This window comes from Pezoporus wallicus, unplaced genomic scaffold (genome assembly GCF_028554395.1).
Source record: "Pezoporus wallicus isolate ANWC-B61680 ecotype Strahan unplaced genomic scaffold, APGP_CSIRO_Pwel_v1 scaffold_3294, whole genome shotgun sequence".
Classification (NCBI taxonomy): Eukaryota; Metazoa; Chordata; class Aves; order Psittaciformes; family Psittacidae; genus Pezoporus; species Pezoporus wallicus.
The window spans coordinates 10218303-10322459 of NW_026635478.1; the positions used below are offsets into that span (position 1 = coordinate 10218303).

Genomic DNA, 104157 nt, shown 5'->3' on the forward strand with positions numbered 1-104157 from the left:
TAGAGTTTGTAGTTCAACATTGTTTTCTTCCTTCTATTTGTAGCATTTCTGCTTTACTCATATAGAAGTTTACAATTTAGGATTTTAAATACATCCAGACTTCTGAAGAGCTGTGTAGTTTAGCAGTGCCAAAGATGAGCTGGGGTCAAGCCTTCTGTATTTTATTGCAACCACTATGAGGGAGTTTTATGACCCAAATCTGTTCCTGAGGAGAAATACCACAGTGCTTTCTTTGAAGGGGGTACCTATGGATCTGTACATAGGAGTGGCAGAAACTGAACGTGTTTTACAGGTGAGTTAAAAGGCTTAATTAATAAGATAATATTTTTTAAAAGAGTAGTTTCAGATGCTTTATTTTCTTCAAGATACGCTCTGTCTTGTTTTAAACACTTCCTTTTTTGCTCTATGTCTCTCTCCCCAGTCCAAACAAAATTCATGAAAAAGAAGGTAACGTCCATAGAAGGCCTTTGAGCTATCCAGCACCATACCTGATTCCCAGATGATACCCAGTCACCCCCAAAGACTGTGTAGCTCTGAACCAGGTGAAAAGGCTCAAAACATACCCCACAGTGAAGCTCTATCACTAGAAATAAATCTGTATTTACTGCAGTGGGCACTTGAACTGACTCTCCTTATTTCCCAGGGGATCATCTAGACCACTGGGTTACTGGATGTAGTGGTGGTCAATGACTAATCACATTCCCACAAGTGCACCCCTGTCCATTTTTTGTGCAAGGTCTGATGCAACACATGCTATTGCAGTACAGACTGGATCACCCAGGGCAGCTCCTGGTTTGAGACCTCCACCAAAACTCAGGCAGGAGCTCCAGAGGGTCCTAAGATCCATGAATGAGAAACTGGGAATGGCTGAGCAAGGCCAAAGTACTCACTTGGACATGCAAAGTGTCAGCTCTCTAGATAGCGTTAGTCTCAGTGGACTGCACAGAGAAACAGTCAAAGGATGTAGTGTTGGACTTTTCGAGGTTAAGCAACCCAACTGTATGGTCACACGTACAACGTAAACATCTAAGTATGTAGTGATGCATTCCTGTAGCCTGTGAGCACCACAAGGAGACTCAAACAAATGGAAACCCATTAACATTTTTTCTTCATAGCTTATAAAGTCATTAAAGGTGTCTAGTAAAGTAAGTACTATAGTGGGTAAAATGTATTAAAACCCAGCACAAAAAGTCCATTGTCTATTGCATAACTAGGCTAACTGTTCTTAGCCTTTACAACTGTGCATTGTGAAGAAAAGAAAAAATCTAAAAAAGGTATTTTCTTTTTATTTCATTTCTAGACTGGATGCTAGTTTCAAATTCATGGGCCCATACAATGGAAATGTCTGTATCTATGAGATGAAAATTGTCTTCTGAAAAAGACCTGTAGTAAGTCAGTGCACTACAGAACTCGGACGTGTAAACAAACAATGCCACAACAGAAGCCCAAAGCACAACATATGCTACCTCACACCTGTTAGGATAATACCTTCTCCCACAGGCTAAAAAAGGAACTGTCGTAGCTCATGCTCTTCTCAACTCAGCTGCAGCCTGGTATGCTGGCTTTGCCCACAAGTTGTCTCGATGTAAGGGCAAGCCAACAAAGAGGGGATTTAGAATGTATTTTACGGGACAGACATACAGCAAAGGCAGTCTGGTACGGCTACTTCTTGGAGACGTACAAGATGGGTCTGCTTTAGGTTCAAAGCAAAGCTTAGCAATTGCCTCCCTGGCAAGAAAGGAACAAATCAAGACCATTTACTGATTTCTGTCATTGTTTTTAAAATCTACATACATACAGAAATGCATGTAAAAGGTGCATTAATATGGATCTGTTCAAGTTAAATGCTTACTTAATGTTTTGTTGCATAGAAGCCTAGATCCAAATTTATATCAAAAACCAAACAGCCCTCTAAAATGCCCAATTATATGATGGAAATTATGGCTTTTATGAACAGAATTAAGACTGAATAATGAAGTACCTTTGGTAGAAAAGGTATGTTGACACTTTCTTTACTTTGCAGTATCAGTTTTTTCTATTTGTGGCTTTTTTTACCTAGCAAAAGAGAACACAAATCTTGAAAAAGGAGCACATTGCTAAACCAAGTATGCCAGCAGGTGAGTTGGGGAAAACAAATGGTCCTGAAATTTACTTGTAGTCAGTTTAATTAGATTTGCTGTGGTAATACTTTTTAAGACAAACACAATGATACTTCAGTATAACGTACTGAATGCATTAATTACAATTTATGTATTCATGTATTTTATGACTTACATATAGCGTAATTTATGTATACTTTGTCTTGCATGTACAATCTTAAGTATTTTATGCAGACGTGACACAGTAAAGCTGTTAATAATTACAGTATGTGATTTAGTGTGTTTTAAAGCTGGTTTTGAAAGTATAGAACAACTACCAGTAATCTAATGTCAGTGTTCAGGCTCAAAATTCCAAGCACCTACATACATAAATATGGATTGCCACATAAAACCCTCATCTTTTTCCTCTCGAGGTATCAAAGTGTATCTCAGACTGTTTCAGATTCTACCAGCTGCCCATGCAAACTAAATTTAAATGAAAAATAAATAGAGGCTTGGTTGTTTGCATATATAACCTCCAATCCATAGCAAACTCCTTCAAAACATGACACCATCCTCCCTGTTGCAAATACAAATCTCTATGCCATTTCACAAGGACAAGTCTGATAAGATGACTGAGAGATTAAGAGCTAGTTGAGATCTCATAGAAACAGGAATTCTGGACTCCCAGGGTGCTGTAGTGAGGAAAAATACACTCCAGAATCCCAGGAAGTTTTTGGTTTATTTTCTTTAAGTTCTGGGCTCTCCTATGACCCTTGCCTGTTGACTCTCCTCCTCCCTTACAGGACAGAATGTATAAACCATGGGCAGCACACAGGCGTAGGAACTGCAGCCGTGCCTACAAGGTTATCTCTGCCCCTTCTCTTGTAGGGACACCTGGGCTTCCACGGGCCAGCCTCCTGAACCACCACGGCTGACAGCAAAGCACTGCAAGGTAGTCATCAGCAACAGCAGTTTCTCTTAGAAATATGAAACGTTAAGTCACTATTACTCGGTTTTGGATAGTGCAGGCTAGTTAACCCAGGTTGCTGGATTAACTCTTAAAGCAGTATCAAGTCAAGGACCAAAGATAAATTAATTCTTTGTCTCATCCTGTATTTCCAGTCAGCTTAACATCAATGACCTTGGAGACTATTTATGCATAAACACTTCTTCATATTGCCTCAAACAGCTATTAAAGGCACACTTCTGTAAATCTACAAAATACACTCTACTTCTTGCATTTTATTTCATTTATGTTTTTATGCTCAGCAAGTCAAAATTCCTTCACTGGAAACTTAACACAGGGTTTGTTACCTCAACACAGGATAGGAAAGAAGCATTTGATTATATTTAAAAGTAAAAAAAAAATGTATTCCTTAAGTAAGTCCTGTGACCTCAGGTGAGAAAGAAATGCATACAGCAAACTTCAAATGGAGGAAACCTTTTATAGTAAAGATCTTGCACAGGGATTTTCTATTTCAGTCTGCTGAAAATGTTTAAGGGGCCTTGACTGAAATTCTAAGTCAAGACTTCAAGAATCTCTCAAGATTTTAATGCATCATCAACATTAGCATGTTGTCTGCTAGAGCACTCAGAAAACACTAGTCCTCATGGTGACATTTAATGTATGACTGTGGAGAAAAACAAAAGGTTTCCACCTTGAAAAGTAGATAGTACTGTTATGTCCACATTAAAAACCTGTGATTTGATAAGCCTACAAAAATAGTTTAATTTTCTTTGAAGAGTCTATTGATTTCCTTCAGTGCTCCCAAACTTATTTCAGCCACCTCTAAATACTCGAGGGAAACAAGGGGGGAGGTAAGGGTGGTGTCTGCAGGAAAATATTAAGCTTCCACAGAGTTTTATAGGAAAAACCAAGAACATTGAAGAGAAATATATATTGATACCAAACTGAAACTAACCATTTCCATTTAAAAAAAATAAAAGATTTTTCTGCCACACTCAGATTTTTGTTTTGTGACAGCACCACGTATCTCAGGGATGTCACCTTTGTTCTACTTGTTCACAAAGAGTTAAGGTTTGGATTCTGTCAGAAAGCTTCTGCTGTAACATTTACATTTCCTTTTCAAAACATCTTCTGACCTTTGTACTTCTCAGTCTCACCAAGAGGTCAAAATTCTTTTGATAAATAAGAATTGTTTAAAATTGTTACCCAAATGGCCAAGATGTAGGAGGTAAGTACGACAATGTATATAGTTTAATAATCCATGAATGAACCATAAAGCTATGGAAAATGTTTCTTTGTTCATATTTATTCTAAAATTTTGTATCTTAGACTTTTTATTTTCTAAATCTCCTAAAGAGAATGATGCAGATAGAAAAGTTGTTACTGGTATGCAGAAAAATTCATTCAGTGCTCATAATTATTAATACAGATACATAATAAAATTGGAATACTTCAATCTGACATTAACATTCATTCATTCAAATTGGGAAAAAAATAAAAATAGAAATCTGATGTACGTAAGAGACCTTGTTTACCATCCCCTCCACTTGAAGGGTGAAGTGCCTGCAATGAGCCTGCTAGCACCCTCAGCAAGCAGGATTAAAGGATGCTGATCGCCAAGATCATAATGTATAAAATATTTAGGAAGATGCTTAGCTTCAACAGACCAAACAGTACCATTAATCTAAACCTGCTCATTCATATTCTTAGCAAGCTGGCATGTTTGAGATAGCTATGGGCTGCCATTTTCCCTCAGCACTGCTCAGCACAGCACACATGCTGTCATGTAGTGCCACCTCACACCTGCAGCCTGTCCCATTTTACAGGGACTCCTAATTGGACTTGTCAGAAAACTCAGCATCTTCTATGACCTTTGGTGGTCTTCTCCCTACAGACACCTCCACAATCCCACCTACTACTGTGAGACTGGGAAAATGAGATTAACTCTTGATACGCAGGTGGTGTAACCCTAAGTCTAAGAACTTAACGCACTCTTTATGCTGTCTTTCTTGTTCTGCATGTCTGTATAAAGAATTTAAATGCATGCTGTTCTCAGTTTTACTTAGGCTTCCTGTATTGGTAAAATACTGACAGTAGTAACAGTCAAACACTGCAATAAAATTACTATGATTTATAATCCTAGTTCACCTACAATATTTTAGTGGTAAAAATACTAATTAATAAATTAATTACAATTAAAATAGACTAGAATTATTAAAATTAAGTATTAAAGCTATTAATAACTATTAAAACTTTAAAATATAAAACTAAAATAATATTAACTATATAATAAAATTAATTACCAGGTTCCCATTGGTAAGGTATATTCCACACATCTTGCAGACAGTGGAATTAACAATAAAAATAGGGTGTCTTGTTAAATAAAGCAAATGTATAAAACCAAATGAAGAGCAAACAAAACAAGATTTTATGCACAGGAGTCATCTTGCCCCAGTACAGCACTGTATTTCTTCAAACGCTATGTTCTACACTCATTTTCTTTTTGTAGATTTGTAGCCCTTACTCATACTTTGATTTCAGTATTTGGCTTTCCAGTTTCATTTCAGATCCTTACTGCATTTGGAGGGGTTTTACTACTCCCTTTGGTAACCGCAGGATCAAGCTCTGGCTTTGGCTAGCAGGCAGTTACCCTGAAGAAGGTGAGCGCATTCAGTTTTAATTACTTCTCTCCAAATGGTCTTACTGTCAATGGCCTACTGATACAAAGAATCCTTAAAAAGAGCTACCAGACACCTACTGACCAGGTGAAGCAGGCACTTTTCTTAAATTTCTTCTTTCAGAGAGGCAGAGTCTCTACAGAGGTGACATTCTGACATCAGATCAAATGCCTTGAATAAAGATTGATTTTCTTCTTCATTATGCTCAGTCCTAACTCCCGTTCAACTGACATACATTAAATGGTAATAAGAAAAAATAACTAATCATAACCACAAAACTCAAAATAAATCTGGCGATGTACCCATGAGAGAAAATTACAATGTTGTACATACGTCTGATACTGCCTAGCACAGGCTCTGGCTAATACTCTGCAATTTAGAAATCACTCTGCATCTAGAAATCTTTTTAATCACAGAATTCACCGTGCACCTGTAATCACTCCTTGTGAAATTACATAAACATTACATATACTGCCGTACAGATTTCTTTATCCCTCTCTGCTGTTGCACATCAGTCCTGTTATCAGTAGCACTGTTATGAACGTATACAGATACAGAAAATGAGTTATTCAGGAATATTTAAAAATGTTTATCAGTGGCACATTCTGCTATACATTCTACTGTGGACCTCAGACTTATTTTGAGGGCTGTTTCCTGCTTTGCTAAGAGTGAAAGCACACGTACTTCGCTTATTTGCTTAGACGGCAGCAGCCGAACACCGAACACGGAGCGTCCCGCAACATCATTTGGAAGGGCTCACGGACACACGCACGTCCCTCCCGGAGGTTGAGCAGCCAGGACAGGTAGCTCGTTGCCTACGCGCGCTTTCGCGCTACGGCGCCACCCGCCGCAGGGCCGGTGCACCCGGCGGCTCCCGCCACCCGCTCCGCTCACGGTGTTCACCCCCCGCACGGCGTATGTTCTAGAAGACGCCGATCTCCCCTCCGGGGGTCAAAGATGTTGCGGCGCCAGAGCCGGCAGATGTGCATGGGATCGGGCTGCCCGTGGAAACTTGCCGGGACTCCCCTAGGGCCGGTATATAGAACGCCCACACCGTGAGTGCAGGCGCGCAGGTGAAGTCTCGGGCTCCGGACCGCCGGCCGCTCTCAGTCCCCGGCACCACAATCCGGGTCTTCCCGGGAGATCCCGGCGGGTTCCTCCCCGCTCCTCCCTCCCCAGGCAAAGGCTCTGCCGTGCCGTGCCGTGCCACACCGCACCGCACCACCCCTTTCCCGCCGGGACCCGCCGCTCATCTCATCTCACCTCACCTCGGCTCGGCGCCCCGCGCTGGAAGCCGCCACCGCCGCCCTGCGGGCACACAGACCGGCGTCAGGAGAGAGAGATCCCCGCGCCCCCCAGACCGGCCCGGCCCCTCCGCGCCGGTCACTCACCGCGGCGCCACTCGCAGACTGCCTCTATTGTCTGCCCGCCCCGGCCCGCTCCGCTCCGCCCCGCCGGGGAAACCCGCCGCGCCCACGGGGCCGGATCCGCTGCCGAGCGGCCGCTGCCGACGGATAAGGAGGGCCTCGGAGGCAGCACGGCCGCGCTGGCGCCGCCGGGCTCGTTTGCGGCGGCGGGGTTGGGGGCGCCGAGGTGGAAGCCCCTCGGGGGGACAACAGTCACCGTAGTGGGGTAGCCCCTCCTCGGTGACGGGACATGACGGGACATGATCTTTGTGCTCTCACCGGTGGAGATGCCAAGTGCAGGACCAGGCCCTGCCGTCCTATTTCGCCCATGGACCCCTTTTCCAACTGGCTGGCTGTAGGTTGGGCCCGTGTGGTTTTCTCAGCACCCCAGCGTGCTGGAGCCCACCTTCGTTGTGGGCTTCGGGGTAGTTTTGGTTTCAGTGGCGAGATCTGTGCTGCTCAAGAATCCCTTTGGGCTTCAATACATCATAATTTCAAGATAGTCTTTAAAATGTTGGGAATGCTGTGGTACTGTTCACTTTTAAACAGGGAGGAGCAGGTTTTCCTCTTCATTCAGTGTAGCAGAAGCAACTGCGATGAGCAGGCATCCCCAACGGTCCCCAGGGAGCTTGGGGAGGAGAGTGGGGGACAGAAAGCAGGAGAAGCCTTGGCAGCGCAGCCGGAGCAGATCTCCTGAGGGGTTAAAGAGAGAGACTTTTTTTGAGACTTACTCAAATCCTATTGACTTCTTGCCAAAAAAAGTTTAGAGAGGTCAGGGGACTTCAAGTGTTTTTCACTATTGATAACAGTGTTGTGAGCGATTCAGTTGGTATCTATCACCCATCACTAGAAGAGATTTAAAGAACCCAAACCCCCTGTTGCTCCACACTTTATTGTCATGTCAAACAGGAGACATCACTGGTTAATGCTTGAGAGTGGACTTTGCCCTCTATTTATAGTATGATCTCATCTCAGTGTGAGGGAAGGTAAACACCAGGAGGAGCAGAATGGTGGCACAGATACAGCACTCCACCTGAAGCTGGGATGTCCACAGACTTTTGCAGCTAAGCTTCTAAATGTAGAAAAGTGCGTGTGTGTATATACACTTACACAACCCACTGCTTTGTGCACTACACATAATGATCCTCCTTGGAACATCCTTCTCTCCCATCTTCCAAGCATGACAGTGCTTATCTTCCAACTCATGCCAAGGAGTGTGTCGTGTGAGGGTGGTGTTTACATTTACACATGCAATTGGCTAGATAAAAATTGCCTCCAAAGTACAATAAAAGGGAAATTAACCTTGGTAATATTACTTTGTGCCAAGGATTTGTCCTATTTACTAGTTCTGATATTTCAGATTTAGTGTTTACTTTGCTTCACATCAGTAACAGTTCCCTTCCTGAAACCAGGCTTAGTTTTGTACATACAGGTAACCTTGTTTAATTGAGCTGACTTAAGCTTAAAATAAAACAAGCAAATGTCATCATATGAGTGATTTCTGTTGCAAAGATAGTGCATTGATGCTACTACAGCATTTCCTGATAAAATAATAAGCATTATTGAGCTGCTCTCAAATTCTCCCTGACTTCCCTTGTTGGAACAATAATGTTACAAAGTGGAGATGCATTAAAAACTAGAGCATCTATTACTAGCTTTGATGTAACACTGTTGATGTAATTGTCAGAGAGACAGCAAAACAATAGCTTTTTATGCCATGGAACTGTAACTTCAGTTAAGGACTGTTGGACTAAGCTAAAAGACTCTTATGTTAAAAAAAAAAAACCAAAACAACAAAACGTGTTTCTGTCCTTAATGAATTATTTAATATATTTCCAAAGTGGTACTTTTTCAGCTTTCCCCTGAGGTATGATGGATGCAAGGACAAAAAAAGGATTGATGGCAAAGAGAAGAATCAGGTTTCCTTTTCTTGCTGCCGGCTGTCACAGCAGACGTACCTTCTTGGTTAGAAGAAGGCTGTGAATACTGCAGCATGTTCTCTTCTGCTGTCAGAGGTGGTGTGGTGCCAGAAAATTTCTACTGCACGTGAATGAAGGATTCTGCATTTTCTGCTTCTTTCACAGTTAAGCTAGGGAATATTCAATAGCTCCAGTTATATGAATTATTAAATTTAACTATTTCTTTGTAAATTTAACTATTTCTTTGCATCCTTGAAACTGAGACTATTACCATAAGATGATCTGGTAAATCATAAAGCATATTTATTATCTTCAGATTACTTGGGGAATTAAGGCTTTTAGGAAATACAGGTTGATATCAGTTATTTGCTGTAGCCAACACACTGCAAACGGCTTAATTCAGCTACTGCCTTGATGGATCTAAATTTTTTTTTTAATCAGCAATTTGTCTTACAGAATGAGCAATTTATTTTTTCCATAGAGACTCTTCAGATCTCCTGAGTTCATTAAATACCTTATTATTGTTTTGCATTGAGCCTATCATGTGATGTCAGTAACCTTAATATACATCTGTTTTTGGAAGGAATTTTGTGTATGTAAACTGGGCTTCTTTGCACAGGCACTTATGCCGTAACTGCTTAGGTACTACTTCTCTCACCCAGTTTTCACCATGAATCACAGTTGTTGGTAATTTGAGGCAGAATTCACGTCTCCTCAGAACAGTATCAATACAAGAGAAGATATTTCTGCAGCCATGTGGCGATGAACCTCCTTGCACCTGATGTGCTCAGACAAGGACTTGAGCTTTGGTGTGAGAGGCCCTGTGTAATTTTAGGTATCACAGAATCATAGAGTAGTTTGGGTTCGAAGGGACCTTCAAAGTTCATCTTGTCCAACACCCCTGCAATGAGCAGGGACATCTTCAACTGGATCAGGTTGCCCAGAACCACATCCGGCTTGACCTTGAATGTCTCTGGGGATAGCACATCCACCACCTCTATGGGCAACCTGTGACAGTATTTTACCATCCTTGTTGTATTTTTTTCCTGACATCCAGCCTGAATCTCCCCTCTTTTAGTTTAAAACCATCACCCCTCGTCCTGTCGCAACACGCCCTGCTAGCATCGGGTCTCCCCGCTACGGAGACAAGATGGCGGCCGCCGCGCGTCTCCTTGGCAACCGAGCTCTCCCTGCCGCCGTCACCGCCTCGGAAGTCCCGCCCCGGCGCGTCGCAGTTGCTAGGGAAGGTGCCGGAAGGGAGGGCCCGGGGCTTGGTGGAGCCGCCGGCCGGGGCGATGGAAGCGAGCGGCGGGCGTGGCTGGGTTTGAGGGGGAGTCGCGGCCGTCTCTCGTGCCGGCAGGTGAGCGCGGGCAGCGGGCTGGGTGTCATCCCTCCCCCACCCCCCTCCCGCAGACACACGGTGCGGGCTGCAGCCGCCCGCCGTTGGGGGAGATCCTCGGCCTTCCTTCCCCCACCGGGCCTATCGCGACAGCTGAAGTTCCCTGCGGGATCGCGACCCCTCCTCGAAGATGGAGGGGTGAGGTAATCACCTCGCTTAGATTCACCCTGCGGCCCACTCTCGGAGGGTCCCTGGGAGGGACAAGGGCAAAGCTAGACAGAGTCAGCATGTTCGTGGGGCTGTCACGACATGTCGGTGAGGGCCCGAGTCCACTGTGGTTCCCTGCGGGAGCATGTGTACGCGCGTCCGCTCGTGGCGCGTGTGGTGACCTCCTGCTCCGGGGGTCCTCGTTGCCCACAGCTCAGCCACGCAGCCCTTCCAGGCTTCGTCTCCTTTTTCTCCCTAACATGATGGGAATCGCTGTGGCAGGTCCTCCCAGTCTCCTTTAAAGGAGTAACCGCATCAGCAGAACTGGATTTTCCAGTAATAAACTTAATTATGAAACACAATTACGTCTTCTGACTGTTAGAAGCAAATGGAGCTTGCTAGATCAGGTGCTGCAGGCAGTGGCACCACTTACTTATGCTTATCTTTGCAGTGTGAAAAGCTGTTATGTAGTCAGCATGAGTAGCTTCTGTAGTGGCGGTAATGACAACCAGGGTGCTTTCGGATCTCACTGTCACTGCATGAATTTGTGCCAGGGCAAGAGGCCCTCAGTTTGGGATTAGGCTGCTGCCAAGTTTCCTTGTGTTTGCTTGCTGTCCCTGGGACCAGTCTGGGCAGAAATGGCAGTGTTTTGGGGAAGTGTCAGACCTGCATACATGTGTTGTCTCATGAGTAGGAGGTCTGGTGCTCTGTGAAGGATTTGACTTAATGAACCATTACCCTCCTATATGCAGTAGGCAGGCTGGGGCTGTGTTACACAGCTGTTTGCCATTTTAAGGATCTCAGCTGACCAGAAGTTTGAACACATTGTTACCTTGTGCAATCTCATCAGGTTGTCTGGCATACCTAATTGCAGATGAGAGGATTCCTGTAGAAAACTATGTTGTATTAAAATTGTTATCAAAAATTCTTATTTTCAATAATATAGCTTTATACGTCTCCTAATTTGTGGGTTACACAAAATGAGAAGATTTTATTTACAGGCAAGTTAAACATCATCTGAGATGGTCAAACTGTCTGCATAAACCAAGGACTAATTTTTAGTCTGCTGTTGTATTGTTAACCTTTTAATCATCCTGTCAGGTGATGGACCTATAAGGCCTAAAGTTCCCAAATCAGGAGAAGAATATTTGTGGCAGAAGTTATCTTCAATTTTTAGCTTTGGTTTAATTTTTACTCACCTTCCTGTGTGTAAGTCTTCTGTCGAATTGTCTCTGGCTTTTGAAATCAAACCATGCCGTCTCTGGGAGTTGTATAGCATAGCTAGTCATGGAGCAGTCCCACCTGCCACCTACCACAAAATCCACTTGCTGGATCAGCACATGCAGTCTTCCAGGGTTCCTAGCTGTAGGATATGTAGTATGTGTTGAAATCTCTTCATAAAGAATCCTACAGAAAGGATGCTGTAGCAGCTGTTGCATCCTAGGGTAAAAATGAGATTACAGCATTAGAGGTGTTAGCAAAGCAGCCCTGTTTGTGGCAGTGCTCCCAGTATCCTGATCTTTGCCAGGCAGCAGCTACATGCTTCTGTCAAGGGAGAGGCCCAGGCGGCTACATTTGTCTGATGCAGCACTTCTGGAAGAACAAACCCTGAGGGCAGTTGCAGCTTAACGATGCTGGAGCAAGACACACTGGAGAAGTAGGGAGACGGATCAAGGAGTTGGGTAATAGAGAAATGGGTATAGGGTTGGGGCTGGATGTTGGTAACCTTATGGGGTAGCTTGGAGATGCGGAGGACATGTTTTAAGGCCTTTTGAAAATTTTACATTGTGTTTCATTAGGGTTTCATTATTTAAAACATTTCCTTTCGGAGGGGCAATTCTATTCCAAGCTGACTAATCCCTGAACTTGTAAAACCACAACAAGCGTGTGTGTGTGATACTAGTGAGTCACTGATGATGAATCATGCATACTTCAGTGCAAATAAATGAATCCCTTTGTTTCATTTATTTTTGTTTTGGTAGTATCTGGAGGGCCTACAGAAAGATCATGACCTTGTGGAACCAGGTGTTGTTTAAGCACAGAAAAAGACAGACTCTGAGCCTTCATACACTCTTTTTTTATCTGTCTCTTTAAGCTTGAGTTCAACTTGTCTTATCAGCATGAATAAAAATAAGTATGTCTAAACCTCTTTAAAATCGAAGTCTAATAGTAAACATTTCTGCCTTGTGGAATGTGGCAATTTAAGTAGTCTAGGAAGGAGAAGGTAGGAGCACTATATAAGGGACTGTGCCTCCCAGGAAGAGAGAAATAGTAGGGCTGTTAGCTTGCTGGCAAATTTACGTCTCCCTATGTAGTTCTGAAAATTGAAGACCCCTTGAATTCCAGCTCAGTATTTTAGTTGCAGAAATTGTATTAACTACATTCATTATTTCCATTAATTGCACCACTACATTAGTAAAGGTGAAGTTTTAATTGGCTTTTCAATGGAAAATTATATGTAGAAGGAACAGTAGGGGGTGTTACATGTGTGTTTATCTGCTGTCTCTCACTCCCTTGCATGGCAGTTTTTGTCCTTGGGAGAAGGGTATGCCAAAGAGTCTGCTTTTGGCTTAACAAGATTTTCTTCTGAATTAGCACTTCTTTGCACTCGATTTCTGTGAAACATAACTATGAAGATTCACTAGGCTGCAACTGTAAAAGTAATTTGTGAAATGAACTGCAGAAAGACTAAGCAGCAGCATCGAAACTGCTTATGAGAGCTTTAGCAGTTATTATAATTTGCTCATGAATGTATGTTAGCTTGCTTAAGTTACATATTAATCAGGCCTAGATCTGGGATCAGCACTTACTTAGAGATGGGGTAAATAAGTTCTTTGTTGTATATAGTGTACTGTCCACATCAACTGGATTGTAGGATTTTGGTGTTGAGTATGTATGCACAAAGGATGATCTGCTTCAATTCATGCGTCTTCACCCCCATCTTCACTGGTATTGCATTAAAGCACAATTTAAGATGGTATAAAGGTGATCTCACCAAACAGCCCTTGTAAAGGAGAGTGCCAGCTGGTGAGTGCCTGCTGCTTTCAGAAAGCTTCAGCCTGCCCTTCACAGAAGGGGCTAATTGTGGGTGCTGGGCTCATCCACACTTCCTCAGTGAATTTGTTCTGTATTCCTACCTTGCTAGATTTGCCTGTCTTTCTCAAACAAAAAGGACAAGGATGCAATACAGTATATCAGAGGATTGACAAAATCACACAAGCCCTCAGAACAAGACAGTAATAAACTGGAGTGAATTGAGCAGGGGGTTTACCAAGATGGTCAGGGGGCTGAAGCACTTGTCTGATGAGGTGAAGCTGGGCAGCTGTGTTTCTTCAACACGGAGAAGAGGTGGCTCTGGGATCACAGCCTGCCTGTGAGGAGGTTATTAAAAAAGACAGACCAAGGCTCTTTAGCAGGGTGAAGGGTGGGAAGGCACAAGCTGAAAGAAGAGTTCCAGAATATATGAGGCAATATGTGAGGGAAAAACAATACCCAGCACCTTTTCCTATTGAGACCAGTCAAGCAGTGACACAGGATGCCAGAGAAGCTGTGCTATCTCCATCTTTAGAGGTTTTCAGAATGTGGCTGGATAAAGCTCTGAGCAACCTGGTTTGACCTTATAGCTAACCCTGCATTGAGCAGGAGGCTAGACAAGAGACCTTCTGAGGTCACCTCCAGACAATCCTGCAACCCTTGCAGGAAAGGCTGACCTGGACATGTGAGAGATCTAATGTAGAAGGTGACACCTAGGCGTCATGAATTGAAATGCAGCTTATAAGCACTTCCCTAGCAACCATAAATTTGCAGAAATCCTGCTGTCAGTGTTTTAATCATAGAATGGTTTGAGTTGGAAGGGACCTTAAGGACCATCTAGTTCCAACCCTGCTGCCTTGGGCAGGCACACCTTCCATTAGACCATGTTGCTCAAAGCCCCATCCAGCCTGGCCTTTAAATAAACCCTGCTTGCAGTGCAGCCTTTTCCAAACAAGTTTGTCTGTCAGTCTCCAACATTTCACCTCTATTTCACATTTCCCACCTTTCATCCTCTTCAGCCCCCTGGGGAGGTGCCTTTTCCCAAGCAAAGCAAGAGGCAGGCACGGTCCCCAGTGCCCACCTATGGCCTTGCTAATGATATCAACTTATCCATCTCCCCCTTCCCCACTAGAGCAGAAGGCAAAATCAGAGCTGCATGAAGTACAGAGAAGACAATACAAAGTTGGTAATGTTACTTTGGTTCCCTTCCTTGCAGTATAGGAAATCATGATTCTTGGTAGAGCACATAAGGGATTTCTCTTGGAATATTTTTTTTTTAATTCTACAGTCATGAAGTGATCCATATGAACTCTCCTACTTCAAAATAAAGCAAAAAGGTATATGCATGTAAGTCTTGGTTAGAAATCATAGAATCACAGAATGGTTTGAGTTGGAAGACCATCCAGTTCCAACCCCCCTGCCATGGGCAGGGACACCTTCCTCTAGACCAGGTTGCTCAAAGCCCTGTCCAGCCTGGCCTTGAAAACTGCCAGGGATGGAGCATGTACTACTTTGCTGGGCAACCTATGCCAGTGCCTCACCACCGTCACAGCAAAGAATTTTTTCCTTATGTCAAATCTAAATCTACCCTCTTTCAGTTTAAAGCCATTTACCTTTGTCCTATCCCTACATGGCCTTACAAGTCCTCCCACTCCAGATTTCTTGTTGGCCTCTTCAGGTACTGGAAGCTGCTCTGAGGTCTCCCCGAAGCCTTCTCCAGGCTGAACAAGCCCAGCTCTCTCAGCCTGTGTCCATAGGAGAGGTGCTCCAGGCCTCTGATCATCTTTGTGGCCCCCTCTGGACTTGTTCAAGCACATCCGTGTCCCTCCTGTGATGTGGGCCCCAAAGCTGTCTATGCTCTGTGTTTGGTTCTGTAATCATTATACAATAAATGTACAACAGTGATTTCTGGCATTAAGGTATTTAGTGAGAGATGTGAGTTGTGTGCCCATTCAGAAAAGGTGGATTGGCTGGGGAGCGTGAAAGGTCCTTGTAACTAGTGTCCTTGTTTGCAGTTGTCCAGTTCCCAAATGCAGTCCTATTATTTTCCTTGATTTTTAATTTAATTTGCTACTTCTATCTTACGTTAAAATGCTTTCTAGACGTCACTTTGGAGGTTTTCAAAACATGGCTGGATAAAGCTCTGAACAACCTGGTTTGACCTTTCTAGATGCCACTTTTCATCCACTTTGACCATCCTGGTTTGTGTCCTCCCCTGTTTTCAATTTCACATCTTTAAACTTTTCTTTACTAATAGGTTGATTCTGCTTTAGGATAATGGCAGGAAAAGTAAAGTGGGTAACTGACATAGAAAAATCTGTTCTAATAAACAACTTTGAAAAAAGAGGCTGGATTCAGGTGGCAGAAAATGAAGACTGGAATTTTTATTGGTAAGTACATTAAAAATACCAATTTCTAATTTTATGAAGCATTTTAATATGTTAGTATCATCAATAATCTAAAAAAATGTATATTAAAAAGTGAAAGATACAGAAATTATCATTGATTTACCACAGTGCTCCTAAGAGTATAACATTGTTTCTGTAATTTCTCAGGCTACCACTGGTCTTCTGTTCAGAGTTGCATTGGTAGACTCCTATATATGTGCAGGCCTGCTAAAGTCATTGGGGTTCCTCAGAGTAGAAGGTCCCATCTGCATGGATCCATTCCCATGCTACTGATCTCATGTATCTTTGCAGTTTGCCAAAGATACAGTCAGGGAGTGGAAAGTCGGTGACCTAGCAAGATACTGATCACTTCTGGGAATGCCAGTTGTGAACAGCCCAGGGGGAAGGCTGCGCTCAGTGTTTTTTGAACTGTGATACCTGATTTTATTTGATTTTGGGTTTGTTTGTTGTTTTTTTTTTGCAGTAAGCAGAAGTTTTCCATTACTGTTGGAGGGGATATGTGGCCTGAGGGGAATCTTTGAATGTATCTTTTCCCCAAATTTTCTGGCAACTCAACATAAAATAATCCAAGAGTACACAGTTCCAATATATGATTAAATATTATTTTATCTGTGTGGTGGAGTCTTGCCCTGTTACCAGAGTCCAGGCTTCTATAATAAAGGCTTTGAGGACTGTACTTCTTCATGATAATGATTTATATGCAGACTGATTATTCAACATTTCAATACTTAGAGTGAATGTGAAGTTTAATCAGAGCAATGGTGAAAGGGGAGTAAAGAATCTATCTTCTCTTTTGGCATTTGTGCAATATAAGACCATGAAATGCTGTCCTAGAATGCAGTAATCTATTAATTGGCAGAAACAGTACTCTGTACGTAAACCAAACAATTTATATTGTCCCTTTCAGATATGACAGAATGGCGGTTTGTGCTGCCAAGTGTATCCTTTGTGAACCACTTATTCAAATGGGTAGGAATCTAGTAATCTCATGATTTTGGAATGTGGTTGAGGGGAAGAGGTGGAACAGGGCACTCATAGAGACTGTTGTGTGACTGGTTGTTTTGTTTTGTTTTTTTTCTTCCTGAAATGATAACGTAGCAGATTGATAGCAGTCAGGAAATATTCTTAAATTTCCAATATAAGACATGCAGTACAAATTTTCTTCGGATCTATAGTCCCACTCTTACCTTCTGTGAAAAATAAAGTAGATATGTGATGGCATTGTCACTGCAGCCCCTGATCTGGCATTTACGGGTGATTTTAGTAAGATCTCTGAATCACTGTTTTCAGTTCATATGCTTGACAATCTGAATAGCAAGGTAGTCAGTAGGAGGTTGTTTTTATGGCTTTTTTTAAGAGAGAAACTGAATTTACAGGAAGAGAAATAACAGAAGTTGCTTCTGTAGCACTTGGGGGTGTGTTGGCCATTTTTAGATCCTTTTGGGGCTTAACCTGTTATCAACAAGGCAGAGTCCAGTAGGCCCAAGTTGTCATCTTCCTTTCCTCTCTTGTGCCAATTTTAGTCACAGTAGAGGGATCAATAAAACCTCTGGCAGGATTTTGTTAATAGAAGGTCAGCACATCTTGCATTGTCACTGCAGCAGGGTATTAGAGTTTAAAGAGAAATGAGAGAGAAAAGTTGAAGTGTATGTAACAAAAAAAAAAACAACAAAAAAACAACAACAACAAAAAACAAACAAACAAACAAAAAAACCAACAAACTTTATCTTCCTGGATTGTGTTTCTTGGGTAATGGGTTTAAACTTAAACAGGGGAAGTTCAGGTTAGATATAAGGAAGAAGTTCTTTACTGTGAGGCACTGGAAAAGGTTGCCCAAAGAAGTAAATGCTCCCTCTCTGTCATTGTTCAAGGCCAGGTTGGACAGAGGCTTGGGCATCATGGTCTAGTGTGAGGTGTCCCTGCCCATGACAGGGGGATTGGAACTAGATGATCTTAAGGTCCTTTCCAACCTTAACTATTCTATGATTCTATGAAGTCTTTTGGTATCTGTCTTTGCTTGCAGGATGAGCGTACAAACAATCAGAAATGTTTTCAGTGTGGAAACTGGTTACCGCCTCTCTGATGACCAGATTGTCAATCATTTCCCAAACCACTATGAACTGACCAGAAAAGATTTGATGGTAAAGAATATCAAGCGATACAGGAAAGAACTTGAGAAAGAAGGAAGTCCACTTGCAGAAAAGGATGAAAATGGGAAATATATTTATTTGGGTATGTGGTTCTCATTATCAACATTCATATTCTTTCCTGTGTAGTCAATGACCTGGAACTGACCTAGCTTTTCTGTGCATAAAGCACCAAACTTCTGAAGTGTTAGAACATCAAAGTAACTATCTTGAAATGCTCTGTCCCCGTTAGTGAAGTGCACTTTGTCCTAAAATTATTTGCTGTATTCTGCAAACTTTACAGCCTTTTCTCTCTGTGTTCTCCTTTTCTCTCCCTTCAAGTCTGAATTAGAGCAGAAGGAAACAGAGAACAGGTAAAGTGATAAAAACTGTTGTAATGAATATTTTGTAAGAAATACTGTATTTTCAAAGGTTTTCACAAACTTTCCTTTGAAGGAAAATAGCTAATATTTTACAAATTGAGAGGAATAGAGGGGATGGCACTTGTTCAGGATCTTCATTGAAATTGGAGAAAAAGTAGTAATAAAAGACTGAACATTTCTGTTTTCCTGTTGTATTACCAAAGCACCAAGGCCCAGTTCCTCCATTGTGTACTTGATAGTATTCAGCAGTATTCAAAGAGGAGCACAAATCCATTTTGTGTGCATGGAAGTTGTATTTAGACTTTGTTTTGTTAGGAGTAAGGTCCTTAAAGAAGACTGAACTTAACAGTGCAGCATTACCTGAAGTAACATTGGATAAAATGATAATGAAATTACTATTTTTAAGTATAAGGGTACAGAACTAGACTTGTAACTAGGCTTTTTGTGGTTGGGGGCGGGGGGGGAGTGTGGGGGAGAGGTGGGTTGTTTGGTTGCATTTTTGTTGATTTTGCTTTGTTTAAAATTATTTTGAAGAGGGAAAATTGTGGGATTAAGGTACTCTGCAATAAGATTAGTGATGAAACCAAAGGACTCTGGAACTTCACATGAGATGGAGTTTCTTTAATTCAAAAGTGAAAAGACATTATCTGAATATCTTATACTGGAGGGAAAACTAAAATTAAGTTTTTCAGAGAGGCTCTTGGCAGAACAGAATGAACAAACTCTTCAGAGTAGAAGTTTGGGGGAAGTTGGAAAACAAGAAACAAGTAATGACTGCTAGGAAATACAACTAAACAAACAAAAGGCAAACCAGCAGTAGATCAGGAATGAGGAGAGTGAAGTTGTTTTAGAGGTCATAAAGCATTGCAGCAAAACAGAAGTGGAGATAACGTTGAACTGATTTACATCTTGGGAAAGTGAAAGTGTTCATCCCTGAAAAAGAGCAGCAGTTCTGTATGGATGGAAGTGAAAATAATTTGACAGCAAAAAGTGACAAATGCTTTTCTTTACATTTGAGTAAGCATTGTAATACTGATTGTGGGAGCAAGTAAGTGACTAATGGGAGTTACATAGAAATAAAAATTACCTCATCCAAAGGGGAAGCGACACCAGCATTCACATGTTTGGTGCACAGAGAATGATAAGGTGGTTAATGGAATGGTAAAAACTGACATAGTAAATTGAGAAAGTTTGGTAAATTGGAATGGTATGTAGTATTCTAATTTCACAGCATATAAACAGAATGCGAAAACTAATGAATGTGAATTAAAATCTACTTAGCTGAAGTTAGCAGCAATATTTTGCAATTGTTTGTTCAAGTGTAAACCTAAATGTAGAATTTAAATAAGATGAAAAGCAACGTAAGTCTTAATGAAGGTGGATAGTGCCAGACTGGAAAACTGAAAATACAGAATTTTTTTAGTCTGTATGTGTTAATAGCCTTATCAGACACAGTGTCCTTAATTGTGCACCTTATGTGGGTTTTTTGGTTTTCCTTCACTCAGATTTTGTTCCTGTTACTTTTATGCTTCCGGCCGATTATAATCTCTTTGTTGAAGAATTCAGGAAAAATCCCTCCAGCACTTGGATTATGAAACCTTGTGGCAAAGCTCAAGGAAAAGGAATATTTCTAATCAATAAACTCTCCCAAATTAAAAAATGGTCTCGAGACAGCAAAACGTCTTCGTAAGTTCTTAAAACCAAAACCCTTTAGTGTACTTTCTGTAATGAGGTGAACCATATGCTAAATGTCCGATGCATGGAAAAGTATTCCATTATTATTGCTTTGTCATTATATAGTTAGTTTTGCATTTAATCTCAGTTGTTATCTGACTTCCTCCTTCAAGCAGGTTTTAATGCAGTTTGTTTTGGTATGAGGAGGTACAAAGTACTGTTCAATTAAGTATTCTTTATAAAAATGCTTTCAGTGGTGTTGAGGAAAAAATTGCGTAAAAATAAATCGTTCTGCTTCATAATATTAAATAACAGGAAACAAGCAAATTCAGTAATTATTAAATACATGTTAAATAACTTTTTCAATTAGTACAAAGGAAGAGTGCATTTATTGCAACATGGTCTAGTGTGAGGTGTCCCTGCCCATGACAGGGGGTTGGAACTAGATGGTCTTAAGGTCCTTTCCAACCCTAACTGTTCTATGATTCTAAAAATACATTATCTATTTGGAGCACAAAAATGTTGGTGATCTACTTCCAAATGGATGAAACAGGTCAGCAATCTACCTTTTTCTCTGACTAGTAAAGGTTTTGATCACACAAGTAATACTGATTTTTTTTACTGTTATAAAGTGACTGGTTGACTATCACTCAAGTCTTCCCCCCCCTTTTGACTTTGAATCTGAAGAATGTCACAATCTGAAAGTTATCGTAGCTTTTCACAGTGGTTTGCCAATGCACACCAAGCATAAATACAAATGTTCTATATGACCTTGACTAATGAAGGTAATGTACTGCATACTCTTTGCTTGTCTTAACTGTGCCAAGCTCTAAGTGCTCTCCAAGGAAAAGACTGGCTTGTAGAGCTGCATTGTGCGTGGTGCAGTCAGCTACCCTGTCAACTTCAAAACTGAGTTTAAATGGTTAGTTGATCTTGGTCATCTGTGTAGTATTTTAAACATTTTTTTGTGTATATAATACCTGATGCCAAGTGTGTATTATTAACCACTACAGCTTTATACATTGTACATGAAGAAGATTAAAGATTTCAGCCACTTCACAATGTACAGACTACTAAAGGAAAAAAAGATTTATCAGATTATATCATTGCAATTGTTAAATTCTGAAACTTGATTTGTGTTTTTCAGGTTTGTATCTCAGTCTTCCAAAGAAGCCTATGTGATTTCTCTCTATATTAACAATCCATTACTTATTGGTGGAAAGAAATTTGATCTTCGTCTGTATGTTTTAGTATCTACATATCGTCCACTGAGATGTTACATGTAAGACTGTATGTATTTGTATTTTGTTTTGAGAGAACATTTAATGTCGTCAAAATAAGTATCGTAGAATGCTTTTTCCTGATATCTTGTTGGGGTTTAACACATTTTAATGACTTTTTGCATTTAAGGTATAAACTTGGATTTTGCCGGTTTTGCACAGTAAAGTACACACCAAGTACAAGTGAACTGGATAACATGTTTGTACATCTTACAAACGTTGCCATTCAGAAACACGGGGTAAGTGTACTTAGTTCTTAGGTGCTCTTTTGTGGCAAGACTGTTTTTCTTAAATTGTCCCAAAAACCTTGGCATAAAAAGACTTTATTTGTCATATTCTTCATCGTCTTACAATTAAAATACTTCAACTTGAACTTCTAAATAAATAAACTTTAGAAGACTGCAGGTCAAAAGTATGCAAGATAATGAGTTGCAGCTCTGTAATAGAGTGGAATATCTTCAGTACTGACTTTCAGTAGTTGAAAGCAGGGGTTTTCTTCCAAGTCTCCTGTCATTTAAATGCTAATATGCTCATTTAGGAATTGATTCTGTGAGCAGTGGAATTAATGAAGCCTGGTTCCTGTAGATTCGTATTTTATAATAGCACTTTAGTATCAGCTTCCTGATCTTCCCTTCCCATTCTCTCTCTCCCGTGAAGTTAATTCAGCTTTCCTATTTTCAGTACATACTCATCACAGTACTTTCCAGCTGCTTCTCATGTTTTCCCTGCTCCGCCCCCCTCCTTTTGCTCCCTGGGTAAGAAAGGGAATGTGCAGTTGAGATCTTGGAGATGGATGTTTGCTGCCTGGCCAGCTGGTGGCTTCCTTTTCAATGGACAGGGTTCTGCCTGCAAAACAGTTCTGTCCTGTAATTTGCCATTGATGTTCATAAAACATGTGGAAACCTGATAGCTTTGACAGGACTTCCTTATGTCACCACAGGCTGAAATTCACCAGTGGGAGGAAAGGCCAGTGGGTCAGGGGGGACATGCACAGATGGGCATACACTATGACTGCCCAAGCCTTGTTTCTTCAGGGAATCCACTCGATTATGATGACTGTCCCTTTGCATTTTTAGTGGATGTCTGTGATTTATAGACCATGCCTCTGTTACAGTAATTAAAACTATACTGCCATGCTTCCAAATTTCATAGTTTTTAGTTTAAGAGTAGCGAAAATAAATGTGTATGTACATACGTATGTACACTCATGCATATATATTCATGTGTGCATACACCAACACTCCACAAGATACATTTAATGTATCTTAAATTGCAACCATGCTAAACGTGTCTATTGTTGTTCTGTAAGATGTGCAGCATAGCAGAACTACTTTTATCTGGACATTCTGTAGAATCATAGAATCAACTCAAGTCCAACTGTTACCCCAGGACTGCCAAGTCCACCACTAAACCATGTCACTAAGGGCCTCATCTACATGGTTTTTGAACACTTCTAGGGACATATCATTTGTGGTGGTAGTTATAAACTAGGGTAAGTGTCAAAAAGTGGTATTTTTCAGTACTACAAACATTTTCTTGCTCAGGTGCTGATTTGTAAAGTGCTTCTTTACAAATTATGGTTCTGACAGGGCTCACTGAGAATTGGTTGTGGTGAATGCAGATCCCATGTGACTTAGAGCATAAATCATGGTGCTGTTTGCAGTAGTAGTGAAGAGGTGAGGCATGTGATATGTTGCCTATCCCAAATAAAAGTAGAGGTGAAAGTAGTGGTGAGGTCACCTGAAGAGAAGACAACAGAAATGTGTATAGAAGGAGCAGTTTAAAAATGTAGAGTCATTACTGGAATATATGAAAAACTATATAATTTCAGAACCACTAATATTTGTTGAGTTTTGTAGAAAGAACTGAGAGGTTTAATGCAAAGCCACTCTATCCTATGTGCCCTTGTGTTTTAAACTTGTCTAACTTTGGAGGCACTTAGGTTGTACAATTTTAGAAGAACCTGATTTGAACAGTCAAGTAATTTATCAGAATCATTATGTGGTCTAGAAAAACTCTTTGTGTTCTAGCTGTTAATCTCTTCTCTAAGTCCTGTGTGAACCATAGTGTTCCAGTGTGTTTGTACCCTACTGAGTAATGGGAAAACATCCCTAATTTGAAAAGTGTACAAGTCTATATTGGGAGAGGGAAATGGTAAAATGCAGGAAGGAGACTAAGTCACTATACCCATTATAATGTTGGTGCTGGGAAACAGTTCTAGGTCATTATTCACTGCGTGTGCAATACAAGCACAACAACAGTAATTCAATATTATTGTTTTCAGTTAGTGATCTTCTGTGTAGCCTGCAATACTCTAATATTTTTAATTAAACAGCTGTGATTGTGTAAGGCTCTACCCAGTTGCAGTCTGTTTTGATTTGAGTACTTGTTCTGCAATGCAAAGAAGGCTGAAACTTTGATCTCTGGAATCTGGTCTCAAGACATTTTTTCCATGCAGCAAGTCCTGAGAACCATGTTTGAGGTCTTTATTTGTACAGTCCAGTTTTACAAATGTACTAAGGGGGGAGCTGTAGAAAAGCCTAAATATAGATAGAGGTTTCTCTGACCTCATCTTAGAGGACCACAGATTTCATTCCTCTGAGAACTGTTTTCTGCATCGTGTTCTATAATTCAGCAGGCATGCAATCATTAACCGTTACAAATACTCTGAGGAGAACCTTTTTAAAGGGGCAAAGCATGTGTCCTGAGAGTTATACAAGGGCTTAATGCATGTCTTTCCATCAGTACGAACACCCCCAGTTTGCTCTTGTCTTCCCATTTAAAGAGAATGTGATGCAGAGCATTGATAGCCTCTGAAAAGACAAATATAATCTCCTTTTCCCCCTGTTCTGTTTCAGTAGCACTTAGTGGTTTTTTCTATATCAAAATACTGAATTACTTGAAAAGTTAACCTTTAAAAATAATTCGGGTCATTTCACTGTCCTCTTGAATGTAACTTGGTAGCACCATTAAGATGATACCATGTTTGCCTTTGGGGAAACAGACAAGTCACATTTTAAGACAAGCACTTTCAAGTGCTCCATTTTAAAACAGCTTTCTTCAGTGAAATTCAGCTATTGCTCACTTAGTTATTTCTTCCTTATCCCAGAGGAGGAAAAAGTTCAATTCTTTCCTTTCGCATTTTAAAAGTTGTATTTCCAAATCAGAAATTATGTTTTACTATAAAGTTGTCAATGTACCAGTTGGCTTCTTTCTCTGAAAAAAGATTTATTACTTGATTTACAATGTGTGATATAAACATATACAGCTATAGTAAAACCAGTTGTTTATATAGAGTGCAGTTCAAAGTAAAGCTGAACTCTTCATAAACCTGTAGAATAAAAATAACTTGCTGAGGTTTTTTTTAGAGCACTACTTCTATGTAAGTGTAAGTGGGCTTTTTGTGTGAATGAAACAAAACTGCAGAACAACTTAAAAATTTTAGGCTAAACTAACTCCTTTATTTTTCAGGATGATTACAATCATATCCATGGAGGCAAGTGGACAGTGAGTAACTTACGCCTGTATCTGGAGAGCACACGTGGAAAGGAAGTCACAAACAAATTATTTGATGAAATTCACTGGATAATTGTGCAGTCACTGAAGGCTGTGGCGGTGAGTACTGTTCTTGGAATGCTGCCAGCAACAGCATTACAGCTGCAGGCTGCTCGTATCCATAAAGTGAGTTTGCCATCAAAACCCCTAAAATCTTTTTCCTGCTATGTGAGTGATGGTGTTGATGCTGATTTCTAAAATTCTGTTGTCTCCTGACTTCTCTGAGCGGACTTGAATTTTGGGTGAGTGGGTGAGCTGACTGTGCATACTGAAGAAGTGGATGAATCCTTCCTTGAGGGCTCTGTGAACTAGTTAATATGACATGATACTGCTCTTGTGAATAGTATTAAGCTCTGTCAAGGCACATGATGCCATTTCAGCAATAACAAATGTGTCAAAGAAAAAATAGCTCTGGAGGACAATTTGTCAAAGCAAACCTAAGGCTTTTAGTTCAGCAGAGTTGCATAACTTACTTTCACCTCACGAGTCACAGAGTTATCATGAACTCTCACTTAAAAAAAAAAGTAGCAACCAATCCTCTGCTTAAGTGACTTTCTAGTGTTTGGATAATGTCCTGTGATTACAGTAGATAGCAGGTATCGCTCTGTGAGTCAGCTGGGGTAACTGAAGAGCTCGCTAGTGCCAAGGACTGTCTTGTTCCCAAGTACATGGTCCTGTCATCTCTCTGGCACCTTCTTGAGCTGAATCAGCTCACTCGCCCAACTGACAATTACTGTATTGCTTTATTGATGGGTTAGTACTGTGCCAGTGTAATAAGCTAAATCGCCTCACTGAAGGATCAGCTGAACACCAGAATCAGCACAAGAAAGAGGGACAGGTTATGAAGCTAGGATCACTGGGAGGTGAGGAGGCATGGCTCAACTCACTGTCTGTTGTGTAATCATATTTGAAACAGATGTGAGAAGAAAAGGGATTTAATCCAAATGTTAGAAGAACCTTAGAAGAGGAAAAAGTGTTGAGAATTATTGAGCATGAAATATTTTGATCCTCTGTCTTTCTGACAATGGCAGATGTAATGAGAGATGCTTGTTTCTCCTGTCACTTTCACTCCCTGAAGAATGGAAAAGCTTTCATTATTAGCCTAGGGGAAAACATCTCACTAACCTGTTACAAAGGTTTCTTTAAAAGATCTGATGAGATTTCCATAGAAAAAAAGTCTTGCCATGCACACCGCAAATGGTTAGCAGATGCTGGAAAAGTACTGATTCTCTAGAGAATGTACATCCAAGCACAACTTGGTCCTTGGTTTCTCTTGACTTTCAGGATCATAGTTGACTTGAGCTAATTAGGGTTTTTAAAGGAATCTCGTAATTGTTTGACCTCAAATTTCTACTCTACATGTTTATATTAGCAGAGAAAAAGAAACATCTTTGAACAAGTCTCGTTTTTCTGAAGTTGAAATATTTCACAATTATTCAAAGCTGTGTTACGTAAAACTTCCTGATGTCTCCTGATGCATGCAGGCTTTAAATATTGTTATTACTTTTGCAAAATATGAAAACACGTTTCTTTTCATAACATAATGGAAAATTAATATGTTAGTATTTAGCATTAATACAATCATTAATATTGATATACTACTTCCAGCTTGGAAAAAAAAGAGGCAATCCTCAACTTATTAGCACACTTGTATTAGAGTAAAAACACTGAAAACTTGCAGAAAATTCATAATGTAGTCACAGTGATCATAGTGATTTATAGCAGAGTATGCATTCAGGTTACGTACTGAATTATTCATTTTAATACATATTGATGTCTTTTTCTCTTTTTTTAGCCTGTAATGAATAATGATAAACACTGCTTTGAGTGTTATGGATATGACATTATCATTGATGACAAGCTTAAACCATGGCTAATTGAGGTAAAGTTACTTAAAATACAGGGAAAAAAACTTCCTTCTCATTTCACAAAGTAAAACTGGCTAGATTTCAATGTAGCCTTTCCTCTTTTGAAACAGTGTCTTTTGTTCCTCAGGTAAGTGTATTAAGAAAAATGTTGGAAAGTAAAACAGACTGTGTGACCACGCTTGCATGTGCTTTTGTTTCCTGTTTGGTGTTTCTATTTGTTTATGGATTTATGTTTTGTCTTTGAAATCCAGTATGGCCATGCAATTGGAATTCAGTGGCAGTCTGAATGGTAGAAGCCTATTAGATTCTGTATCAGTAGCTGGAAAACTGGCATTGGCTCAATGGAGCATAACATCAAACTTAGGTTTTAGATGCTGTTACGGCCTTAATGTTGCAGATTGTGAGGAAGGAAAAGGGGTAAATGATGGGTAATTGGGATATTTGGAAGGGGTTTCCCCCCCACCATCTCCCATATGGCTTTCTCTTTAATGTATTGTCCTTGAATCTGTGTTCAACATGAATTTTTTCCATCTCGCTTCCTTCTCAGTCTAATTGAAAGTGAAAGTTCAAATGTAAATGAACTTTATTTTAAAAAACCCAAACATTTATTGTTCTGATACCATTTCTCCATAATAAATGTGGCACACAAGAGATACGTAAAATGAATCCCGGTTTTAATTAGTACAAGATACAATGTAGTGCTTTGAATAGAGAGCATGTGTGTGTTTCTCCAGCTCACAAGTTAACAGGAGAGAACTTGGATTAGGAACATAAATACAAGCTATTTACCTAGAAGAAACCCACAGGTTCCTGTGTAGAGCAGCTGTGGGAGTGAACCAGGCAAACTGTAAGCACTGAAATCTATGGGGTTTGTATCTGTGTAAGCTTAGAAAATTAAACAAAAATCCATGTTTTGTCTGATTCACCCCAGTGCATCTAGTCTCAACAAAAATCTTCAGGCTGACACTGCAGACATTTAGTGGTGTGGGGCTTTTTTTTTTTCTAAGTAAAAAGAAAAATGCCCAGTGGGGGATTCCTTCCAGTGTCTGAGGAACTGAAAGATGTGCTTTGAGATGCTGAGTCTTAATTTCCTAAATAGTACATGTAGTCATCACACATGCTATTTGGAGAACTATGTACCACTCAAAAATTGATGCTGACTGGTTTTTCTTTTCCTTTTGTAGGTTAATGCTTCCCCTTCTCTTACTTCCAGTACTGCTAATGATCGGATCTTGAAGTATAATCTTATTAATGACACACTTAACATTGCTGTGCCTAATGGGGAAATTCCAGACTGTAAATGGAATAAATCTCCACCAAAAGAAGTTCTTGGCAATTATGAAGTCTTGTAAGTTTTATCAATGTTCTATATAAATGCAAATGTTTTCCACTCACCTCACTTTTTTAATATATAGTGTAGAGATAAGGTGAACTTTGTTCTGTTGTGAAAAATGCACACAAAGTACCACTTTGGTTTTTTGGAGCTGCAGTAGCAATGGTGGAGGGGGGGAGGGCATTAAAGCAGAGCTGCCTCTCCCCTTCTCCAGCGAGAATGTTACTTTTCTGCACCTTCTGCACTTTCAGCATGTAGATTTGAGGGATAGAGGCTAAGAGACTGTTGTGTCTTCTATGTGTAGAACTTTAGTTGTATTGATTATAATATATAGATGGTAGTTAAATTGATATAATAGCAATTTTATATAATTTTTCTCTCACTTAATAGAAAAGACACCTCTTGACTCCTGTAATTAATGGATGTAATAGTAATGCGTTGTCAGGTCTTTTTTTTTTTTATTTCCCAAATCTGGATTACAAAGAGAGAAATTAAGGAGACAGATCTTTATGTTGGAGTGTCCGAAGGATTTAACTAGGATTGATTGGTTTTACGCAGAAAAACACTGATTTAATACCATGTTTTTGAAAGTTTCTCGTATTTTTTGAGAAAATATTTGGATAGTTTCTTTAGCACTAGTGGTACCATTGTTCAGTATGTCAGGAATGTGCTATGTACATAGGAGATCCACTGCTTTATACTGATCTTAAATACTCTTTATATTCTAGTAAAGACAGTTAAATGTCTGAATTATGACTTAAGTTTGAATGAATGTTTTATACATGGTAGCTGCGAATACCTATGCAATAGTGTGATTAAATATATATTATGACTGTTCAAAAAATATTGTAGTACTTTGATAATTATAATTACACATCTATAGCTAATTTCTGCTCAGAATTTGTGTGGCAGCCGAGAGTAAGTATATATTGAGGTTATCTGAGGCCATAGTGGACTTACATATTTAAGAACTACTTGTCACTGCGGTTAAGTTTTACAAAATGCATGTCGTCAGATACATTTAATTTAAGCACAGTTGTTTGTTCACCTCATTCTTTCCCTGCTTGCTCTCAGATGCAACAGTGGAGTTTTTTAACATGGCAGCTAACTATCCTGTTTGAAGCAATAGCTTAAGACTTTATTAAACTGCCAGCAGCCTGATGTTCTGGCTTAACCACAGACCTGTGTAGCGAGGAGAAATACAGAAGTACATGGGAAATTTCACAAGTATAAAATTTCACAAACTCAGGAGTTTAACCAAAGCTGCCAGATGTTTTGTTTCTTTCAAAAAGTAGCTGAAGATACTTCAGTTGATCTGTATTGCAACATCACGTGGTAGTATATTTCCTCGAATAATAGCTGCGTGTCAGACTGTGCATGTGTAGAATACAAGCTGTGTGTAGAACAGCTTGTTTTAAATTTCAGTGCTAGGTATTAAGCAAAATCAAATATAGAGGACCCACTCATGTTTGTGTAGTGAATAACAGGACAAGGCATTGAAGAGGATATCTTATTTTCAGATACGATGAAGAGATGGCACAAAGCGATGGTCCCGATCGTGACTTGCGGAGTCGTCCTGGACAATCCACTGGAGTAAAAGGAAATCGTGCAAGAGATTCAGGAAAGCCTGTACTGACCACCTGGAAGTGATAACAGGAGAAACAGCTGCACTCGTGGTAGGAAGGCATCATGAACAAAAATGCAGGTTTTGAACAGATTCGTCTACTTTGCTACCTTGCATATGGAAATATTAAAAGAGGACAGTACAGCTGTTGAAAAGAAGTGAAACAAACAATCTAAAAGCAGTAACTGTACTAGACATACATTGATTTAATGATTATCCCAATAATTATATATATAGTGTGTATGTATATATGATAATTTTGTACATATGTAGTTTGTATATACTAATATTCTCCCAGTAATGATTGAGAACTTTCTTTATAAAGATAATAACTCAAAACATGCATTCTGAAAGAAACCCCTTGCTGTTCTGAATATAATTTATTCCCTCTGTAACCTGTCCCTAGCTCCCTATAATAAATGAGCTGTGGATTCTGTAAGAGTGTGGTGTGGTGAGCGTTAATATTGTCACATGAGGGTTTAGATTCCTGCTAGTAAAAGAAGAGAAACTAAGAAAAATAGCAATGCATGGACTTGAGGCTATTGTCAGTTAAGGCAGCTAATGTTTTACAATTAGTAGTAATAAACTGAAAAGCAATTCTTTATATGCTGAGGATTTTTGGTTTGGTTTTGGTTAGGTTTTTAAATTTCCTGTAATTGTTTTGAGCTGCTAACTCTTTAAAGGTAGAAAGTTTCATGGGCAGAGGGAGTGTTTCAAATGGTATGTTGATGCACTTTTTGACTAGCCATTAATTTTTATTTCAAGATGATGCATGTCTGTAGAGAAACAGAACAATAACAAGCTGTAATAAATCTCATTGCTTGAAGCCAATGAGAAATCCTTATTTGCAGCAGTAATATGAGAATCTCATTGCATATTTGTGCTTGTATATAAGTAAAATATCTGTATATTTTTGTGTGAACTATAACAAAAATATTGTTGCACATGGTAAGCTATTGCTGGTAGCTATGATAACGAACGTTGTGATGATTAGCTACCAGAATGTATAGAGCAAAATTTAAAAATAGGTATTTCAGTCTTCTAACAGTGTAGCATATAAATAAACTAGTTGGGTGTGTGATTGGCTATTGCTTCCACTTGCATTTCCACCAGTTATTTGTAAATGCCAAGGCACAGTTCTGGTCGTCTTTGTTCTCCTTCCCCTCCTCACTGGTTTTTGATTTTGTTTTGGTTGGTTTTATTTTTTGATGGCGCAGTACTGTGGAGAGAAAGATGAAGGAGGCTAAGGGTTGCAGATGTCCACGTAACCATAACACACTCTAATCTTGATGCCACCAGAGCAGTAATACTTAATTTCCCTGCCAGGGCAGGCCATATGCTTTGCCCTCCTTTGTGGCAGGCTACTAAAGTGCATGCAATATAAACTTTACCTCTCCCACAAGTTTTGAGTTTCTTGAACATGTAAAACAGACCACCTGCACCACAGAACGTGTGGGTCCTTTTCCTGCCTTTGAAGTTCCTCCTAGAATAGGGCAGCTGCTCACAAACTTGCCTTTGGGACAGTTGGTGCTGATGACTCTCAGTCTGAACAGCATCCAGCAAGAGCAGTTTGGGCTGAGGAGGGAGGGCAGATGTGGGCTGGGCTGACCAGTATCCTTACACATGACCTGAAATTCATCCTTGCAATACACAAGGAAATGCATAGACTGAATGAGTCACTGAAAGTATAATCCTCATCTTGATTAATTTTGCATATTCCATTAAAATAACCAAAATCCAACTTACTCTCTGGTCATCAGACTTCTCACTGGCCTCTACAGAAGCATGTTCAAGTTGGTTTTTGAAATAAAGCTAAGAAAAGATAATTACTGCAGGTCTCATAGGTTTTGGTTAGGGTTTTGTGTTTGGGTTTGTTTGGGTTTTTTTGGTTCCTAAGTATGAGTCTTGCTTGTATATTTGAACATTGACAGGTAAGATGCTTTTAAGTAGATGTGTGGTCAGATATTACCCCCAACTGCCTGTTGGGGGTAAAGTAGGAAGTAGTGACTAACTTGGGAGCTATGAGACTGTAGGAGGTAGTATTTTGTAGTGGTTATATTTCTTACAAGACAGACAACAGAACAAGGATACTGTGATAGATGGAAAATGGAGCTTTCTCTCACTTCTCTTTAGTAGCTTTGCAAATAATGTTGTTGTAGTCTTGTTCTATCATTACAGTTGTGCTAGCAAGGATGGCTACAATAGAATGATTACTCCTCCCCTCTAACTTCTTTCCTATTCATGCAGCCTACACTGGTGTGACTATATGGGGAAGAGGTATATTGAGAAACACAAGATTAACTTTCTGATTAGCAGTGACAAACAAGCCCAGAAAATCCTGTAAGCAAGCAGGAAGTCTTCCTTTTCTGTGAAGAACTTGAGGCCTCATGTACCTAAGTGAAATGTTCTTGGGAAACTCAAAATTAGGAATGTCTATTGCTATGTAATATCTACTTTTTCTGTGTAAGGCCTGTTGCAAAACACAGTGGTTCTCTGAAAGAATTTGAATAAGGAAAGGGTCGTGTTCTGTGTTAGCTGGAATGAGCATTTGTGCATGAAGCAGCTTGTCTGAAGACTCAGGAACAGCAGGATGACGAGGAAACAAAAGCAGTCATAGCTAATAGTTCTGGGGGAGGAGGAGGAGGGTAGTATGTAGATACCACCCTGTGAGATGCTTGTTTGTGCATGGCCTTGAAAGGTAAAGGTGAAAATCTGATAAGGAGGAAGCGAAACTAGAAATGAAAACTGAAATTGCCTGCTCATGTAATTAAATCTCTTTTTACTCCTTTTCACTTCTACATCCTTAACTAAATCTATTGCTGTAGTAGGGCAGAACTAATGGTACAAAGTGATATACAAACTGATAGCAGCTGGGGGCATGTTCTGCTGTCAGATGGAAGTGAGGTGATTAGGGGGATATGTAAGCCACTTGGGGCATGCATCTGCTATAGGAGTTAAGGGGAATTAGCTAAAGGTAGGATGCTAACGTGTATGATAAAAGATGTTAAACGGATGTTCTCATTCAAAGGTAAGGTAGCTCTTTTTGCTGGAACTTCATTCTCCAAAAGATTAAAAGCTGGTTTACCTCTGACTGAGTGGGCTTAAATCTGAGTGACTGCAAGCAGACAAGCTATTAGTTCTGAGTAACTAACTGTGGCCCTAGGCCAACCATCCTCCAAATGTATCTAACTCTAGATAAAGTAACTGTTTTGACTTTCAGTAGAACAAAATAAATCAGAAATAACAGTTCTCGAAAGTTCTGACTTCAGCTACTGTAGTAACTTGCCAGGCAGAGCCAAAATAAATGTGTATCTCAGTGCTAAAATACTGTTCTTCATATGCTCAAGTGATCACTGGCATAAAGACAGTATTGTATGAAGAATTAAATAGACAAGCTCTAAACAGCTATGGGAATTGTTATAATGACATCAGTATTGAAGGAGCTTATTGCTAGAGTTGAATAGTGGGGCTTGCTTCCTGGGCACTAGCCTTTCTCCCTATTAATTCTTTGACATGGAAGGAATTAATAAGATTCTCACAGAATAGCTTCTTTATATGGCTTTAGGAACTTAATTAGTATAAAAGAAACAGTATTATCCCTAAAGCCACTTTGTTGCTGTTGGCTTCACAATAGAACTTCTACCTAAAATGTCCTTGTCTCCTGATTCACTTCCTGCTATAAACTTAGCAAAACAATAGACATTTCACAGAAGATACGTGTTCTGCTACTGAAATGCAGGACTATGTCAGGCAGAGCTCACTTATCTGTAGTAAAGGAAGGGCTTTATTCTGTCATTGGAAACTAGTGCTGTTTCTGAAGTAGTTGCTGTTCAGTTTATTTAGGTGGAAAAAAGAGAGGCGAACTTGCATTCTGTTCCTGCTTTATTACAATAGCTCCCTCAAGCCTTCAGGTCAGTGGGAAGGACTCGATGTCTGCTGGTGCATAGGTATCAGATATAACAGCAGTGTCAGTAGCTGGTTATACTAACCTGTAGGGTTCCTTAACAAAAAAATTTAATTCCTGGATTCCCTGCATAAAATAAATTAAATGCGTATAGCTGGGAAAAGCTGCCTTTAGGCACAATGTTGTTAAAAATTTGATTATTAAGAGGAAATAGGAATATAAATGAGTATCTTGGAAAAACTGATTGGTTTTACTGAATAGGAGGAAGTTGTTTGTGCTAGGCTGTATTTTTTTCTACTTTTCTGAAGTTGCCATCAAAGCTTAGAAGAGCTTAAAGAAACTCGCCATACTTGAAGCTAGCCCATAGCCAGGACTTTTCCAGCCGTTACAATGACACAGAGATGTCTTTACCAGTTATAAAGAGACTTCTGTGCCTTAATCTGAAATAATTTTGCAACTATTAAAAAGTACAAAAGGTATTCACATCTGAGATAATCATAGACTATTGTGAAATAGAAAAGTTTAGACAGTACGAAACATTAATTAAAAACATTAATGTGAAAAGGCAATAATAAAGGATATTTCAGACAAAAACATGTCTTATATGTAAAAAGTTCTTTCCCAGTGAAAGTTGGGCAGTGAAACAGTGAAACTGATTGATATGATTGGAACAAAATTTAATATTCTGAACTTCTGTGTCATTGGTTGGCATATATAATCACAAATGGCATTAGATTTGCAATCAAAATATGGCTTAGGATTTAAATTTAGATTTAACGTGTAAATACATAAATACATATTTAATACTTGAGCTGTCTTAGCTAGAGAGAAACGTTCTTAAGAGAATGCTGAAATGTTATTGCAAGAGTCAATAAACAACAGTAAAATTTACACTGAGAGAAGCCAAGAGACAGAATTTCTTTACAGAGAAAGAATTAGTGCTTAAAAGGACACATGGAATTTCTGAGAACAGCAGAAGACACAAGAAGCATATTTAAAAATAGACTGCATTAAAAGTAAAAATAACCGTGGGATACTTATCTAAAATGAGAAGGATTTCTTCCCCCCCCCGAAACTTCCTGTCCTGTTCCTAACAGCCTAAATCCAATGCTTACCAACCAGGCTGCAAGGATTGTAGCCTTTTTTCTAAGAAAAAAGATTGAGATAATCTTTCCAAGGATTCTGAATCTGGGAATTCTGAATCTTCATTCACACCCTGTACATAACTGAAAATGTTCAGAGACCGACTGAATTTTAGTATTTAGGGAAAAAAATACTAAAATCAAAATGATGAATATTTTAAAGTATGATTCACTATATCAGTAAATTATTTAGGGCATCATAATAGTGTCATCATGCTGGGAGGTTGCATGACTGATGATAGATATAATTAGACCATTAATCTCTTTTAATTCACTACAAGTAAAATTTAGTATTTGAATATGCATAAAAATAATTTACATTTAGAAATTGAAAAAAATAGCACTTTATTAACCACTGAGGTATATTTCCCCAAGCAGTTTCCAAGTGCATATATGTATTTATTCAGTGCATGTGGCCTCAAGCCTGTATACATTTATACATACATTAAATTGTGTTACTGTAAGTAATTAAGTCAAATTACTGCACCAGGGTGTGTATTAACCCCAATGCAGACAAATTCTGCTTCATGTATAGAGGTAATTCACAGAAAGATCAATAGTGTTCATACAGAAAGTAGACTGAGATAAGTTTAATAATGTTGCTTCTGAATTCTTTCAAATGGTACACTTGGAAAAGGGGCAAAACCTTTGCAATTAAAAATGTGTTTTTAAAAGTCTGATACCTGTTATTGTCTTATTGCCTTCCAAAGGCATCTAAGCATTCTTCATCTAAGTATGAAAAGCATAGGAAACATCTTGCAACCAGAAGAGAATATTCAGCAGCTTGAAAACACTATTCCCTAAAGTGGTGCCTCGAGAAATCTCCAAATACTGAATTTAAATGTTCATATAAATTGCATTTGGTGAACTTTGTTTTTCCCCCCAATTAATACTCCTTCCCTTTTTAATTTCTTTATAATATCTTTAATTTACAAAATTTTTATCATTTCATTGCATTTATAAAGATGATAGATTTATAAAGATGCTTAAGTGAAAAGCTGGAAAACACAATTGTTATTTCTCAAGTTGCACTAAAATCTGAATCCAACTCTTAGTACAAAATGTTGTGTAAATTACTCATTTCTGGTCACCATCCATTCCTCTGGAATGCAAAACCAGATGAAGTTCGTATGAAGAGGACTCTCAAAACACCACCACTGTGGCATGAGACCTAAATCTGTGGTACCTGTATGTGTGTATATATATATAAAATACATATAATAGTAAATATATGTATCAAAATACAATCTGGTAGTTTTTGCAACCAGACTCAGGGCCTGAGAGCACATCTCTTGCTCTGTTTATAGTCACTGTCCCAATACTGGCCAAGAATATGAGCCCTGGTTTATACAGGAGGTAGCATACATTGGCACTGTTTATGTGCACACTGACGTGGTTTTTGGGGCACAAGGTGGTATCCAGTGAACTCTGTGTGGCATAATTACGTTTTTTTTTGTGTCAGTACACCACTGGTTGCAGGCTGAACTTCTGTCCTCTGCAGAAATGGAATTCCCTTTCATCACGGTGTGAACTTAGTTCTACCAGGGAGCACTGTGATTTACACTGAATTCCTGTTCTGTTTCTTCAATCTTTGAACAAGTTTGAGCATTATTTGACCATACAAAGAGATGAATGACTGTTTTGATGTTGAGGTTGAAGAAAGTCTAAGTGTTCTGGTAGGGAGAATTTCCAACTTTGACAATGCTGTAGGCAAAACGGAAATTTGATTCTTGTCCATACAGAAAGGACTGTATTTACAATTATATATATGTATCACTTAAAATCTCTTGTAAAGAAAGCTAGGTTATGCAGAGTTTGATTTTGTATTTAATGAGAGAGACTGTGTAGAAAACAAAAGCACATCTGTGGTCACAAGTGAGAGAAGAAACAATAAATTTCAAGATTCCCCCTCTCAGACATGAACTTTTAACTTTCAACACATGAGAGAAATTAGGGAAGGGAGACATCAAAGCTTAGAAAGCTTACCAACCTGACCAGATTTTGCAGTAATATTAATTGCAATTAATTCACAGAATGACAGATTCACAGAATGGTTGGAGTTGGAAAGGACCTTAAAGATCATTTAGTTCCAAACCCCTGCCCAAATCGTTTGGTTGTTTTTTTTCAGGACGTTTCTTTGGAAGGTAAAATTTACCCCAGTGCTATTGTTTCACTGTCCTACTGAGATAATCTAAATTCTCAGTGAACTTAAAACTCTTTAAATTAGTAAGTCACACACTTAGTGAAAGAGTACAGGAAAACCTGCCGTCTATCCTGCTTCTATGCAGACTTGCATAGGAAACACGGCCAAGAGGGAAGTACTCGCGGGACTGTTTAACAGTCCTGCCCAACGACCCAAAGCTCTCGCTGTCCTCAAACCCGGCTGTCCTCTGGGACAACGCTGAAGGCAGATCGGTGATGAGAAGGGCAGATGGGAGGGAAATGCTGAAATTGGTGGGGGAGAAGTCAAAGCTGAAGGGACAAAATACCCTGCTGGCTGCTGCTTGGAACTTGGAATAGTCCTCTAAAACAAACAGAGTTTGAAAGATAGGCAAGGGCTGGAGTAACAGTTCTGCCCGTGATAGCATTCAGTTATCGCGTACCTCCGCACAGGGAGGTTTAACCAGATCATCAGTGTTATTCTAGAGGTGGCTCTGTCCTTGGGACACCCCTGTCCCCGGGGCAGCTGACGGACAAGCCCCATGTCCCGCGCTGCCTCTCCCGCAGCAAGACGCGTCTTCAGCGGACGAACAGGAGCAGCCAGGGGAGAAGTGTAATAAATGCAGCACCCTCTCTGTCGCATTGGGGTGTGAGAGGGCACTGCGTTACTGCCGCGGGACAAGAAGCCAAAATAAAGCCCTCGCCACTTTCGGGGCCTTAAAAACTCTCCGTCACTTTTCCGGATCTATCGACTCGGTCAAATTCCGCTTCGGGAAACAAGATCTGCCCCTTCACTTGTCCCCCGCAGTGTAAACGGGACACAGACGCAATGTTTTTAGTCACGTCGTGCCCTGCCTTTTTCCGCAGCGTTACCGCCAGTGGTTTCCGACCACGTATACACCTATCTACCCGTACTCAGCGGCTGCCCTCTCGGCAGGCCGGTCGGTCGGGGCGGGCAAGCTGCCGGGCAGGAGGGGGTTGGCCGCTGCTGCTGCTGCTGCAGCCGCCGCCGGCGGGCGCAGTGGCCGGAGCCCCTTCGTAAGGTGCTCACGCAGGAACCCCCTCAGGCGCACCCGGCGCTAACGGCCGCCGCCAGCCGCTGAGGAGCTCGAGGCGGGGGCGCGCGCACTCCCGCGCTGCCTCCGCCGCCCCTTGCAGCCCTCGCCTAGGAAGCGGCGCTAATTGGCAGCCGCGGAGAGCCAACGGGCGGCGGCGGCGGCGACGGCGGGGCGGGAGCTTGCGCTTCGCTCTCGGCTGGGGTCCGCCAATCGGAGGGGTGGCGGAGGCGGGCGGCAGTCGGTGCGGCGGAGAGCGGAGCGCTGGGGCTCGGCTTGCGTTCCTCCGCGCTCTCTCGCCGCCTCATCGGCCACCTCCTTCCCTCTCCTCTGCTGCTGCCGGGCACAGGAGACGGGCAGATCCCGGCACTTCAGGTGAGGGCGGCGCCGTCGGCCTGGGCCCTACCCTTAAAGGAGAAGCTTGAGGCGGAGGCTGGGGTTTAGGTCCCAGTCAGAGGCTTTGGCGGGGGAGCGCGGAATGGCGGGCGGGGTCCCACCGGCGGGCGCGGGGAAGGGGGTTCGCCACGGGGCTCACCCCTGGCGCCTGGGCCCGCGCTGCCCACGGCGGGGTCAGGCCGCGTGGGGCGGGTGCCGTACTGGGAAGGCCCTGTTGGGTGCTGGCGGGGGCTCGGCGGTAATAGTGCTGAGGCGCAGCGGGAGCGGGCGGACGGACGGGTGAATGTGTGCGCCCCGCGGTGGTGTCGGGGCTTCTTGCCGCCCGGGCGCGGGGAAGGTGAAGGTCTCCTTGCACGGCGGCCGGCGGGGAAGGGCAGGGCTGGGGCTCGGCAGGATGACGACACGGGCTGTGGGGAGGCTTGGTTCCTGTTGGGGGGAAGAGCGCTGCTCGCTATTCAGTGACCCACTCGCTGGTGGCGGCGGCTTTGGTTGTGGGGCGGGGCGGGACAGAGGCCTAAAATTGAGCGGTTGGGTTTTTCTTCCCGGTTTTGAAATCCCGGCGTCCGGGATGATGGCAGGTAACGATGCTAGTTTGATGGGAGGAGGTGTTTGTATGGGGGAGAGAGAGATTTTAAGCAGCTAACAGCCTCCCGAGAACCAGTAATGATCTAGCTAAGTCAGGCTTGTTGATTTTGCCATTGCTGCCTTCTCTCTTAACTTTCCCTTTTTTGGCTCACGGAAAGAATCTCCTCATCTCCCACAGTAACGTCTGTGTGACAGATAGACAGAAGTTTCTTTATGTGCATCGAGGCTACCTTGCTCGAGAAAGACTGGGTATCTACAGTGTCTGCCCAGCTTGCTGCATCCATCTTTCCCAGCTGCCCGACTGTCTCGGGTTGGAGTGACTCAGAAGCTGATAGGTTCGGTCTTCTGAGCTTTCATCCCTGTGCCCTAGCAGTGAAGGAAGCCAGAAAGGTGCGAGTGCCATATGCTGTCCTTTGTAAACTGAACGTTTGAAAATGAAACATAATCTTGCAGTTTTAAATGCTCGGTTTTCTTGGTAGTTGTTTTTGATCAAAACCACAGATTAGTTAGGATAACAAGTACACCACCGCTCACGTTTCCTTTACCTATTTCGGTAAGTTTGATCATTTGTATGTGACGCAGACCAGGGTAAAAACGGAGCCTTTGGATGTGCTAGACACTTCTGTTTTCTTCTGTTGCAGTGTGACCTTACAACAGACTGCTTGAAAGGTTGGCCATAAGACTGTTTTCTCTTGCTATGGGGGGGGGGGGGGGGGGAGGGAGGGATTTTTTTCCCTTCTGCTAATTTGGATTTAAATTCAGAGTTTGTTTAGCCTTCTCCAAAGACAAAACCTCCTATTTGAAAGGGTTAAAACCATTAACAGTGCATTATTATAATAGTCATAGCAAAGACTGTGTTATGTAAGTGACTGAGTTTTCATTCTGTTTTCAGTGCAATCAAAGGATCATTCTTACATGTCTGTGATAAGACCAGTAGAGAAATACTGCTTCATTGCTTTATTAGGCAGGGGAAGACTTATATTCTGGCTTTAAGATGAGAGGCAACCGAAACAGTTTGCATTACTGGGCAGGGGGAAGACTTATATTCCAAATTTAAGCTGAGAGGCAACTGAAACAGTTTGCCAACTGTATTTTGGATGAGCAAAACTTCTTAATTGTGTTTTTGACTATTAAGTTTGTTAGCACCAAAGGCTAATGTGCTTGCTCTTTCTCTGTACCTTCCTGAAATCACATTTTGTCAAACTTGCAATTCGCCTTCAAAGATAATAGGGTTACATTCTGCCAATTATGACTGAATCAGCTTAAGCAGTAGTGGGTATTAGCGCATGGGGCATGTCTAATTGGCACAATGCCAGCCTCATTTTAGAGATCTCTGATCATACTCTACCACAGGTTAGGCATGGTAAACAGGAGAGGAGTGCGGGTGCTACCTTGACCTCTGTAGTGTTAACCTTGGCATGGCTGTTCACTGTTCAACGGCTCCAGACTCCCCTTGGTGCATAGTTTACAGTTCTAGAGTTGGTTTCTTTGGCTCAGGGTCTAATAAACATTTAAAACTGCCCTGGGGGTTAAACTGCATACCACACATCAAGCAACAATATCAGTGTTAACAGGAAGATACATAGCACAATTGTAGTTAGAGATTAAATAGTTTATTAGTGTTTGATAGGCAAAACGGCTTTGGGATAATTTTTTACTGTTTTTTTTTTGTTGTTTCTTTTCTCTCCTTTTGAAGAGAGTGCTCTGCAAGTGGTTGCAGTAGGTAATACCAAGCTGACAAATTAGATGGCAGTTACGATTGCTGGGCTTGATGTTAGCTGTATACATCTTAAGTGAATGGTCTTAAGTATTCTTTAACTTTTCTTTAACTGCCATAGGTTTATGAGAGATTTTCTGTATTCCACAAGTCATCTCTGTAACAAAAACTTGATTTTACTTTATAGTGTGTATTTACTTGTATTTTTCTAATTTTTCTGTTTTATTCCTTTAGTATTTGCAATATCATTACAGTAGCATGGCTTTCTGACTGTGTGGTGGTATTGTGTGCAGCATTTTGATCTGTGAATGTTTGTAGGTCATAATTTCAGAAAACGCCTAGATGTATTTCTAATGGGTAAACGTCTGGTTTCTTTTGCTCTACCAGGGTATACTTGAATGTTGGTCTCAAAATCAGGATTGTGGACTTGTTGCTTTTACCAGGTGACATGTTTGGATGATTTAGTGGTAGGCACGGGAAGTTTTGTTCTCATTCTCTGTGCATCCAGCATATGGCTACCTTTTCCTTCTCTGGAGCTGAGTGAACTACTGGGTTAAAGATGTCCTTATGTCAATTCTGTGCTTCCCTGATTATGGTTAAAATGAGCCTAAAAGTTACTGTGACTTGAACTGGTAGCCTGCAGGACAAAAAATGTTTATGTTTGTCACAGGAATGGCAAAGGATAAAATGCTTAGCAGTGCTGCTAGTCAGAAATTGTCTGTGCTTCTGTGAATCTGTGGGAGTAAAACAAATTAGCTGAAAGGTAGCTTTCTGCTTCTGAGTTGGTATATGGTTTTCTCAATATGGGAGTAGCAGGTCCTGGAAAGAGTTGCATCTTCTCATACAATAAGCCAGGAGGATTGTAGGTGCAGATTGAAGGTAATGTTTTGTTGGTTCTTAGGATCTCTGCTTTATAAAAGAAATTTTAAAGTCTAATGACTTGAGACTGAGACCTGGAAGGAAGTCTGTAATGCTTGAAGACTAGCCTGTGAGATTAACAACTTTTTTGTAACATAGGATTTAATTCAAATTCTGTCTTAATCCATAAAACTTCAAGAAGTGTTGTTCCTTTCAACTAAACCTAGTTACTGTTTTTTGGCTTGTCTTAATGTAATGATGAATTGTTCTCAGGGCATTAAAAGGAAGAAAGCGGGAAATAAGAATGATGTAACTGTACTGAGATAAGCTGAGCTAAGTATTCAAGAGTCTGTGGTTGAATAAAATGGTGTACCTAATATGAATGTTACTTGGCTATTTGGCTCACTTAGGATGGAATGAATAATCTGAAGTTGATAGTAAAAAAGCTGTTGTATCCTGGGTTGGTTCACAGTGTGTAATCATAGTTGAGTTTGTCACAAGACTTGAATGTCATTCCTTTGTATGCTATCCTGCAAGGTACCTTGCTTCGGGGAAGGGAACAGCCAAAATTTCTTTTAATGGTGTTGGTCTAGAATCTGGTTTAATGCGTGCTGTGAGTGATTCTGCTGAAGCCACTGTGAACAGTTATGCATTGGTAGAGCCCTGTGAATCTTGGTGGACAGGATGTGTCAATATTTGAGGAGGTTCCCAGCCCTAATTGGTAAATAGGGATAGAGCAAGTGTGGGTATTGTAGTGCTGCACTGTAATGAGCTTTGAAGCAAAACCAAAAAAAAAGTACCTGAAGGCATTAAGTGATGAGATCTGGTTCAACATTTTAGAATATGCAAATGTTTGAAAACTCTTCTGGCTTATGCAACCCATTGTAAATATTTTGACAGTGTTGGAAACCTGTATCTCACATTGTTTGGTTTTGGGTCAGTGCATGTTATTAACACTTTTTGCTTGTGTAGGTCTCTGCTTTAAGGTAAGAGTTAATTCCAAGGCATCCACAAACCTAAAATTTTAAACAAGCTTCTTTGCCTTTTATCATGTACTCTAGACCAGTGAATAGCAAACCACAGTACAATGTAACAGCAAAAATGAAGAACAGCATGTCAAATCATGTTGTTAAACATCTGTTTCAAACAGTTTTACTGAAGCCAAAAAAGGCTGTATTTTATGTAATCTTTTCTCATAAGCGTATAGATGTGACATAGAGATGCCCTGAGAATGGGTGCCATGCAAATTTTAAGTGACACTGTGACTCGGGAGTTCACAAGTATGTATTTTAAATATCTTCTTATGCCTGTTGTGATTTATATGTCACAGAATCGTGATGCACTTGCAAGCTCTTAGCTTTTGATTATGAGGTAGGGGGTTGTTTACTAATATTAAAACTGGATGATGGTGGTATTCTGTAATCTTCACTGTGAAGTGTCATTTTTCAGAAGTGTGATCTTTCTTTCTGTCTTCTTATTATTGTGGCTTTGTATATGAGTACCACAAATAGGACTCATAAATCTGATTTTTGTGTACGATAATATGTTAATCTCCCTCATATATCAGCCTGATGCACTGCCAGCTGGTGATTGTAATAACAAAAGGTGTGTATTGACTGAGCTCTGAGAGGACCAGCAGAGTTCTTGTACGTGGCATCTCTGACTGCTTTCTGAGCATAGCCAGGGGTTCTCGGTTCCAACACCAGCTTGCATGGAACCTTACTTAGCACTGTAATGGTAGATGAACCTTAAAGTAAGAAGTCTGTTTGTTCTCAGTAGCAGATACATACTTCACTATGCAGGCATACTTCACTGTTCTTTTAAGCTTATGTATTATTTTTTTTAAATTAATTTCTGACTTAATAGGTCAAGTAAAAGGTGCAGGGTGAGTATGCTTAATGTGCCCTTCTTAAAAGGGGTAATGTGAAGTACAGATTTCAATAAATGATCTGCCATGAGTCACAGGACTAACGGAGCATCTTTTTAGCTTAACTTACACCTCTGATCCTCTCTATTAAAGAAGCTTTCCTTGGCAGATTGGCAGCTATCTGGATCACTGCAGCGTGGAATAGTGCTGGTTGCTTGTCAGGAGAAATGATAAATCTATGACAAACAGATGTGTATATATATGTGTGTATGTGTGTGTGTATATATATTATATATATGACATATATATATGTATATGTCATTTACCTGAAATAATACAGCCAGTCTAATATCCAGTCAACATACAGTTGTGCTTATCTTGAACAGCGTGGTTAATCTCTAGAGCAAACTTAACTGAAGGTAGTTTTCCCAAGTTCTTGCTGTGTTTAGGTGGTGGTTCCCTTCCAAAATGTGAGGTCTGTTTTAAGTGTGAGAACTGAAACTGGGTAACCATTTCCTTTCAACAACTTATCTTTAATTTTTGTGTTAGTGGAGAGCTTCATATAAAGAACGTTGTCAGTCTTGTCATTTGTAAAGTGAGATATAAATTGAGTGGCTAGTTGTTCCTCTTTTTGGCAATTAAATTTCTTGGAAACTCTTATGCCCACAGCTTAGAGTATTGCCATGTCATTGATTAGTTCTACTGTTATGGTAGGCCACTGCCAGCAAGCGTGCATGGCACAGCCACTCGCTCTCCTCTCTGTGGGATGGGGAGAGAATTGTAAGAGAAAAAGTGAAAAAACTTGTGGGTTGAGACAAAGACAGTTTAAGTAAAGCAGAGCTGGTTCATTTGAAAGCAGGAACAACCAGCACACATGGCTTAACCAATACATAGTGCCACTTCCCAAAGCAAACTTTCATGCTGTCTTGAGGAAGAGAGTCCTAGGTGGAAACAAGTGGATTAGGGAAACAAGCTGCAGAGTGTTACTGTATCATTGATGGCTTGTGGTGGTTGACCCTGGCTGGATGCTAGATGCCCACCAGAGCTGCCCTGTTGCTCTCCCGTCCTCAACTGGACAGGGGAGAGAAAACATAATGAAAGGCTTATGGGTTGAGATAAGGACAGGGAAAGATCATATATCAGTTACTGTCAAAGGCGAAACAGACTTGACTTGGGGAAATTAATTTATTGCCAATCAAATCACCATAGGGTGATGAAATGTTGAAAGATCTTCCACCCACTCCTCTCATCTTCCCAGGCTCAACCTCACTTTCAATTTATCTTCTCTCCCTGGGCAGTGCAAGGGACAGAGAATGGGGGCTGCAGTAGTCTCTGCTGCTCCTTCCTCCTCACAGTCTTGCCCTGCTCCAGCATGGGGTCCCTTCCCCAGGAGACAGTCCACCATCAACTTCTGCAGTGTGAGTCCTCCCCCACAGGCTATAGCTCTTCACATACTGCTCCAGTATGGGTTCCTCACAGGGTTGCAAGTCTTGCAAGCAAATGTGCTCCAGCGTGGGCTCCTCAGAAGCACGTTTTGGGGATGGCTTTAGCGAATAGGTACTTTTTAATCTGTAGATAACGTGTTAATGTTCTATAGACATCTAAAGAGGTGATATTTAATATAAACAGTTTTTAAACTGCTGCTGCTCTTAATGTTGAAGTAGTTTGGTTATTCAGTTGCTAATAGTACACAGTACAAAGGCAGAAGAATGATTAATATATTTTAATTCAGAAAGTAACTATTTGTAATGAACTCACCTTATCAGAAAAGGACAAGCCATGGGACTTCTGTGAATGAATCCCTGTTGGAATTTGATGTAGCCACAAAGAAAACTTCTCATTTGTAAGGAATGGGTGTAGGGTCCACCACAGCCCTGGTAGCTAGCTTTTATTATATTTATTACCATGAACTTCCCCTATTTTCCACTTCAGGTATAGCTAGTTCTGTAGCCACAGTGTTTTGATTTTGGTTGGGTTTTTTGTTTTGTTTTTTTTTTTCCTTCTAATGTGGCTTTGGGGACAGCTGTTAAAAAATCTTGTGTGATTCCCTGTGATTTTTGCATGGCAAAGTAGTATTATTTTATCAGAGTCACAAATCTGAGTCTTCTCAGTTGAAACCAGAAATGGTCGGAGTCAACTTGGTTCTGGTATCTTTTATGTAGGTAGTCACTTCTTTTAGGTCTGAATCCGTTGGTTTGGTTTTTTTTTTAGTTATGGTGTACGGAGTTCCTTTGTGTTGAATTCAACATGCTCTTTGAGTTAGGACATTGTCACCTGCAGCGTTTGTTAAGCGCCATGCCAATTTTAGTATTGCGAAAGTGAAACGTGGAACATACGTCGGTGAGACCAAAGGGCCCCACAGTAATGCGGCATTCTCCTTCACACATCAGCTTGCTGCAGAAGGAGCTGACTGTGTTGTGTTATTTAGTGTGCTCTGGTGATCTCCAGTAGATATCAGTTAGTTCCCATGGGGTTCATGAGCTATTGAAAGATATTCTAGAATATCTGGAATGTTAGTATTCATTAAAGTTGTTAATAATTCAAACAACTAATGAATATTATGCAGGAGTGTCACCACTTCTTTCTTGACAACTTAATCCTCTCTACCTACCTATTATAACCACTTACATGCTGTTCAGCCATGCGACTTGTACAGTGAAGTTTCAGTGATATTAAATGGGCTTGATTTATGTTCCCAGATGCAAACATCTTGTCTCTTGTGTGCATACCACTTGCACATAAACAATGAAAATATACTTTTGCTTGACTTTCAGGGTCTCAGATTTTGTGTTGTATGTATACTTGCTTATTCCTTTTGTTGGCATAACATCTTGTGATTTGTTAAAATAGCTCAGAAGCTTTTTGCCATTTCTACTCACAGTGATGAAGCAAGTAGCTTCAAAACCAGTACGGTCTGTGTTGCTCCTAAAACTGGAAGTCAGGTTGTTTGTTTCTCTGATGCCCTGCTATTTGTTCTTGCTATGTGCCGTGTTGGCTCTCTTTATGTGGCTGTGCTGCAACCAGAGTTGGTTCCCTGGTCCAGCTAGAAGCTTCTTATTTTTTGGCAGAGTAATTTTCAGCTGGATAAAGCTTAGCACCTGGCTTCCTGAATATAGTCAAAGGCATAGGTCTGGAGGAGTGACTGGGCATGTGGGAGAAGACCAGATCAACCTTTGTTGGCAAAAGAAGTCTGTACCGTAATAAAGTGGTCAGGCAAGGTATTGAGATGAGCAGTACAGTGAATAATTTCTGTAAACTTAGGCCGTAAAGTGAATGTTGGATATAAGTAAGTCTTTGTATAAGTGCTTTTATAATCCCATGTATGCAAAAAATGGTCAGACGTAATAAAATAAGGAAGATGCAGTATATATAAATGGAACAGTGTTGCTCATCCTACCAGCAGAAGCTGTGCTACATGAGCTGCTGAAATACAACTGAGAAAGATTTAATGCTTATTGCCTAGACTTACTATCTTTAAGCTGTTAAGGGTATTGAAGATGTGATTAAACTTATGTTTCTCAATTTTTACCAATTTTAAATGCATGGCTGAGTGAGTAATAAGTATCAAATTATCTTAAGTTAATATATTTAAAGGTAAATGTGCTGCTTTCTTGAATTGAAATAATTCTCAAAGCTGAACAGGTTCCAAGTAGAAAGGGGCTAAAAGTCTTTGCTTTTTGGCTTCTAGAATGCTCATGTGTAAGTAACTTTTATGTGTACTTCTAATGTGTAGTGCTGATATATATTCTTGTGTAATGAAATAATGTATTTATAAAAAAAAGTGAATGCTAAATATTTTTTAAAATTCCTAGCAGAAGGCTTAATCTGTTAACACTTTATTGTTCAACCAGGTTTTGAAGAACTAGCTTTGAATTCCAGCTCAATATTTAATTTCCAGAATGAACTCAATCTTGTGGAAATAATCAAGTGGAACTGCTTACCTACCTTATTGTAACCTTTTGTTTTTTTGTGATTTTTATTTAGTTGGCTTTCTTATTCTGCAAAAACAATTAACAGAATTAGTTGGATCTTCCTGTTACTTTTGTTCTGTGATAGTGCCCAGTCTGCTGCCTTGGCTATTCTCAGCAAAGCACTGTTCCACCTGATGTTTGTTTGGTTTTTTTTTGAAGGAGGTGCATAGGTACACGAATTAACTAGCAGAGAGCATCTTCCCAAGGAAGCAGACTGAGCAGTATTGCAGAACACTTTGTGCTTTGCTTTGCTTTTTTTAAATTGTTTTCTGCGCTAGGAAAGGTGAAAGGTCATTCACTGGATATCATGAATATCTTGTCTGTGCATTGAGGTAGGACCAAATTTGTTATTTATGTTCCTAAACACAAATTTAGGGAGATGAAAGGTCAACCTGTACAGTTTTAAGGTGAAACCGTAAAGTAGGGTGAACCCTAAAATTGATTTGAAATTAGATTTGGTCTTAAAGTTGGTTTGAATTTGGTTAAGTAATCCGTTGTCCATATTAGCAGCTGCTTCTGCTTTGGCTTGTAGTATCCCTGTATCAGAGAACAATATGTGGGTCTTGTCTGTATCTAATTATTTTTAGCACTTGGTTTAGATCAGGCTGTTGCATCGTTTCTGGTAGAATATAAATCCTGTGAGTTCTGTGGGTATCGTGAGTGAAATCTGTGCTGTGCAATTTTAATCATTGTACATCAGTAACAAGCAGTTCAGCGACTGATACGTGCAAATAGATAAATATCATGCATTAATTCTGCATTTGTTTTAGGTTATGCAAGACAATGTATAGCTTATTTGCTTTAGATTTTTATCAGTCTAATAAAATAGTCTCACTTTCTCAAAACATACATTGGCTTAGGTTTTTCACTAGCCCCGTAGAGAAACTAGAGGTGCAATTGGAGATCTGATATTTCTGCCTGTTTTCCCTCCTCTCCTTTCTTGCATCAGAGGCTAGATGGGAAGCACATATGCTTCTACATGTTACTAGGTATAGCAGAAACACTTTGTTTAATTAAGGACAAACTGTGCTAAATTTAGCACATAATGCTTACCAGTGTATTGCTGAACAAAATTACTAGTTTTACAGTAATAATTTTAGCAAGCTTTATGCTGTTTCCAAGATATCTTACTGCATAGCAAGGAAATACAGAGAGAGTTTAACAGATTTGATGTCTTCAAGTACATCAAAATGTATTTTCATTGTGCACATTTAATGCATTTTTTTTGCATATGCAGTGTCTATTTCTCATTTCATACATATGGATAAAATACTACATTTTTTTGAATGAATACTGCTGTCCCAGTATCGTATCTTTTGAGGTTGTTGTGAATTATGTTAGTAGTTCAGCTGTGAAGTTTATAAAGTTTCAATGAGATTTCTCATTTTCAGGGATGTGTTGGTGTCTGATTTGGCTAGTGTATTACATTTTGAATTCAATTTATTAGATAGGAAAAATAATCTGAAAAGCTGTTGTACGAATTGGCTCTTTAAAGTTGAAGGTCTTATAAACATGCTTTTATAAGTATGTGTGTTGAATTTGTGAATGAAAAAGGTCACATGAATCAATTTTTATTGCAGCAAACACAGAACAAAGTTCTGTAATCTCATTTCAGAAAAATAAAAGGCTTTTATAAAAATCTTGTGAAACACTTTATAATGCAATGGTAATTGATTTGGGCAGTGTTTAGCCCCGCAAAAGGGAAGAAATAAGCAATGTAAAACTTGCGGCTATTGTTCAATTGCTTTGTCACTGTTGTGAGTACTATTAAGGCTATATTCATTATCTACCAATAGTCTAAAATTTCTGAACAGGGAGCACTAGCTCATACCCGTTGAGGGTTAGTTGCTGCCTGTCCTATTTATTTATGTAATAAGTAAGAGGATGCTTGTGCCTGAATTTGTTTCTCCAGGAATCTCTGCAGTGTTCTTTAAAGCATGGGTCTGTTTTTCCAGAATGAATTAAATTTGAGCTACTTTCTCTAGTTATGCAGCTGTGTTGGGTCATGAGAATTATTTGGATATGCAAAGAATAGCATATTGCACCTAGTCATTTACATCAGAGTCAGCGTGCAAGTTTTAAATTTGGAGTACTGCAAAAAATCTCAATCTGGCTATAGTATCTGCCCTAAAAGAGGAAGGAATGCAAGTCATGTCTTCCATCTAACTTTTCCATTACCCAATTTCAAGTGCTTAACTGCTCTGCATAGCTGTGAATACTGAAAGGGATGTGGGAAATCTTAACTACGTAAGCTTAAAAAGACATTTTTAAATCTTGTTTTGGAGTTGGCCAACTTTCTTTAGCAAAGTTTTTCTCTTTTAAGGGGGGCGGAAAGAAAAATCACCATCTTGGGTGAAAGACGCGTACAAGTAGGGATTTGGCGTACCTAGTCAAATGCATAAAATGAAAATGAAACAACGTAAATTTTTGTCTGAAGCTAGCCTACTGAAACTTAAATATTGAGGCAAGTGAGAAGTTACCTACTTGAAAATCTGCTTTCTTTGTTATTGAATTTCTTCTGATTTTGTCTAGAATTTAAAACTTGATATGTCATTACGGTGTTAAGCTAAATGAATTCAGATGGTAACTTACATCCAGATCCTGAAATTGTTGAATAAATTATTGGAATATTACTATTGAAATAGAGGGCAGTAAAAGATGAGTAGAGTTTTTCAGAATTTGAATAGGGTTTCAGTGCCTTTATAGGCAAAAGTGCTGGATTTCTACCTTTCTACCTATTTTACTTATATTGGTGCTAGCTTCTGTTGATTTACACCTTTCCCAGAGACTAGAAATGGACAGTGGTGTTGCATTTTGTGTCTGTCTGTTGGTATCATGTAGAGTTAGTAAAACTAATTTCAGTGTTAGTTTTGCTAGGATTTAGTCAAAACTGTGAGTCAGCACTAAATCCATTTGAATGGCCTTCTTTGCACTAGTTTTAGGTTGAAAAGGCTATCTTTAGTAACTTCTTTATTTGATTAGTACAGTAGGGTTATATACAAGCAAGCAGGGAGAACTTAGAAAACCCCCTTTTCTGGTATCACATAACACTACTTCTGTTGCAATTGAAAATTGTTCCTGTTAGTGCCAGGCATTGTTATTCGGAGCCTGAGAATGAAGAGCAACAGAAGATTTTTGTGTTAACTACTGCAGCTTCTTTTACAGAAGGCCTTCCAAGCTGAACCACCAGTGGATACGGTACTGTAACAAAATACTAGCTAGGCTCAGACTGGTTTGATGCCATTAGAATTCTTTAATTTGTTTAAAAATGAGAATAAACATGTAAACATTTTGAAAGAATAGCTGCCTTCGTTTGAAAGGAGTTTTAGATGCCAGTGGTAGAAATCCAAAACTGAAATATTTGGGGTTTAGAGCTTTATCTTTTTTTGGAATGCAGTTGGGAATCGATCATTACGGACTCTCTTCTCATTCTTGTGATTTGCATTGAGAATTGTAATATTGGATTGCCTATGATTAAGCACAAGATCAGATAATTGAATATCCAATAATTGTGTGAGAATAATATGAAATAACAATGCAAATACTGAGAGGGGTAATAAAAAGAACAAACCTCATGCCAATGGATGTTACAATGAAAGTATATTCATATGGTAAGAAGCAGTTCTACCCAGACATAACAAGCTCAGAACAAAAACTGTTTTGCTGAATACGTGTTTACCAAATGAATGTTCTTTAAAAGTGTTAGTTTCTTGTTTATTTGCAATTTACATTATACAAAATGGCCTATAAAGGAAAACCTGTATCATTACATGAACTGGGTATAGTTTACATTTTCTGTGTTGTACCAGAGAAATGTTACGTTACTGTGACATTTTTCTTCAAGTAGTAAAATTCATAGTTAAGGGATTAGTTAATGGCTTTGGCTGCAAGGTTCAACTGTGTAGCCTTCTACTTTAGCATAAAAAGAAAAGAAAGATGGACTACAGTTGTGTGTGTACGCAGGAGGTAAACAAATGAAATGTAACTGGCTGTGAGAACGGTGCTGTTGTGACTGATTTAGTTCTTGTCTTTTGGAAGCTGAATGTTTGAAGATGTCTTGTGCATTGATAGATGATTGTAGAGTTCCCATGACAAGATTTTCAAGATGCAACTGGAAGGGTGCTAGACAATCTCATCTAGGCTCCATTTGCCAGGAAAGGCTGGATTTTTTTTTTTTGAGGTTCTTTCTAAGCTGGGCTGTTATGTCATTTCTGTGATCATTATAAATTGACAAATATTGAGCTGAAATATTTCTTATGGGAATTGATTACTGTAGCGAAGTGGGCTGTTGAACCCTCTTTGAAGACCTATTTGACATATTGAGTAGTCCAGCCTCATCAATTTGGTTGTGTTTTCAGGATCCCTCTGACCCTTACTATAATCCTCATCTTGTGCCAATCTACTAAATTATTGTAGTGACTTCCCATTCAAATGTAGCATTAAAAATGTGTATATACCTTACCTTGATTTTCTGGGAAGCTGAAAGGAAGAGGATTTCTTTCCTGTTTAAAAACAGTGTCTGGTAGACTTAATCCTCATCTTGTGCCAATCTACTAAATTATTGTAGTGACTTCCCATTCAAATGTAGCATTAAAAATGTGTATATACCTTACCTTGATTTTCTGGGAAGCTGAAAGGAAGAGGATTTCTTTCCTGTTTAAAAACAGTGTCTGGTAGACTGTCTTCTGTCATGGTTAAGTGGCTCACTGATTGTCTGAGTCAAATGGAGCAAGGTGTTTCCAATGCTTAAGTGAGCAGGCACCAGTCCATGAAGGGATCAATAAACATTAGCCACCTTTCTCTCAAATTGTTGTTTTCTGTTGAAATTATAGGCTTTTTAAGGTAGTGTGACAAATGCAAACTCGGTAATAAAGCATTCTCTTCCTATGAAATGACTGAGTATTTCATAGAATCACAGAATGGTTTGGGTTGGAAGTAACCTTAAAAGGCCATCTAGTTCCAACCCCCTGCCACGGGCAGGGACACCTTCAACTAGACCGGGTTGCTCAAAGCCACATCCAGCCCGGCCTTTGAACACTGCCTGGAATGGGACATCTACCATTTCTCAGGGCAACCTGTTCCAGTGCCTCACCATGCTCATAATGAAGAATTTCTTCCTAGTACCTTTTTATTTAATTTATTTAAATTTAACTTCTTTTTAGCAGTTACAAGGGGAAAAGGTAGGCAAATTGTTTTAAGATGTTAGAATTGGACATAATTTAATTTTTAGTTTCATAAATTGCAAGGTACAGAATAATTGCATATTGTCTAAGGAATCTACTTAAGGTTATTAATCTCAAACATGCTATATAGCACATTATTAATGCTGGGTTTTTAGATGTGGTAAAATACAATTAAGTATAATACCTGGTTTTTTTGGGTGGCTCTGATGCATCAGATATGCAGATATTTTGCCTCACTGAAGCATATCTTTCAGATATGGGCTGTGTACAGGTTCTTTCAATATAAACTGAATTTCAAGTTAAACAAGTATTAGTATTCAGGCTTCTGCTGGGAGGGCAGCCTTCTTTTTGCAAAAGGAAAGAAAGAAACTTTGCTACGGGAGCACATGTGTGGACCTTTCAGGTTGTTGTACCAGAAGTTAATAATGCTCAATGACAAGAAAAACTTTACAGCTAGACTCACCATCCGCTTTTTAGTGTTCTTTTTCTTTAAAGTATACATACATCTGAAACACTTTCTATTTTGGAATAACCTTAGTAAATCAAAATATACATCCCCCAAAGTATTTTTTAAAAAGACATTTGAAATTACTTGGTTCTTTTGAGTGCTTTGTACCCTTAAGCTATAGGAGTCAGGACAGTTGATTGCTTTTTAAGACAACAGTGGTCTGAAACTTGGCTTGGCTGTGTCAAGGTGGCACTTAGGTATTGAGCTGCCTCTCTTAAAAAGAAATATTACTGGGTTCATAGCTGTAATTACTGGAGGGATTCTTTTAGCAAGTTAGAGAAACTTCTGGCCTTCCCAAGAAAGCTTACAATGAATGACTGAAGAGTTATCATGAGTACTGTTTATTACTAGAGCTGACATTAGCTTTCTGGGTCTAGTTGGGCTTTTGTCAACCTAAAGCCTCTTGGATTTGGTATGCTTTGCTATTTGGGCAGATCGCAGTTTGCTCTGATTTATGCAAGGGACTACAGGGAGAATGTCTGCCTCTCCAGTAAAGCTATTGTGTTTTGAAGTCATGAAAATAAAAAAATGGTGCTCAGAAATAAGAAATGAAGATGTTTTGAAAGATTTTCTAGATGCAAGCTTACTTTTTCTAATGGTGCTTCTGTCAGACGATTATATTAAGGCTTTAAGCCTTCAGACCCAGAAATGGAAAATGCCTGTGTTTGTTTCACAGGTGCTCTCAGCTGAAGAGTTCTTGACTTGACCTGTGACACTAAAGAGTATGATTATGAAAAAGGTCATTATATGTTACTTGTAAATATTATATTTTGTATATAAACTTGCCACACTTTCTTCATTGTCTTGTCTAACCTTTTTTTGCAGTATCTTTAAGTTCTATATACCTCTTTCATTCTTCCCACTACCACATGGTAACGATAGTTAAATGTGAAATTTATTATTCATTGCGTAAGCACATAGCTTGCTTTTCTTATTCTTGGGGAATATTTGGTCAAATAGAAATCTTATTTTTAGTGATACCTTTAAGGCATTTCTGCTTAATTGAAGCTTTCAACTTGCAGATGTTTCAGCTGTTGAACCATTCAATGTTTTTCTTTTTTGGTTCCTTTGCTGCTCAGCCTCTTAATTGACGAGCCATATGGAGATACAGCTTTGTAAACGTAGCCATATGTAGACAGGTGACTCATTTCAGTAACCACAAACTATTCTAGAACTCTAGCTGAGATATTAGAGTGCCCAGTGACACGGAGCCCTGCCTTTGTTGTGTCATGGTGCAGTTCTGTCTGAATGCCATTGTCCCCCTGCCCAGTCCCAAAGCTTTGAAATAAACATGGTGATACCATCCCAGCTGTCGGCTCAACTACAGTGCATTCAAATCTTGGAAGACAAATGTGGTATGTAATCTGTTCAGACATTCAAGCTGAATTCATAAGCACAAGAACACTAGCTAGTTAGTAAAATCTTGAGTTGAAGGTGGACCCTGGTGGCACCTTTTATACGACTGCTGGAAATTCCCAGTGTGTTAAGCGTAGATTTAGGCTAATGGCACAAAAACTCTGTAATACTGAGGAGAATAATTTTCCTTTCCTGGTTGGTTTTCTCTATGTGTGTGCATATAAGTGATATGGTTTATGCATGAAGTACATTTTGGAGGTTTCACTTTAGCCATTCTTTCTGTGTATGTGCAAGTTTGATATTTTAATTCCAGAATGATTTTATTCCATGATACTAACCTTTTCTGTTTTGACTGCTTCATGTTACAATGCATCATGCAAAAATAGCAATTCTATTTTAATTGAAGATGGGATGTTGCAGTTGAGTGTAATGACTCCAGACTTTCTGGAGTCTAATGTTATGCAGTTTTTCAGTTTGATTACAATGTGTAGACTGATTTGCAGTAGATGAAATAGCTTAAGAAATTTGATCTCTTCATTCTGAAGCTACTGGTGCCTTCTTTTCTCAGCTGTTACGATTATTAGGATACCACTGGTTTGTGAGCGTAGAGCTTACTGAGATGAATTTTGATTAAGTTAATGCATGAAGCAAAAAAGGTGTATAATTCTACATTTAGTAGCAGTTGATTCTGGTTTTAAGAATCATTGTGGAACCATTAAAAATGCTGAAACTACTCAGGAGCGTGTTTGACAGAAAAAGTAATTTGTGTATTACGTGCTTTTAGTGACTGGGCTTCAATACTTTGATCTGCTTTGGATCTAGACTGTATATATTTTAAAAAGTAGTCTTGTATGTTTGAATTTTTGACACTAGGGTTTTTCAGACTCTAATCTTGAGAGAGCACTAAAATCTGTTTTGAAATTGTTGCTGAGATGCAGGTCAAAGGCTGTTGTTTAATGCTCCATAGTCAGTGATGGCACAGCCTTATTAAATGAAAAAACACATCGGTAATTGCAAGTGCAAGAGCTGGTAGCTACTGGGGCCTCTTGTCCCAGTTTCCTTGAACTTCAGTCCGATTAGGTTGTAGAGTAGATGGCTGACCTACTTGTACTTCAGTCAAGCATTACTTGAAAACAGCATAAAAAACTTTCCTTTTCTTGAAAAGCAGGAGAAGGGTAGAAAAGACCAGTCAGGATTTCTGAGGCTAGTTGACCAAATTAAGCATTCACTTCACATTATCGCATTTAGGGATTCTACATTTGACTGATTTTTTGTGTTTGAGAGCTGTATAAGGTCAAATAATGTATATCCTGATCTCTGACAATCATGAGGAAGACTGGCCACTCTGTTGTGTGTGGGGGGTTTTGGGGTGTGTTGTTGGTTTGGTTGGGTTTTTTTTTAAACCTTTAATAAGATTAGTGAAGTCTTTGGTTCTCAAGATAAACTTCCACATTCTTTTTTGCCTAACCTCAATCTCATATGAGCTTTTTAAAGCAGTGCCTTGTTTTGCACACTGAAGACTTTATAGATTTTCAGTTATGTTAGGGTTAAAATATGTTTAACTGTACTGCATGTGGTTTTTAAAACACAAACCCCCCCACACGCACAGAAAGAACTTCTAGCTTAGCTTGTCAAATTATGTATACAAGGAAGGCCATAAAATGAGATCAGTGACCTTAATACTTAAGTGATACTTCCAGCTAGCTTAGACCAATGAGTTTAGTACATGAGAAGGAGTCAGTTTGTTATTTATTAAAATAAATTTTAGGGAATATTTAATTCTGATGGGTCAGCAGCCCCTCGTGTGTAGATTACTGAGTGGTAAGTAAAGGTCTTGTTGCAGTAATTGACATTTCAGGACCAGAAAATTAAATTGCCTAGAGACATGAGGACTCCTGGCTAAAGTTTACCTCAGATTCACTGAGCTGAAAATCTGTTTAAACACAATTCAAGAGTTTCTTTTTTCAGTGGCCATGTTAATGAAACTAAGTATTAAGCAGCCTTCTCCTCCACCTTAAGACAAGCAAACCATTTAAATGCTCCTAACTGTTCTTTAGAAGCTGGATTCAGTTTGCTTTAAAATCTGAATTAATCTTACTTAATCTGAAATATAAAATACTGTCACATGGTCTTTTGTACTGTTACAGTATAGCATTGATTTTGAAACACTTGAACAGATCTTTTCTTGTTCCTAAAAGAATAATTGGTTGTCTAACTTACAGGAAAGAAGGATAGTTGAAGCTAAGTGTGCCTGCTGTTGTTTTCTGTCTACGTTTATGAATTGCATTCTGCAGAGGTGTATAAATTCTGTATCAGTTGCAGAAGTGACATTGCTGATGTGTAAGGCTTACATGACAGTGATAACAGACAAAAATTTTGCTTTAAATTGTACGGGTATCTTCATTAGCAGTTTTTACATTGGTAGTGTTTTCTCCAAATACTCAAACTACCCTTGGATGTATTTTGAGAATTGAGCAGTGTTGCATGATGATTTGCCCTGCTTTTTGTCAGCAGAGGAAGGAGAGTGAGGGGATAATGGCTGCAGAAAGAATTGGTAGTAATCGAAACTACTGTTTAGAGCTGTTTTCACAGCTCTGAACTAAGCCAACAATTATTTCATTTCCGCTTTAGTAAGGGTCCTAGGGTATAGTTCTGTACTAGCTTAGGTTGGTCCCTTGAACAAAAGCTATACTAGCAAAATGTTTCTGGTGTTAATGTTATTTCTTTTACTGTGCATGTGTTGAGTAGCTATCCTATAAAGCTGGCAGTTTTGACTAGTAGAGAATCTATTCAGCTATAGAGATATCTATGTGAAATGTGATGCTTTGGCACTGTTTTAAGTATAATGTGAGCACATTGTGGTCTGAGAAACTTGAGTTATTTTACTAGGTCTTGTAGTCTTTATCGTCTTCAGTAATGTCATCTGCAACTGTATAGGAAAATCTAGTTTTGTTTGTGCCTTTTACTTTTTCCGTTGTAACAAAACTATCACTCCCCATTTTGTTTTTTTTTTCTTTTCATTTCAAAAAAGTGACAGAAAAATTAACTTTACACTTGAAAATGCACAGGTTTGCCTGGGTCCACCTGTGCAGCTAGCTTCCCCTGCCCCAATCAGGCTTACTAGTTTCTGCCAAGCATAATCATCTGTATCTCTCTAATGATAATACAAGGTAACACATGCTGACATTGTTAGTACATATATTACAGTATGTGATAGTCCTTTAGTCTTTGGAAACAAATATCTGTTTGAGACAGTCCCAGGGGTAGGTTTAGCTCAGATGAGGTCTCTAACCTGCTTCTTTCTCGAAGTAAAGAACAGTAGCTCCCCAGTACAACCTTTAGATTCAGGAAGACTGTCTTGTTTCACCATAATTTAAGGGTTTAGATGTGCTTCTGTTCAGTGCACCTCAGTATTTCATTACTTAACATCACAGCCCCATATTTCCTGAGATGGAAAATTACAGCTTTTGACTATGAGACACCGGAGCACCACAGCTGTTTCCTAAGTGACGCATCTGCAAAATGTGCCTACATGTTTCACTGAGGTATTTAAAAACAGTGCTCTTCATCGAACCAGCTGTATGACTAAAAATACCTTCCCTTAATATGGGTACCTGTGGTCTTTCCTAAAGATTATAGTATATCTGAATATTTGACTTTACAGCTATATGGAACCATTAGAAATGTGTGTGACTGAAAACCTTGTGTTGGTTTGAGTGCTGCAGTGGGTGTGGGGGGTAATAAATGACCTTAGCTAGAGCTACAAGGTTTTCATCAGCCCACAGGAAATGAAGAAGTATGCTCTGATGAGAGAATTCTGTTTGTGGAAACTGAGGTTAGGCAAAGCTGTGCAGGTACTGCAGCTATCCACGCACTTAGGTTGCTGAACGCTGTATTTAGAAAAAAATGCAGGTGAATTAAGGCATGTCTTTTAGGGTAAGTATTTTGCAAGCATTATATTGAATGACTTGCCAGAGAACTCTTATAGTTGCTTTTTTTTTTTTTCCTACCAAAAATTTACTATACCATGTGATAGATGATAAGAGAGTTTTTTGTTTTGGCCAGGTGAATGTAGAATTTTGCGATGTTTGAATTTAAGACTGTTTGATCGCGTTTGAAATTATGGTTCTGGGCTCCTGCAGTCTGCTGTTTAAACACGCATCTTTCTTTCTAGAATGGTTATTGTATTACTTTTTATTTATGTACTTTTGTGGGATTTCCTATTTTCTGTTTTCAAGTACACCAGCGTTCATGTTGTGTGGTACTTATGTGTCCACAGAAGAAGGACCACATGGCACTTCTTATCTTGAGAAAGTTTTGATGTCTGAGGCAGTGCTTCTTCTAACATTCTATTTTGCTTCTTAATTATATGCCATTTTAGAACAGTTGTATACATGTCAGCTTTCTATGCAGCTGCTCTGTCAGTGCAGCTGTAAATGCTGTTCTGTGTTTTCTCTGCTGGAGAATACATCACTACTACTCCTCTGCACAACACTTGCTAACTAAATGCTTACTACTGAGTATAATTTGCGAATTGAAGGCATGTGGTCTTGTGTCCCCTTCCTGCTTCTTTGAAACAAACCTAAAGGCATATTTATTTAGGGAGAATGCCAGAATATTGTGATTAGTTTCCTTTTAGGAGGCTTTGACTTGTGAATTAGTGGGTGATGTCATGAACACTATGAAACTGAAATTAGTAAATTATATTGAAGTTTTTCCCGCACTTTAACATTTTAATTGCTGAAATAGAAATAATGGAAACCTCTTTTTTTTTTTTTTTTAAACTTGAAAGATCAAAGATGCTATTTTAATTGTTTAATTTTTAGTCGTTCAGGTGGGATTTTTGTTTGCTTTGGCAAAATCTACTTGAAGCCAATTTTGGTATGCCTTTTTTTCTACAGTGAAGAAAATGTTAATGTGAATTTTTCCTTGATTAGGAAGACCTAAAGCTCTGAAAGAAATAAGTCTTAAAGATTAATTAGAGAACAACCACTTAATGTTATGCTAGACAGCACAATGTGTAGGCCTTACAGCTCTACCATACAGCCCTTTCCTGGATTTCAAATTCAAACAGCATGTCTTCAGAATGGGAAATTTCTTTATACAAAATGAAAAGCGCAAACCCAACACAAACCAGTGTTGCAGGTTTAAAACATAAAACACAAGTGTGTTGTGACCAGTCTACTCTGAAATTGTTCTCTTATGTCTCTGCTTTTCTGTGCATCTCAACAGGAACAGGAGAATTCTTATGGTTAGATTTTGTACCTCATGTCAATGAAGAATACTATTCAAATCTACTTTGTCTTGCATTTTTCCTTATTGCCCAAAGAATCTGCAGGTAGTACTCAGTACTCAACAGGACAGCACACCTCTGGAGGTTGTTTCAAAAACTAAATATTGATTGAAACCAGGATCAGTCTGTTTGCAAAACAATGTAATAGTCTTATTCATTATAACATGATCTTGTGACAGGCTTTTTTCAGATTGAGTTTATTTTGGGTTTTGGTGTTTTTTGGTAGTTTTTTTTTATCCTGATTACAGTCCTTTAATTTTAAAATCCATTATTTTACAATGTTTCCTTTATGTTTCTAAGAGCAGTTAATATAGAAACCAGTCTGAAAAATTTGGAGGGAGAATTTGGGGAACAGTTATCTTCCTTCAGTGGCTACAGATTAATATACAAGAGTTTGTGGTAAGATACATATTCTGCAACATACAGAAGCGAAGACATAAGGGTTATGGTTTGGACCTTTTCATGTGACTTAGTAACTACTTTCTTTTCTTGTATCAAGGTCACCCTGACTTCAGCTTCAGATGTGTTGCTAAATTTGCCTTTTTCTTGTGCAGGAGAATGCCGAAAGTAGTGCTGCTAAGAACGATTTCAGTAGGGAGAATTAATTTGCCAGGAAGTGCTGTTGATTCAGGAAACACACTATACAGAGTTGTATCTTGTCAAAGCTACTCTAAATTGAAGATAGTAATTTTTAGAGCATAGTGTCCTGGGTTCAGCAGTAGCAGTCATGTTTCTCCTTCTTGGTAGCTGGTGCAGTGTTGTGTTTTGACTTTCGGCCTGGGAACAGAGCTGATAGCGATGTTTTGGTTTGGCCAAGGACTTTGTGAGCCTCATGCTCTGCCAGGGAGGAGGGGAAGCCAGGAGGAAGCAGAGACAGGACACCTGACCCAAACTGACCAAAGAGGTATTCCATACCACAGCACGTCATGCCCAGGATGTAACTGGGAGTTAGCCGGAAGGGCTGGGAGACTGCGGGGTTGGAGGAGGTATCGGTCGGTGCTTGGTTGGGGCTGGGGGGGGCGAGTTATCGGTCAACTGGTGGTGAGGTGTTGTATTCTCTTCCCTTGTTATTTCCTTTATCATTGTTATTATTGGTGGTAGCAGTAGTGATCTGTGTTATACCTTAGTTACTGAACTGTTCTTATCTCAACCTGTGGGAGTTGCATTCTTTTCGATTCTCCTCTCCGTCCCTCGGGGAGTAGGGGGAGGGAAAGAAGAGGGGGGAGTGAGTGAACAAGTTACCTGACTCGGTTTAAACCACAACACATAGTATACGAACAGATGAGGTGTTTTTATTCTCCAGTTGGGTAAAATGAAATAGCTGATCCTTAGGCTCCAGCTAATTTCTGTAGTGAGTTCAGATTTCTCTTAATTTTAAGATTTTTTTTTTTTTTAAAAGTAATGTTAATGTAAGATTTTAAAAACCTATGTGGAATACCTTAACCTAAAAAACAAGTACTAAATAAGGGTTAATTTGAGTTCTTTATGAAACAAATTATGTTGTCTAATATATAATAATTTAACAATTCCTTTTATACTGTGTATGCATCACATACACTACTGAGGGAAATTATAAAAGAAAATTAAGCTTTTTGGCTGCTGAAGCGCTAGATAAATTTGCTCAGAACCCCTAATGGCTGTCTTGCAGGTTAATTTAAATGCACGTCATAGCTTGGCACTGGTGTTTGTCTTTTTAAGCAGAAAATTAAACCTGGCCTCTACACTTTTGAAATGGTATTGCTGCTATCCCTTGAGAACATAAGGGTGTGTTTTTAAAAAGGTACACTTCAATTGCTTTTTAGCAGACATGGTTGAATTCTTAACTATGGTGGTCTTCTGCTCTCTTTCTGTATGTAAATACTGATACTACTGAGGTTTTTTAAAAATGGTTGAAACTGGAGTTCCTTTGTGTGAGAAGAATCACCTAAGCGTTGTTTCAGAATTCAAATGTTAGGCAAGATCATCAAAGTTTCTCTTAAATGAATATCTGAAGCTTTTGTAAGTGCTGGGAATATGGTATATTTCATAAAACCTTTATTTTGGATTACATATTCTTCTCGTACTTCTGACAGAATTTGTGGCAGCTATGCACACACGATCATTTAACTTGTTTACGTTTCCTTTCTTAAAACAGGATGATATTCAAAAATATTACATTTTTGAAAAGTAGAAAATGGATGAAACCTACTTAACCTATCCGTAATTTAAAATTTGTAATGAAAGGTGAAAATGCTCCCATGTTAGAAAAAAGGTTAATACACCTCATTTCTGTCTTCATCTTGAGTTGAAGGTCCTGTTTTGGCCTTCTGCATAGGCCTAACAATGATACAGAAGGAAGTACCTTGCAGTGTATTAAGTAATTTGAGATCTTATTCACTACTTGAGGACACAGTAAGTATCACGTTTTATTCACAGTATCTTGTATTTTAAATGATGTCTGTCTCCCAAACTATGAAAGCAAGTGCACAGTTTTTAGTAAAGAATACATACAAAAGTATGTCCTTGTTAAAACACTCAAAGTAATAACATTTTTTCCTTTTAATGACACTTAAATTCATGGAGATATTCTTTAGCAACAAGCATGACTTCAGTACTAGGTTGGAAAGGCAAAAGATGACTCATTGTCTCTGTGTAGTACTCCATGTAATCTCTGCAGGCATTTTTCTGTCATTTGTATGATGCTTAATAATCCATAACTTGAAGTTCATTGGTTGCTACAGACAAGAGGGGATACAGGAGGGGAAAAAGCACTAAACAGTACTTCAGAAATTCTGGCATGCTAAAATTTTGACTTAATGAAATTTAAGTTTTATTATTCTTAAATGCTTGTACTGTTGAGTCAGTAGTTTGATATATCTCCTGCAGTACCTAGTCACCTGTGGAACTAAATTTGCAAAGCTGAGGATTTGCTCAGTGGTACTTCAGCTGGAGTTGAAAATAGTGTGCACTTCTGTCACTGAAATAATAATTTTAAGGGCTCTGAACTTAATCTTCAAAGTCTGCATTTTTGTTGATATGAATCATAATTCCTCAGACTTCTTTGCAATTGATTTTTTCCTTAGACATTTAAGGCACAGGAAAAATCGTATCAGAACATGTTCATGGGAATCAACTTCCAAGTTTAACCAGTTAACATTGTGCAGTGATGGTCATTAAAAAAAAAACCAATCCTCACAAACTATTTAATCAAGAAAGCTTGATTTCACCAGAAGCATGCTGTCCTTATGTCGAAGCCAGGTGACTCCCCCCCTACCCCACTCCCATCATTGTCCCTCTTGCCCTGGTGGCTCATATGCCCCTCCCCTCCCTCCCTCCCAGTTCCTATCAGCTTCTGGCTGCTGCTTGTTCTTTTTCCTGCAGCCTCCAGGTCACAGAAGTGCAAGGAATCTCTAGTTATCTTACAGTTATGAATCACTTGTACGACCTAGTAGCTTATTACTATTTAATGTCATTTTCTGTTGTTTGGTAACTGAAAAATGCCCAGGTGGCAACGTACTCGAGTATTCAAACTAGCAAACATAAGAATAAATATTGCTGCAGTTCTCAGAGGAGTGTGCCTAATAGGAAATAAGCTTAGACAGTTTGTAACAGCATGTATTTCCTAGATTCCTTCCTTTTAGTGCTCAGGATATAGGGTTCAACAAATGGGTTGCTGTCAGCTTCTTTCAGAAGGTCCTTTGGCACATGTTAACTTTAACATCCAGGCTGAATGCCTGGTGATTCAATTTCCTTTTATGGACTTTTTCTGGTACTTGTTGTTGTAATTGTTTTCTTGGTGGAGACTAAGGGATTTTCTTAAATCTCTAAAAAAAGGTGCTATTCTCCATATTTTATAGATTGAAGAATAAGAATTAGGCCAAAGTAATTGGTTTGAGACTCTGTCTTTGAAAGTCTAAGGTCTGACTTCTATTAATAACATGCACTAATGTCTACTGATTGCAATTAGAAGAGTTCACAGCACTGAGTAGTGGTGAATAATCATGGTTTGATGCATTTGTTCCATGCACATAAGGGCTGGAATTATTTGGTGGCATGTGAATGTGTAAACCAAAGTGATCTTTTTTCCTGTAGTTATTTGTTCTATTAATTTATGGACTTTTCAGTGTCAACAGCTGTGATTCTTAACAGGTTTTGGTACGTGATTTCATAATATTGCTAAAAAAGTTGTGTCACTTAATTTGCTCTATGCAAAGGGTAAACAAATTGCAACCATGAAGAAACTGGGAACTCTTATAGAGCACGTTCTTTGGATGGAATAGATAAGGAAACTGTGTCAAATTGCTTTGTATAAACGGGGAATACAAGGTACAGCATATTCATGGTAGCTACACTTTGTAACAAACCACAATAGTTTGCACTTAAAGCATAGGATATGTTTGTTTCTGTACAATGAAGTCCTGTTTCCTTCCTATTCTGTGGGGAACGAAACCTGAGACCTCATTGAGTAATAAGGGAAAATAGTGTAGCTGAAAGTTTTTATGAGCAGCTAATCCAAGTTGAGTGGTGTCCTTATGCATAAGTATTTCACTCCCTAGTTGTGAAACTTTGGAATCCTGCTGAGTCAGATCCATACTGACAAGTCCTGGTGTTACAAAAATAAGTTTAAAAGGTAATGTGACCAGCTGCTTTTCTCTTCTAGATGCTGGTAGACTGACTGTGAGCTTGCTTCTGTAGAGTCCTTAGAGACAGCACAAGGATAATATTAATAGCTGGACACATCATTTGTTTTTCTAAGTGTGGATTAATTTATTTTCTTCTGTCTCTCACCTTGAGGACAATTGAAGATGGAAATAGGTTGTATGGAGGGATTGTGCAGCCTCCATCCCTGGAGGTTTTCAAGGCCTGACTGAATAGAGCCATGAGCAACCTGGCCTGACCCTGCTTGAATGATTCTGTTATTCTGTGGTTAGACCAGTTTGTCACCTAGACCCATAGTACTAGTGACTGCTTTGCTTTAAAGAAGCCCACTGTACAGCAGAGACTCATTGGAAGAGGTAAGTATTATGTCACATTGACACTGAGGACCTCTGTCAGTTCTTTCTGTTCTAGAAAGTGTGATGTTCTGGAAGTAAGGAACAAGGAATCATGTCTCCTGTTTGTCATCTGGGTTGTACGTATTGGGAAATGTTGATCAGGCCCGCCGGTCAAAGTTGTGTGGTGTTGTCTTTTGGTTTCAAGTATTGAAGTAATGTTTTATCTGCAGGCATTCTTTGTGTTAGAATATTGGACTCTTAATCTGTTATTTCTTATCATAGGATTCAGTAAGCAGAGCTGAGACCTTAATTAGATGTGTATTTTTTTTTAAGTTTTAATACTATCTTTTTGAATTATAATGAGGTATCTAACCAAAACAAGCATCTTCCAAGGGAGGTTCAGAATCTTAAAATCTGTCTTTCAACAAACAACCCTACCTGTTTCACAGTAAGTGTTCATCAAACAAGTTAATCTGTTACTGGGGGCTGGGGAGCATAAACAGTTATCTTTAAGTGTTTTTTCTTCCTCTTCCTGTTAGACAATACTTTAAGAGAAGCTTTGGGATTCACTGGATTATTTTAGCGTTTTAAAAGTCTGCATTTGTTGTGTAGATTTGTGCAGGTTGTGTGTTGTGGTAACCTCTACCACCTGACACATGAAGAAAAAGGGAGTGAAAACAAAATCAAGTATTTCAACATGAAGGAAGGAAGGATTTTTGTATGCTGCTTTCAAGGTAACAGCAGCAAAACCAGCTTCTTGAGAGTAGAGGCAGCATATTCTGTTCAGATGTATTTGTGTTGGTATCTGAAGGGCTGCTTGCTCGTTATTAGTTAGTAATTTTTTTTAAATCCTTATGTGTTAAGCCATCAGGATATTTATAGCAATTCTTTTCACACTGTAGGACACTAGCAGTAGAGAAGAAATTCAAGGTCTCTAGCATATAGCATTGCTAGTATGTTCCTCAAGAGGAAGCTTTTTTTAAAAAAAAAACAACCTCTAATTTATTTATTGATCAATTTTCCTGTGTCCAAGATCAATGTATCCTAATTTACAAAAATTGCTTAAAAATCACTAAGTAAAGAAACTTGAGCCTTGCTTGTTTGCACTGTTTCTGTAGCTATTACAGCATGTTCCACTTAGTATACAGTTACTTCTTCCAGTTGGACTTCATGGTTATTTTTAGCCTATATAAGTTCTCTTAGCTGGTGTGTGCTGGGACTTTCTATGACAATAGGCAACAAGGGCTCTGAACTGGTAAAGCTTTCTCTGCTGCTTCACCTATGGTGGCCTATGTGCCTGTGGTGCCACAGGTAAAAACTTGTTTTAACCCCTTTGGACTTGATGATTAATAAAATATTGAGATTTTGGGCTTCAGTGGAAATTCCAAAGCTCTTTGACACAGAGGAAGAAAATACCCTGAGAAGTACTAGTTACGAGATTCATTCGTGTTGGCCAAGAGCATGCTGAAGAAAAGGCACAGAGCATGATCCAGAGGCGACTTCTGTTCATTGAAGATCTTTAATAGATACACATTTCTTACCAGTTTTGTGAAAATTGGCAGCTGTGTGGAAGAAAACCTAAACTGATGCACCTGCTCAAGTAAATCTTAACACAAGCTTGGTAATAATTTGTCCTGCTTGATAAGCTGGTTTACCCTTCATTATGAAGGTGGGTGGAAACTGCTAGAGCACACTGCTCCTTGCTCAGCCAGGTGGTTGAGTGATAAGAAAAAGGCAGTATAGGTACTCTTGAAGAGTTGGGCCTGCAGTCGTGGAATGAGTAGATAAAGGCCAGAGTGGATGAAGCTAAACTGCTCTGGAACTATAGGAACTAGGTGTTGGCAGTGTACTTTCCAATGGAGTTCTTCATTCTGCTGAAATGTAGCTGACCAGAGAGCCCCCAGCTTTGTAAGATGCAGGTGATCATTTGCAGAGAGAATCTGTGCAGAACTCCTCTTTTGTAATCTTGGTCTGAATTTCCCAGATTTCATACTAACAGCCTAGTTGTTCATAGGTTTACTTTTTATAGTGAAATGGAAGACCCTGCAAATCAAAGTACAGTGAACGTTCATTGTGAAACCTCTACAAATTCACTTGAAGGATGGGAAAACCAAGCCCTAACAAAAAATGTGCTAAAGGACTGGCTGCTGTAATAGTTCTATTTCATGAGGGTAGTATGACTCATACTGCTTAATGTTCCTATCTCAGTATTCAGTTTATTTTTAAGTAGTGCTGTACAAATAGTGGTTTTTTTTTTTTTGTGCCAGTTGTTGCTATGACTTCATAATATTTCCCTAAATACGCTTGCTCATACTTTCTCACAGCATAGTATTTGGCATTTAAAAACCTTAAGCCCATCAGAATTTCCTGAGTGCTGATCATTTTCATGCTTTATGGAAAAAAAGGATAGCTCTGTGTATTATGCAGTTTTAGTTGAGGCGGAATAAAAGTTTAAGAAAAAGTCCCCACAACCTGTACTCTCGCTTAAGAAAATGTTCCTCTGTTTCAGCTTTTCCAGTTTTCCCATGTAGCTTTTCAGATTAAATTTCCAGCAGTGGTGTAGTGTGTGGACACTGTATTATTGCTCCAGTTTGTTTTTGTAATTGGAGGGACAAAAATACTTCGTGTGTGGTTTGGGGAGGAGGATGGGTGACTTGCTGAAATTTTCCTTTAAGTTTATAATTTTGCATACAGTTTCTTTTTCCAAGGCACTGAACGCCGCAGTTGTCTGCCTGATCTCTTTCAAAGGGTAGTAAACACTTCGGTGTGCTAAAGAAAAACAGCTATAATGGTTCCTGAGAACCTCTGCCATCTTGTTCCTCCCCTTGTTCTGCACGGCATGCCTTGGTCAAACACTTGCTTCCACAGCTTGCTTGGCTTGAGAGTGATATGTGTGTTAGTGCTGCCTTAATGGGAAAAAGGCAAGAAAACACAAACAGTTTACAGAATCTAGCAAACAATGTTTATTGATCTAACAATTTGTCTTTAAACTTGAGGTCTCCCTTTGATCAGATAAAACACCAGAAATTATGGTTAAAGATACCACTTCGTAACTTTATATTTTTGTGAAAACTTTAAAACAAACAAACCCTTAGAAAAGGCTGTTTAATGTCAAACTATTCTTTTGAGTTCATCCAACTAGTTGGAAGTTTATCACACTTTTGTTTCCTCCTTGTGCTGCTTAATTCTGTCAGTGAAAGGCTGTTGGAAAGTATAAATGCTTACAAATGTGATCTTTGCTTACATTGGTGTGGTGTTAGAATTGCAAGGGCCAAAATTTATCTGGAAAACACATTCCATGTCAAGATGTAATGCTGAGAAACTGACAATTGAGTAGTGTTTTAACACACTCTTGGTTCAATAAAAGCACAGGTGGAAATGGGGCTTTTTTTGGCAGTTACTAACAACCTAACAAGCAGATAACTGTTACACTGGCATTTTAAAACTCTTTGTCGCAATAGATGATCATCTTTTCTAGTTGTTGCCATTTTGCAGAACCATTCCTGTATTTTTGACTATCATTTCAAAATAAAAATATAACAACTGATATTCCTGGTGTAGTTTTCAGTTCTGTATTCAGTGTTCATGTTATTTAAGCTTTCTGTGAATTGCATTATGGAAATGAATTGGATGAAAAACTGTTCAGGAGAAACAGCTTGTCTTCTCAGCCCGAGCAGTCTTGTTTTGTTTGTGCTGTAACTGTCCAAACAACTGTTTTGTTTCAGTAGCTAGTTTTTGGTACAAACAAGCAGTGTATGCCTACAGTTATTTTCATAGTGTCCAAGAAATGAGAATTTAGTGTTAAATTCTCTTTGGCCGTGGAAGCTTTCACTGCTGTTTCTGTCAGCAGTGTGTTATAACCGCTAGGGTGGAAGGTAGGCCAGATTTGTAGATGTTTTCTGCTCTTCCTTTTGCACTAAGGGAAACCACGTGAGGCATTAAGGAAATTCATAGGGCAAAAAAGAGGGAGTTTCACCTTACATCCTACTGATGAAGATACCCCTCCTAGAAGGGGTGTTAAAATCTACTTAACCCTGGCAGTAGCTGTAGCAAAGTTGATAAGAGAAATCTAAGCAGGAGAACTCTACAGATGAAGTATCTGTAGAGATGAGTCAGAGATTTGCATGTGTGTGTTGTGGGAAGCAGCTGCTTCCTTCCTCTCCTACCTTTTTGTCTCTGCTGCACAAACCACATTTGTGGATGTGCCTGAATTTTTGCCTTGGTACTGGGTTTGATACTCACCTTAAATGTTAGCTTAGGGGAGCCCTAATTTTTTTTCTTTTTTCTTTTTTTTTCCCATAAACAGTATTTTACAGTCACCTCTTTTGATGAGGATAGATCATGTTTTTCTTCCATGCAGCTGTGTCTGTATAAGTGAGAATGTCTGAATTGTTAAAGTAATGACTTTTAATAAAGATCAAAATTTGGACTTGATCCTCCCCCCCCTTTGTTTGTTTTACTAAAAGATAAATGCTAAAATAAATAGTATGGTAACATGTCACATAATTCAGTAAAACTGCATGTGGAAGTTTGAACTTCTAGGCAAAGCAGTTGTCAGCTTCAAGGAGACCTTCTGTCATGCAGCCTTTAACTTTTCACGTGTGGGAACAGTATATAAGTGTATCATACCATCATTTACAATCCATTATCTGCTTTAAAATGCACAACAGTTGTGGCAAGAAGATGACAAGTAGCTCGGTTACTAGCTCAGTAAGAGATCTAGTCACAGCTGGCTGGGTGAGATAACAGGCTGTCTGAGTATCATAAACTGTACTAAGACTTTGGGGAAGGAGGCTGGTCTTGTCTCCTGCTACTTACATAGCTGCAATGCTCTTCATGTTGGTTTTGCTTTACAGTGTGAAGGAAGCTCTGTTTTGTATTTGTAGATGCCCTTGGCTTTCAAGTGGATGATTTGAATCTAAAATTCTTACAGAAATAAAACATCTTCCTTCTGAAAGAGGACTTTTATTTAAAGCAGCAAGTTGTTTTGCCCTTAAATATTTGCATTTGGTTAAATGATATAACAGGATTGAAAAAGGAATAGGAATCAGTGCAGGCTATGGTAGCGGTAGCGAAGGTCAATTGATTGCCTCTTCTGGAATGCTTTGAAATAGAATACTTACCGACTAAGCATCATGCTGCAAATCTTTTTATTTTTCTTTTGTTATAATAAGAAATTTTATGACAAAATAAAATCAGCAGTTTGAAATGTTGTATAGACAGATGGACTGAACACGTTCTGGACAACAAATGCGATGATGGCAAGAGCCAAGAACTTGTGTGGTAGAACAGTGTTCTGTTATGAAATGCACTTATCTGCATGCCCTGTGTTGTTTTTATTTGGCATACCTAGATATCAAGAAATTGAAGGATGTTACCTAACTTCATTTCTCTTTTGATAACTGTTTTTCATTAATAATGCTCATAAATATTTTTTCTCTCTTTACAGATTCTGAAAGTGTTTTAAGATCTGAATATTTACAAGCTCTCCATACATAGAAATGTCTGGCTCATATGATGATTCTGTTGGAGTAGAAGTTTCTAGTGATAGCTTCTGGGAGGTAACCCTAATATTTTATCACAATATTTTTATTTTACGTCTTACTATTATCATAGAAAATGTATTTTGTACATTGTAAACTGTGGAAAGAGCTGCAATAGAAGTCTCTTTTGGTTATTGTGATCTGCAGAAACAGCCTTCAGGGTCGAAACGACCTTTTAGATTTTGGCCTAGTTCTGTCAAGGGTTTTTAACTGGCCCAAACTTGAGAATCATCCATTTGCATAGGGTATGCCATTCGGAATTGAACCTTTGTCAGTGTCACTTGTTGAAGAGAGCTGTGGGTGAGTAGTTTTTAAAATGACCAAGAGGGTTGACTAATCAATGTTAGAGCTAAATTAACTGTTAAAGGCTACTGTAAGCATGCATAAATTACAAATACAGTGTGTGACTGTACTGCATGTCTCCTGTTTGTCTAGATATAAGTATAAACTTTGAGAGACAATATCTTACGCTTATCCCAATGTAAGAGCATGCATGCAGAATGATAATACAAAGCACATTGTAGTATCAGTAGCTTGTGCTGCCCCAATTGGAAGAAGGCTTTCAGATGTTACGATAATTCGATTAAGCTTTAAAGAGAGCAAACTTCATAATGCAGGAAGCATTTTACAAAAAAAAAGAAGCTTGTTGCAAGAAAAAGAAAGGTGTGACAGTGTCAGTGCTGTCATAATTAGAGGTAAGTACCAGTTCTGTCCAGATGAACTGTATTCAGTAGGGCAAACTTCTGCCATGTGACTGGGAGCTCTTTTGAGCTCTTATAGCAAATATGAAAATGGCTAGGGGGAAAGTGTCTGAATATTTCTGTTATCAGAGACCGATGTAAGACATCTGGGTTTGGTGACCTAACATTGTGCTACCTTTGAAATGAAGGCTTTCCTAGATCACTAACCTGTGTTGGTGGCAGTGAGGGCATATTGTGTTTTGATGCAGATCTCCCATTATTTTTCGATACGTTATCTAAAAGATCTAATGCCAGTGAGGTTCTTGTTTAGTAGACAACTAACATTTTTTTGAGGAGACATATTTACTATCGTATTAAATGTGTCTATCCTATTTATAAAGTGATATATTACTGAATTACTGAGAAATAACTGAATTCTAAGTCGTAACCTATTTTGTTGTAAGGGTACTCTGTAGTGTGTCTGCAGAGAGGATGTGGGACCTTTGCTTTCGGGGGTGTCTAAGACTCAGCTGAAGATAGTCCTGAGCAATCTGACCTATCAGACCTGCTTTGAGCAGGGGGGTGGACTAGATGATATTCAGAAGTTCTTTCTAACTTCAGCTATTCTGTTTTGTTTTATGCTGAGGCAGCTTTCTGGGTGGGCTGAATTTTAGTGTAAAACATGTCCTTTTTCCATATGTTCTGAATAAGTTACGCTGTTTCTGAAGACTGTAACTTTGAATTCCAGTCTTAATCTTTCATAATGGATAACTAAACTGCTTTGACCAACATGTTCTGTCTGACTTGATTAGAAAAGATGCGGTGTCTCTGGAATGCTAGTCTCAATACTTCCGGCCTCAGGTAACAGGAAGTGAAGAACTCTTAATCGATTGGGAAGTTGTATTGTTACCGGAGATTTTGTCATTCTCACCATTTCGCCAGATGCTTTTTAAGATACCTGATGCAATAGGTTTTTCATTTGTTTTTAAAGACAGCCTGTAGTTTTTTGAAAGCCACTTTGCTGTGTTTTACTGCCACAGCTGAAAGCAGTGAATGTATTTAAACCTGGCCATGGCACAGAAGAGACAATCTGGCAGGGTGAGCTTTTGAGTTTGTTCCCTAAGGCTCCAAAATAGCTCAAATTTATTTACTTTTGGAGTGTGCTGCAAACCCCATCTTTTTATTGAAAGACATTTAGGAAAGGGTGAGGTGGCTGGATGTGGAACCATCTGAAGAACTTACTGTGGAAACTGTTTCTTGCTCACTGCATATCTTTGAAACTAAACTGCTTGTATTTCTTGAATGTTGATGTTCTGTTGAGCTGATCAGAGCTGTTCTTAATAAAATGTTGAGGAACCAACTTCAAAGTTTTTGCCATTGCATTTGACAGAAAATTCATAAAACGTTGTCTCTAGGAAATAAACCGCTTGGTTTTTAATCAGCTTTCCAGTTCTAGAAGCATTTGGTTTCTTTTGGAGTTATCACTGCCTTTGCTAGGGTTCCTTGTAAGACAATTACTAGCAGTTTGCTCACGCTTACAAATGTGAATCTATATTATATGGTTGAATAGTATTAAACTTGCTGCTCTAACCTTGTCTGGTTGCATACGTTCACACTGTGCATGGAGCAGTCAGTACAGGTTACTTCATCTATGAAACGCCTTTTTTTTTTTTTATGAGGTTACTATTTCAGTACTGTTCATGGAAACTTCCAGTTCTGGCACTGAGGTGAAGCTCAGTGCTTGAAATCCAATGCGAATAGTAATTTGTTCCCTTTAAATCCTAGTATTTTTTTATTACTGCACAGATATTGTTATCAGGTTCAGATTTGTGATTGGGAAATAGTTGTCTTGTTGAAAGGGAATGGGAGAAGTTACTGTTTGGACTTGTGTTCTTGGTGTTGACTTACTATAGATCTATGTCAAAAAATTTGGGTAGGACAAGACCTGAATAGTATCTTGATCAGAACAGCTGATCCAGCTGAAGAAAAGAGGCTTTCAGAATTATATGTAGTCCTTTAGCATGAAACAGAAATAGAAGCAGCTTTCACAATTAAATTGTGCATTTTTTTCTGCATTTAGTTAACCCAAGCAACTACTAAAAGCTTTTTGTCTTCTAGCAAGATGATAAATCTTTTTTAGAAGGACAGGTATTTTATTTTCCTCTAATTTGTCCAATTGTTTACCAAATAAAAGTACTTTTGCAGACAGAGAACATTTTCTCACGTAGGGTTGCTTAGAGAGCAAGGGATTACAAAATAAGAAGACATTCTGAAAGATAATTGCAACCATAACAGTGGAGGAGTTGTTTGGGTTGTAGTAATGACTTAACATAAAAAATGGAAGTTTCTTTCTCTTTGTTCATTTTCCTAACAGGCCTACAAGTACCTTGATGTATCTGATTAAGCTTATGGCTCTCTCTTAGTGTAGAAATTTAAAACCAAGTAGTCTTGTTGACATGCTTCAAGAAAGAATACCTTCATCTGTGTTGCTTAGCTGACAAGGGTGGCTTTGAGTAATCAAAAGATTATTGCTGATAGCCTGGAGCAGGATAGAAGCAACTTTTCCAAGGGAAAGTGGAAAATTTGGATCTTGACATGCAATTTGAACCCCCCTGTATTTCTTTCTTATCTGTCATATGGACCCTTAAAGCATTTGCATGACTGCCATAAATACATGTTAGTTTATCATAATCATTTGTGCCACTTGCATCCAAAACCAGACTGTGGTGGAACTGCTGGTTCCAGAATTGCATTGCTTCAGTAAAACACAAGAAATGGACAACCCTATTGTCTTTGTTCTACTGAAGTAGTTTTGAAATGCATATGAAAGAATTTGGTATATTAATGAATGGAAGGCCAATTTTCTGATGTGTTTGGTTGGTTTGGCTCTGGCCTTATGATTGCTGATCACTATTATGGTCATATTAAAAGAAAAATGCCTTGAGCAAGCAGAGACCAATGCTATCGTTCACTCAGATGCCAGTGAAGGTAAGAACAACGATGAGTAAGTGTTCCTAGAGATCAAAGTAGAAGTGTGTGCGTATCCTGCAAAGTAAGACATCAAAAGGAACAGCTACCTTGCCTGTGGAAGCACTTACTTCTAATGAACTGTAGGTCCCTCACAGGCTGTGTGCCACTCATACCCTAGATGCGCGTCCTTACTCTCCCTGATTTTCTGCTAGCTTCAGCAATATGAGCCCTCCATTTATTGCAGGGCTATTTAACTGTCCTGTAAAAACACCTGCTTACTCAAATGAAAATAGCCATTCTGAATAGCTGCTAAACTGACAGCTGGCATTAGCTCTATGAACTTAAGCCTTTAACTTGGCCCTTGGAGGACAGGACCTGGTGTGCATTTTGAGGTGCGGAGCACATGGCTTTCATTGCATTCTGGAGTATTTGCTGAGATATCCACTAGCAAGATAAGAGTTTCATCTTGTTCAGAAAGGTGAAATTGGTCCCATATGTAGTTTGGATGAGTTATATGGATGCTATCATATGCATTCCCATTCTTCTTCCCCCCACCCCTGCAAACCCCAAAGCAAAGCCCAAGCCCAAAAGTCAGGATAGCAGAAGCAGCTGATCTGGGACATGCCTCCTATCTAAGCTGTCTGCTTAGATGGTCTTGGTCCTGCCCATTTGGTACTCCCCGTACCAGTGCTTAATGCCTGCTGCTGTCAGCCAGCATCTACATGAGGTGTCTGTTTGGTTGGGGGGAGTGGGATTAGATGCAGGGAATTTGAGGGAGAATCTCCCAAAACTCACTCTTGAGTACTGGAGAAGTATTCCTGTGTTGGGGAATTTCAGTTACTTGTCAGTGAATGCTTTTTGCTAATGAAACACTGTTCTGTTTTGCTTTTTCATTTTAAAAATATTTGGAGTCTGCAATAGTAGATTCCTGTCATCTCCTATACGCTTTTTTTTTTCCTCCTAATACTGAGCAACAGTATTCTCCATTTACATTGCCAGGTGTTTGCTTACTAGTATGCTTGGCTTTAGATTTTGTGGATTTAAGAGCTTCCTCAGGATTTTTCTGTCAACCAGTGGTGAATGTGTAGAGGAAAACGTACATAGAGATAGTGCTCATAGGTACTTGGACTGTGTATGTGCTAATTATGCACCAAGATAATTCTATTTAATTAAAAACCCCACAATATTACAAATGTTAATGCTGGTTGGAGTGCTTGGAAACCTTGTTTGATGTAGCTGGAAAGAAATTGGGCTCATTGTTAAATGGAATGCTGGAAGTACTGTGTCCCCATATTGGCCATCAGTATTCATGGGTTTGTCTATGAGCCTTCAAAGCTCATTATTGTGTTTACTGCCTATTTGCCTCCCTAAAAAAAACCCAACCCTGTTGTATGCTGTGGTGACTTTCTTTCACATGTTTCCAGTTCATAAAGACTGATTAGTTATGAATAAACTAGACAAACTTGGAGAAAGAGGTGCCATCACATATTTCTCCAGGCATTTGAAACTCCTGAAATATTTGTGGTTGCGAGGATTATCATGATATATTAGAATTAACTGACTGAAGCGTAGCAATAGCTGAATGTTTGGGCTGCTAATGAATTGAAATATTCTAATTTTTCATTCGGTGTACCAGAAAACCAGGTAAGTGTGTTTAACTCTTTATAGGCTCTTACTCTGCTCAATGCATATGCTAAAAAGAAAAAGTCATATTAGTTGAGATAAAGGAGCCTACATAATTTAAGACTACCCTCCCCTTGTGTTTAGGGCTGTGAAATTGTAAAATAATGAGGTTGTAAGCTCTTAAATATTCCCACTAAAGATGATATCAGCAGCAGTGCTTGGTTATGTTATTGCACTGGGGGTCACAAAGGATGCTAAATGCCTCATCACAGTGTGCTTGTGTGTTTTTATTCTGGCTATTAGATTCTCTAAATCTGAGATTTGACAAAGGATTTGAGGTGACATCACTGTCTTTGTACATGAAAGGAAATATCAAAATGAGAAGGGATGTTTTCTTGACTAAGCAAAATGGAGATCTGAAGGCATCTGTAATGTCTGTAAGAAATAAATGGAGCAAAATAGGATCAACCAAAGCTTATTAATAGCAAAGCTCAGTTGTTTTTTTTTTTTTCCAGTGGAAAAGAGGAAACTGGTGATTAACTCAAATTGGGGGGGGGGAGGGGGGAACGACGACACACGACACACAAAACTGAATCAAAATTTTCACAGAATTCCCTGATTGCATCAAAGTTACCATTAGAGTTGTATTTTGAAGAAATAAACTCTTGTGGCGATTTCCTTTTGACATGTTTCTGTCAAGTAAGGATAAACAGCAACTGAATGTCATACTGTGTAATAAAATGTCTTTCAGATGGGTCAGGTGTTGATGCTAAATGAAAGCTGGATATAGGTTTTTAAATATCTCTTATTCTTGAAACTGTAAGAAAGTTTATAATCTTGCAACTTATCTTCTTGAAACAAGTGTTTCACTTGTAGAACTTCATCTTTTAGTTGTCTGCTGCCTGTTTAACAGGAAATAGCCCAATGCTCAGAATGATCAGAAAGTTATTCTAACTGGCAAAATTCTGTGTTCATGTACAGTGCTAGTTGAGAAATGTGGAAATTGGAAGGCATTATGTGGCTGTGGCTTTGACTGAAACAGGGTATTCTTATTTTCATTTTTCCTGGTCATTTGCTACAAATAAAAGACTGTCATTTTTGCTTCAGCTCACATACTTCCTGTGAGGGGGCAAGTCTTCCAGAATGATTGCAGTCTACCTCAAGAATTGGAGCAAATAGTCTTGAATAAAACAATATATTAAGTCATGTGCTTCTTCAGAATCCAGTGCGTCTTTAGTGTGCTTATAGGCGTTGAATTTAATTCTTTTAACTTAACTATAGTTAATCTAGTAGTTCCTTAGCTGCGTAAAGACTAGAGTTCTTTTCCCTTGGCTCTGTGGTCTAAATACCTTCTGCACTTGTACCTTCAAGTCTGCCTCCTGCAGTGGCAGGCTGCACATTCCACTTCTCAGAGAAGTGATTTTGTTGTTTGTTTTTTCTCCATGCATCATCCGTACCCTTAAAATGTATTTTTTAAATAAACCACTAGATTTATTTAACATTTATCATTCTAAAATGTTAAATGCAAAGTATATAACCTATATCCTGTGTCATGAAACACAGGAAAATGCTGCATTTCCAGAGTTCTAGCAAAGTTCCTCCTAGGGCATGAAAGTTGAATGTGATGCCCAACATGCTTTAAACTACTGTTTCATAAAGCAGTATGAAACTGTTTGAAAGTGTCAGTATAAAGGCGTTGTTTGGAATACAGGGTTGTCATTCTGTAGTATTGTAGGCCTGGTTCTTCTCTATACTGTTTCTATAATGCCAGTTCCTTCAGTCCTCCTGAGAAGGAGGTAGCATGGGTGAATTATCTGTGGTTTGCATGCAGTTCTTTTTGACCTGGCCTTATGCGTGGCCTTATGTGACAATAGTGAGTGTGCCATGATAGGTAGGCTAAATTCAGTTCTCAAAATACCTGCCCGAGATTTGGCAACTGCTAGGTATTACCATGAGGTTAGAATTTGCTCAGACAACACAAAATTAAAGCATTAAAAATACCATGAGGCAGCCAGTTCCCATTCAATATTAGCATTTAAAATGCTAATTTAATAGTGGAGATTTATGAAAGGAAATGTTCATGCTACAGACGTAAATCCCTGGGCACATAACTAGAGACACGCATTTATGCTTCAGTAGTTGTGCCAAGCTAGTATAACCTGTTTTAACAGTCTGCGTGGCTGTGAACCTACAGCTGGAGTGATTTTGAGCAGATGAATGATTGGGTTTAGAAAGTATTCTTTGAAGTACCTGATTTTCTTAATGCTTTGATTACATATGTATGTTTCTTAGCTTATGGTGCTAGTTTAAAACTGCCTCCTTAATTTCTATTTAACCTGAAAATCTGAGGTTATTTTTCATACTTTCTTGTTACCAGAGAAAATATGTTTTGACATGGATGCATTGATTGTCTTGATTTTTGGTGACACCTTCCTACCTTCAAAAAAGCAGGGGTTGTATGTGTACATTTATTTTTTCTTAACATGATTTAGACAAATCAGTGACTGTAAACTAACATTTTTCTTAGATGCTACCTAAATTTCTTTGATTTGTTGAAATGGATCTAGCCCCAAACCAAAAACATGTCCAAATGAATCCTTTGAGACCACTGTCTCAAAAGAAAAAATGAGGAATTGGTTTTGTCCTGTTATTACAGGCTTCAGTTTCTTCTTTCTCCCCAGCTTTGGTCAGGAGTCCTAACATATGCCTGTATTTATCAGCAGTCACTTATTTTCCCAGCACTTAATACAGGCTTTTCCCCCTCTTAGGGTTATTTCTCTATGTAGTTTGAGGAGTTTTTCCTCAAGCAGATGGCTTGCCTTTACATCTGCTGACAAAATTCTGAATAAATGCAGACCTGAAGTTGGGTGATTTCCTGTGTTTAAGATGTGAATTGGATACGATTCAAATGTAAAAATTACAAACATGCTTGAAGTGTTTGAATATTTAAGCTACAGCCTTATTGCTAATCTTTATTTTTCAGTCAGGTGGTTAGGGTAGATAAGAATGTGATATTTAATAGGCTGTGCAAATTCTGTTAACCAGGTTCTTACGTCTTGTTTAATGTTTACAAAGTCAACCCAAGTGACCTTGAAATGAGCAGAAACATTATTCTGGGAGCAGTATCAGGTTTTTTCCCTTCAGTTGTCTAGGTTGGTGATTCCATGTTGGTGTATTTGCACAAATGGAAGGGGGGGAGTTAATTAAATAATGAAATTTCATTATGTAGTGTGCATTTTTCTCCATATCCTCATGCTTTGTAGCTTGTACTTTGAGCAACTTTTTCTTTCTCGCTCTCTCTTTCTCGCTCTCTCTTTCTCGCTCTCTCTTTCTCGCTCTCTCTTTCTCGCTCTCTCTTTCTCGCTCTCTCTTTCTCGCTCTCTCTTTCTCGCTCTCTCTTTCTCGCTCTCTCTTTCTCGCTCTCTCTTTCTCGCTCTCTCTTTCTCGCTCTCTCTTTCTCGCTCTCTCTTTCTCGCTCTCTCTTTCTCGCTCTCTCTTTCTCGCTCTCTCTTTCTCGCTCTCTCTTTCTCGCTCTCTCTTTCTCGCTCTCTCTTTCTCGCTCTCTCTTTCTCGCTCTCTCTTTCTCGCTCTCTCTTTCTCGCTCTCTCTTTCTCGCTCTCTCTTTCTCTCTTTCTCGCTCTCTCTTTCTCGCTCTCTCTTTCTCGCTCTCTCTTTCTCGCTCTCTCTTTCTCGCTCTCTCTTTCTCGCTCTCTCTTTCTCGCTCTCTCTTTCTCGCAAGTTAATTCTACGTATGGGAGCTCCATGTCATTGCTGTGACCATCTTCCCACATTAAATACTACAGTATACATTTGCAACTGAAAAAGGTAGACTTGGATTAGACATTAGGAAGAAATTCTTCACTATGAGGGTGCTGAGGTGCTGGTACAGGCTGCCCAGAGAAGCTGTGGCTGCCCCATCCCTGGCAGTGTTCAAGGCCAGGCTGGACGGGGCATCTGATCTAATGGAAGGTGTCCCTGCCCGTGGTAGGGGGGTTGGAACTGGATGATCTCTAAGGTCTCTTCCAGTGAAAACCCTTTTGTGATTCTATGAAATAGTTGCTATCTAGTTTGTCAGCAGTGAAGCCCAGCTGTAACAAAGGGCATATCCGGTATATATAGTGGTTATGCTTCTTTCACGCTGCATTCTTAAACAGAAATTATTATTATGCTTGACAGATGTTGCAGTACTCCTTTGCATGTCTTTGCGATTTTATTGACCCTGAAAGATTAAACCCATAAACGTAAGGCATTAGGTACTTAATAATAACATGGAAGAGGGAAATGTATTTGTGTTGAATATCTTGATTATCTAAAACATTACCATGCAATAATCAGAACAGTAGTGATGACTGCGATAATTACATTGCAGGACTGATAAAACAAGGTTTCACTTTTAAAATTAACACCTTTTTTACAGAACTTGTGGCCTCTCTGGTACTGTTTCAGTTAGGTTTTAAGTTTAATTAAAAAATACCTTATGCTAGTAGATTATCTTCTCCTAGGTAACAGTATTTGTGGTGGAGATTTATTTTCAGAGCTTTTAAGCAGGAATTGTTAAGTATTTATCTCTTTATAGGTTGGAAATTACAAGCGGACAGTAAAACGGATTGATGACGGTCACAGACTTTGCAATGATCTTATGAATTGTATTCATGAGCGGGCACGAATAGAGAAGGTCTATGCACAACAGCTTACGGAATGGGCAAAAAGGTGGAAACAACTTGTGGAAAAAGGTAGTGTATTAAGTGGTTTCTGTATATCTTTATTTTGGTAAGTACAGTGTAGAAATTGTGTGCTTTTTTAGCCTGTAATTGAGCCTTTGCAAAAGGCTTAATAATGTGACAAATGACGAAGCTTTTACTGATTTAAAACAAACAAAGCCCTGCTCCTCTGCTGGTTTGCTTGTTTCTTACTGAAGCAGATGAATCTTGCCTTCAGTGTTGAGGTATCCAGGTAGATTCAGTTCTGGAATCCATCTGGAGAACCAGCTCTTTCTACTAGGTAACTGCTGGTATAGAACACAGTTTGAAAGTGTATCTGAATAATGAGGGGGCAGTGGCTGTGAGGAAACACTGGTAATAAAAGACATTTTCACTGCTCTAATGGAGGCAAATATGATAGCGTTTTAATATAATCTGAAATAGTTCTGCTTATCCATGTTGAGAAGCTGAAATCAGCTCATTAAGGAGGTAATAAGTAGAATATTGAGACTCATGGTGCAGGGAGAAGGAGGCCAGGCTAAATGAATATTGTTCTGGTGTAAAAATTTGTAAGATTCTGAATTTGTCTGAAAAGCAATTGTTCCATTTTCTAGGTTTGCATCGATATTGCTGTTTACAAGTGAATATAAATCAATAGCTTCAGATAGTTTCTTGGGAATATAAGTTCCATGTGGGTGATGGTTACTGAGAATGACACTTTCTGTTGTGTTTAGGCCCACAGTATGGAACAGTAGAAAGGGCTTGGTGTGCTTTTATGTCAGAAGCTGAAAAAGTGAGTGAACTACATCTAGAAGTAAAAGGTTCACTGATGAATGAAGACTTTGAAAAAATCAAGAACTGGCAGAAGGAAGCCTTTCATAAGCAAATGATGGGAGGATTTAAGGAAACCAAAGAAGCAGAAGATGGATTTAGGAAAGCTCAGAAACCTTGGGCAAAAAAGCTGAAAGAGGTACAGCAGTAGATTATGTATTAGATATCCTATGTTATAGTATATTCGTGTCTCAGATCTCTACAAGGGAGTAAACTCCCTATTCTCTCTGCTGGACCCTCCTTTCTTAAACAGATCTCTTGCTTTCTGTCCTCTTCTGAAAATAAGTATTTTTCTGTTGGTCTTTCCTAATCTTGGTGACTTCAGTGAAAATCTGGGAAAAGTGGAATATAAGTTATCATTTTAACAGTATCTGATTTCGTGCATTTCAAAGTTAAAAATTGCTCGAAGAGATGAACAGGAGGAAAGTGTTTGTGTTTGGTTTTTATTTTATTTTTTTTTTCAGTGTCATAATATTCTTAAATAACAGGTTTATAGAAGAAGGGAAGCAGGAGAACATGGGTATCAGGAAGAACGTTCTGGTGGGGGCTCTCTGTAAACCTTTTCTTGAGAATGTTCCACACTTCTCTAATATGCATGAATGACAATTTTTCTATGGTGAGAGAATGCTAATTCATAAGTATTGCAGTGCTTTCCTTATGTTGATTCTTGTGTACTGTTTGTTCCTTGGCCTAAATTAAAAACAAAAATATCCAAAGAAAGAGAACATCCTTAAACAAAACCTGACACTTGGGCATTGCAACATGATTATAAGGCTGAAAGATTCAGTTGATGGTTGTTGTATAAACTGTCCCAGATGCAAATAATCAAATTGACTTTGTAGGTGGAAGCAGCAAAGAAAGCGTACCATGCGGCCTGCAAAGAGGAGAAACTGGCTATATCCAGGGAAACAAACAGCAAAGCTGATCCAGCACTAAATCCTGAACAACTTAAGAAATTACAAGACAAAGTGGAGAGAAGCAAACAAGATGTACTAAAGGTATACTGTATGCTAACATACCATTTGTATGCAGTCATTTTAACCTATAGTTTTATTTAAGCCTTTTTTTTTTTCCTTCCTGAATTTGCCATGGACTACGGTGTAGCTCACTTTCAGTTACAGTTCTTTACTAAAATATAGTATTCTCTCCAAAGCATATGTTACTGCCAAGTTCTTCTGTGAAGAATTAATAATGTATTGCCTCTATTTCATGTTAATACTTTCAGCAAGGAACAAAGCAGAGCAAGACAGGGAACTTCTGAGACAGTGTTCTACTCATTTAGTAGTGAGGGTTATTTCACTTGAGATGCTGTGAGATAGGTGCTTAAAATTTACTGACAGCATCTGAGCTTGAAGCCATTCTTGACTGCAGAATGCATTATTTTTTAGGAACACGGATAACCATTTAAATAACTAACTACACTTTATGACATGATGTTCTATTGCATTCATTCTCCTCAGCAGGCTGGTACAGAGAGGCTTTTCTTGTGTGACTTTCTTCAAAGACATCTTTTCCTTCTGAGAATGCTGTCCTGTGATCCAAAGGACTGATGTTATGTCATGTGGAATCTTTTAGTGCCTGTCTGACTTATTTCTGTAAATTAGGTAGCATCTGAGGTTCTGTCCGTTAACTGAGCTTGCAGAGTTGCAATTTATGTTCACAGGGATGTATACAATGTTTGGGTTTTTTGTCACAACTCCCAGTGGACTATGTAAATATACTGAAGGAGAATAGATAACACTTGGGAGTTATTTGGAGAACTTTAAGTAAGCAACCTGTAACTTGAAAGACTGTCTGTTGACTTGCTGTGTGGATTCTTGTTTTTTATCTTTAATATTACAATAACATTTGTCATGGTTTCTCTTAAAAATCCGAGAAGAGGTTTAGAGCTTTATTGTAACAATTCTGCAGTTTCGGTAAATAACTTATTGTGACCTAGCATAGGGACAGTGGTAATGAAAAGCGAATGCATTTTGGGAACTTCTGGTCTAAATCTTGCCCATTACTACATTGATAAGTCTGTTATGTAGGATAGTAATAAAATATATTGCTAACAGTTTGTTTTTCCACCCCTAGACAAAAGAGAAGTATGAAAAATCACTGAAAGAATTAGATAATGCTACTCCTCAGTATATGGAAAACATGGAGCAGGTATTTGAACAGTGTCAGCAGTTTGAGGAAAAACGTTTACGTTTCTTTCGGGAAGTGTTACTGGAAGTGCAAAAACATCTTGATTTGTCTAATGTTGCAAGGTAAAACTGCAAAACTTCAAAATTAATGCTGAATAGTTTTCAGTGAAAAGTAAGCCATGCTTCAAGTAGAGTTTGGAACCTGTTTGTTTCTAATGTGTTACATCAATTTGCTTGAAGTGTAAGTGAAAGAGCTTAATTCTTTGTTTTGTCTAAGATCAGATTAGCATCTATCCCTAACATTTGCTAATTTTATTTAATGCAGTGTTAAATGAACCAAGATCTCATTCTTGTTGCATTTTTACAATCAAATGTGTGCCAAAATCAAAAGGATTCAGAGCTTAGGATCAGAAAATGCTGGATCAAAGATTGGGAAAGGAGGGTTTTGGAGTATTATGTATCTGGCATGTTTAGTGGAAAACAATCTAGAATTTGTTTGTGCGAGACAGCATGACCTTTGTAGTATAAACGCATTTATTGTTAAAATATTAGACCTCCGTCTGAAGGAATTATCTTAACTAGGAGATAAATGTTAAAGATGTGTTGGTTGGCCATTGCTGAACTCTTGTCCATCTTAAGTTCAAAGTCTGCTCCTTATGCTGTCATATGTATAAAGCATGTCTTGTATTTTGTTCTTCCAAAGCACAAAAGTGTAAAACAAATCTCCAAAACAAAAAAAGTGTAGAACAAAACTCCAGGAAAATAGCCTTGCTCTGTTTTCTACGGATGTAGACCTCCAGTTTATTGTTGATTTAATCGATGGCGACTGAGTCATTCCAAATGATTTATTCTCTCTCTAAAAATACGAGCCTTTCTGTTGTTTAAATACATTCAAAGAGCCATGAATGGGGTTGTGGGGGGTGTGGAACCAACCATACTGCATACGTATTAAAGCAGTCAAGCAATATATAGAATCTGAGAAATCTGGAAGTATATTTTAAGAGAGTTTGACTCCTTGACATGTAGCACTAACGAATTCAAATTCTAAATTCGGTGCGACTTGGTTCTGTCCATCTAAAAGGATTTTCTCTGATTTCTCTAGCTTGAATGCAGACTAGCAGTTCTCTGTCTCTTATTTTAAGCCTTGTGGCTGTTGTGTTAAAACCTCTTTATACTCTAAACTCTGTGTTGCACCATACTGTTTTTTTTTTTTATATAATACAGTTGTACAGAAATGCAGTTGTATTTGTAGTCACTGTCTGTAGAACAAATGTGTCATGTGCATGGTTCAGGATCAGAGGATCAAAGTTTCATCTGCAACATGACTTCTGTAAAATACTTTTTACTTATGAGAACTCAACTTTAATGAAAAACAATTAGCCTAAGAGATAAGTAAAAGTAGTAAGGTGCTTTTTTATATTATTTGACATTTGTCTAAATAGTACAGTTAGTAAAATCAGAGAGGAGCTAAAATAGTAAAAGCAGTTAGCAGATATTATACCTGCAGAGGAAAATTGTTTAACTCATTTAATTTCAAGTTTGAGATTTTTATTTTTATGGATTCATTGGATTAAAAAGGAGTTTTCACAGAGTGCTGTGGGCTTAGCACAAAAACAGTTTCTCCTGTCTTGTAGACAATCTTTTAAATTCATAAAATTTCAAGATTGGCATTCAATAATTCAAATTCATTCTTATGTATATCCTACGTTTAATGACAGCCAATGAAGTTACTTTATACAACAATCATAATTCTAAAGAATTGTCCACAGAATTCTAAAATCTGGCAAATAAGGATTTTATGGTTTTGTGAACTTTCAGCAAGCTTACTGGTTGGACTACTCCTTTTTTGCAGGTCATTGATAGGTCTGTTAGTTTTAAAAAGTCTGTCTTGCTATAAGCTATTTGAATACTATTGTGAACTTTGAAATACAAACTTACTTTGTTTTTTAAACCTGACTAGGGGATTTGCCATGTTTCTAAACGTCATTCTAAATTTGAAGACAAATTTGTTTTGCAGTTACAAAAACATCTACCGTGAACTGGAACAGAATATCAAAACAGCAGATGCTGTTGAAGACTTGCGGTGGTTTAGAGCTAATCAAGGTCCAGGGATGTCAATGAACTGGCCTCAGTTTGAGGTAAGGTCCCAGTATTTACAACCCAAACTTGTTTTGTCTATTTTTTTTCTCTTTGCCTCTGTCATAGTCTTTCTGGTGTAACAATTACATTCAGGCTTCTGGCCGTGAATTTTGTTGCTTTTACAAGTCATAGTAGTTTTCATTTCTTGATTTCCATTGGGCTCTCCTTATCTCCCAGCTTTTTGAGGTTAATTATATCAGACACCTACTTAAAGGTAACGGGGTAAAACAGAAAATTCCTATAGTGAGGTTTGGTTTTTTGTTGGGGTTGTTTTTTTTAACCTAAAAAATTACTGAAGTAATGAGTATGCCGTGGTTTATTTGATACACGCCTGACAGCTGTATGTGTTATTCTTCTCCCCTTCGGTGTCAGTCTTCAGTTTGAATCTGCTTGCTGTTAGCAGATAATTACAGTGTAGGCAGGAAAGACTTAAGTGAAAAAGTTTGAAATAAATACTTCAGTCCTGAAAATTGGTATTTATAAATCTTAACTATTTTTTTCGATGTTGTTATGTTAGAACAGCCTTAGCCAATTGGTAATTTTATTGCTGAATGCCCTCTTCAAAAGAAAGGAGGTTTAAGTGGTATTCTGCTAACTACTACAGGAAAGAAGTACCAAAATGTATCAGTGCAGAACTTGCTACCAGAATATCACATAGCTGTAATAGAGATGAGTTTGTCTGACCAGAATCATGGGTTTAGTTGCAATAATTTCTAGTTTTAAATTAATGGAGTGGAAGCATCAATTCTGGAGTGTTCACTGTTCCCTTATTAACCATAATGGAAAATAGCAGTTGCTTTTTAAAATACTGACCAACTTCAGTTTAGAAGGCTTGAGAAATAAAACTTACAATATTACTGCAGAGTTGCTTTGCCCGAAATGCTGAACTACAGTTACTTCCGTGTGGGGAAACTACCATCCTTTTTCGTAAACATTATAATTAAGAGATTAAATACTGTTACTGTGTTTCTAATCAAGTTGTTTTTTCTCATTTACATGCTGCAAGGATGACGTAAGTAAAAAAACAAAACAGCATGATCAAATGAATATGAAATTGCATTATAAACTGCAAATATGCTTAGGTCAGTGGTCTTTAAAGTATGCTAACTCAGAAATCCAATATGTATTTATACAAAGTTAAAATAATGAGGTATGTCTGAAAAGTTAGCCAGAAATCACTGAAGACTGACTGTGCTTGATGTATAAACCAATAGTAACAGCAACTTGCAAAACCTTAGTGTCCCATTAAGTATTAAGAATACTTATCTGAAATGGTATCTTTTGTATAGCAAACTATCTCCTGACTGTGTGTTTTTTATTTTTAAGGCTTCTGAGATCAAACATGTTTAAGCATAGGATATTTGCTTGAATCCGGTTTGTTCTCTGTGGGTTCCTGCTTTATATAAGTAGGCAGCTTAATTTGATTTGATAGGTAGAAGTTGTGTTTAGGCTTCATCATGCCTGTCTGTCTGCCTTCTGAAACATCTGAATGGCTCAGAACGTCAAGGAGGAGATACTTTACAAATGCATCATGAGTCTTGTCAACAGTTGTGTTGATTTGAGCCTTAATTCTTACGGATGGCTTTTAAGGACAGTAAGTTTCACTAAATGTAAAGTACCTTAAGGGCTCAAATCTTAGGGACAGGAGAAGTGATACACAAGTTTAAAATTAGCTTCTTCATAGGTCACTCTTGGAGCCCTTCTTGAGAAGTAAGCCCCATTTTAAATTAGGTTATAATACCTTCTTAAATTAAATGTAAGGTTTACCTTTTAAAGCCAGATGTCTTGGCTTTCTTTAAAACAGTGAGCGCTCTCAGTACAACTTTTAAGAGCTGCACTGGCCAACTCCTTTTATTTCCCCAATTGTCTGCCAGATGTCTGGTATTCTCAGTCTTTTCAAGGTGTTCAGAATACTAAGCAGGGTAGTACAGGTAACCTTGGGATTTTGTGAGTAGCACAGATACTGCTTTGCATTTCTAGGGTAGGAACTAGATGAGAACTATAACTGAAACACTTAAAGTAACTTATTTTTTTCATATTGTGCTGTTGTATGTATAAATCTGTGTTCTGTAACTCAGTCTGAAAACTAAATGTGATCGTTCAATTAAATTTCTCAATCATGCTTTACATTTATTGACAGGAGTGGTCAGCAGATCTGAATCGCACTCTCAGTAGAAGAGAAAAAAAGAAGGCTTCTGATGGGGTGACTCTAACTGGTATTAATCAGACAGGAGATCAAGTTTCGCAGCCTAACAAACATAGCAGGTATTTAATTTTTTCATGCCTAAAAAGACTAATTGGAAAGGATTGTTATCTTCAAGTACACTAAGCTCTATAGGATCAAAAAGTCACTGTCCAACCAGATGTTAGTTGTGATGTGATTCTGCAGCTTATAAAGTATTTTTTGAATTATTCTCCATTTCATATTTCTCTTTAATTAATTAAAGAGACCAAAGTGTAATTAAAAGAGATCAAACTTAATGAGAAACTGAACTTTCTGTAGCTGATCTGGTAGTTAAGTCTGTTGCTCTCTTCCCATCTCTAGAAATGACAATTAAACTTTGGAATCTTAGAATCATAGAATCCATGGCGTTAGAAAAGACCTTTAAGATATTGGATTGCAAAACAGTTGCTTCAGTATTTGGGATGTGATTAATATAAAATTGTTAATATCAATTGCTGTAGAAAGAAATGAAAATGGCTAGAAAAATCACACTGCCTTTTATTGCAGGCAGTAGGAAAAAGAAATTATGGTCCACGAAGGATATTGTAATTCTGGAGGAATGTATCATGCGTGAGATTTTGTGAACTTTCTTGAGTCTTAAGCTGTCCTTGATAGATATTTGGGTTTCTGTTTGGTTATGGTTTTGGTTTTTGCCTGGAGAAGGGGTCTGCTAAGAAACTGCATAGTGGGACGCCAGTGTCAGTGTTCTACTCTAAAACAGATAGGGTCACCATAATGCTCTTTCTTTTCCAAATTAGCAGTCTTAGTGTCCAGAGTAACACAGTGCAGTCAGTACAATCAAGTTACAATCCCTTTGAAGATGAAGAAGATACTGGGAGTACTGTCAGTGAAAAGGAGGACAGTAAGATCAAAAAGTTGGTGAAATGTTGTTTTTTTTAATTGTTTTCACACTTGCACTTTCTCTATCCAGGGTTTTCTGTTTTTGGTTTCTGTAACACTATGCCGGTCAGTGCATGAAGTCCTTTTAAGCGGTTATGTAAGCAACACTGTAACCTAACTTGTCTTTCCTAACAGATGCCATATCTGTTGCCTTGATCTATGGTTTGAAACTACTGGGGTTATTGGCAGTTGCTAACAGAACTGCTGCTGCTTTTTTTCCTTCCTTTACCAGTCCTGTAAACTGTTAAAACCAACAGGTTTTTTGTACTGCAACTGCTTCTGGAGCTTTACTGCTCTGTGTGTTCTTGCTGAATAAGTCTGCTTTTATGATTGCTTTCTTTTTGTTTAGGACCTTCTCAAACAGCTGCCTGTTACTTCAGTGCACATACTGGGGGTGTCATACCACTCTCTTAAATGGCATGTGCATGCTCAACACTGAACTTTTGTTTAAATGATCAAGTTGTTGCAGTGTAATGAAGTTTCTCTATTGGTGGATTGCAACATGCAAAAAGTGTTGAAGGCTACTGCAGAGGTGCATAGAGATGTGGGAGGAAGGTTCTGCAAAGCAATGTCTTATCCTAAACCAGATAATAGATTATACATGTCATCTAGTATCTGCATACCTTTAACCTTCTAGAGTAAATAATCCTGTTGATTATATAGGCTTATTGGTAGAGGAGTTTTTGGAGTTCATGGGGAGGTTGTCTTTGATACCTTTTTTAATTTTGCCTTTTTCTAACTTTGTAAATGTATTGCAAGAATGCTGCTGCTTTTCTGCCTTAGAGTGGAGGATAAGCTTAACTAGGGGAACTCATATCTTGGTGGTATTTCTAGTCTCCTATTTTAAGAGCAGAAAAGAGTAATTGAAAATCTGTTTTCAGTGTTAGCAGCTATGAGAAAAACCAAGGCTACCCTACAGATTGGTCTGATGAGGAGTCCAACAATCCCTTCTCTTCCACTGATGCAAATGGAGACACTAATCCATTTGATGAAGATACCTCTCCTGCAATGGAAGTGAGAGTACGTGCACTCTATGACTATGAGGGCCAAGAGCAAGATGAGCTCAGCTTCAAAGCTGGTGAGTTTACAGCATTTACTTAAATCACCCCCACCCCCCCCTTTCTCCTTTTGATAAATATTCTTTTCTCTTCAGCTTTTATTTTCTGAAGTTGTACCTGTCCTCTGAATGTACAACTTGCAATATCCTACCTAAGCCCCCCCACTCCCAATAGTGCTGCTTAGTATCCCCCATTCAGAAGCACTGATTTCTGATCTGTTTGGAATGTGTTTGGATGCATGTTTGAGATTTTCTTACAGTTTTACATTAAACAAAATGAGTTGCAGAACTAATAGAGTCCTGTCTTCTTTTCTTTCTTGGTGACAGGAACAGCTGCTGCTTTTAGCTGTCTAGAAATGTTAACCCAACTTTATAAAGTTGTTGTTTTTAAAGGAAAAGACACAGCAGTTAATTTTAAAACAATATCTGATCAACTGATTTTTTTTTTTCTGTTTAAACTGGAAGCATCCCTTTTTTGGCCTCCAGCTTCCTACAGTGCTAACTTTTTAAGGTTCAATATTTAACTATAGACAGATAACTTTTTCCTTTCTTTCCATTCCCCCTCAGTAAATGTAAGCTCAGTAACACTCTTTACCTGTTTTCATCTTATATTAGGCTACACTTACTATACATCTTCCTTCTTAGGATGTTACATTTCCCTTGAGCCATATACCCTATTCCTTTTTTACCTCACTGCTATAGAACAGAATAGATCCAACTGACAGGAGACACACATGCCACAGTATTTGACACATACGAAGTTGGCACAAGGGCATGATGGCTGCATGCCTTGGATGCTTGGATGCCCTCCAGTTCGCTTGGGCTAGCGCTGCCAGCCGCTGTGTCCAGGCAGCTTACTCAGCCCCCAGAGTGGGAAACTTCGTTTTTTATGATCCGGCCAGCCCGTAGGCAGCACCCTCTAGTGATGAAAGGTGAAATCTATGCCCTGATCATGCCTTCAAGCTCTAATTTCAGTCAATTGTTCTTCTGTCGTGCTCAAAACTGCACATTAAAACTTTACCGACCAGGAATTCCAGAACAAAATTGCATGTGAGTAGTTTATCAAAAGCAAACAGAACTTCAGGTTTTGCAGATGAGACAGTTAATCTCGTTGATCTTGTCCCTTTTCCTGTTTGCTTGCCATTTACTTTCTTCTGTAATGACTGATTTAGTCGTGGAGGAAAAAAAGGATTCAAGTGTTGAAAGAGTTTAGGATAACTTCTAGTTCTACTTCCGTTTCAGATGGAGTTTGCAAGAAGTATGCTACTTCTGCACCATCTACTATGAGTCTTAGATGGATATTACAGCTGAAAGTTGATAGCCAGTGATGTACCTGAGCAGTGAACTGCCAGACTTCCAATCTGCTTATGGAGCAAGCTGGTGCTCAGAACAGTGTTTTTCCAGGGCATATTATAAATGTAGTTTGCGTGGTTTAAACTAAAAAGCCCCACAACTCAGATGTTGGTGCTCCTGCCTTCCACTCGCCTCCCTCCTTTCTCAGTAGTGAAACCTCTAGACATTTGACTTTTCTTCTTTGTAGATAATTGTAGGCTTCCGGAGAGGAGCAGTGGATTGGTTTGTCTATTAACTGTGCTGAATTGTGCCCTGACAGAAGGACAGTAGTAAGCAAACATCTGGAGCTTTCTTTGGAATGCACAGCGGCTAAGATTATTTTTCATTCTGTAGACTTTAATGCTGCTTTTTCTTAGCAGGGGATGGAAGTATGCTAATCCTTTTGAAATATGTGTATTGTGCCTGTAAAGCAAGAGGGTGGCATTCCAAGGGTTTACAGTAACAAGCCTTTCAGTAGCAAAACTATGCAATGTTTATACACAGAGATGTAAAGGTTAAATACAAAGTTAGATATCTGGTGCTTTAGTACCAGCTGTGTGACTTTGCATCAAACTGTTTGAACCAAGTGGCTCTCTGAGTGAGGTCTGTAAAAATGAAGTACAGGGAGTATGAACTGTGGGATGTACATATGCTTAATTTAAAATAGCTTAATTCCTTTGAAGGAAGAGCGTTAAAGTACAGTGTAACACCAAATTACATGATTGTATCAATCATAGGGAAGGGATGACATGATAGGCTAAGAATCTACTTACAGGAGCTGAATTACAGAATGGCTGCAGTCAAACTTAGTTTTGAGGCAGAGGTATTAGTGTGACTAGGTTTACACTGAACTTAAAAAGTCTAAGGAAAAAAACCTCACCAGGTCGTGCAGGAGACAATTTAAAATGTATTCACGCCTGTGTTCCTATGTAGACTTCTGTAGACTCCTAAGCAGCTGTCAACAGAGGATTAATGCATTTTAGGGATTGGTTTAAATGTACATGGATATCCTCAGATAGGATTTCCTTGGGTATTCAAAGAATCTGCCTGCAAAGCTTTTGTGATCACTTCTGGGTGCATGCTGTAGAAATATATTCTGCATAGTGTCCATTGAATGTACTTTAATACATGAAATTCCTTGTTATTAATGGAATACTTCATACATCTTTTGGCGGTTTGTTCTGCCTTTTTTTTTTCTTTCTTTCCTTTTCTTGGCAAATGACTATGGGAGGCTTACAAAGAGGAAGAATAACTTTGTTTATTCCTATCTTATGAGAGCTTTTATAATCACGTAACAGGATGGGATGCAACCATCTACTAGATGTATATCTCACCCTACTGTCTCTCTGCCTTTGAGAATAAATAGCTGCAGTAAATGTAGTCCATGCAGTGTTGTCAAAATGTGTTATTGTATATTTATTTATACAATAAATAAATGTCTTTATTGCAGTTGTTAGACCGTTTTCTGTAACTGTTATACAGATGATGCTTAAAAGTGGCAATAATTTCATGGACCTCCAAGATCAGTGAGCTTCCAAGCCCTAGCTGCTACTACATGTGCAACTGCATTGCGGCTTACTGTTAATGCAGTGTGGCTTTTTGATAGTCACTGGTTTTGCTCTGGATTAACATGCACCTCATAGAAGTAGAGAGAATGCTTGGAACTGTACACTCTCTCATTCTGCCGCACTAGAAATAGTGGTAAAATGTCTCCATAAGCTAAGTACAGCCTGCAGTGCCAAACACTTTCCTAATGTTCTTCTGTTAGCTCTCTGGTGAGCTTAGAAACTGGAGGAGATGAGGCTTTAACTTTTTTATCTAACAGAGGAGCTATGGGAGATTGACACCTTGCAAGGATTTAATGTGAAGCTTGTCCATTTCTACCAAAGAATTTGTAGTCCCTAGGCTAATTCATGTTCTCCTAAATGATACCAAGACTGTATATTTATAGCCGTTTGGGATTGCATTGTGGTTAGTAATATCTTCAGCATGTATTTCCTATTGCTAACTAAGATGAAACACGAATCAGTTTATCTAGGGGAAAAAATTGACACAAATAAGTTGTACATAAAGAAATAATTATTACTAAGTGTGGCCTCTTTTGCCTGGCTGAAGTGGACATTCATTCGCTCATATACAGCATCTTCGTGTCTGCAGTGGACATGCAGATAACTGTCATATTACCTACCTGTTATTACTGAAAAGGTTACAGTTTATTAACAATGCTCCTTCTTTTTTCAGGGGATGAGTTAACTAAAATGGAGAATGAAGATGAGCAGGGTTGGTGCAAAGGACGCCTGGACAATGGACAAGTTGGCTTATACCCAGCAAACTATGTGGAACCAATCCAGTGACAAAGGACAACGCTAATACAGAAGTGTTACAGAAGCTCATAGGCTTGTATAGTATATATTTAAAGTAAGAGGAAGCTGAATGATGTATAGAGTGTATATATTTTAATGGAAAGGCGAGAGCTTGATGTCGAAATCATGATGATTTAAAGACAAAAGCTTGAACTAATAATTTGATACTGGTTTCACAGCTTGTGCACAATGCAAAGGAGAGGGGTTAGGTTGAAAAAATACTATGATAGGAAAAATATTTTTAAGCTTTTTCTCCCCATGTGGTCTGTTATTGTGAATCCTAAACATTTTTGCATTTCTATGCTTGTGCCTCATCCTGCCCTAGGTATGTGGCTTACGCTCACTTTTGTTTAATCAGTTATTTTAAGTGACCTTCAGTAACTCGCAACTTGAATTTTAAAGATTATTATAATTAATTTTCTATTTGTTCTTAGCGATGTCTGAAAGATGCAGTATTTTTTTATTTAAATGCTGTGTAGTTAAGCACCTTTTTTGTATGCTTGGATTTATCAATCAATACTTAAATTATGACATAGATTTAGTCACCAATTGACTGAATGAAAACTCCTTCCATGTTATAGTAATCTTCCTATGTTGTCAGCATGGCTTGAAGTTGTAAAACAAATACTGTAATAAATATCTGTTACAGAAGGCTATTTGTAGCAGAGCTATCTGCAGGTGTCATGGGTTGGGATTCTATTATGAATGTTGTTTACGTGATTTGACATTTAAACTAAGAGTTTTCCATCTAGAACTTAAATGGCACTCAAAAGAAAGATAAATTATATGTAAGCCCCAGAATAGTAGCTATTTCCTGCACATGTTTGCAGGGAATAAAGATGATCTCCTTTAAACTGCTAATGATTTTTGGGTGATTTGAAATGTTAAATCTGTGAAGGCTAATTTTTTTGAACAGAGAAGACTGTAAAATATATGAAATGCTTTTTATTAAGAGCCTATCTATGTTGTGTATATGTACATATAATTTGATATTCCAAAATATAAAGAGCATGGCTATTAGTTATCAAGCCTTTTTTTGTCAATAAGATTTAGACTGTTTTAAGAGTTTAAATTATAGGTATATTTAAATCTGCTTTCCTGCCATATTCATTACTGTACCATAGACAAAGTATTCTGTGATTAGATTTTCAGAAGTACAGTAAATACACTAACATACTCAAAATCTGTATTTGTGGATAAATCTATGGGTCAAAATATAAACTAGCTTTAGTCCTTACATGGATTATTGTAGCAGAACACTGTAAAATCTACCTTTGTTTGCCATTACAGCTCGGCCATCTGTAATTGTGTCAAATAGTATGCATTTGTTACATTTAAAGTGGGTTGTAAAATTATAGCAGATTTGTGTTTAAAAAAAACCAAACCCAAACAAAAACCCAAGTATCAGGTAAGTAGATATGCTATGTTAGGAAGCTACACTGTTTTGAAGCTAACAAATCTGTTTTGAGGTAACTATAAAACACTGTTGGTAGTCTTGGATTTTATTGTTTGCTTTTGAGCTTATAGATATATTTAGTCGTCATTTTCAATGAACCAAAATGTGCAGGCTTAGAAAGTGGATGTATGTATATGTCTGTCAAGGAAAACTTACCAACATGATTGTTCATCCACAAGACGGTTACTAAAATTGTCAGGAATTACTGGTTTGGGTCTCTGTATTGTAAAATATTTTAGAAAACAATAAAATCTGTTATCTCTTAAATACACAGAATGCACCTTTTACTATTTCAGTGTACATGAAATGGTCTTATGAATCAAATGATCTCTGCGGTTTACTGCAGTTCAAGGTGACAAAATCTGCATTGTCTAAGCAGGCCATAAAGAGGAGTATTACATCAGTGGCATTGTGCTACTGTTAACAAAAAAGGGGAGGTGCAGTCAGTGCACTGGGCAAGGGGCTCTTGGCAAGACATTGCAGCATAACTCTTTATGGAAAAAGAGACTGCATCTTTTATGTGTATGCAGAATCTATCATGATGCTGCTTTCGGTGGTGTAATCAAATCTGGTAGAGCTTGGGTGAGCAGTTAAGCTATTTATAGCATCTGAATATTTTCCTTTTGTGAGCTGTCTTGTTGACTGGCAGTGATTGGTGTAGTAGTGTTTGTGATGGCTAGCTGAAAGTTGCATCTCGTCTTTCCCATCAATTCTGCATCTTTTAATCTAAACAAAATACCTTATGCTGGATGTCCAGTTTGGTCAACGCACCATAGAATCCAAGTGGGAGGGACCAAGGGAGGTCTCTAGTCTGGCTTCCTAATTAAAGCACAGTCAGCTCTGCATTCAGACAAGCTTGCTCAGGCCTTTGAGCTAGTCTGGAAAACTTCCAAAGTCTGATTTCATAACCTCTCTGTTCAAACTCTTACAATGCTTAATGATAATATTTTTCCCCTTTTAATTTGTGGTTAGGACCTGCCGTATTGCAGTTGATGACTATTGTATGTCATTCTGCTATGCTTGGATAGAGCTTGGCTCTGTGTTTTGGTAGCCTCCTTGTAGGTGCTGGAAGGCTGCTGTTGGGACCCCCAAACTAATCTCTTCTCCAGGTTGAACAAGCCCTGTTCCCTCAGCCTCTCCTCACAGAGCAAGTGCTCCATCCCCCTGATGTCCCTCCACTGCCCTTGCTCAAGTTTATCAGGCTCTTGTACTGAGCGCAGGGGTAGACAGGAGGGTGTCTGAAACTGGACAAAGTCTTCCATGATGCTGAGTAGCAGAAGCTAATGGCAAATTTATAAAACATTTTTAAAATAGTATTTTTACATTACTGCTGACAAAGTATAAGCAATAGGCCATTTAAAGTGTTTTGATACTCTTACTAAACTTCACTTAAAAGGGAACTTTGGGAAACAGACTTAAGTTTGGCCAAATGAAAACAACTAGTTTCATCCTCATTTTGAATGGACAGCTGAATTCAATTGAAAATTTTGCTTCAAGAACATGAATGTTATCTCATATGTAGTATATGGAGTTTGACTATACTCATCGTAGCCAAAATTAGAATGAGAATGCAGGGGACATCTGGAGGCTACCTAGTGCAGCGAGGTTGCACTCAAAGCACCTCAAAGCAGGTCCAATTACAGCAGGTTGTTCAGGGCTTGTCCAGCTGAGTCTTGAACATCTCCGAGGAAGAGGAGTCCACCATCTGTCTAAGAAACCTGTTTTAATGGTTCCTCACTTTCACTGTGAGGAATTTTTTTTCCTTACATGCATCGGAATTTCTGACATTTCCTCTTGCACTTTGTTTGTACACCTCAGAGTCTGGTACCATCTTCACACTTTTCCATTTAGGTAGCTTTAACCTGGTGGCTATACTCTTGCTTATACAAGCTGGTGTGCTGTGGGCCACCTCTGCTATAAGTACATGCTCCTGATTCATGTTGTTCACTCAGATACTCTGGTCTTTTTATGGAGAGCTGCTTTTTGTCCTATCAGCATCTGGCCTTTCCTGCTGAGTTGGAGTAGCTCTGCAGGTATAGGACACTGCATTTGCCTTTGAGGCTCATTTTTGCATTCTGCATTTGTTCGTGAGGCTCTTGTCATCCTGTTTCTCAAGAGTTGATCTCCCACTGAGCAGTGGCCCTCTATACACTATAATTTGGTATCATCTGCAGGCTGTCGAGAGTGTGTTTTGTCCACCATCCAGGTTAGAAAGGCAGTAAGTACATCCACGTTGCCACAGCCTCCTTGCAGGTAGTTGGTAGAGAGCGGTATGGTCTCCCCCGAGTCCCCTTTTCTCCCAGGACTCAGCATTAAGCCTTGTTGAACATCACACAAGCTTCAGCCCATCCATCCAGCCTGTCCAGATCCCTCTGCAGAGCCTTCCCTAGATCAACAGTCCTGCCCAACTTGGTGTCATCTGCACACTGAGGATGCACTCAATCCACTCATCCAGATCATTGATAAAGATACCAAACAGAACTGGTCTCAGTAATGAGCCCTGTGGAACACCACTTGTGACCAGCTGCCAACTGGAGTTAACTGCATTTGCCACAGTGATACCTGCAATGATCACTGAATGAATTAGGTGCTTTGTCTTTTTAGTGTAAAATTGGTACTTCTTGCCAGTAATTGATAGCATTGATGAATTTATCTAGTTAAGATGGAATATCAAGAGAATCTTTTCAGGAAAATAACAGGCTGTTTTTATTGGAGAAGGTGCACATAATACAAAGTAATATTAAAATTCCTTGTAAATCATTATTTCTGCGGCTGAAACCTTGACACAAAGATACTGAACACACTCCCCAGACTGCCCTCTTGCTTTGCTTGTAAACTACACATACCTACATACGTCTGAAAGTCTTACTGCACAACTGGCCACGTTTCAAAAGGTGTAACCTCTTCTCTAAGAATGACTATAGTAGGTCAGACTAGTGGGTGCTTTGGGAAGAGTGTAAGAACACATAGTGATATTTTAAACATATTATTTTCAGCTTTCAAAAAATCTGTGTCGTTGGTCCTATGAAAAAAATATAGTTCTTTCCTCATAATTTTGAAAGTTCAGTTCACTGAACACCACACTATTGTTCATACAGGTCTAAATGAGTACTGCAGAAAAGAGAACCTGTGATCAGTTCCACAAAGGGAACCAGTAATGTTCATTCTTAATAGCAGCTACTTCTGACCCCATTAGAGAAGTTCAGACTGTATTGTTATTTGGCATTTGACTTTTGAAATTCCCTTGTTGCTTTATCTAGGCAATCAGTACTGTACCCGATCCTTTTGCAGCTATTTTCCACTTCTGTGATCATAAGTTATTTAATATCAACAAACTGCCAGCTTTCTACTCACTGGTTTTGTAGATAAATATTCAAATCTGCAAGTCCATGCATGAATCCCTCTGGGGGACACACTGGTAATCTCTCACTTTTTATTACTGTAGTCAGTAACTGATTTATGAAACGACCATTTCGGTTATTTCACAGCAGTTTACTTCAGCTTTTATGAGGGACATCAGCAAGAACCTTTTGAAAATCCAACTCTCCAGTCACCTCAGCTAGATCACCTTTCTTCATGACCTGTGAAATCTCCAACCCTGTGCGGTAAACAGCCGTATCAGTTGCGAAGTACTATGATGATAGATATTTCTAGAATCCCTGTGCAGAAAACACTGAAATCTGATTGCCCTGCTGTCAATTAAATGCTGCGTGCAGCAAATACAGGTGGGTTTTGCAATGGGATGCTTCTTCTAGCTGTAGCTTGGCAAGTTCCTCGCGTTGCTAATAGATGTGGCTTACCTAAGCACAGTAAGGATTGAGTGTGCAGCAGGACTGTCTGTAAATTCCAGCATAGTAACTTTTTGGCTTTGTATTGAGCAATGTTGTTGAGATGTAGGCTGCTTTCAAGAATGGAAAGCTCCAAGAAACCTCACCTGTTAGAAGTGGTTATGCTTCTTGATGTTATCAGTACAAACAATGTGTTAGTACTAAGTAAAAATGTATTACTGCTGTGTTAAACTGCTTTCAACTAGGTTTTGATGTAACTACTAAATTTCATTTCCATATGGTGGGAGTAGACATTTGGGTGCTTGATCTTTCTGTTCTAGAGATTTTCAGCGTGGATTATTTGTCCTGGAATGATACATGTCTGGGACTGTGTTGGGTCTTTGAGGATATCATTTGCAGAGGGAGGTGTCATGGTTTAAACCCAGTCAGGCAACTTGTTCACTCACTCCCCCACCTTCTTTCCCTTCCCCTACTCCCGGAGGGACGGAGAGGAGAACTGAAAAGAATGCAACTCCCACAGGTTGAGATAAGAACAGTTTAGTACCTACCTAAGGTATAACACAAATCACTACTGCTACCACCAGTAATAACAATGATAAAGGAAATAAGGGAAGAGAATACGACATCTCACCACCAGCTGACCGATAACTCGCCCCTCCAGCCCAACCAAGCTCTGACCAGTACCTCCTCCAACCCTGCAGTCTCCCAGCCCTTCCAGGTAACTCTCAGTTACATCCTGGGCATGATGTGCTGTGGTATGGAATAGCTCTTTGGCTAGCTTGGGTCAGGTGTCCTGTCTCTGCTTCCTCCTGGCTTCCCCTCCTCCCTGGCAGAGCATGAGGCTCACAAAGCCCTTGGCCAAACCAAAACATCATTGTTATTGGCTCTGTTCCTGAGCCGAAAGTCAAAACACTGCCCTGCACCAGCTACCAAGGAGGAGAAAAATGACTGCTACTGCTGAACCCAGGACAGAGGCTGGCCTGAAACTTTGAGCTACAGCTGTCATGAGGTGACATATTTTCATTATGCACAATATCATTCTGAGCAGCGACAAATTGTTCAGTGTGACCAAGTTTTCCAAAGGGCATCAAGTACAATTTATACTTAAATACCTCTGGCCCTAAGGGAACCTTTGGCACTGGGAGGGTAATGAAGCTGTAGATTTCATGAATCACTGAGTGGTTTGGATCGGAAGGAACCTTAAGATCACCCAGTTTCAAGCCCCTACCATGGGCAAGGACACCTTCCACTAAACCAGGTTGCTCAAAGCTTCATCCAGCCTGGCCTTGAACACTGCCAGGGATGGGGCAGCCACAACTTCTCTGGGCAACCCATTCCAGTGCCTCACCACCCTAACAGGGAAGAACTTCTTCCCAATGTGTAATCTAAATCTACCCTCTGTCAATTTAAAGCCTTTCTCCCTTGTCCTATTACTATATGCTGTTGTAAAAAGTCCTCTCCACATTTCTTGTAGCCTCTTTAGGTACTGGAAGCTGCTCTAAGGTCTCCCTGGATCCTTCTCTGCTCCAGGCTGAACAAGCCCAACTTCCTCTGCTTGTCTCCATAGTAGAGGTGCTCCAGGCTTTGGAGCATCTTCATGGCCTTCTCTGGACTTGAAGAGGTCCATGTCTTTATGTTGGGGGCCCCAGAGCTGAATGCAGAACTGCAGGGGTGTCTCATCAGCACAGAGGGGGAGAATCACGTCCCTTGATCTGCTGGTCACGCTTCTTTTGATGTGGCTCAGCACATGGTTGGCTTTCCAGGCTGCAAGCAGGTCATGTTGAGCTTCTCATCAACCAGCACCCCCAAGTCCTCAGGGCTGCTCTCAGTCCACTCTCTGCCTAGCCTGTACTTGTGCTTGCCAGAATCTTCCCTCCGTATCAAATTGGAGCTCCCTTCTGGGTTGTTAGTAAGATCCCTTGGTTTTTGATTTACAGATTGGCAACACCCAATGTCATATTCTGGCATGCTGGCAGTGAGTCACTCTGCATTTGCACCTCATTAGAGGACTTGTAAAACACACAGCAGTTCCAGGGAATGTTGTACTTGCCAGGCACTTGTTTCTGAGGGTACACCTATAGCAGTCTACTGTGTATATCTTTGTCAGACCAGCTGTCATGGAAGGAATTTTTAACTGATTCTGTGTGCACTGGGAATACAAATATGTGTATTTTGGACATTCTTAGAAACCACTAGTAAGGTGTGATACTACTACACTGAGGCATAACTGGCAAAGCAAAGTTGTGGTCCACTTTGTCTCCACTGCTGCTATTCTCTTTCTATGCCTTCCCTCTTTCTGCAATCCACTCAAACCACAAACGTGCTAAAGAACAAGAAGCCCACTTCTATTTCCTGGAAACATTCCATCACCTTTCAGGGCTGATTATGATGGTTTCCATTATTTAGACTCAAGATTGCTTCTCCTCTGGGGATAGGCAAGATCACCATTAGTGGGGTAGAGTAGGATATGGAGGCTACTTTCAAAATTTCATGAAGAAATCAGCATTCTTTCTCAGTGACAAAGAAAATGTCAGCACACCATGGTGTGGATAATGGAGCCAGGGAAGGGAAGTATGTTCCTTGGACAGTTTTTTTGTCAAGATGAAAATCTGTTGAGGATTGAGGACATAAGCCGTGTTTGACCAGGTGACTCAGTCCTGCTCAAGGTGCTGGTCTTTGAGTAAGGACTTGCACAGCATGTAACAGCTGCTCACCAATGCAGAGTATACTCCAGCGCTCAGTCTACAAATACCCTTCCAAGTAAGTCTTATTGTTTGTTTGCAGGTTTTTTTTTTGTTATTATTATTATTTTGCTCAATGTGCAGAACAGCCAATAAATTACAAGTACTGCCTTTTCCCTGATGGAGGTGGATCAGCTTATCCCTTGCTTCTACTGTTACCTCAATTTGCTATAATACCTTTCTCCCACAGCCTACATGCTCCTCTAAGATTGCCTCTAACAGCACCTGCTTACCTCCCTCAGGTTTATAAGCATGTGCTAAATGCTTTTCTCCCATCTTGTCTAGAACTCATGTCTGAGCAATCAGCTGAACTTGCAGTCTGCAACAGGAATCTGTCTAGTATGCACATTCACATAGCTGAATTGCAAAATATGGCCTTAGGATAGAGGCGCTGCTTGAGACTAGGTAGGACCAGTGCAGTGTGGTTTTAAACACTATCAAGGCTGATACACTTCTTACTGCCTGAATGGAGGCCGTGTGCACAAGATGGCTCTGGGCAGCTAGCAACTTTTTGATATCCCAGCTCAGGGACAGACAGATACCACCTCCTGAAATCGGAGGCCAGCATAAGACAGAAGAACCAGCCTCCTTGTGATGTTACTTGCCTGTGCTTCCCAAAGACGCGCTTTGGGTCTCAGGTTGCTACAGTGGCAGGCGCTAGCTGCCTTTGCATGTCATTGCCTGGGGAGGCAGCAGCGCAGCTGGGAGAAGTATGGGACAATAAATAGCATACTTTTTTAGGATCATGCCAGACACATGAATCTTCAGGATGACCTTGTTTTTCTGATGTTAATTGTTCCAATTAACTGGCAAGATTGCACGTCTCCTTCTTGGCAACTCTTCCTCCTTGTGAGGCCAGTGGCTGCAGGCTGGGATGGCAATCCTCATGCAGTCAGATGGGATCTGGCAAGTGTTTCTGGAGGAGATCACGCTGTACGGAGCAACCTACAATTACACGGGCAACGTTTTCCTGAAATGTAAACTTCACTTGTAAGGGAGGTCTCGTAATAGGCGTTCTTGATCCCAAGTGATTGTGAAGGAGGGTGATTGCTGGATGGAATAGGCAACAATTTATGCTTCTACAGGTTCAGATGTTTCAACTCTGGTCTCCATGTTACTTGGATATATGCATTATAGATAGATTTTTGGACACCTATCCTATACTTCGATCAGGTTCCCAACCTGTGATAGCATCAGTCTAGAGTAAGGAGGTTGCTGGCCTGCTGTTGGCAAATGTCCATGCTCTGAAAATGAAAGTAAATTGTTCGGGTATTCAGCTGCCTGTCAGGATAACTAGTGACTGACCCCTGGTGATCAACAAGGTGCTGCAGGCGCAGGGCATGACTTTGAATTGAAGTGCTGAGGGCCCAGCATGGGGATAGCACACGGAATGCGCTTCAGCAGAAGGCTGTTCTCACCAACTGGCCAGAATCAAGGCGGTAATGGGTCTCATCACCCTGAACAACTTCTCCGCCGGCCAGAAAGAACTGGGGATTGTTAGCTTCTGTGGGAGATGGTGAACCTCTTGTACCTTAGGCCCTGAGGATGAGGCAGGTTTGAGGCTGAAGGGCTGAAGCTAGATTTTCATGCAAAGCTTTGAACTTCATAGAATCATAGAATACCAGGTTGGAAGGAACCTCAAGGACTGTCTGGTCCAACCTTTTTAGGCAAAGCATCACCTAGACTAGATGTTGCAGCACCCTGTCCAGCCAAATCTTAAAAGTGTCCAACGTTGGGAATCCACCATTCACTGGAGAGATTATTCCAATATCTTACTGTCCTTCTGAAAAATTTTCCTCTTGTGTCCAGTTGGAATCTCCCTAGGAGTAACTTGTGCCCATCACCTTTCGTCTTCTATGCAACTCCTTGTAAATAGGGTGACTCTGTCTTCTTTGTAGCCACCTTGACTGTTTAGACAGATAGATAGATACCTCAAACAATGGCCCTGTTTTTAACAGAATGCTAGAGCAGACAATCTCCAGGGGTCCCTTCCAACCTCGACTTTCTAAACTGAATGACAGGATTACAGAAATAGGGTCTAAATTTTTTTTTCCATATATGGATAACTGAAGTCTTAAGTGTCTATGAAGAGTAAGGGAGAAGGGAATACAGCCTTGTGAGATTTGATGATCTCTCAGGAAGAGTGTTGTGATGCCAAGCTTCGAAGATCTTGTTATGGATCATCTTACTGCTGCTGAGCTGAGTTCTGTACAGCCACAAAGCTGTCTTTGTGCTGTTTTGTGAGGGGCACTGTCAGGGACTTTGCACCTTTAGTATGGGGCTGGCCATAGGGGGCCTGGAGTGGCTCCTGTAGGACCTCTGCAGCATCCTGGCCAGCGTTCCAGCAAATGTGTACTTCAGCAAGAGGGTTCATCTCTGCCGTTGCTGAGCTTCGTGCCTGTGAAATACGACAGTGCCTCAAGGTGGAGTCTGAGGAGGGAGCTCTGACACGAGGTCACTGGGTGCAACCATACTCAGCGCAGCATCCTTCAGGCACTCTAGGCTTTTGAGGTATGGATTACCAGTGTGTTACACGTTTCCTGGTTGTATTTCTATTATTGTTTCCTATTCTGAGAAGATTCATGAGTTCAGGTCTATGATCTGAACATGCTGCTTTCAAAAGCAATTTAAACCTGTAAGCTTTTTGTTCTGTGGCTCTGTTCCTGGCTGTAGGGAAGAGGAAAAGATGGTTTTAACTAAATCTTTTTTTCAGAGCTCTTGGAACCCACTTGTTGAGCAAAACCAGGTCTACTTCCCAAGCATAACAACGCGCCGTTACCTCTCTTGAGGGGAAGGTGCTTGGTTCCCCTTCCCCACAGCCCTGGGAGCGGG

General features: G+C 39.3%; 2 protein-coding genes across 11 annotated transcripts; both read left to right on the forward strand.

Moving 5' to 3' along the window:
• The first annotated feature begins 7374 nt into the window (after nt 1-7374).
• TTLL1 (TTL family tubulin polyglutamylase complex subunit L1) lies at nt 7375-30967 on the forward strand. 6 transcript variants are annotated; one of them, XM_057427424.1, is made up of 10 exons: nt 7375-7491; nt 15888-16020; nt 18062-18270; nt 20053-20233; nt 21369-21503; nt 21632-21740; nt 24973-25116; nt 26852-26938; nt 28109-28272; nt 29778-30967. In XM_057427424.1, the coding sequence occupies exons 2-10, from the start codon at nt 15908-15910 to the stop codon at nt 29905-29907; spliced, it is 1272 nt and encodes a 423-aa protein (XP_057283407.1). In that variant the 5' UTR covers nt 7375-7491; nt 15888-15907; the 3' UTR covers nt 29908-30967. The 6 variants fall into 6 exon arrangements, with proteins under 6 accessions (XP_057283407.1, XP_057283397.1, XP_057283423.1 ...); XM_057427414.1 differs by lacking the exon at nt 7375-7491 and adding an exon at nt 10271-10411; XM_057427440.1 differs by lacking the exon at nt 7375-7491 and adding an exon at nt 10286-10411 and having other exon boundaries at nt 15904-16020.
• A 7406-nt stretch (nt 30968-38373) lies between these two features.
• Nucleotides 38374-95063, forward strand: PACSIN2 (protein kinase C and casein kinase substrate in neurons 2). 5 transcript variants are annotated; one of them, XM_057427476.1, is made up of 11 exons: nt 38374-38517; nt 70299-70410; nt 80242-80398; nt 81100-81335; nt 82039-82194; nt 83273-83448; nt 85343-85463; nt 87605-87729; nt 88447-88563; nt 89470-89666; nt 93219-95063. In XM_057427476.1, the coding sequence occupies exons 2-11, from the start codon at nt 70351-70353 to the stop codon at nt 93329-93331; spliced, it is 1458 nt and encodes a 485-aa protein (XP_057283459.1). In that variant the 5' UTR covers nt 38374-38517; nt 70299-70350; the 3' UTR covers nt 93332-95063. The 5 variants fall into 5 exon arrangements, with proteins under 5 accessions (XP_057283459.1, XP_057283466.1, XP_057283483.1 ...); XM_057427483.1 differs by having other exon boundaries at nt 88450-88563; XM_057427500.1 differs by lacking the exon at nt 88447-88563.
• Nucleotides 95064-104157: the final 9094 nt, after the last annotated feature.

Bases quoted from the DNA above. Each gene is read 5' to 3' on its own strand.
- TTLL1 (XM_057427424.1), top strand. From the start codon at position 15,908: ATGGCAGGAAAAGTAAAGTGGGTAACTGACATAGAAAAATCTGTTCTA. The intron at 18,271-20,052 runs GTATGTGGTTCT...TCCTTCACTCAG, and splicing joins TGGGAAATATATTTATTTGG to ATTTTGTTCCTGTTACTTTT. The intron at 26,939-28,108 runs GTAAAGTTACTT...TTCCTTTTGTAG, and splicing joins TTAAACCATGGCTAATTGAG to GTTAATGCTTCCCCTTCTCT.
- PACSIN2 (XM_057427476.1), top strand. From the start codon at position 70,351: ATGTCTGGCTCATATGATGATTCTGTTGGAGTAGAAGTTTCTAGTGAT. The intron at 81,336-82,038 runs GTACAGCAGTAG...TTGACTTTGTAG, and splicing joins GGGCAAAAAAGCTGAAAGAG to GTGGAAGCAGCAAAGAAAGC. The intron at 87,730-88,446 runs GTATTTAATTTT...TTTCCAAATTAG, and splicing joins CAGCCTAACAAACATAGCAG to CAGTCTTAGTGTCCAGAGTA.